The following is a 117,500-nucleotide window of genomic DNA, read 5'->3' as shown; positions in this document are numbered from 1 at the left end:
CTTTATGTACTCTTTTTCTCCTTTATGTACTCTTCTTCTTCCTCTTCTTCTAGTACTTCCTGAAATGTGATAGGAATACTCGTACCTTGGATTCACACAGGTGGTGGATGATGACACTCGCGGTAAAATAAGCATTACTTTTTTACCTTCAGAGAGAGAGAGAGAGAGAGAGAGAGAGAGAGAGAGAGAGAGAGAGAGAGAGAGAGAGACGAAAATATGAGGAGGGATGCTAACAATAAGTTTTGTTTTGAGTAAATAATGATAAAGAAAGCTTCGTATCCTTGGCCTTTTTTTTTTTACAGTATTCAAAGATTTGAATTATCATTATTATTATTATTATTATTATTATCATTATTATTATTATTATTATTATTAGTAGTAGTAGTAGTAGTAATATTAGTAATAGTAGTAGTAGCAGTAGCAATATTCATAAAAAATAGCCCAGTTTATCCCTTCATTCGTTTCCATTACCACGTTTTACATAATAAAAAGAAATTAAGAGAATAACGTATTTAAGTATAACGTAATTTTAACATAATGATCAAAATACTATTACTTTTAATATATTTTCTTGTTTAATTGTAAGAGGAAGGAAAACGAAAACCATATATAAGGTAGTTGTTATCTCTCTCTCTCTCTCTCTCTCTCTCTCTCTCTCTCTCTCTCTCTCTCTCTCTCTCTCAAGCGGGTCACAAGTCGTCTCATGATTTAGAACAAGGACAGTGTTCACCGACAATAATATTTACGAGTATGTGGTGTGGCATTTCCGTTTTCTTTCAGTACGCTTTCGTTACCTCTCTCTCTCTCTCTCTCTCTCTCTCTCTCTCTCTCTCTCTCTCTCTCTCTCTCTCTCTCTCTCTCTCTCTTTCTCCATAATGAGGTAAATTTGAGGTAATCACGTAATTTGCGTGATTTTTATATTTAGCTGATTAATTTTGTCGCTGGGGTATTTTCATCTCTGCCGTTTTCTATTGTTATTTATTATTATTATTATTATTATTATTATTATTATTATTATTATTATTATTATTATTATTATTATTATTATCATTATTATTATTATTATTATTGATACTTTTCATGTTTTTTTTAAATTATTATTGTCGTTATTCATACATTTTCTGTTACTACTACTACTACTTCTACTACTACTACTACTACTACTACTACTACTACTACTACTACTACTACTACTACTACTACTACTATCCAAATTATGGCGTGTATGGTATAAAGGAGAACAGGTAGAACGAGGAGGGGGGTAGAGAGGAGGGTGGAGAGGGAGGCTTTCCCCCTTATCTCCCTGCTCCTTCCTTCCCTCCCCCCCTCACCCACCTCCCTTCCTCCACCATTAATCCACCTCCCTCCCTCCCTCCCTTGCCTCCATTAACCCTCCTTCTTTCCTTTCTTTTTCATCCTCTCTCTTTCTCTCTCTCCCTGTCTCTTACCTCCACTCCCTCCCGTTCTCTTATCCTCTCTCCTTCCTTTTCTCCTTCCTCCTCCACCTCTCCCTCTTCCTGCCGGTGTAACCCACTTGGCTAGGATAACCAATCATCCATCCACCTGCACCCCTCCACCCTTACTCCACTCTTCCGCTCCTCCTCCTTTCGTCATTTACCTTCATTTCTTCTTCCTCCTTTTACTTACATTTTCTTTTCTTTTTTTCTTTTTTTTCATTTTTTTTACTTTCCATTTCGTGAATATTCGTATTTTCTTATCTTGATTTTGCCTCTCTCCTTGATATTTCTCGTTCTCATTCTGTTTTCCCCTTTCGTTGTGTCCTTCACTCCTTCCTGTCTTCTCCGTCTTTAATGATATCTCCCCCTCAGTTATTCTCTTCTTCCTGTTTCGTGTTTTTCATGTTGCTTTCTCTCTTCCTCTTCGTCTGTCTTTTTTTTCTTTAACTCTTCTTTCCTTCACTGTTTTCTTTTGATTCTGTTTTCTCTCTCTCCCTCTCTTTCTTTCTTCTTGCTGCCTTTTCTCTCTCTCTTCCTCGGTATTTCACGCTCTCATTCTGCTTTCTTGCGTTAATCCATCTCTCCCCGCTGCCTTACCACGTCTCCCCGGCTCTCCCTCCCAGCTGCCTCTTCCTTACCCTTGTGTGCGTCTGGCGGTGCATAAATATGTCCACGAGGAGATGACGCCCCTCGTGAAAGGGAAGCATCAGGTGGTCTCTTTTTGGCGGCCGCGGGATGTAGGTCGCCACTCCTGCTTGGCCCAGGTGGCGGGGGTCGTGGCTCCCTCCCTCTGCCACGTTCCCCACCCCCCCCAGTAGTGGCACTCTACCTCTTCCCTTCTTCTGACACTTCTCTCTCTCTCTCTCTCTCTCTCTCTCTCTCTCTCTTCCTCTCTCTCTCTCTCTCTCTCTCTCTCTCTCTCTCTCTCTCCTCCCGCCACTTTAGGGTGTACAGTGACACACTCCACCACCTTCCAGCTGTCACCATCGACCTCCTCTCTCGATTCGGAAATAAATGTGCGATATTCTTTTGTTTCTCTCTCTCTTTTTTTTTTTTTTTCTCTCTCTCTCTCTCTCTCTCATTCTGGCATACTAAAGAGGTGCGTGCCCCACACACTACGTATGTATGCCCTGCCGTAACGCTCCCTGCTTCCTTGCCATGCTGCTGTTTGTGTTGGTATTCTTAAACACCTTGCTCTCTCACTAGGACGGTTTTCAAAGGCCGCAGCGAGGATTGGTTGAATTCTCGTGTTTTTTTTTTTTTTTTTCCTCTCTCTTTGTCTCTCTCGATGTAGAGTCTTTCCTAAAAAATCACTGGTATCATGAAAACACACTTCATGACCGCAATCATTTTTTTGCTGCAGTCTGTTAAAAGTAGCTGGGTGTTGACTTCCTTCCCCTTTACCCGACACGACACTCCCTTTCGTCACTCTCTCACTCTCTCTCTCTCTCTCTCTCTCTCTCTCTCTCTCTCTCTCTCTCTCTCTCTCTCTCTCTCTCTCTCTCTCTCTCTCTCTCTCGACACACTCCAGGTCCTTTGTGTACTTCCTAGCTTCTTTCCCCCTCAGTACGTACACAAAGCAGTACCACGCTATATACACTGCTAGGCTCCTTTTAAACACTCACCGGCGCCATCTGGACACATTCTTACGCATCCTTTTTATAATGCTTCTTTCCCTTTCTCTCTCTCTCTCTCTCTCTCTCTCTCTCTCTCTCTCTCTCTCTCTCTCTCTCTCTCTCTCTCTCTCTCTCTTTTTCCTGCAAACTGACAGATCAAAGGGAGGAAAGAGACGTGTTTTTCTTGTTTTTTATATTAATTTTGACAGAGTACTCGCGTGCAATGGCTCTTGTTTATTATTATTACAACTTTTCTTACATTCGTCGCATAATTTTCCGTATGGAGTTGTTTTGTGTGGGTGTGTGGTTGTTAGCTAGTTGTGTGAACGAGTGAACGAGCGAGACTTGTGTGAGGCATGAATACGTGTATGAGTGAACGAGCTAGGCTTCAGTCATAAGTGTTAAGTTGAAGTGCGCGGCCTGGCGCCGGGAGATCACCTACCTCCAGCCTACTGTTCACACCTTCTGTGAATAAACACCTGCACTGTTACCTGCGTTTCCTGTGCCCCTGCTGGGTCAAGAGTCGAACATGGCGCAGTGAGTAGGATCAGGACAAGGCTGCAGTGGGTACGGCGCAGAATGGAGAAGCAGTTGGAGGCGCTGGCTGCCCTGCTAGCGCGACAGTCGGAGCAGAGTCAGGCTCGCGAGGAGCGTTTAACCCAGCTGCTGGAGAGAGTGGGGACACAAGCTCCCAGTCGCACCACGGCGAGCAATGAAGGCGAAACCACAGCCCGCAGCACGTCTACCCAGGGCGCGAGGTTCCCGACGTCCGCCACCATCATTCCTCACTTAACGGCGTCAGCATCTTTACGTGAGTTCGACACGTGGCGCCATAAGTTTGAAGGATACGTAACCCTCGCCAGGATAGACTGTCTCTCCCTGGCTGAGCAGAGGGCGGCACTCGCTGCTGTCCTAGACGACGAGTGGACCCGTACACTTCGCTACGGGATAAGCTTACCGAGAGACGCGGAGTTAAGAACCATCCTCGATGCAATGTGTGAGTACCTGCGAAGCCAGCGCAACATCATCATGGATAGAAGAGACTTCTACTCCCGCGTGCAAGAAACGCAAGAAGGTTTTGACGACTTTTTATGTGCTGTAAAGGAAATCGCCAATTTCTGTGACTTTTGCGACCAGTGCATAAACCATCAGCTGCGTGACAGAATTGTCGTAGGGACACGAGACGAAGTGGCTCTGAAACGCATGCTGGAAAACAAGAAACTCACCCTTGAAAAACGCCATAGATATTTGCAGAGCATCAGAGAGCGCTAACCAGTGTAGTGCAGTACTAAGGGGCGGCTCTCACTCTTCGAGCCATGGTGTGAACGCTGTCTCGAACTACAGGAAGGGCAGTTTCGGGGGCTCAAGCCCCACGGGCTGTTATCGTTGTGGCAAAGATTGTCGCAGTGACAAAAGGGGATGCCAGGCAATAGATAAAGTGTGTCGTAACTGCGGGAAAAGAGGGCATTTTGCGAGTGTATGTCAGCAGACAGTGAGGAAACGACGAGGAGCTTCGAGGAGTTCCTCAACTGTCTCTCCTCATCGCGGTGCAGGCCCGAGGCGGGGAGCCAGTGCCAGTGTATACCAGCTCTTATCAGGCGTATACACAAAGACGGTGACGGCACGACCTGCGCCCCAGGTGCTCATTACCGCCACACATCCCGCTGGAAGAGACAAGATTACGTGGACTCCTGACTCTGGGGCCGAAACGACCGTTATTGGCCTCGACACGGCAACACTCCTTGGAATCCCGCCCTCCAGCTTGGCGCCCGCTGATGGTGATGGACTTTATGCTGCCGGTAATCACCCCCTCACCTGTGTAGGAACTTTCTCGTCGCACTTGCAACTGGGCGACAGGGAAGCTGAGACTGTTGTCGAGCGTGGTGAAGGAGGTGAAGGGGGCGCTGCTTAGCTGGTACGATTCCATCGCTCTCGGAATCCTCCCCGAAGATTTTCCGGCTCAAATCCGACCGCTACGCAGGGAAGAACAGCACACCGGCAACAGCTCCATCAAGTACCCGACCGCCTCGCAGCCACCTCTATCTACGCCCACAGAAGTGATCAGCTGGCCTCATTCCTACGACCCAACGCCACAGCAGCGTGCGGGGCACGCTGCTGCTGTGATCAAAGGCCTTTCCCAGCGTCTTCGAAGCAAAGGAAGGTTTACGTGCAATGGCTGGTGGATCCATGGCCATCGAGTTGACAGACGACGCTCGACCCTTCGCCGTAACAGCATCTCGTACAATCCCTTACAATTGGCGTGAAGAAATTAAGAGCCAGTTGGAAGAGCTGCTTTAACAAGGGAATCATCGAGAGTGTGGACTACCCTACGGCATGGTGCCACCCCATCGTGCCTGTCCCAAAAAAGACATCTGGTGTAAGGCTGTGTGTTGACCTGACACGACTCAACCGTTACGTGAAGAGGCCCGTGTATCCAGTGCGCTCACCTCATGACGCCATCGCCTCGATCGGGACCGGAGCAGTTTGGTTCACCACTCTTGATGCCAAGATGGGGTATTTTCAAGTCCCCATTAGAGAAGAAGACCAGGATTTAACCTGCTTCATAACACCTTGGGGTCGGTACAAGTTTCGGCGAGCGGTTATGGGTCTCGTCTCGTCTGGAGACGAGTATAACCGTCGAGGAGACCAAGCTCTCGGCGACATACCTAACACCATCAAGATCGTGGACGACATCCTGGCCTATGACTCCACCTACAGTGCGCACTTAGCCCATGTCATTCAGATTGTGCGGCGGTGTGACCAGCACGGCATCACTCTCAACCCACAGAAGTTTACATTCGCGGAAAGAGTGGTAGATTACTGTGGTTACTCTGTTTCTGGACAAGGCTACACGACAGACTCAAAGAAAGTTAAGGCAATCTCTGACTTCCCACGACCACAGCACATCACCGACTTACGATCATTCATGGGTCTTACAAACCAGCTTGGAAGCTTTTCTCCTGCTGTGGCTGCAGCTGCACAACCCCTCAGAGATCTCTTACGCCCGAAGAACAGTTGGTGCTGGTCTTCTAACCATGAAGAGGCGTTTGAGAAGGTGAAACAGTGTCTCGTCAGCCCACCTGTCTTGGCATACTTCGACCCATCATTACCAACGATGCTACAGACTGACGCCTCAAGGATGCACGGATTTGGAGTTCGTTCTCCTGCAGAAGCACAGTGACCAGTGGAAGATGGTGCAATGCGGGTCAAGATTTTGTTACAGACACAGAGAGCCGCTATGCAGTAATAGAGTTGGAAATGGCTGCAATCGTCTGGGCAGTCAGGAAATGTGGCACCTACCTGAAAGGACTCCCTCACTTCGATCTAGTGCTCGACCACCGCCCGCTGATACCTCTCCTCAATAGCAAGTTGTTGGGAGAAATAGAGAACCTGCGGCTGCAGCGCATGAGGGAGAAGCTTGCTCAGTATTCTTTCACAGCAAGCTGGCAAAAGGGATCGACACACTGTGTGCCCGACGCCCTCTCACGTGCTCCAGTACAGGACCCAGTGGAGGAAGAGGATGCTGCTACTTCTGGTGACCTCGACCCTCTCCACTCAGCGGTCATCTCAGCGTTATCTGCCACCAATGAGGACGGCGTCCGCTTAGCACCACTCCAGGATCAGACTGTGGAAATGGTACGTGCCGCAGCAGCAAGAGACGGGGAGTACTGCTTGCTCAAGAACGTCATCATCGAGGGCTTCCCTGATCATTGCCACGACCTCGATCACCGCTTGCGTACGTACTGGCCGGTGCGCAGTCTGCTGGCCGTAGACGACGACCTGGTGGTTTACGGGCCGAGGCTTCTTATTCCTCACAGCCTCCGCCGAGAAACACTAGAGCGACTCCATGACAGTCATCAGGGGATGGAGCGCACCAAGCGACGGGCCCGACAAACGGTGTACTGGCCTGGTATGGACAGAGACGTTGAGAACGTCGTTTCTGGATGCTCACTATGCCGTCCACTCCTACCAAGCCAAGCCAACGAACCTCTCTGGCAGGACACGGACACACCCAGCAGGGTGTTTGAGTCAGTTTCTGCAGACTACTTCCACGCAGCAGGCCGTACATACCTCGTGTATGTAGATCGCTTGTCTGGGTGGCCTCACGTGTCTGCATGCTCACGTCCAGCATCGGCTGATCAGCTCGTTCGTGTCCTTCGGGGTGTGTTCGCCGACACGGGCGTGCCTGTTCTCCTGAGGACTGACGGTGGACCGCAGTTCACTTCTTCATCGGTACGGCGCTTCCTGGCTCGATGGGGGGTGGAGCATCGTGTATCTTCACCTCATTATCCACGCTCCAATGGTCACGCCGAGGCAGCGGTCAAGTCCGTGAAGAAGCTGATCCTCACGACCACACAGCAGGGACACCTGGACGAGGATGCGTTCGCTCGCGGGTTGCTGGAACTGCGCAACACTCCGAGGGCGGAAGGGCGATCACCAGCACAAGTCCTCTTCGGTCATCCTATGAGGTCCTGTGTCCCGGCTCATCATCGCTCATACGCTCAGCAGTGGCAGCGCGCTGCTGATGAGTGCGACGCCAAGGCAGAGCGACTGAGGAAGAAAGCGAAACTTCGCCACGACGCGTCCGCCCGTACTCTTCCTCTCCTGCACCTCGGTGGCCACGTCGACGTTCAAGATCACACGACAGGCCTCTGGGATCGCCTGGGTGTCATCGTGGCTGTTGGGCGAAGGAGAGACTACCTCATCAAGATGGGCAGCGGTCGCGTGATGTGGCGTAATAGAAGACACCTACGCCCACACAGACCTCTTGCTCCCCTTCCTGTCGAGCAGCACACCGCTCATGGCGGTGCAGCGCTTCAGCATCAGGGTCACGAGGAACACCACCATCCCGGCAGCCCGGAGCATCAGGGTAACGGGGTACACCGTGGCCGAGAGCAACCAGAGCGTCGAAGCAGCCGACAGCGTAGGGAGCCGAGACGACTGCAGGTGCGGTGGCACCGTAGCACCTACGATTAGTCGTACGTGTTCATTGTACGCTGTGTTTGTTTTGTGTATATGTACCGTGTTTTCTGTACTTCAATCATTGTAACTTTGTTTCATGTGTTACGGTAGCCATAACAAAGATAAGGAATCTTCCTTATGTCTCGGGGGAGGTGTGTGGTTGTTAGCTAGTTGTGTGAACGAGTGAACGAGCGAGACTTGTGTGAGGCATGAATACGTGTATGAGTGAACGAGCTAGGCTTCAGTCATAAGTGTTAAGTTGAAGTGCGCGGCCTGGCGCCGGGAGATCACCTACCTCCAGCCTACTGTTCACACCTTCTGTGAATAAACACCTGCACTGTTACCTGCGTTTCCTGTGCCCCTGCTGGTCAAGAGTCGAACAGTGGGGTGTTCACAAAGACGGAGGGATGTGTGTGTTTTTCCCATCGTTTCTAATATTTACTTTTGACACAGTAGTCCACGCGGAATTGCAGTATATTACTATCTTTATTAGTAGTTTTCTTCCTCGTCTATTCGTACTTCTTTTTTCCTGTAGAGTTGTGTGTGCTTGTCTTGTGGGGACGAAGGGATGTGTTTTGTTTTTTCTTCCTTTCCTTTCCTTTCCTTTGACACATTACTCATGAGGAATTGCATTTTTTTTTATTATTCTTATTACTAGTTTTCCTTCGTCTCCCCTTTTATTTTCCCCGGTGGAGGTGTACAGGTTTGCTTTGCAGAGGCTCGTATTGTTCCTTCCTTTCTAATATTCATTCTGACACAGTAATCATGTGGAACTGCTGTTTATTATTGTTGTTGGTTTTCTTCTTGTTGTATACTTTCCCCTGTTGTTTGTGTTTTACCAGAAGTGAGGGGTGTATTTTTATTTTTTCCCTTCTTTTTTCTTCTCTTTCAGTATTCATTTTGACAGAGCACTCACGTGGAATTGCAGTCTGTTGTTTCTGTGAGTTGTCGTCTTCTGTTCGTATACTCTTCCCGGTAGCGCTTCTCCTTTCTTGTCGGAACGTAAAGATGCCCATTTGCTTGTTTTTTACTAATCATTTGGGCAGTTCTTATGCGGCATTGCAATTTATTACTCTTAGTTGTCTTTCCTTTTCTCATATGTTCGTATGCCTTTTTTTTTTCGGTAGACTTTTCTGTAATTTACAAGAGTGGAGGGATATTTTCTTTTTTAAAATTTTTCCCAGAATGCAGTTTGAAAGTAATCACGCGGAATTGCAGCCTATTATTATCGTTATTTTCCCTCGTCTACTCGTCTCGTATCATTTTACCAGTAGAGTTTTGCAAGCTTCTCTCTTTACCTTGGAGTTCTATAGGTTTTGCCGGAAGGAACAGCCGTAGGTGGTGACGTAGGCTATCACATTATCGTCTGAATGGTATAAGCCCTTCGGTTCATCAGGAACTTACTTTACACCTTCCTCATACAAAATTAGAAGCGAGTGAAGTTATGTGATGGACTGTTTACCTGGTGGAGTCTCAGGGCGTCCACCTGCGAGGCGCCTGGTGAAGGGGTGTGCTAGGGTCGAGGGGGCGAGGGGGCGCGAGACTGGTAAGGTAAATAAAGGAAGGAGGGAGAGCAAATAAAGTGTAATGCAAAGGTGCCTTCATCGGCCTGCCTTGATGAGAGAGAGAGAGAGAGAGAGAGAGAGAGAGAGAGAGAGAGAGAGAGAGAGAGAGAGAGAGAGAGAGAGAGAGAGAGAGAGAATTTTTAAGATCAATAATTAAGATAGGACAAGAAATAATAGTTTCAAGTTTGATAAAGTTAGACTAAAAAAAAAAAAAGATATAGGATGATAGGTAGAAACAGTTTGGTATGCTTCATAGAGACTGTCATGTGTAGACCTGACGGCTTCTTGCAACTTCCCTTATTTTCTTATGCCCTTATGACAAACAGACAGACAGGCAGATAGAGACACAATGAAGCAGACAGACAAAACAGAGACAGACAGGCAAATAGACAAGAATAGACCTGCATTATTACACACGGACAAAAATAGACGAGGATTCATAACACACACACACACACACACACACACACACACACACACACACACACACACACACACACACACACACACACACACACACACACACACACACACACACACACACACACACGCACACAATTTAATGTGGCATAAGAGGCTTTTAAGGTTAATCTCTCGTATCCTCATTTCGGAATTGAGCTGCGTTGACCTTGAATCTCCCAAGCAGAGAGAGAGAGAGAGAGAGAGAGAGAGAGAGAGAGAGAGAGAGAGAGAGAGAGAGAGAGAGAGAGAGAGAGAGAGAGAGAGAGAAGCCAACCATATGCCGCTCTTCTCTTCCATCTCCAACTGTTTAAAAAGAGTGTAAAAATCAATGATAATGAAAAAAAAAGAGTAAGAAAAGTGAAAAGAGGGAGCAAGTAACCAACCACATGCTATTTTTCTCTTTTCCCATCACAAAACTAAATAAATGAAAGAAATAATTTTATTAGCGTTAACGGTAACTTTAATACTCATAGACAGTAGGATAAAAAAAATAAATAAAGGTTGAGGATGATTAACTTCTTGCTTCATGACGCGTAAGAACAAGAACCTTTAACAGTATGTATAGAATTGTTAGTGTTTTTCTTTTTCCATATTTGTCTTCCTCAGTTTAATCTTCGTGCTGTTTGTTACGTTCCCAGCAACGTTTAATTTTTAAGATGGTGAAGAGAGAGAGAGAGAGAGAGAGAGAGAGAGAGAGAGAGAGAGAGAGAGAGAGAGAGAGAGAGAGAGAGAGAGAGAGAGAGAGAGAGAGAAAGCAGCATATGGTTGGTTACTTATCTCCTTTTTATTTCATTTTTCTTTTTTTTTCTTTTTTTTACTTTTCCTTTAACTGTAAATTTAGGTGGTATTAGTTACTTCATTAGTTGTTCTGTTAATTTATTCAATGAGTTACTTTTTGGGTAACTGATAATTAATGAGTTAGTTATTAGTCATTTCTTAGTTCTTAGTAGATTCATTGGTTAAATCGTTTGTAAGTTGATTTTCGCAGGTAGTTAGTGAGTTAGCTGGTCGGTTATCTGTTTGTTGAGTTAAGTAGTTCAGAAATTAATTGGAGTAGGAATGATGGAGGGAGCGAGTGGGTGGGTGCTAGAGAGAGCGAGTGGGTGGGTGCTGGAGAGAGCGAGTGGGTGGGTGCTGGAGGGGGCGAGTGAGTGGGTGCTGGAGGGAGCGAGTGAGTGGGTGCTGGAGGGAGCGAGTGAGTGGGTGCTGGAGCGAGCTAGCGAGTGAGTAGATGCTGGAGCGAACTTTTGAGTGTGTGTGCAGTGAGAGATACCTAACAGCAGCGTCCCTTGTCTCCTCGTGCTGCAGCAAACAGGTGGCCACATGGACCGCGGTTAGAGAGAGAGAGAGAGAGAGAGAGAGAGAGAGAGAGAGAGAGAGAGAGAGAGAGAGAGAGAGAATAAAACACAGATGAGAGATCTTGAATAGTAAATAAATAAATAAATAAATAAATAAATAAAAAGGGATACTAAAGATTTTGCCTGCAAGTAACTGTTGTACGTGTGTTTGTGTATGAAGATTCACGTCAGACTACACATTTGCAAGCTAAGAAGCGTCTCACACTACATACGTCCATATAGACAGTTATTTCAGATGCAACATTCCTTTCAACTCATAGATACTCCAAAAATTATATCAAGAACCAACGCAAGACATCTGCGCCACATTAGAGGTCTTCTCTTACTAAAACACCTGCAATGCTCTAATCACAAGCTACTGACACTTCCCCTCAAAATGAGAAGAGAGAGGAATAATGGCGTCTTTAAAGAGGGTAGACTAAACCAGAGAACCCTTATGTATGTATGGTGCTCGTCTGCTGCCTGTAGGGGCGGAAGGTGTGTGTCCGCGGCGCGTGTTGTTGTTTGAGCAGCCACGTGAGACCTGAAGGTGAGCAGGGTGTGTGTGTGTGTGTGTGTGTGTGTGTGTGTGTGTGTGTGTGTGTGTGTGTGTGTGTGTGTGTGTGTGTGTGTGTGTGTGTGAGAGAGAGAGAGAGAGAGAGAGAGAGAGAGAGAGAGAGAGAGAGAGAGAGAGAGAGAGAGAGAGAGAGAGAGAGAGAGAGGAATCGACACGCGTGGTGCGAGGGGAGAGTCACATGCTATGAGGCGTCACTCTGGTGTCCTGCACTAGCTGTTCTTTCACTGTTGAGAGTAGACGGAATACAACGCTGATTCAATTATATCCTATTAAGTGAAGTGGGTCGGAAGCCAAGGCTGCTGCTGTTGTATTCTTCAGTGTGTGTGTGTGTGTGTGTGTTCCGGCTTAAGCTTCCCGTCACAAGCCTCACCACCATCACCACCATCACCCTCACCACCACCGCCGCCATCGCCACCTCTACAAACGAGTTGAAATGTCACCACCTCAGAAAAATGGGCACAGGAATGGGATGGCTGTGTAGTGTTGAGCAGCAGCGATGACAGAGGACAGGAGGAAGTGGAGGGAACGGACTGGCTGTGTGTGGAAGGTACGGGAGCATATGAAGAATGTAGAGGGAATTGGAGCAAGGGAGGCGAAATGTGAGAGATAAGCAAGGAAGGAAAAAATAAAACAGATAGAGGCATGGGATGAGAAAACAATGATCTGAAAAAAAAAAAGAAAAACAAATAGATAAATATTCTCATCTCAAAAGAACAAGAAAGATGAAATAGAAGCGATAAATTTACCAAGTAGAGGCATGGGAGAAACAGTGACCCACATTCTTAAAAAAAAAAAAAGAAACATATATATCAATTGAAACTATTTTACAAAACCCACAGAGGTGATTAGTAGAGTTCTCAATGTTTACCTCCCTTTAATGATGCAGACTTCATAATAAACCATTACTAGAATCACGAACGCACTCCTGAAAACGTCAGCAACTCCCGCTAGAGTCTTCTTGAAAGTAGTGAGGTAAGACGCTGAAAGGTTTGGGAATACAGTGTAGGGGAGAGGGGAGGGAGGAAGGGAAGTGTATGGGCTGTCGAGGAGCAGAAGAGAGGGTAGCAGAGGGGCGGGGCTCCTGACCTAGTTTACGTTATATCACTGAGACGAGACAATGACCAAAGCTTGTTGACACAGACACACACACACACACACACACACACACACACACACACACACACACACACACACACACACACACACACACACACACACACACACACACACACACACACACACACACACACACACACACACACACACACACACACACACACACACGGTCCTTTTAGTACGCTGTCACATAATTCATCAAATAAATGTGTAAATAGAGATAAGAGGAAATAATAAATAAGAAACAGAGAGGAAAGAGAAGAGAAGAGACGAAAAGAGAGAATAGAGAAGAGGAGAGAAGAGGAGAGGAAAGAAGAGAATAGAAGAGAGAAAAAAGTAGGTTAATCAGGCTGTTTGCCCTTCTGGGTTGTATCCATTTAACCTACTTCGGGGAGAGGTCGTCATGAGAGAGAGAGAGAGAGAGAGAGAGAGAGAGAGAGAGAGAGAGAGAGAGAGAGAGAGAGAGAGAGAGAGAGAGAGAGAGAGAGAGAGAGAGAGAGAGAGAGAGAGAGAGAGAGAGAGAGAGAGAGAGAGAGAGAGAGAGAGAGAGAGAGAGAGAGGACAAACAAACAAACACAAACAAATTCTTCGGAAGCGTAATGTAAGAGTGAAAAAAAAGACTGACTTGCGTAAATCTGGACACCTACGTACGCACATCACTTGAGTAAACACACACACACACACACACACACACATACCAGGAAGATGAACTTCTTTGTTTATTTATCGCATGAGAAGAACGTCACGATAGAGAGAGAGAGAGAGAGAGAGAGAGAGAGAGAGAGAGAGAGAGAGAGAGAGAGAGAGAGAGAGAGAGAGAGAGAGAGAGAGAGAATCATGTATTACGTATTTATTTTTTTATTGATCTCCATTTTCAATTTTTGTCTCTCCCTTTCATAATAATATTTTCTTTTTTTCCTGTTTTATGCATTTTTTCCCTTTCTCCCTTATTTTATATCTCTAATTTCGTTCGTTTCAGATCCTTGTATGTGTCTTGTTATTTATGTTTATTCTTCTGTCAGTTTGTTTTGTTTTATCATTTTTTTTTCACTCTTGTTATCTTCATATTCTCTGTTTTTTTCAGCCATTCATTCATTCATTCATTCACTCACTCACCTATTTAGTCATTCAATCATTCATTCATTCTTCCATTCATTCACTTATTAAATCACCCATTCAATCATTCATTCACTCATTCATTCATTCACTTATCCACTCACTCATTCAATCATTCATTCACTCATTCATTCATTCACTTATCCACTCACTCATTCATTCTTTCTTTCACTTATTCATCTATTAATTCACTCACGGAGCTCCTTTTCCCAGCGTATTTTTCTTACCATTTTATCTGTTTATTTATCGGGTTCCCTCCAGACCCCCTGTTCCTTTGACGGCTCTTACACAAACACATAAGAAGCGACGCGGCGCAAGGTGCAGGTACACTGAAGAATGATAAACACACCCCATGTCTGTAGAGGGAATTCGTGCAAGGTTCTTTCAATTCAGCTGTTTACGGGAAATGCTTTCTGTCATAACTCTGAATTTGTCTTTCGTTGCAACTTTAAACATCATAATCATGCAGAAATTAGGTAACAGAAGGGAAGGATACGCGATAGTAGATTGTAAGGAATATTACAGGTAAGATAAAAATATAACACGAAGCATTGAGTACTTGTCTAGGTGATGGAAGTAAGGAAGTAAAGGTTTTGAGAGATAGTCGTGAAGAAATTAGGAAGAAATAATAATATGGAATAAATGAGTACATAACACATTAAACAACAACAACAACAACAACAACAACAACAACAACAACAACAACAACAACAACAACAACAACAACAACAACAACAACAACAACAACAACAACAACAACAACAACAACAACAACAACTACTACTACTACTACTACTACTACTACTACTACTACTACTACTACTACTACTACTACTACTACTACATCACCACCACCACCACCATTACTACTACTACTACTACTACTACTACTACCACTGTTAGTTATTTTCTCATTAATGGTGCTACTTAAGAGCATAAGAATTTGGTTTACAATCTAACCTGCCATATCTTACGAAATTAGAGTAATAGAAAATGCTGTTAATTTTTACCTCACTTGGTGGTTTACGTATTTATTTACTCGTGTCTTTAACTTATCTCTATTTTTCTTCCTTGCATTACTAAGTTTCCATCCCTTTTATATATGTACGACTTGTTGCTTTCTGTTCATTCCATCCACTATTCTATCTCTCTGTCTATATATGTTTATTTATGTATGCAGGTATTTATCTCAACTTTCTATCTGTTTATCTATCTATGCTCATATACCTACTCTATCTTACATGTATTTTCCTACATCTTCATCTATTCGTCTCTATATTCATCATTATTTTCTGTCCATATTACTTGGTGTATATCTTTCTACTCTTCTCAGTGTACCTGAGTGTATTTCTTTTAACGTGCATCTCTCAGCGAGTCGTCGATCTGATCATCCAAATAAATATTTAAGTCAATACATGACTCGCTCCTTTTTTAGTAGATATATGTTACCTTTAAAGTACTTACACGTGGGGGAACTTAAAAGAAGTGGATGATAATGATTTGGGTGCGAGAGAGAGAAAGAGAATGATCAGGGTGTTAGAGAGAGAGAGAGAGAGAGAGAGAGAGAGAGAGAGAGAGAGAGAGAGAGAGAGAGAGAGAGAGAGAGAGAGAGAGAGAGAGAGAGAGAGAGAGAGAGAGAGACTATAACACGGAGGAAAAAGATGAATGGCGCGTCGCGTAGAAAAAAACGTATGTGTTTATTTGTGTGTGTGTGTGTGTGTGTGTGTGTGTGTGTGTGTGTGTGTGTGTGTGTGTGTGTGTGTGTGTGTGTGTAGGGCGTTTTTTTGTGGCTGTCAGATTAAACTAATCTTAACCACCACGTATGTGTTTAGTACCATAACACACACACACACACACACACACACACACACACACAGGTTATGTACTTATCTCTCTTGTTACTAATTGATCTCTGCTCTTCCCTCTCCCTCTTGAATTCCTTTCTCTCTCTCTCTCTCTCTCTCTCTCTCTCTCTCTCTCTCTCTCTCTCTCTCTCTCTCTCTCTCTCTCTCTCGAGAGAGAGAGAGAGAGAGAGAGAGAGAGAGAGAGAGAGAGAGAGAGATGGGGGGCGTGGTGGTGGCGGCGGCGGTGGTGGTGGTGGTTGTGAGGGGAAGAAGGGGAGCGAAAGAGGAGGGCTTGTCTTCCCCTCTGATGGCCCGCGGCAGTCTGCTGTGTCTTGGTGCTGTGGTAGGGCGGCTGGGACGGCGCGCGGTTACTTCTGTCACTCCTTTCACACTCGCACTCTTCGCTTCACTGCCTCTACCTCTCTCACGCCACGCTTCTCCAGGATTTATACCGCAGTCATCACTCCCTCATCCATTCGTCAGTCATTCTTTCTCTCCCTCACTCTGTTCTTTTTCTCCGTACTGGCTTCGCTTGTCTCAGTATTGTGTTGGAGACAATTTTCGATCTTGAATCGGTTTGTTGTTGTTGTTGTTGTTGTTGTTGTTGTTGTTGTGTGTGTGTGTCTCTTTAACGGTGCTGGTTTGTCGCTCTCATTCTCGTATTGTTTTTTTTTTTTTCTTTCTTTGTTATTGAAGTGGTGAGTGCGCTTTTTTTGTTATGATTGTTTTTTTTTTTTTCATTCTTCTGTTTTCTCCAGATTTTCCTCTCCTTTCTTTCACGATATTTTATCTCTCTCGAGTCTTGTTGCGTGGATTTTTTTCTTTCTGTACTGTATTTGCATTTACGTATTATCATTATAGACTTTTTTTTTTCGTTGTGCATTTATTCCTCTTTGACGCCAAGAAGGAAGAATTGAAGAAGTGGTTCGTGTAAAGGATTCATAATAATTGCTTTATATAAGTGGATTCATATGCTACTGAAAATGATTCATTGTAGCTTCCTGACTCTGTGCCTCGAGTAGACCCGTCGATAATAAAAGAAATAAAAAAAAAAATAAACGAATAAATAAATAAATGAAAACAAGTTAGATTTGTGGACACTTAATAGAGTTATATTTAGTTTTCGATTGCTTTAGGTTTAGATGATAGTAAATATAGATAAAAGCAGCACACGATTACCTCAGATAGTTAAAGGGCGTAAGTAATCCTGTGTATTTAAATGTATGCGTGTATAGATCACTTCCGTCATCTTCATGTTTAGTTGATCAATTCCACACTATAAGAACCCATTTTCTCCGACGTACTTCATCATTCAGTCAGTAATCAAAGGCCACTTGATTGCAATAGCTTAAGATTAGAGTCTCATGAACCACTGGGATTCCTATATGTCTTTTTCCTTGTTTTTTTTTTTCTTCCCTTTTTCCCCCTCTCCCCTAATGAAAGAGCAAAGGAGACTATAGAATATATATCTGAATTAATGTTAGATTCTGTATAACTAATGGGATGTCCTGTACCTTTTTTCCCTGTTCTTTCTGTTTTCTTTCCTCCCTCCTCTCTCTTTCTCTCTCCCATTAATAAGAGAGAAGATTATACCTTCACCCGATTGATAGTTATTTCCTCGTCAGTTTTCCCTTAAGGGGCGTCTGGGTCACGTGCCTCCTCGCTTTCCTTTTCTATTTCCCCTGTTTTTGCGTTATGGAAAATCAATGACACGGAAAAGAAAAAAAAAACGTGACATTTCGCCGTGATTGCCTGGGGGGAGGGGGAAGGAGAGAGAGGGAGAGGAGGGGAGAGTGCCGGCGACTCTCCCGGGACAGACTTGACGTGTGGGAAAGTTGACGAGAGAGAGAGAGAGAGAGAGAGAGAGAGAGAGAGAGAGAGAGAGAGAGAGAGAGAGAGAGAGAGAGAGAGAGAGAGAGACCTAAACACAGTGCAGCATGACGCTAATTGTTTGCTTGCTTGAGAACATGATGGCGTGCGCAGCAAAGTGGCGTTGACCCTAAGTGTTTTCCTTCCCATCTCCGGCCCCCTGTCTGTTGTTCCTTGTTGGCGCCATGTGATCCTGATTTCGGAGTGTCAAAGTCAGTCAGTCAGTCAGTCATTCAGTCCCTTTCTCCTTAAGTGTGAGATTTGCTGGAGAGTATCCGTGTGTGTGTGTGTGTGTGTGTGTGTGTGTGTGTGTGTGTGTGTGTGTGTGTGTGTGTGTGTGTGTGTGTGTGTGTGTATGTATGTGTGTGTGAGTGATATGAATTCATGTGTGTGATACGAATTCGTGGTTGTTATACGTTATATTTGATATACATCTATTTTCTTTCAATAATCTCTTTCTCTTTTTTCTTATATTTATTCTTATTCTTAAGATTTCTTTGTTTTTATTCATGTTCCGTATTTCCGGGTTTGTTAGATGGCTTCCTTGAGTATGTCTCTCTCTCTCTCTCTCTCTCTCTCTCTCTCTCTCTCTCTCTCTCTCTCTCTCTCTCTCTCTCTCTCTCTCTCTCTCTCTCTCTCTCTCTCTCTCTCTCTCTCTCTCTCAGGCATCCCTCACGTTACCCATTCTGTACAGTGACACGCCGACAAGTACAGTATATCACACAACACACAACTTATCTTAGCACGCCGACAGGAGACTCAGTTCCTTCATTGTGCTGTCCGCTCCGCCTCGGTGACCCTCGAGGGGGCGTGACCAGCCAGACAAACCCGCGCTAAAGACTTGCGTGTGATCTAGTGACACAGAAAATCGGACTAAAAAGTGTTACCGTCATTATCAAGTGAATTAAAGGACATATTTGGGTCAGTGTATTACCGCCAAGATGCCAGGACAGAATTCCTCTCTCCTCCTCATGGAACTATACATCTCGAAGAGTGAGTATGGCGAGACTTGTATCGTCTCTCGCCTGTTTAGAACTTCACTACAACTATAACTGGCGAGTTTCTGGACGTTCTTCCCCTTATTTCTCACCTTTTTTTTTTTCCTCTCTTTCTCGTTTTCTTTTTTCGTCTTTTTCGCTAGGGAGTGTCCATCACCCACACCATCATTCGCCATCACTGTCACCCTGCCCGTCTCGCTTCCTCCCTACCTCGATGAAGCGGCAGTAAGGGACCTCATCTCTCCCTCCCGCCAGTCACACTGCCCGTGTCAGATGGCGGGGCTCAGGTGCCGCGGACGAGAGCAGTCAGGGCACCGCTGGGTGTTAGGATGCCAAGAAAAACAGATGACATCTCCTGTTTTTTGTTCTCTCTCTCCCACCGACCCGCGCTCCCACGCTGCTGAATGTTTACTGTTTTCCTCGTGTTGCTAGGAAATTGTTTTTACACACACACACACACACACACACACACACACACACACACACACACACACACACACACACACACACACACACACACACACACACACACACACACACACACACACACACACACACACACACACACAAGTCGGGAGTCCTACCACGAAAATGCTACCGTAAAAACTCATAATCAAACAGTAAAAGAGAATCTGTTATCTGTCGATCTGTATTGATTGTCTCAGACCTAACCCAAAAGAAAGGCTTCAAAGGATCAGTCAGGTCAGGTCTCTCTCTCTCTCTCTCTCTCTCTCTCTCTCTCTCTCTCTCTCTCTCTCTCTCTCTCTCTCTCTCTCTCTCTCTCTCTCTCTCTCTCTCTCTCAGCCGCTTAATAGAACCTCGTGACCGGGAGGTGAGGAGCCACTTCAACACGAACCTGTCTTATAGGAACCTACACACACACACACACACACACACACACACACACACACACACACACACACACACACACACACACACACACACACACACACACACACACACACACACACACACACACACACACACACACACACACACACACACACACACACACACACACACACACACACACCAAGCTTTATAGACTACTCACTGTATATTATCTTTGAGCAGAACGACCACACCCTTCCTCACTAGGTTAACAACGCGTGTCTGTCTATACGCCTATATGTCTGTCTGTACGTACTAGTAAATACATGAAGACATTGGGCAGTACTGTGTGGATGGAGACACATGGTATCTTGTTATTATTACTATCATCATTATCATAACTGAATGCATCAGTGACCACGCTGTTTGTTGGCGCGATATTTATCCATTCATTCATTTATTCTCTTATACTGATGGCTTTTGTACGGTCTCGCCGCTCTTCGGTGTTGTAGTAAGTGAAGTTAGAATCAAAGGCTGGACACGATAATCCTTCTACTAGGACCACTGCAGCTACATTAAACAATCATTCTCGACGCTAACTTTCTTTTATTATGGCGCTTTTTTTTATGGCTTTTCTATTTTGATCTTTGTCATTACGGCCATGAATGGAGGCGAAAAGGAAGAATTTCTTCCCCTCACGGAAGGCCTTAGTGATCCCCTTCATGTACGAGTAAACGCAGGGCCGCCCATCAGCCCAGGAAGCAGCCCACCGCGGCACGCGGAGAGTGCCTCTCCTGCCACGCGGAAGCTTTGAAACTATTTTTGTTTGAAAGGCAACTTAGAGGTGCTCAAAAAATCCATTCCTGAGATGACATGGTGGCATTAGTGTGGCTGACTGGCGCAGACCGTCCCGGTAGTGGGGCGCGGAACTAATAACATACGCCTACTTTTGCGTGACGCCTGTGACCAACGGTGGACCTAAAAAAAAGAAAAAGAAAAAAAAAACTGATGAAGGGTGGCACCGAATGATGGTCAGACTCCACCACATGTCTTGAGTATGATGTTTTGTAGCATTGGCTTAACGTATCAACAACCACTGAAGTGATGTTGACTCAACACGAGGTTACGTTTCTCATTCTAAAAAAGCGGTAGAGCATGCAAGAAAAATGGTGAAAAAAATAATGCTTTTGAAATTCATTAATGAGGTATACTCGTAAAAAGCAGAACCTTGGTTTTTATAATAGTTTTTATCAGTGACGAGTAGATTTTACCGTCATTCGTCCTGTCAGACTTACATAATGAGTGTCGCCGTTCACTGTCTTACAACCTTACACTCTACTTCCTGCCGGTCTGTTTTGCATCCTCCCCTTCGTGTATCACCACCTGAGGCGCCGCCAGGAAGGGAGAGAAACGGTCGCATTAAGGAAAGACTTGCAGCGTCACTAAGTTAGTCCTCCCTCCTTCACTCTTCCCTAAATAGCACCTAATGGGGTTTTGCGTTATTGTCTGCCTGTCTGTCGCTGTCTGTCGCCACCTGCCTCATCCTCCCTCCCCCATTCTTTTTGTAAGGTTCTTTTCTCTCGTTCTTTCGCAGTGTGTGTGTGTGTGTGTGTGTGTGTGTGTGTGTGTGTGTGTGTGTGTGTGTGTGTGTGTGTGTGTGTCGTGTGTCGTGTCGTGTCGTGTCGTGTCGTGTTTATCTGACCCTTCTTGTCTGTCTGTCTACCTGTTTTTATGTTGACTTTATTTTCGTCTCTGTTTGTCTCTACTCCCGCCTACCCACTTACCCTGATTCTCTCTCTCTCTCTCTCTCTCTCTCTCTCTCTCTCTCTCTCTCTCTCTCTCTCTCTCTCTCTCTCTCTCTCTCTATAGCGGCATAACTAGTCTCTTCCTTTCGCTGTGGAAATAATTAAACAGAATAATTTTCATTCACTCAATTAACGACACAAAGAAACGAGTGACGGGTAAGACGAAACTGTAATTAAGAGAGAGAGAGAGAGAGAGAGAGAGAGAGAGAGAGAGAGAGAGAGAGAGAGAGAGAGAGAGAGAGAGAGAGAGAGAGATTACGAATACTGATGTGTGTGTGAAAAAAAAATTCTGTTAACTTTTCCTTCGTAAAAAAATAAATAAATAAATAAATAAATAAATAAATAAATAAATAAATAAGATAATCATGTGCTAAGTAATGAACAAGCAAGACTGAAATTACGGACAAGTATTTTCGAGTGCTTGATGAAGTGTTTGTAGGATCTACGCCGCTGTATGTAGAAGTAGAGGAGACATAAAAAGACGAACGAGGAATAACAGATCTCATTTCTTAGTTGTGAATGTCTCGTTTGTACCACAGTGGCGTTGAGTTTTGCTAAGCTTTGTTTGTCTTGGCAGTGTTAGTGAGACGAATGCACTAAGGGAGACTGCAGTTCTAATAGTGAAACTCTCCTCCTCCTCCTCCTCTTCCTTCTCCTCTTCTTCCTCTTCTTTTTCTTCTTCTTCTGCTTCCACCTCTCCCTCCTCCTCCTCCTCCTCCTCTTCTTCTTCTTCTTCTTCTTCTTCCTTTTCTGCTTCCACCTCTTCTGCTTCCACCTCTCCCTCCTCCTCCTCCTCCTCCTCGTCATTTCTTCCTTCTCATTGTCTTCTTCCTGTTCCTCCTCTTCCTTTTCCTTCTCCTCAACTTTTCGTCCTTCTCTTCCTCCTCCTCCTCCTCCTACTCTTACTACTACTACTACTACTACTACTACTACTACTACTACTACTACTACTACTACTACTACTACTATATACTCTTTGTCTCTCCCACTCCACAAATTATAACTTCCGTGCTATTTCTCTTTTGGGAATAATGTATGCAAATCTCTCTTCTTGTGTAATATACGTACTGTATCACACTTCCTCGATATTCTTAATGGAGGAAAACCATTGTTACTTATTCTTTTGTTAGATTAATGTGTCCTTTCTTCAGACCCGTTTTCTGTTGAAGCTCTGCAGAACCCAAGTGAGGACAGACTGAAGCACTCTTTCCACTGAATCTCGATATAAACAACTCACCCGATAAACAAAATGAGAGGATAACGAGGGACGGCTGTCAGAAAGGGTGTGGGAAACTTATTTTAACATTCTGGGGGAAATAATGAATTGTCTCATACGAGAAATTCCCACTTTGCTGATTATGTTTCCGAAGTTTTACTCACGATACGCATTGCTACACATTATACTCCCAGTTGATATTACCCAAGCCATTACCGGGTGAATCTGTATCAAACTCCATCATAATAAGAGGAACTGAAGCAGAGTGACAGCATTATGAGTCCTCGTCACGACACATTGTGCCTCGAGTTGATATGCAAACCAATACTTGATGGCAGTAGGAATTCCACTAAATTGAATGGAAGCAGTGACAGAGTGTTCCTGCAGCGTGTGTGATACCAGTAGGTGCTAGGAACCAATGCCCGAGGGTACGCTTACCTTTTCTCGCCCTGGATACGAACTGATAACTTACGGAGAGGACCTTGAAGTAGTGTAAGCTAAGATCAGGTAGCCTTGCTTGGTGGCTGCCGGCCTGAAGTGGTGCCCCTTACTCCAGACACCTGTAGAACTCTACGAGCTGCTTCACACGCCGATCTTTTTTTTTTTTTTTATGTAAAGGAACCTAAGGGGAAAATTTATAGTGGAAGAAGAATGGAAAATATAACTTAAACGTATCAATACCACATCATCGAATTCATTATATTCTAGATGTCATTAGAGAATTTTATCAAGTAAAGGATAATAATTTTTTTTTAAATCATAGGTTTAGAAATCGTCTAGATGCAACACAGATGTATTTAATCTGCTCTGTTATGACGAACTAATACGTGATTTAATGCATGTTTCACAGCTCCTATTCTTTGCTACTGTATTTTTGTATCTTTTAAGGTGTTTTACAAGTCTCTCTCTCTCTCTCTCTCTCTCTCTCTCTCTCTCTCTCTCTCTCTCTCTCTCTCTCTCTCTCTCTCTCTCTCTCTCTCTCTCTCTCTCTCTCTCTCTCTCTCTCTCTCTCTCTCTCAGTATTAAACTTTGCCCGTGTCTCCCCGCAGCCATACAGTCGCTGGACACCCTCAACGACCAGATCGTCGAGTTTGTGTTTAGCGGTGTCGACTTCGAGGATGAGCGCCATGGCGGCTCCCCCAAGCAACGCGAGGCTCTCAAGTCCTCCATGGCTCTTATGAGGAGGCTGCTTGTGGACGCCCAGGTGAGAGAGAGAGAGAGAGAGAGAGAGAGAGAGAGAGAGAGAGAGAGAGAGAGAGAGAGAGAGAGAGAGAGAGAGAGAGAGAGAGAGAGAGAGAGAGAGAGAGAGAGAGAGAATTTTTGCACGTTTTAAAGGACCTAAGATATAACATACAGAGGTAGATAGACAGAGATAGAAAGATAGGAAGACAGATAGAAGTAGAAGTAGAGAGAGAGAGAGAGAGAGAGAGAGAGAGAGAGAGAGAGAGAGAGAGAGAGAGAGAGAGATTCATAAGTCTTTTTCCTTCCTTCCTTTTCCCAAGTTGCCGTTCATTTATTTTCTTCGCTCGATACGAAAATCTGACATTTACCCTCAAAAAAAAAAAAAAGACGTACTTCAACTGAACTAACGCCTGACTTAACTTAATCATACCTTACATAAATCATCTTAAGCCTAACCTAACCAGTACCAGAATTAAAGCTAATCTAACTTATCCTTACCGTACTTAATTTAACCTCACTTCACCTACCTTTAACCGAATTTAAACCTAACATATTTCTCTCTCTCTCTCTCTCTCTCTCTCTCTCTCTCTCTCTCTCTCTCTCTCTCTCTCTCTCTCTCTCTCTCTCTCTCTCTCTCTCCTCCTCCTCCTCCTCCTCCTCCTCCTCCTCCTCCTCCTTCTCCTCCTCCTCCTCCTCCTCCTTGCAAGGACCTCCTCCTCCTCCAAACAGCCTTGCAAGGACCAAAAGGTCTGTTGCTGTTTGGCTTTCCTTTGTATTCCTTTGTATTCCTCCTCCTCCTCCTCCTCCTCCTCCTCCTCCTCCTCCTCCTCCTCCTCCTCCTCCTCTGAACTATGAACTCTTCATTCACCTCCTGACGAAGAATACAATCCTATTTTCTTTACACACTCTCTCTCTTTCGGCAACATTTCTCCGGCACTGCAGCACGCATCACCCCAACAATTCCTTGTCTCGCCCCCTCCACGCAGAGTAAATTCCGCAAGATGGTGGAGGACAACAAGCAGCTCGCCTCCAGGATCGACGGGGACCTGCAGACGGCCCACCAGGAGGTCAATCTGCTGCGTCAGGAGCTCGCCGACACCAACCGCCGCATCACGGAACTAACGGGTCTGACGCAAGACCCGCAGGATGGTCCAGATTCTCCCGACGCTGCCACTACCCCCGTTAATGGCTCCAGTGAGTGTGAGTCTTACTGTTCCTGTTTTGTGCTGTTTCGTTCTGGCCTTTTCTTCCTTGTCAGTTTTGTTTTCTTCTTTGTTCTGTTGTGTAGTTTTGTTCTCTTCTCCTCCTCCGTATTGTTCTTCATATTTCTTTCTCCTCCCTTTCTGTTTTCTACCTTTCGTCCCTCGTGTCTCTTCTTCCACGTAATCTTTCTCCTCCCATTCTAATCATTCATCCTCATGTCTTCCTCCCACTCTTGTCCCTCTCCTCTTGTTTGGGTAATAAGGAACTGTTTACGAGGCGAAGACACCCCACTGGGACAGAGGACGCTCAAAAAGTGGGCCACGTGTTCAGTAAAACCAAGGTCTGCTGCTGCTCGGCGAGGGTAATGATAAGGTAGTGAGTAAAGAGGGCACCCGGTTGGTGTTGTCTCGTGCCGGGTTTTATATGAAGGTTAGGGTAAGTGGGGGTCGTTTTCTGAAACACTTTACTCTCTCACCAGGACTAGTTTCAAAGCCATAGAGATCATAAGCCTGGTTCTCAAGAGTGTTTCTTCTGTTAATAAAGTAGAAATCTTGTTAATTTGTCACTAGGATCATAGAAACATTATTAAAATCTCGTGTCATTTCATGTGCAGCCTTTTGAATATAGTGGTGGGGGACGGGTGGGAAGGCGTGCCCAGAAGTGCTTCAGAATGTGCTCATAGGTTTTGTCGTGCTTCTGTGTTGGACGATCTTTTTGTGTCCCTAATTATCTAAGAGGCACTTAAGGGTTGAAGCGAACGCGTTAAGTTTTACGAATATATACTGGCATTGTTTATATATATTTCCTTCTACTTACTATTTCCTTCATTTTCTCCTTCTTTCGTGCTTCATCTCTTGGTCTTTCTTTAGGTTGCGACAGCATTGTAGGTGTGCAGTGGGAGGTTGCAAGGAAGAGAAGAAAAGTAGGAAGGAAAGAAGGCTGAGTAGGAGGGAGAAAATAAAGATGACGTGGTTATAATCACAGGCTCAAAGGTAGGTGAAGCAGGTGGTGCAGGAGCGTTGTGGAAGGTTGGAAGGAGGAAAAGGGAAGTCAGAAGGAAGAAAAGAAGAATGAATAAGAAGGAAGAAATAAAGAAAACTGGATTATAGGTCGAAGGAAGAAAGGAGGAAGGCAGGACCGGCAATAAGAAAGGAATGAAAGGAGAGGCAGAAACTTAAATAAATAGCCTGACAAAGAAACGACCGTGGCTTGACCTGCTGTCCTACCAAAACCTTGAGATCGTACTTTAAAGCGCTCGAGACTCTCTTAAAAACTATTTTCAACGACTTAAGAGACTATTGTTTGGGTTTCCATGGGTGTTTTATTCCAATTATTGATACGGAATCATTCTTAAACTATTGCCAGTCATGAAAACGACCTTGATAATTCCCTCACTTCCATTAGAACATGTTAAAAAGTGATCGAGAGAAGACAACCGAAGTGTCTGTGAATGTGGTACCTGATTCGTTAGTAAGACACCTTGTTATGTGTATCTGTATCATATAAAATCGAGTAGGATAAATAAAATAAAAGTAAATTAATGGTTTTGGTAAGGATATGTCACGGTGTCAGTTTGCCGCAATTTTTCAAACACGACAGGAATACGTGGACCAATTAGTATTCGTGAGTGGTGAGAGTATTGCACAGTGACAGTGTTGGCGTGCTCAGGTGTTCTCGTGTGGCAAAATTTGAGCGCGGCTTTAATTAAATATGTATCGTTTACCTTCGTTTCAGTGTTTTGCATTCGAGGTTAGTGTTTTTTTTTTTTTTTTTAATCTACGGAATATGGTTTGTTATTCACTAAAACTCAAATGACAAGATGCTTCAAAGTCAGCAGCGAGTGAAAATAAATGGTGATTGCGCAAAACTTACAGAAAAAGTCGAATTATTCAATATATGAGAGAGAGAGAGAGAGAGAGAGAGAGAGAGAGAGAGAGAGAGAGAGAGAGAGAGAGAGAGAGAGAGAGAGAGAAGCTCCTCGGTGTCAGATGTCGGCAAGGTTTAGGTGGAGTGACGACTTGACTTGGACCTGAACAACGGGGGCTCCAGGTGGACCTCGCTCCTGCCTCACTTACACAACCTCCAGCCCCTGTGTTTGTCCCCCGTTGCTGCGCCATACATAAATCCCGAGACCTGTATTTGGAAACTCTTTGGGATCTGATAACGACGATTTAAAAAGGCCTTAAGGATGACTAGTTCGGTTCTCATGGATGTTTTCTCCCACTGTTAGAGTAGAATTATTGTTTTAGTCATTTTCTCATCTTTTGGCTCTTATTCTCATCCTTTTGATCCTTTTCATATCGTTTAGCACTCTAGTGGGCCTTGTTATATAGATCTTTTAGTTATCATTGACCAGCAACCCCCTCTTGCATAAAAATAAATAAACTTAACTACGGTCAAGATAAGATGCCGAAATGTTTGAGACTATGGTTCCCTCGTGATCTGTAACATGCAATCTACCTGGCCCAAGATTAACGTGCTTATTTTTCCCGAAAAGTTCAAAAGTTAACGCAAACCGTGGCGCTTTAATGTGTTTAGGAGTAAGCTGAAAAAAAGAAAATGGGGAAGGAACTGGTTTTGAAGATGTCCACAAATATTCGGGTGGAGAGGGGGGGGGAAGAGAAGAGGCATGTGATTCTTAAGGAAAGTAGGTTATGCATGAAGGTAAGAAGGACGGAAAGGACAGGAAGTAAAAGTAAGAACACAACAAGAGAAGTAAAAAGAAAGACGAGGGCAGGTACAGAATGGGGGAAAAAAAAGGACGAAAGGTAGGAAGAAACACAAGACAGGCAGGAAAGAATGAAAGGAAACGTAGAGGAAGGAAGAAAGAAAGAAAATCATAAAGGGAGGAAGAATTGAAAACAAGAAATCTACTCGTATACAGGTTGGAAAGAAGAGAAGATGAGAGACAGGTGGAAAGGAAAGAAAGAAAGGATTCATAGAAAAAATATATATAAATAAATTAGAAAGAAAGAAAGAAAGCATAACCCGAAAGAAAGGCAAAATAAGCAGTGAGGAAGGAAAGAAATGAGGAGAGGCAGAAACTTCAATGAACAGTTGGGTATGCAAATAAAAAGCGAGGTGAAGGAAGTGTTTGCTGTGGGTGGCAAGGCAAGACTTTGGCTTTTAAACGGATCTGAAGAGGAATCGCTTTCGTTTGGAACCTGAGGAGAGTGTGACCTCTAATCTCCTCCTCCTCTCTCTCTCTCTCTCTCTCTCTCTCTCTCTCTCTCTCTCTCTCTCTCTCTCTCTCTCTCTCTCTCTCTCTCTCTCTCTCTCTCTCTCTCTCTTAGTGTGTTAATAAGTCAAGCCCTACTTAAATTAAATAACACTTTTCCCTAAAACTCAACATTGGGTTGTTGAAAGGTTATTAAAAGGTTTATATTCTTTTGACCCTCATTGACTCCGAGCTTCTACTGCATTCAGCTCACGCGCTCGCCTACCCACGTTATCTTTTTGAGGCCACTCTTGAACTACATCGCCGCCCCTCCGCCTCTCCTTCACTCCCCTTCTTTCTTTCTTTCGCTCAGCTCCATTCACCCTCTCTCCTCTTCATCCTCACCCTTCTCTTCCTCTTCCGCCTCCACTTCTTTTTCATTTTACCTCCTCTTCCTCCTCCTCCTTCTCCTCCTCCTCCTCCTCCTCCTCCTCCTCCTCCTCCTCCTCCTCCTCCTCCTCCTCCTCCTCCTCCTTCAGTCACTCGAGAGGAGAGGGATACGTGACGAAAAAGGGAACGAGATCAGAATCAAACTGCAACACATTTATGTTTTACGGAAGTGTCGCCAAGGAAACGCATTACCAAATCACGCGCGTTACTCAGAAAACTTTTTTTGTGGATTTGGAAGTGACGCATGTGCGAGTACTGCTCTGCGTGTCTCGGGTTAAGCAGTACAGGAATCAGGAAGGTGACGCATCATGACTTAAACGGCTAAGCAGAGGAGGGATTCAGAACAGGTTTGCAGGCCAGCGAGGCACGGAGGGGGAAGGAAAGATATAGCCGGGAAAGTTTTTTTTTTTTCTTCTTTAAGGGGTGAGGCAAGGGAGGGGTGAAGCATGGGAGGGGGACACGGAGGGATGGGGAAGGGAAAGGGAAGGAAAGGCAAACCAAAAAGAAAAAAAAAGAAAATGCTAGAAACATTATTATTCTTTTTTCTTCTCGTCTCTGATCCTGAAGTGTAACAAATCCTCGTTTTGAGCTGTTGAGTTTGGAATAAGTATTGCTGACGACTAGAATCCTGCAGTCTCTCAGACACACTCTCTCCCCACTCGACGGAGACTCACAAAGAAAGAGGCTGGAGAGAGGAGAGAAAGAGACCTCTTTGACGAATATTGCATCTGATGATGACCATGCGTACGCTGAGAGAGAGAGAGAGAGAGAGAGAGAGAGAGAGAGAGAGAGAGAGAGAGAGAGAGAGAGAGAGAGAGAGAGAGAGAGAGAGTGTGTGTGTGTGTGTGTGTCTGAGGTTAAAATATTTTACGCCTTGATGGTTGGGAGCGAAATAGAGCAGGCTACAGAGACGATAACAAGTGGTAATAAGTAAAGAATAGTGTTGTAGTATGTATAGTTATGCTAGTATCAGTGAAAGTGACGTAATAATCGTTTTATTATTATTGTTATTATTATTATTATTATTATTATTATTATTATTATTATTATTATCATTTATTATTATTATTATTATTATTATTATTATTATTATTATTATTATTATTATTTTTATTATTTATTATTATTATTATTATTATTGTTGTTGTTTTGTTGCTGTTTTTATTATTGTTGTTGTTCTTGCTGCTGCTGCTTCTGTTGTTGATTTTGTTGTTGTTGTTGCTGCTGCAGTATCCTTGGTAGTGGCTGTGGTGGCAGGGAAGGCTGAGTGGTGGCGTGGTGAGGTGAGCGAGGGTTGGTCGGGTCGGGTGGCGGGCTGCCGTACGCCTCGCTGCCGCCCCCTTGTGTCGCCGCACCAGGCCGTGACGTCTTTTGTCTTGATATAACACGATACCTAAGATGACACTCTCGGTGGCCTCCTGGTGACGGCCGCTCAGTCGCTCCTCCGACACCTCCATGTAAACACGGCCAGGCGTGCTTGCTTGGCCTGCGTGATGTGGCTACAGCCTCACGCGACGTAGCGGGGTGGTAATGGTGTATCCTTGTCCTTAAGCATCTGCAGTTAGTGTGTGAACGCTCACCTGTTCTACAAGGACTACCAAACGGTATCTCGAAGTGGCTCTTCCCTCAATTGGCGTAGCGGGTGGTGGTGTGGCTCCATCGCAAAGCATCTATACGCTCCTTGTAGTTACCAATCAGGTTTGCAACGTTAACCTGTTAAGCGAGGAAATCCATGAACAATATCGCGATGCAGGAAACCATTCAAGCTCCTCTGGTCGTGAGTTACTCCGAAAATATGTTTAGAAAGCGACGAATTTGACTTTAATTGGATGCCATGGAGTGGAAAGGACTGTGGACGTATGTTGGACAGCTCATTCCGGGCTCCGGCAGAGGAGACACCACTGATGGGGAAGAGGAGAACAAGGACACTCCGAGGGTTGTGAGGCACCGAAGGCGAAGGAGGAGAGCTAGAGTGAGGGCGAGGGGCGTGAAGGAAGAGGGAGCAGAGGGAGGAAGTGTCTCAGCAGGGCCGGAAGGGTCCAGCCCCGCCAGGTCAGTCTTTCCTGTCTATCACTCTGATTCTGACACCGATAGTGAAGATCCTGGAGAAGAGGAAGAGATAGAGGAAGAAGGGAGGAATATAAGGGAGGAAAGGGGAGAGGATCGAGATAATAATAATGACGACGACGACGATGACGACGGCAACGATGATGACACAGATGAGGAGGACAGCGACGAGGAAAGGGACACAGATGATGGCGCTTCCTCATCATCGTCGTCATTAGTGTATCAAAGTGAAGAGAAGGAGGAGGAGGAGGAGGAGGAGGAAGGCGACGAAGAGAGGGAGGAGGATGAAGAGGAGGGCGAGGAAGAGGAGGAGGAGGAAGAAGAAGAAGAGGAAGAGCAGGAGGAGGAAGAAAAAGAAGCTAATACTGAAAACGTGAATAACTCGGCGAATGAATCAGGAGAGGAGAGGGAAGGCGGCAGGAAGTCGACGAGGCGGGAGGAGGGAGAAAATGACATGTCGAACGAGAAGGAAGAGACTCGTTGTGATTCCTATGACGTGGAGGAAGAAAGAGAGAGAACTGAGGGAAGCACAACCAAAGGAAACGACGGAAAGAATGGTGATGGTGGTGATGGTGAAAGAGACGGTGACGATGAAGAAGATACAATGGATAGTGTCAGAACAAGCGCATCTGGAAGTGTTCACGACATTAAGCGTTCCTCTTCTACTGGCGGTGAAGAAGTTAAGGAAGAACAAGACGCCCACGACAGAGAAAAAACTGAGAGTGACGATGGATTGAATGCAGCAGACGAGACAAACAGGATTGAGAAATGCGGTGAAAAAGTGACACAACAATTGGACGTGGAAGATGTTGAACAACAAGATACCAAAGACAGAGGAGACGGTGGCGCAAGCGAAGTAAAAGTCGGAAGTGAAGAGGGAGATAAAGGAGGGTTTAATGATGATGCAACAAATGATAGCAGTGCAGCGGGTGAGCAAGAAGCGAGGGGGTCGAGCGAGAAAGCACAGTCCGTCACACTGCGAAAGGAGCAAAATTGTGAAAAAATAGAAGACAAAAGAAAGGCCCTGAAGGAGGATACTGATCGTAAAGCACTCAAAACTCAAAGAACACTACCAAAAACGCATGCCAGCAAAGCAGATGATGGTGAAGAAAAAGAGCCGGAAAACGAGAGCGAAAGTGAAAAGAACGAAGAAGAACACAAACCAGACGAGAGGCGAAATAAAAGAAACAATGGAGATGAGCATAAAAACGGACAAAAAGACAGAGAACCGACACATGAGAAAGAAAACGGAGAAAATCACGAAGCCCATCAGTCGACACTCACAAAAACAGGGGCTTCAGAAAATGGGAACGAGAAAGACTGTGATCAACCCGAGGCGCGATCAGACACATCACCAGAGAGAAAGCCTGGAGGAGCAAAGGAAACCCCTCTGTCGGATAATCAGAACACTCAAAGACTTCCTATGAAAGATGGTGAACGTACTGACGCAAGAGAATCTGAGGGAGACATTGTTCTTAACACAGAGGAAGCAGTTCAAGGCAGCGGCGGGGTAGACGGCGCTGGCATTGTGGAGGAAAAGACTGAACGAAAGCAAGATGAGGATTTCGCTACAAAAGACAATGCGGCGGTAATCGGAGCAGACGACAAGAGAAACAAAACAGACAGCGGTACAAACAATGACACAGCAGCTTGCAAAGTAGATGAGAAAGTAATGGGAGGAGAACAAGTAGAGAATGGAAGGGAGGAAGTAGTGAATAACGGAGTAATTTGCCAAGATGACGTTGAATACAAAGAAGATACAAACAAAACAAACGGACTGGAAGATGGAACATTGCATGAGTGCGTGATAAGTGATGATAAAGAGGTGAAAAAAGTAGAAGAGACAAAGAATGATGAGACTCCAATTGGAAGCAACGGAGCAACTGGACAGCAAACCAAAGATGCTGGAAACGATGGCCAAGAAAACACCAGAGACATCATTTCGCCGCATGAAACTCCAGAAGAAGAGGAAAGTGAGCAGAACGAAAAAAATAAATGTACGGAGAAGGGAACACTCCACACACACATCGAGGAAACACAAAAAAGCAAAAGTGATCAAAACGTAGATGATACCGATGACAGAAGCATGATTACATCTGTCAATGAAAACTATACAGAAGGAAAACCACTGGACGTCACTGATGCTGGAACAGTTAAAAAGCAGTACTCAGGCAATGCGAAAGGAGAAACAAATGAGGATGAAGAAGCGCAACTTAATAGAAGGGAAGCTGATGGTAAGAAACAAGAAGACAGAAAAGAATCTGTGAGGAAAGAAGTTATAGAAAAAGTAGAGGAAGCAGAAGAGGAACATGAAGGACAACCCGACGCTTCTGCAGTTCAGCTAACACAGGTGAGCATGAACAGGGATGACGAAGGTGAAGGAAAGAGAAAGTACAGGGTGAAGAAAGTAGAAATGGAGCCAAAGATGAAGGACGATGCAGACGTGGAAGACAAAGAAGAGGAAGAAGAGAAAGAAGAAGCGAAAGAGGGAGAAGCAAATGCAGAAATCATTGAGGGAAAGAAAGAAAACGAAACACCGAGTGAAAATGGAGAAAATGAAGATAGTGAAAATGGAGGAGGTGGAAAGGAAGAAGAAGGAAAAGAAGGAAGAGTAGGAAAAGGAGATAGAGGAGGAGGAGGAGGAGGAGGAGGAGGAGGAGGAGGAAGAGGAGGTGGAGGAGGAGCAGGAGGAGGAGGAGGAGGAGGAGGAAAACGACGCAGAAGAAGAAGAAAAAGCAAACTTGGTATGAAGAAAGACGCGGAAAGTGAGAAGGAGGGAGACTCGGCGGAGCAAGACTTTGAAACAAATACTGACAATCAGAATGAGCAGCCTCATCTGAGAGCAAAAGACCAAGAAATGACCGAGGAAAAACCCGAAAGTGAAAAGACGACAAGCATGGCAACAGGAAATAAGGACGCGGGAGGTAAAGATAGCAAATTAGAAAATGCGGGTGAAGGACATGAAGCTGAGCCAGAAAGTAAAGCCGAACCGATGAATGCAGTGAGCCACCATTCAACAGCCGAGAAATGTCCCAGCAAAGGTTGTGACGATGAAGAAGCATCGTCAAACACTGTCAGGAACACAAATGAGGGTACAGCCGAACCGATATTTAAACGCAGTAGCCAAGGGATGAATAAAGCACCACAGTTTTCAGACGTCGCAAAACAGATCATGAAGGAGGTGCAAGAAACCCGCGACAGACGCAACAAGTGCTTGCGTGATCTGCGCAGCATGAAGCCCAAGGCCGCCAGGATTTATATGGTCAGGAGATATAAGGAGAAAAAGGTGACAGAGGAAAAAGAAGCTTCAAACACAGCCACGCTCGGGGAGGATATTAGTGGAGGAGTGAAAAGCGATACTACTGTGAAGTCATTGTCGTCGATTCCTGAAGCAACGAGCCATAGTTCACCTCAGGCTTCCAAGGCATCACAGAAACATTCCAACAAGATTAATTCACCCTCAAAGAAAAATATGGAGGCAGAGACATCCGTGCAGTCAGTAGAGAATCATGAAGTTTTAGAGCAGTCGAAGGAGCTCCAGCATTCCCCAGACCAGGAACAGACTGCTGCTCCAGTCAAGGACAGGCCTAATGAGTTGCATGAAGACTTAGAGTGTAACGGGAAACCCACAAATAGTTCACCAGGGCCAGAGATAAAGACTCTCACGCAATTATCGGTGGAGTGCAGCGCATCTTCCTCTCCCGAAAGTCCGGAAGAAGGACGCCCACCTCCCAGCAGCACGACAGAGGGTGAGAGGAAGCAGCAAACAGGAAAGAATGAAAAACAAGCAGCGATTCTTCCTGACGTAACAGAAGTGACAAGAAGACCACTGGCCCCACTCTTGTCAGAACGACATCTGCCCCCTGATGGCGGTAAGGTGAACTCCTGTACAGTGGAGGGCAGTGAGCCACGGCAACCTGATTCAGATGATACTCTTTCTAAAAAGTCGGTGGAGACTAAGGCGGAGCCAACGGAAGGGAGGGCAGATCAGTGTTTGGTTGCCGCTGGTCGCGCGAGGGTGTGTTGCGTCTCCTCTACCATCACCACCACTACCGCCGCTTCCATTACCACCACCGCCGCCGCCGCCGCCGCCACTGCCGCCACCGTTGCTCTTTCTCGCTTCGCTCACCCCGTTGCAGGCGCGGCACCCGACAAGGTGACAGAAAAGGCAAAGGCCACAAAAGACGTTGTTGACAGTAATGGTAATTTTGAGGCTGGAAAAGCAGAGGACGAGAGGCCGCTAAAAGAGACGGGGAACATTCAGCCCAAGGTTGTGGAAGTGAAGCATAAGAGTGGAGTGGAGCCACGCGTGGAGCTGCTTCCACTATGTAACTCACCTCGCAGTGCGGGTGCGACTTGCGCCGCAAACTCGCCCACCGCACCAAAGCAAGACAAAGCGACGAGAGAACAGGCGCAGGATCTGAAAGAAACACAGACCCCAAGGATCAAGAGTGAAGTACACACGTCGGTCGCCGCACAACGCAGAGCCGTGAACTTGGAGATTCTTCAGAACGCAGAGAAAGCAAGGAGGGAAAAGGTGGGCATTTTCCTCAAGGTGGACGATTGTGCTCAGCGAGTCAGCAAAGTAGACACAGAGAAGACCACTCGATCGATGAAACAGGACGGTACTAAAGTGACCACATCTGTCAACACAAGATTTACTTCAGAAAATGGAATCGAGGGAGACGCTCTGGAAGGACCTTGGGCAACGCCGCAGTTGGCTCGAGTGGTGCAGGAGCTCGTGGTTTCTAGGAAATTCAACATGTCTTCCGCTCAGGCCAAGAAACGTCAGCAAAATCTCACACAATTGGACGCCTCGCAGAAGGATCGCACTCTTATATTTGATAGTTCTAGATTGATTAAGACAAAACATGGAAGTGAGAGAAGTGAAAATCTCCCGCAGCCAGAAAATGAGGCTGATCAGAGGCACAAAGTGGGAAGCAAGAATGCTTCAAAGATTACTGGGAGAAGGAACGGGCGAGGTGGTGCCAGTGGGGATGAACCGACACAAGTCAGTCCTGCAGATAAGAAAAAGCAACTCCAACGCCAGGCCGCGAGCAGCACTGAGATGCAGAGCGAGCCTGCATCTGTCGCCGAGGACGGGAAGGACGGTGACCGGGACTGTCTCGAATCACACGATCACCCTCAGTCTTCCACCAGAATGACTGCATCAGAGGAACCTACACAAGCTGAGTGTGTGCAGACAGACGGAACGAGTGTGAACACTGTAAATGTTATTGAGGAATACAACAGATGTGAAGTCGGTAGAGCAAAACTCATTGACAATGATAACTGCGGAAAGATGCAGTCTTCGTTGAAAATAGAAAAGCTTTCTCGCTCACCAAAGCAAACAAGAACCAGATTACATAAAGTCGTTGAAAATTTGTCCCTCAAACATAGTCAGGTGTCCCCAAAAAGTTCCCCACCGCCAACCTCTCCGGGGTTTAGTTCATCATGTAATTCCTCTCCAATATCTGCTAAAGACTCGCCCAAATCGTCACCAGTAGTTTCACCGTCATTTATTTCTTCACAGACGAGAACTTCAAAGTCAGTTGCCCAGAGTCCGAGAGTAAGGGAAACTCCTTCCTCCTCGGAAATAAAAGTAACCGGACAACACGTAGCCACAGAGACAGCATCGCCTGTCGGTACGCCGAGGCAGTCTTCTGAGGGAAAGGAAAATTGTCTTGTGGGGGAGAGTGTAATAAAGAGCAAGGAATGTGAGATCCCAAGTCCATTAAGGAAAACGCCATCTCGCAGTGATCCTCCCACTGAGCTCATTTTTAATTTCGTGAAGCTTCCACAAATCCTTACTGATCATTGTAATGCCAATAAGAAGGACCAGCACTCTATCGCGGACGAGTCTGATCTCCAGATGGAATCCAGAGGAGGACACACGCGAAGTAAAGAGCGACAGAAGACAGAACTCCAACTACCACGAGCCTCCAAGTCGAGTACTGGGAAGCTAGACTCAGATATTTTACAGTTCTTTGAATCTCAGCAGCAAAAGCCCAGGGAAATCTTACGAAATGAGACTGTCATTCAAGAGCATTTCAAAGACAGCAACAGTATCAGTAAACTGAAGTCAGACAGCGGGAGAAAACTCGATCAGGATGCCAAGAAAACCAGTGCATCTACCCCTCAGTCTAAAGGTTGTTCCCACGACAACATTGAGCCCGGTAGGAGAGATCGCACCTCTAGTGATCCTATGGACAGAGTCACTCACGAGAATATTGCTGGAAAGTTAAGAGCTGTGAAGAGTTTTGACGAAACCTCGGCGATAAAATCATCAAGTGAAGAAGATGAAAAACCACAGAAAATGAAGAGCGTCGAGGGAACAGCGAAACATGTCACCTCCAAAAGCCATGAAGGAAAACAAGTAGAGCAAGGTGGGGAGAGTAAAGCTGGCGAGAAGAACTTCAGCATTTCCACCGTGACCAACACCAGCAGCAAAACTGACGCCGCCCGCCAGACGATACATACGGTACAGGGTGAACCAGAGGAGGAAGAGCAGGGCGATAAAGGAAAAATACCTGCCTCGGTACATAGTCAAGAATCTACAAATCAAAGGGTTGTTATCACCAGAAATGCGTCTCAAGAAAACACTAGAAGAATTACGAAAACTAACCTGACTCGCATTACAGGGAAGGAAAATAATGAAAGGTTACTCGACAGTGCCAAGAATCCAGAACCCTCAGAAACGGGACAGGCTGATGTTGATTCTGAAGTCACACCACAAAGCACTACAGTGGCACCAAAGAAAAAGAACACGCTGAAAGATAGGAAGCTCTCAAAAGTTCAGATGGATGAATCACAAGGAATGAAAAATCAGGAGGGAGTTGAAAGTGAAAGTCTTGTGAATAATGCAGTGTCTGGCAGCGAAAGGGGAGAGATAACAGATAGGATGCTGACGAATAGTGGTGATACTAATTTATTTCAAGATTGCCTCTCCACCGTAAGTAATGAGAGACCGGAGGATGAAGCAGCGGTGTCTCAGGATAACGGAGGCACCCTGTTCGTGGCTGTTGGCCAGGAATTGAAAGAAAACACTAAGGAAGCAGGAATGCAAAAGGCACAGATAGGGTGTGAAGAGAAGTTACCCTTGCAAGACGATCGCGCGGATGGGGTTGCCAACTCGTTGTTTAACAGGAGTCTTGTTCTTCAGGCAGCCCACCCACCTCTTCCCCAGCTTCCCCCAGTATCCTATGCGGACCACGCCCCTCACTCGGGATCGTCACCAACCAAGCCAGACTCGAAGGTGGGTGAAAGGAAACTGGACACCAAGGCTACTGGAAGAGTCGTGCCTCTCCAGGACGAGCAGCACCAGCAGGGTGTGAGTGAAGATTCTAAAGACACTTTGAACAAGGTAGTCTGTCCAGTTACGAAGAACCCAGACAGGAAGGAAGTGATGAAGAAACAAACTCGAGATTCTGTAACATTTCATCTTACTTTAGTTGCCACTGGCAGCTGCAAGAAAGAGAGAGATGCAGATCAAACACCACCAGAAACTTCTCAAGATAATGTCTTAATTAAAAAAAAGAACGGCACTTTCCTCGAGACCTGTGTTGACGATGATCCTCAGCAACATGAGAGAAAAGGCTCCCAATCTACTATTCACAGTGCTCCTGGCGACACCATCAAGGCCGCTTATAATGAAGAGGAGAAAACGGAGGATACAGTATATACTGAGAGACTGATGGAGACTAACAAAACTGTGAGCACTGGACGAGGAGGTGCCATGGAGGCGTCAGGCCGAGGTACTGCTGCTCGCAGGCTGCCGAGGAGTCACCGAAGACTTACCAAAACTATATCTGAAGGAAGTTTCACCCTTGGCCAACAGCAAGAACCTGACGTCAGTGACCCTCCTCATCAGAATCCTGAGAAGCTTCCTCGTCCGCCTTCTTTGCTACGAAGCCGGACAGAGAGCGAGTTTTCTCCTGATAGGTTGGCGGCCTCGGCCACTGCGGTAGAGTGCGTGGCCGCAGCCAGAACGTCAACGGTCAGTGAAATATTTGCCCGTGGGGTGTACGGCAGACTCAAGGCCAAGAGCCGCAGCGTTGAGAACATCCGGCTGTCAAGCTTATGCTGCGTCGAGATACCTTTTCCTGCTGACGCCCCAGCCCCGCCCGTTCCTGCTCCACGTTCAAGTGTTTTTACTGCTTCGTCTTCATCTTCCTGCCGCATCGTCGGTGTCTTGAAGAAAAAACATTCCGCTGACAGCATCCTCGACTCTAAATCTTCACCTAAAGTAGACTTCCGGTCACCTGGAGGATTCAGAGGCACCGCTATAAAGCCAAAAGCAGAATTCCTTCCTGTTGGTGAATTAGAACGTGCTAAGAGCGAACATCCAATGCATGACACAACATGTAGTCAAGATCGATCCCTTGTCTTGGTTTCATCATCAGAAGCGCCGCAGGACACCACAGCTCGTCAGGTGTTCAGAGAAAAACAAGGAAAGTTGGTCAACAATACTTCAGATCAAGAAAAAATACAAAAAATATCTCCTTCTGAGGGTGCAGTGGGAGAAACTCCTATCTACCAGAATATACCCGAGGCTCTTCTTTGTCAGAAAAAAGCAGAAGCAGTGATGGCGGAAGGCTCGCTGAACATCCAAGTGATGGAGGAACCACAACAGAAATCTGCTGCAGGCGACCAGAGAAAACCCGCCCAAAAATTTATACACATTTACGAAAATGTGCCAATAATCGCTGGGAGAGAACCACAGGATGAAGCAATGGTCCTGGAATCTCCAAAGAGAATAGTACAGCAAACTACAGAAAAGCCAACAGGTGGAAATGAGTTTACAGACTCTCCCAGCTCAAGCAGCTGGTCGTCCACCTCTCCTCTGGGCGACGTGTTTTTCCCATCCAAGCGGACCACTTTTGAAAAGACTTCCCTCAAAAGAAAACAACAGCCAGAATCAGAAAGCAGGATTGAGAAGCAGAAATCTAATTACATGAAACAAAGGACGGTGAGGGTTGGCATTCTTAAGAAACAGAAGTCAGACATCACAGGAGTGCGGCTTCAGAAACTGCATTACTTCGACACTGAATTGCCCGGAGAGTTGCGCAGATCCTATTCAGTGAGTGGTGGCGGCGTCCAAAGCAAGGGGCAGGGATCGCCTAAGAATGAAGCCGAAGACGGCACAGATCCTGAAGGACCGAGTACTGACGCAAAACAGAAAGAAGACAGAGAAGAGCTGATTGATCTGGAACGCAGGTGCCACAGCTCCATCAGCGGTGGCAGCAACACGAGCAGGAGCAGCGCCATCGACCGCATTTTACAGACTTGTGCCCCTTGCATATCAAGCAACACCACCAGTTCAACACTTGATCTCTCTTCGTCCCCCATATCCCGTCCTAAACCTACACAGAAAAAAAGCGGCTTCTACTGTGGCGGGGACACTATGGGAGGGGGAGGAGGGCGTTCCAGTCGCCGCCAGCATACGCGGACGAAGCATCCGTACAAGTCTTCTTACTCTTCATCTGACGTAACATTGCTTACTTCCGGCGCATCGTCTCTTGTTTCCCAAGATACTCTCACTGACAGGCAATCCACGAAAGCAGCGCCAGAAGATTGCATGGAAGCATTAGACTGCGCCAAGAGTGAGGACCAAACATCCAAGACGGCAGAAGCTGCAGAGTCTGGCCAGAGCAACGGCAGTCAGGACACGGGAAGTACTTCTGGATTGGCTTCTTCAGAATATTCCAGCAGCAATGGTGAAGCAACGAACGCTAATAAGCACATCATTAGTGATAGCAGTCTCGGTAACTTTGAAAGGAAAAGCAGCACACCGACGCCGACTGAACAAATTGGTGGGGTTAACAGTGATACAGATTTTTATAGTGAATTGCTTGATACCATTCTTAGTGTTGTTGACGGGCAGGAGCAATCCTTCTCGGGGGAAATTGAAAATCTATGTTCCTCAGAGGGGGCAGCATCGCAGCCTAGCGAGGAACAGAAAAGCCAATCACACGATGACAGCAATAAGACCAACAAAACATCAGATCGTCCGGCCGCAGCCAGCGACTCAGACTCCACCACCAGCGTGGACTCTGAGCTGGCCGAAGTGCGGCGCCGCATCACAGAAAGGTTTCCCCCTACGCCGCGCTCTGACCCCGAGGCCAGTCAGGAGTCCGTGCTGGCCTCCCCTAGTGCTGTGTGCCCCATGCCTGACTGCGCCGCTTGCCGCTCCACTAACCTCTCTGAACCTTTGATGTTCGCCTTCGACCAGCCCATCACGCCCCCAGCCCAATGTGAACCGGGGCGCGCTGCCAGCCTCCCCTTCGTCGACCACACATTCACGAGTACCGGTAGTAATGACCACTTCACAAGGTCCAGCAGCCTCCCGCACGACTCGGATATCTATCACAGCACCCAAGTCATGTGCCGCCACGACCAGGACGAGGAGGAGTACTGGAGTGCTGGTGAGGACACGGCTCGAGGCACTCCGCAGAGCACCCCGCGCCATCAGTCTTCATATCAAGGACATTTACCTCAGCACCTGAAACAACAGTGCTCCTCGAATCCGGTCTCTTTACATGTACTCTCGTCCCCCGAAGACTCGCTCACCAAAGACTCAGTTCTGCAGGACTCTTCTCCACATGATTCATCTCCTTTAACAGACTCCGGGGTCGAGATACTGAAAGGTGAGAATTGGCTTACGTGTGGCTTTCTTTTTGTTGTAGATTTTTTTTTTCTTTTTTTTTTATCTGTACTTTTTCCCTGGTATTAATTATGCCATTAACTATTGTTGGTAATTCCGGCACTTATTTTTCACCAGCGTGACCACATGTGTAATAATGCCGCGGGAATCGTTGTATAATCAATATTGGTGTAAGTTTTCTCATTATGTGATAATATTTCGTAGCTGAATGCATCACGTTTATGGTTTAGAGGAAAGGAGGATATTCATTCAAAGGCACGATTTAAAGAATGGAGAGAGAGAGAGAGAGAGAGAGAGAGAGAGAGAGAGAGAGAGAGAGAGAGAGAGAGAGAGAGAGAGAGAGAGAGGAATGAAAGACAACACGTTTTAAGAAAAGTATGAGAGAGAAAAATGACGGAGAAGAAAAGGAAAAGATGGGAGGAAAAAAACACTTGAAGGCACGTGTTAAGGAAGTTTCACAGAAAAAGAAAACACTGGAGAAAGAAGTGTAGGTAACGACAATTGGAGGAACTCGATAAGACGGAATAGTAAGTGTGGTAACTCCATACTTCCGAGACGCAGCAGCAGACACGACTCTCCGCTGCCCTCTGGTTCGCGCTGCTGGGTCGAGTTTCGCTGTGTCCACACGCGTTGGAACCTCAAAAGAGAAATCTTGTTTGTGTGGCTTTCCCTTCGCCATGTAATACCTCTTCGTATTGCATATGTCAGAAAGGGAATGAGAATAGTATGAATAAATATGAATACGATATAAAAATTAACATGAATTGAAAATGTTGAATGTGTGTGTGTGTGTGTGTCATTGAAATATGATTTGTTATCTATTATTATTATTATTATTATTATTATTATTATTATTATTATTATTATTATTATTATTATTATTATTACTATTATTATTATTACCCGGAAAAATTTTATTCCTGTATTCATTTTTAAATCCACTAACTTTACTCGTAGTTTTATGTGTGAAAAATAACAACATTACAGTCAGCATTAAAAATGGGATTTCACTGCTTGACTGGTCAATGAATGGAAACGAGGATCTTCTCTCTGGGCCTCACTTATTTTAATGCTCTTCACGACTCACTTCGATATATGGCAATACAAAAACTTTTGTTTTAATTTTACATTATTATTCTTTCCTCATTACATAAATGGTTCATCTAATGTCCTGCCGTTCCAAAAGTTATATATTCCGTTATTATTTTCCGTGGTGCAGAAGGAAGTTACGACAGGGAATACAACCTCCTCATTCGATCATTCCCATGGGCCATCTTGACGGACAGGTTTCATGGGGACAGACACGACCTCAGATAGCTCGAATGTCAACCGCACAGGGCTCCAGTCCCGCTGCCTCTCTCTTCACTGCCTCTTACTCAACTTCTGCCTCCAGTTAGTCTCGACTCCGGGTGGTGGAGGGCTGGGACAGCGGCGTCTCGAGTGTGACAGTTGCCTTTGTTGAAAAAGTCGTGGGAAATGTGGCTCATGTGGTCGCCAAATAGCTCTTTTCTCGTGAAGTGGATGTTTCTCCAGGCACTGGGTGGAAACAGAATGGTCTGGCGCATAACCAGAGAAGTGTATTGGAATTATGGAAGCCATGAAGTTTTTACAAGATTATATTGATTTTTTTGTACATGGTGGTCTTTGTGATCTCAAATATATATGAAAGTGATGTATAGGTTTTACATTATTGAGTAAACTACTCAAATATATGCAACTTTTCGTCAGAGAAATGCCAAGTATTTCTTTAAGCATAATTAAAGATATCAACTCCCATGACACTCATTCAGCAGCAGAGCCTCGGCCACTGAACAGTGTTAACTACCATCTGGAATGGGCAACAGTGTCGGGTTTTACGCTGTAACCGACCAGCTGCATGCTGGACGGATCAGCAGTACTGTCTTGGCCAATTTTGGCCTGCCGATCGCAGAAACAGGACGCGAGTCTCGTAATGTCGAACGACTGTCTGTCACCACCATTTGTACAGAAGACGATGTGCCTTCCTTGGTTCAAGTGACGCATTCAGAGTGTGCCAATATGGAGGTGGCCACGTCCATCCAAAGCCTCATCTCAGTGGAAAGTGGCCAGTCGTGTTCCGAGGTGCAGATGGGGCAGGAGGTGCAAGAATGTGAAGTTGATGGCGATGCAAGCAACACTGTCTTAACCCAGAGATCAAGCGGTGGGCAAGACGACATTCAGGTTTCTGTGGGCACTCAGCGAGTGGACACTGAGTCAGAGATAACTGTTGACGTTAAAAGACTAACTGCAAGACTTATCTGCGAAGAAACTTATGATAACAATGAAAATGCGCGCCGAGAAGATCTTGATCATTGTCGCGATAATGAGTCAGGCGCAACAAGCCTCGCTGCTGTACAACCTTCTAGTTTTATTGAGTCTTTATTGCAAGAATTAGAAGGAAGTGAAACCTCAACATCGAATGAGAATATAGGTTTACTGGACGAAGAAGATGAATTTTTCGATGACCGTCCTGTGGTGTACACAGCAACAAATGCTGCTGACTGGCGGCTGGGCATCATCGAAGAGGAGGGAGTTCCCGCGTACTGGAAAACTAAATCCAATTTCATGCTGAGTTCTACAAGTGACCTAGAAGTTTATGATTCTAGTGAGGAAGAAGACGGCTTGACCATCGACAGTGTAGTAAACGTGAATAACATAGATGCAGAGAGAGAAAAGGAAGAAGGCATTCAGCTCTGTCTGGAACCATTCGAGAACAAGATTGGGAAAATAGAGGAATGCCTACTCAACAGCACTGAAACCTTAGGTAATGGTGAACAACGGAAGGAGGAAATAAGACATGGGGGAGTACAGTCAAGCCTAGACGTCTCCACAGTCATTCAAGGCAACCACAACATTACTTACTTGAGGTTCGGCTCCGGACTTGAGGATGACGTCACCAGTATCGTAGCATCCGAATACTCAGGCACGAGCACAACTCAGCAGACGCTACGCGGCGAGGACGCATCGTACAGCCACGTCCACATGGTCATCAAGGACGTGACTGTGTGCACTAGGGAGGGTGGCGTTCCAGGCCCAGCACCCAGGGAAATGAGGTGCGGGACACTTTTCCCCGCTCCTCGGTATGGTCGAGGTTTGACAGCTGCTGGAGCGGCGGCGGGTGGCAGGGCCTGGGAGGACGCAAATCTGGATAGTGAAACTCAAATCCCGGAGATGACCAATAGCTGGCGACATCTGTATGTGCGACAACCTCTAGCTGGTGCTCAGTTGGCCGTCATCGCTGAAAAACCAGGTAGTCACTCCATCAGATGACACTTCAAAAAATATGTTAAAAAGTGCGAAAATGGAATCTTTGATCAGTATACTAGATTTTTCTTACTGTTTATTGAAAGTGCACCGGAGAATCTAAATACATAATTGGACATTCTCTCTCTCTCTCTCTCTCTCTCTCTCTCTCTCTCTCTCTCTCTCTCTCTCTCTCTCTCTCTCTCTCTCTCTCTCTCTCTCTCTCTCTCTCTCTCTCTCTCTCTCTCTCTCTCTCTGTTACAAATTGTGATCGTCTGCCTTTAGTGTTGCGTGTTCTTTCAACAGTTAATAGAGTAGTGCCACTGTGGGTAAGCAGGTAGGTGGGTGGAAGAGTGGTTGGGGGAGGAGGGTGTAGGGCAACGTATGAGGGAGGGCGGGTGTGTGTGAAGTCATTATACAATTCTAACAGTGTGGAAATACATACGTACTCTTAATGAGGGGACGATTACCGCTCATCCGCCGCAATGCGTGTCGTTGTTGATCAGCATACAACACTAATAACTACAGTATCGCTGTGTGTGTGTGTGTGTGTGTGTGTGTGTGTGTGTGTGTGTGTGTGTGTGTTTCTTAAATTAATTTTCTATTAGTTGTTCTTGCCTCCTGACTTTATAATTGTAACTTAATAATTGTATGCCATTGTTCATTGGAAATAGAAACAGATAAATCGATGTAGTGCACACTTGTATTGGATATTTTTCATTCTTACAATATCGAAGTCTCTCTCTCTCTCTCTCTCTCTCTCTCTCTCTCTCTCTCTCTCTCTCTCTCTCTCTCTCTCTCTCTCTCTCTCTCTCTCTCTCTCTCTCTCTCTCTCTCTCTCTAAATGTTAATGATATTGCCAGGCAATCTCTGCTTTGGCTTTCAATGAATGTACTGAAAATTTTAGAAATAAATGCGAGACTTCTAAAATTAATAATTATTATTCATTTAATCTATTTTTGTAATGTAATTATGAGTTACAAGTACACACAAGCCACCTTTTTTTGTTTATTTTTTCTCATTACAAACGTAAAAGTCCGTAAGGCAGACTGACACAATTGATAACAAACATGAGCAAAACAACGAACGTATGTGTACGTGTACCCGCGATCGTCTGCTGGCCTCGCGATGTACTGGTGCAGTCAGTAGTTCGTAGGTAAAAACGTAAAACAGTAACCTTACTTCTCCCCGACAGATCACAGTGAGCTCTCGAGTAACCAGCTGGTGGAGGAAGTGTCGCAGTTACGTCTGGAGAATGAAAAGCTGACGATAAGGAATCGAGGTCTGCAGAGCGAGGTGGAGGAACTGAGGAGGGTGAAGGAGAGTATCGTGGAGGAAGACCAACACCTCAAACCCAAGATCAGTGAGATGACCGTGGAGCTGACGCACGCCAAGGAGGCACTTTCAGGTAAATTTACGTAGTACATTATTATCGAGTAACATTAGAACCAACAGTTATGAATACAAAAAAAAACTCCACACTCGCTTTAGGATTTATTACATGCGTACATTTATTATAGATTTTTTTTTCATTGTACAGTATATTATCAATTTACTTTGGAAAAAAAAATAATCACATCCAGTTATTTGATGGCCATGGCATATCCATTGCTACAGTAGTCACCCCACATTCTCGCCAATAGTCAAATAAAATAGTTTGCATACACTAACACAGCATAGGTTGGAACATTCTCAGAAATTTAGGTTTGAAAAATTAAATGAATAGATAGATTATGGTAAGTAAATTCAATGTGTGAAGGTTTTATTGGGCAACGCCAGCAAGTTTAGTAGACAAAAGAAGACACAGAATGAGCTTCACAAATATCTAAACGCTAAATAAATACTTTCAGACATATCAACATTACGTAATTGCATCAAGATTATAGTCTCGTATGCATGAACACACACACACACACACACACACACACACACACACACACGTAAAGTTTCTTTGAAACTCTTGATGATCCTACATAATTTGTAGCACACTTAAGCATCCGGAGCGAAGCGGTTAACACGATGCTCTCTCTCTCTCTCTCTCTCTCTCTCTCTCTCTCTCTCTCTCTCAGGTGTGTATACCAATATTTTTCATTGCATACGATTTATATTTCCTCTTGACAGCCTTGAAAGCAGATAGAAAGCGCTTGAAGGCTGAGAAGTTTGACTTGCTCAACCAGATGAAGCAGCTTTATGCCACATTGGAGGACAAGGAGAAAGAGCTAAGAGACTTCATTCGGAATTATGAACAGGTAATTCAGATGAAGGGGAAGGATAGTAGTTGGAATGAATAATACAACGGTAAACTTGGTAACATCTTAAATCCACATAGTGACAATACTTTGTCTGTTAAATGTGAGAAGCATATACTAATGCTGATTTTTTTCCGTGATAAACCTGATATACTATATTTTCGTATCCTGCAGTAGTGACGCATCTCTTACTATCCAGTACTTATTATTCATAACTATGTGTCTGGTGCCAATAGATGAGCTTTCATCATCTTCCTGAACCGTGCTACATGACTGTTACAGCCATCTCTTTCCTCCCTTTCATAAAAGTTTTTTGCCTATGTTTGATTCCCCCCTTTTTTTTATCTCTTTAAAAACAATGTTAAAATTTTCATAAATTTACATAATTACATTAAATTACATTTTGTTTTGCTCGTACATAACAAACATTCTAAATATTGTGTTTTCTCCCCAATCAGCGGATGAAGGACAGTGATGAGTCTCTTAGGCATTTGGCAGCCGAAAGGGATGAAACAGAGCGGGAGAAATGGAACATTCTGAAGCATGCAAGGGATGAGTCAGAGAAAGTAGTGAAGCTCTCAGCACAGCTTGGTCTCAAGGAAGCCACTGTGAAAAAGCTTCAGGAAGAACTTGACATGGTAAGAAGAGTGAAAATAAAAAAAAATTGATGATGCATTATTTTACTTGATTAATACTGTTTTTTTTTTTTTTTTTTTTTTTTTTTTTTTTTTTTTTTTTTTAATAGCTTGATAGTTACGATGCATTATGACGCGTCACATAGTATGACTGTTACCTGTTGCTGTCCTTTTAATTTTTGTTTTAAACAATTTACGTGTGACCCATTTCATTAGGCCTGTATTCTCTTGTGGAGTCTTCATTGCAGGAAATGACATAAATAAATAAATAAATAAATAAATATATATATATATATATATATATATATATATATATATATATATATATATATATATATATATATATATATATATATATATATATATATATATATGTGTGTGTGTGTGTGTGTGTGTGTGTGTGTGTAGATTTATAGTCCTCAAATATCAAATCCCTGGAATAACACAGTTATCTCTTCTAGGAAATTATATATGGCGGTGGAGGTGCAAAAGTATTTTTAAAAAATCTTTGTATATTAATACTGCAGTGTTTTTCTCAGGTCCGGAAGCAGCTCAACTCTGTGGGTTACTACAGTGATGCAGAGTCTGTCAGGACCAATGGATTGCCCACTCCTACTGCCTCCACCCCAACCTGCTCCCCACTGCCTGTGGCCACACCCACACCAACCCCTAATGGACGTGGGTCATCAGCCGACTCGGGTGTGAGAGTCTCCAGTGACCGGGAATCAACTGCCAGCCATGATGGTAAGATTCAAATTGCTTTGCTGAATAGAGGATGCTCCCTAATAACCTACAGAGCAGTCAAGTTTATGTTCATATAGTACAACTTGATTTCATCTTTGAATTTAATCATATTTTCATTTCATTATGGAATCATAAGTAAAGCTAGTGGCATTACACTGCACTATACACATGTCTGAGTGATGGAATGTTACAGGATTCCATTTACAGTTTTAGAAAATGTGGAGTACTTATTCTTTCATAATTCATCACAATGAAGGAGCATCTAGGAGACATTAAAATTTGGATTTGAGTAAGATTGATAATATCTTTAAAAATATCAGTGCTACCTCTGAATGCTCAGGATTTGTTGTGGATTGGTATGTAACATTAATGTTATACATATTGAAGTATTATGGACATCTTGAAGGTATTTAATTTGATTCTGCAATTTTTAAAGCTTGATAGATTGCCAGGTAAGGCTAGATTGAAGATAATTATTATATGATTTACATTATGCGTAAGTACAGTTAATTGACATTTGCCCACATTTCTGTCTATATTGAGTGTGACACAATCTTCAATTATTCTTTAAAATCACCTCATTCTAAAAGACGAAGTGAGGTTAAAAATTATGCATAAAGAAAGAGATAAAGTATGTACATGTGAGTACTGCATATGTCAAGGTACAAAGTGAATATTCTTAGTGTAAAAATATCTTTCAAAACTAGTATCATATCATACAACCTAGTTAAAAGTCAGATCTGTAAGCCAGTGACAAGTATACATCAAGTACTGTACCTTAAAGCTCATTCTGCTGCCTGGTGATTGATGGTCACTTTATTTTGCCTCAGTTGTAGGTAACAGTAACAGTTAAATGTGGTATTACTGTTAACAGAAATATGCTGTTCCATCTTTAATAACTCAGAAGTTAATGTGTTCCAGTGTCATAAAAACATCTCACCAACCATGATGTCTCACCAACCATGATATATTAAAATCTTATTAAATGTGGTGGATCATGATGTTCTTACTATATATTTGTTAGATATACCACAAAGAAGGGCTGTGCTTTAAGATTTAGGACATCAAATAATATTATTTTAATTTTGATTTAAGTATAATTGTAAAGGGCAGAATTATTGTTAGTGCAAAGCAAAGTAATAACACAGGAGCTGAAAGAGTGGGTAAGTGTATTTAGGAGTGGAATGGCAGCATTTCTTGATACACCATGAGTAAGTAGAGGGAGGATTATGTAATATCTTGAGGTTAATATAAAACTAAGTGTTTTTCCTTGAAAATTTGGAGTTGTTTTGTTTAGCAAGTAGCCATTTAACCTGACATATGCAGTACATACATTTTGGTGAAAGAAAAAACACATTTAATAATCAAACATGTTTGTTATGCTGTTTCCATTTTTAATGGTTCATCAGTCATAAGTGTTTTTATATGTGCAATGCCAATATTAGTACATATACATTGACAGTTAAATTAGTGGAGCCTTTGAGCTGATATATGTTGTTTTTATGTTACTCGTTCAGCATGCTTTTTTGTTTTACACCTCTTATATATAACCTCTTCACTTGATTAATAACCATCTGGCACCAAGGAAGTAGAAGCAATATTTTCTTATTTTCTTAGTTCCCTTCTGAACATATATGGAGGAACTTTGTATGTACTTCCAGTTTATGAAGTGTTGTTTTATATGCAGTCCAAAAAAAAAATCTAATGTCTTGAAAACTAATACAAAACTGTAAAAGATCTTGTACATCTAATGTTTTCACTATTTCTAGTGTAAGTGACTAACTGATACCAAAGACATTATCCAGTATTATGAAGTTATCAGAAAATGTTGTATTAAGAAATGGGATTCAGTGAATGAGGAGTTAAGGGAAGAATAATGTTTTTATGGGATGAAGAAAAGGGTTGAAGATAAGTTTATGGAGAGAGAAATTTAAAAGGGTGGTAGAGAAAAAGAAGTGAAGGGAACTAGCAAACAGAAGACAAAATGAAAGATGTTGAGATGCAGAGCAGTGGACCAACCCACAACTTAGTAAAATTTCACAATTCACAGGTATTGCTTCAAGAAATACTGTTCAATATGTCATAAGATTTGTTCATCAATCCTTGACTGTACTTCATCAAGATAAGGAGAGTAATTTTAATCTAAGCTTATAGTTTACCAGTTTCATAGATGTATTTTTATTGTATTTACTTTACAACTTTTAGCAGGAAATACATTGACTGAAAAAGAAATGCTGAAATATGAAGTAGATTTACATAATTTTGCAAGGAAACTTTCATAATTTCATGATTTCAATTACTCTGACTGGCACTTATATTCCAGTAACTAAGTGGAAAAGAATTTGTTTTACACATTGGAACAATAGAGATGCATAGTGCTTTTTTTTTTTACCTGTTGCCATCATTATTTCACAAATGTTACTGAGACAACAATGTAAATTGAAAATCCAGTTTTGAATTACAGGAGGCAAAAGTGTTTAAAGAGTCTCACTACTGATAATAGTAACAAGTAATATATGTTTAACCTATCTGAAGCCTATTCCTGGAAACTTAATAAATGTGTGTGTGTGTGTATGTGTGTGTGGTATAGGTGAATGGTTTGGTGGGTATTAGGAATTTCAGCTTTTATGGATGTTAAATGAAGACAGTAATTACTGTCTGTATTTGAACATCTGTATCTAAAACAGCTTATATCACAACCTCTTTATAACATAACCTATATATATATATATATATATATATATATATATATATATATATATATATATATATATATATATATATATATATATATATATATATATATATATATATATATATATATATATATATATATATATATATATATATATATATATATATATATATATATATATATATATATATATATATATATATATATATATATATATATATATATATATATATATATATATATATATATATATATATATATATATATATATATATATATATATATATATATATATATATATATATATATATATATATATATATATATATATATATATATATATATATATATATATATATATATATATATATATATATATATATATATATATATATATATATATATATATATATATATATATATCCCTCCATGGTGATCATTATTTGAGACCTTGAATTCTAGGCACCCCTTTCTTTCCCCTGGAGCGAGGGTCTGTGGATTGCGATACGTATCGATGTCCTGCTGTGCCCCAGTACCTCTATTATGCCTGTATGTTGCTATACAAAGGACTTAGTCTTGTCACATTGCTCAGTGTTGTTTCATCAGCAGACTTGAGTATCCATTTGTTTTTCTTGCTTTTATTTTTTGCCTGTGTGATTATCAGTTTCAAGGTCTTGACATCTCTGTTGGCATTTTATTATATATATATATATATATATATATATATATATATATATATATATATATATATATATATATATATATATATATATATATATATATATATATATATATATATATATATATATATATATATATATATATATATATATATATATATATATCTTTTTTATTATATCAAGTTGCTTTCATGTTTTCATTTATATTGAATGCTGTAAGAATGCAGGAATATGACATATTCTATTTTTGTGTTAGTATATTTGTTGAAAGGTTCGTTTTGAAATTGTCACCTTCTCCATGCCTTTGCTGATAAATTACTGAGTGTAGCACTGATTTTCTCAGAATCTTGAGGCATGTTTTCTTAAATGTGACAATAAATGCTTCATTTCTGACCATGGGCAAACTCAGGTGGTATAAGATGAAACTTAATGTGATTTGTGAAGTAATTTTCTTTATATCCTGGGAGTGGTTGTGTATCTTCATTGTATTTTGTTCTTTTTTATTTTGGTGCTGTTCGTAGATAATGATAATATTGAGTAAAAAGGATGCCACTGTATATGGAATTAAAAGTATAATCAGAGGAGGAAATAATATGATTTTTTTTCCATGCATAATAACAATCAAAATACTGCTGATCTAGCTGTCACACAGCACTTAGAATTTGAAACTTCATGCATGCCTGGCATTTTGGTTTGTAGCAAAGAGAAATGGCTGTGTATCGGAATTTCCTTTTATTTATGACAATGCTCAGATTTTTCAAGGCCCTTTTTTTTTCAGTATTAATGAGATTCAGTTCAATACTGTCTTGGAGTGGTCTGTCTATCTGTACCTATCTAATAGTTGTTTATTTGAACTCTCCCAAGGGGATGGCCATGATAGAAGTGCTTCTACTCATTTCTGATCCCACTTATTCTGCTTGTATGCCTTATCCTCTCATTCTCCTCTCATCCCTTTCTCTCACATCCTCTCTACCTTCCTGTTTCACTACAAGTCATCATCTTGTGGGTATGTGAGTGTGTGCATGTGGCACCTAGTCTCATTTACTTCCTGTATTGGCAATGCCAGGTGGTTGTATAGGTTAATGGATTATATGATCTACAAGCCCAGAGGCTAAGATTTAAGGTGATGTTTGTGGGTGTGATTGTGAGAGTGAGTGCATGCATGTGGTGTCTAATCTCAACTAACCTCATCTCCATGAAGAATTTAGGCTTGGTATATAAACATATTATTATTATTATTATTATTATTATTATTATTATTGTTATTGTTATTGTTATTGTTATTGTTATTATTATTATTATTACTGTCATCATCATTTGAAGTCTTGTGCCATAGTGATTAGTTTATTCAACTTCCTCATGAGATGGGCTGTCAGGTCCCCAGTCAAGTGGACACAGTTTCAACTTGGCTTCTTTCCTGTTGTACTTCTTGTAGCCTTTCAGCAACTGTTACTTGTTTGTCACTATCCTTGAATGCCTTGGATGAATCTGAATTTGAAGAGGTGCAAGTTTTTCAACCATAACTATGACATTTAGACATTTCTTATTTATGTACTTGACTACACTCATAACATCTTGACCAATACAGGCAAGCAAGGTAGCTACCTCATCCAACAGTCCCCTTTCATCCAAATTGATGCTATTGTGCACATCTAAGTGTATCCCTTTTGTAGGGCTGTGTTTGCTTCATCTGTTCTTAGAAGCTGTAAAGCTTTCAATCCAACCATACCTTTAATTTCCTCTGAAAACTATCTTGTCAGTATTACAAATATATATGTGAGCCGAGTTGATCTATATCATGTTTGGCTGAACTTTGTAACAACTTTGCTGAGTAACTTAGCTGAGTGCTTGTAAACATTTGAGCCATACAAATATCACTGCTGCTAGAAGCCACTGAAGTAGTCAGCAGCCACTATATTTTGTAAATACCTGGCAGACATATATGTTTGTTTATGACTGTACTGGAATCAGACTATTAAGAACTTGTTATTTTCATCAGTTTGGCAATAATGTTAGTAATATTTTGCCTGTAAGGTGTTGCAAAAATAGCCATTTCACTTAGCTGATGTCTATAGACTTACAAATTACATGCAATAATTGATACTCATAATAGAAATCTATTATGTTGTAGTATGTAATATAGTAACCCATTTTCTTCAAAATATATATAACAAAGGCCCCAAAGATTACCAGTAACAGAGAGCATTATTCCCTATCCCCACCATAATTTAAAGAGATTTTTTCCAGTGGTTGCCATTATAGGTTTAGAAGAACCTAGCTGATACCCACTTAAACAACAAATAATATTATTACCACCAGTCTTGTATGTAAGACAAACATTGTCCCCACATATTCTTGTTTCAGCTATCATCAATATTAATTACACAGACATTCATCCTACTTTCTCTTAATTCTTTTATACCAGATGCCCACTATTCTGAGGGTTACTCTGCATGATAATTTTGAACCCAATGCATTTTTATGTATGTAAGAATTTGAGTGCTTGACTTCAGTTTACCACTAATTTTATTATGTTTTGATTTTACCATTGACTGAATATGAGATTATCAAGTACAGTTTGCATGCACCTTGGAATGATGTTTTACATACTGTAGTAATTTTTGTCCTCTCAAATACTATGTATTCTAGATATAAGATGCAAGTATACATCTGAGCAAGGAAGTAAAAATTTTTGCTTTTACTCAAATCATGAAACTTCTGCACATTTTTTAAATAAATATTTATGTTGTGAAGTTGTGAAGTAAACCAACTCTCTTTGTGTACTATTTGTACACTTAACACCATTCTTATTTCTATTATCATATGCACAGTTTTCTTCAATAGTAACACATTAAACCGGATACCAAATTTAATTGCACTAACCTTTTATCAATATTATGGAAACCTTGCTTGTACATGTACAGTACGTGCATTTTTATTTTTTTTTTCTATTAAATGTATTAACTACTTTTAATGATATAGGTGGGCCAGACACCCCTAAAGAGTCCCCCTCACTCTCCCCCCTGTATGCCACTCCTGCGTACATTCGGGCAGGGGATGACCAGCCAGGTGGAGGGGATAAAACGCCTACCAGTGTACAAACTCCAGCTACCATGAGTGGCCTTGCTAACAGGTATGTCCTCAACTTCTAGTGTTTGTGTGTATGGATGAGTCTGTTTTAGTTTTTTTCAAGAAATATATTCTTTGGAGTCTGTTTTAGTTTTTTTCAAGGAATATATTCTTGTGATTTATTTATTGCTCATAGACGAAGAAATAAACGGCAGTAGTAGTTGTTTGTATTCTGCTTACTTCACACTAATATTTTTCTTCACTGCACATATTCATTCATTATCTCTTTACAGTAGTGCCAATGCAGGGGGATTGAGTCGTTCCGCTGAGCAATTGTGTGAGCGTTTGAGTGAAGCTGGTGAGATCTCAAAGGCACAAGGAACTAGCACATTGATGCGCAAGAATCACAAGAGTGGTGGAACTTGGGGATCCATCTCTAGGGTCTTCGCACGACAGAAGAAACGAGCTGCCCTTGATACTTCAATATATGATGGTATGCTTTAAAAAGTTTGGGTTAAATTGAAACATCATTCTGAATAGGCCACAGTAAGGTGAAGCAAAGGATTTATGAACAGAAGCAGGCAGTAATACAATAAAACCTTATCATGCATGATTATCTAGAGAGAGATAGGTTATTTAATGAAACAAGAAGTACTACTGGTACAGCAAAGTGAGCTTTATCTCTCTCTCTCTCTCTCTCTCTCTCTCTCTCTCTCTCTCTCTCTCTCTCTCTCTCTCTCTCTCTCTCTCTCTCTCTCTCTCTCCTCCTCCTCCTCCTCCTCCTCCTCCTCCTCCTCCTCCTCCTCCTCCTCCTCCTCCTCCTCCTCCTCCTCCTCCTCCTCCTCCTCCTCCTCCTCCTCCTGGTCCTTGGAATATATATTGTATGCATAAGTAAACATAATCTAATAATTACTGCAGTAAAAATTTTGATCCTTTCTCATCTCAAGTGTGGTCTTTTCCTTTGTGATTTGAGACATATACTTAACTAAAAATAAAATCATGTTGGATCCTGTCAATATGATGAGAGAACACAAGGTAATTGTATTGGTTGATTATAGGAGTCTCCAGCTCAGAGGACCTGCCTTCTTCTCTCTCCCTGGAAGATGCCAACAACCTGTAGTCTCACTAATATGCCTCTTTGTGTCCCTGTTAAGCTGTCATATTATGTACCTGTCTCCTGTTTGTGTTTGTCATGTTGGTTGAAAGTTTTTTAAGATACATTACTATAAATTTGTGTTCTGTAAACTGCTACATTGCCTGCAAATGCGCACGCGCACACACACACACACACACACACACACACACACACACACACACACACACACACACACACACACACACACACACACACACACACACACAAAATATAACTAGGTAAATTCTCTCTCTCTCTCTCTCTCTCTCTCTCTCTCTCTCTCTCTCTCTCTCTCTCTCTCTCTCTCTCTCTCTCTCTCTCTCTCTCTCTCTCTCTCTCTCTCTCTCTCTCTCTCTCTCTCTCTCTCTCTCAAGTTCAAACATGGCCTGTATATATATTATTTCATATCATTAATATATTCTAACTGATTTTGCTAAATACTTATAATGTGTGCTATGATATTGTGTAAACTTACCGTGTACTCATGTGTTTTTAACCTGTTACTGCATACATATTAACATTTGAAGTTGCAGTATATATATATATATATATATATATATATATATATATATATATATATATATATATATATATATATATATATATATATATATATATATATATATATATATATATATATATATATGTGTGTGTTGATAATTTGTCTCAAGCATTATGTAAAGCATGCACTTATGGATGGAATTGTATGTGTCATTTTCACATCTTCAGCCAAGTAGTAGTTCTAACTAGGTCACACTAGAAATCTCTTTTTGACTAACCCATAACACATGTAGGTAGTGGGAGTGACAAGAGGGCATCATGGTCTCCAAGCTCCTCCCTCTGTGCCTCTCCACTAACTGAAGAAAGCTATTCTGAGAAGCTGAGGCTACTGGAGGAGGCACAACACATCCCTCTGGAGAGGTGGAAAGCTCCCACAGTTCTTGCCTGGCTAGAAGTCACTTTGGGCATGGCTCAATATGGTGCAATGTGTGCAGAAAACATTCGGAGTGGAAAGGTTGGTACTTTGCACTATTTTGTTTTTGAATAGCAGTTGGAAAATGTTAAAAAATTAAATTTATTAACATACCAGTGAACAGCATGAAGGGTATCAGTTATCTGGTGTTTAGAATTTTCTTTGAAACCAGAGATAATAACATGGAATTTATTTTGAGATATTCAGTATGTTTATTATAATTCATCCTGACTATTTAATAAAGATACATATTCTGTCATGATAAGATTTGGTTGAATGTTTATTGTAGTAGCAGGGCTGTGAAAGTATATGCAGAAAATATTATTGAATATAGACAAACATCTTTTATTCACTGGAGATTTTTTTCTCCAATATAAATAGGTTCTGCTTGAGCTTAGTGATTCAGAACTGGAGGCAGGTCTTGGAATCACACACCCTATGCACCGAAAAAAGCTTCGGTTAGCTATTGAGGAGCTGCGGGAACCCCGGCTAACTAGGTACCCAAGAATCTCAGCCTTAGGGCACACTTGGGTCTCCTCTGAATGGCTTCCAGACCTGGGCTTGCCTCATTACTCAGACAGCTTTGCTAATAGCCTGGTTGATGGTCGCCTCCTAGATGCCCTCACTAAGAAGGAGCTGGAGAAGCACCTTGGTGTCCACCGTAAATTCCATCAAGCATCTATCATTCATGGGGTTCACCTTTTGAGGATTGTGAGGTTTGACAGACAGGTAAGTAAACAAAATAATTACTTAAAGGCCATTTTCTACTTTTGTTAGTCTTGGAAACCATTATGTGTAATCACTGGCTATCATTAAATTATTGACACACTTAAGAAACATATTTTCTGTATAAATTTTACATGACATAATGAATTCAAATATGAAATCAAATGCTGCTTGTGATCATCTCTTTGTAGTTTATAATAATTTAATTATTGACTCAAACATAATAGCTGAGTTTCAAAGTGACTAGCAGAAAAAGAAACTTGTAGTGTTGGTCTTTAAGGAAAGAAAGTAAAAAGATCAGTAAGGTTCTTGAAATGACTTTGATGGACTTCTTTTATATCTAGCCATTTCCTTTAGTTCAGTTGCAGTGACCATAGGTGTAAAAGTCTCAAAAATTATCTCTGAACCTGATAAAGATTTAATGTAAATGTTAAAGGCACTCTATACCTGTGTCAGGGGTAGCTATCCTACCTCTCATGGCTACAATTTTATTCCACCTTCAGATTCATTTTCTCAGTGTTTCTGTGACACATCAAAGACACAATTTTTTAATATATATTTTGGGATTCGGTGGAAATAGATTACATCCCAAGTAAGCTACAGACTACATACATATATATAAGGCACTGCTTCAGGAAGAGTGACCTTTTTATTGCTTTTACATACCTACCCATAGAGGTTGAACAAAATAGATTACCAAACAATGATCATATTTATATTGTAGTGCTATAGCATATGCATAGTTTGCAATTAAATCAAATCACATGCAAAGATTCAGGAGCATGACTTTAAGAGGTGTTGTACTGCCTTTACTAAAATACAGGGATGCTGAAGTTAGAAAATATTATGTTAAGAAATCCCTCTCTGGGTGATAAACATAGTCCACTGTTTTTTTTAACATTGTTTCCCTTTACACATATTTAGAGCCAATTCTACAAAGTAATCTGCTAAACCACAAATGTTCTTGAACTATTAAACCGTACTTTGTATTGTTACCAGGAAATAACTAAGGGTAAAAATATTATGTCTACTTTGTGTATATTATATGTATGGATTTCCATAATGCATGTACAGTTTTCTGTTTTATTTCATCGCATCGATTCAGATGCTTGTTTGTTTCTTGTGAGTTTCTGAAATAGATAGTTAAGACAGAAGGATCTTTATTTGCTATTGCACTTCAGTAGTGTCCTTTACCTTTTTATATTCCATTCTTTCATTATACCAGAAATCAATACATTGGTGTTCTGGTATACTGACAGGTTCTGGCTGAAAGGCGGAGGCAGTGTGAGCTGGTAGATACAGATCCTGTGGTGTGGACCAACTTGCGATGGGTTCGATGGGCACGATCCATAGACCTGGCAGAGTATGCAGACAACCTCAAGGGTGAGTGTTGAGTCTGTAGTTCATACTGGCAGTAGCTCCTAGTCACTTACTTGGCTTAGTTATGATTATGAAATTTATAGTGATTGCACATTATCAAAGCTGAGCTGTTCTTATCACTTGCCCAAACCATAAATTCAAGAACCGCAGAAGTAAGATTTTACTTATAGATTTCTGTTTGGAGTAAATTTCTTGCAGATTTTTAGTTTTGTATTTGCCAAAATACCTTCGTTAATTCAAATCTGACACAAACACAAATTCTTTGACTACTTAACTTCCAAAGTGGAGCACATTCTGACCCTCTTCCCTTTTGCAGAGATCTCCATTCTTGGAGACTTCAATGTTCACCACCAGCTTTGGCTTTCCTCTCCCTTCACTGACCATCCTGGTGAACTAGCCTACAACTTTGCTATCCTCCATGACCTAGAGCAATTGGTGCAACACCCTACTCGTATTCCTGACCGTCTTGGAGATACGCCCAACATTCTTGACCTTTTCCTGACCTCTAATCCTTCTGCTTATGCTGTCACCCTTTCTTCTCCGTTGGGCTCCTCCGATCACAATCTCATATCTTTATCTTGTCCTATCACTCCAATCCCTCCTCAGGATCCCCCTAAGCGAAGGTGCCTCTGGCGTTTTGCCTCTGCTAGTTGGGGGGACCTGAGGAGGTATTTTGCTGATTTTCCTTGGAATGACTACTGTTTCCATGTCAGAGACCCGTCTTTGTGTGCTGAGCGCATAACAGAGGTGATAGTGTCTGGCATGGAGGCGTACATTCCTCACTCTTTTTCTTGTCCTAAACCTTCTAAACCTTGGTTTAACACAGCTTGTTCTCGTGCTATACATGATAGAGAGGTGGCCCACAAAAGGTACTTAAGCCTTCCATCACCAGAATCTCATGCACTTTATATTTCTGCCCGGAACCATGCCAAGTCTGTTCTCCAACTAGCCAAAAACTCCTTCATTAACAGAAAATGTCAAAACCTTTCAAGATCTAACTCCCCTCGTGACTTCTGGCATCTAGACAAAAATATCTCCAATAACATTGCGACTTCTTCTTTCCCTCATTTATTTCAACCAGATGGCACCACTGTTATCAAATCTATTTCTAAAGCTGAACTCTTTGCTCAAAGCTTGGCTAAAAACACTACCTTGGACGATTCTGGGCTTGTTCCTCCCTCTCCTCCACCCTCTGACTACTTCATGCTACCTATTAAAATTCTTCGTAATGATGTTTTCCATGCCCTCGCTGGTCTAAACCCTCGGAAGGCTTATGGACCTGATGGGGTCCCTCCTATTGTTCTCCGAAACTGTGCCTCCGTGCTTGCACCTTGCCTAGTCAAACTCTTTCAGCTCTGTCTGTCAACATCTACCTTTCCTTCTTGCTGGAAGTTTGCCTACATTCAACCTGTTCCTAAAAAGGGTGACCGCTCTAATCCCTCAAACTACCGTCCTATTGCTTTAATTTCCTGCTTATCTAAAGTTTTTGAATCTATCCTCAACAGGAAGATTCTTAAACATCTATCACTTCATAACCTTCTATCTGATCGCCAGTATGGGTTCCGTCAAGGCCGCTCTACTGGTGATCTTCTGGCTTTCCTTACTGAGTCTTGGTCATCCTCTTTTAGAGACTTTGGTGAAACTTTTGCTGTTGCCTTGGACATATCAAAAGCCTTTGATAGAGTCTGGCACAAAGCTTTGATTTCCAAACTACCCTCCTACGGTTTCTATCCTTCTCTCTGTAACTTCATCTCAAGTTTCCTTTCTGACCGTTCTATTGCTGCTGTGGTAGACGGTCACTGTTCTTCTCCGAAATCTATTAACAGTGGTGTTCCTCAGGGTTCTGTCCTGTCACCCACTCTCTTCTTGTTATTCATTAATGATCTTCTAAACCAAACTTCTTGTCCTATCCACTCCTATGCTGATGATACCACCCTGCACTTTTCCACGTCTTTTCATAGACGTCCAACCCTTCAGGAGGTAAACATATCACGCAGGGAAGCCACAGAACGCCTGATTTCTGATCTTTCTAAAATTTCTGATTGGGGCAGAGCAAACTTGGTATTGTTCAATGCCTCAAAAACTCAATTCCTCCATCTATCAACTTGACACAATCTTCCAGACAACTATCCCCTCTTCTTCAATGACACTCAACTGTCCCCCTCTTCTACACTGAACATCCTCGGTCTGTCCTTTACTTATAATCTGAACTGGAAACTTCACATCTCATCTCTAGCTAAAACAGCTTCTATGAAGTTAGGTGTTCTGAGACGTCTCCGCCAGTTTTTCTCACCCCCCCAGCTGCTAACTCTGTACAAGGGCCTTATCCGTCCATGTATGGAGTATGCTTCACATGTCTGGGGGGGTTCCACTCATACTGCTCTTCTAGACAGGGTGGAATCAAAAGCTTTTCGTCTCATCAACTCCTCTCCTCTAACTGACTGTCTTCAGCCCCTCTCTCACCGCCGCAATGTTGCATATCTAGCTGTCTTCTACCGCTATTTTCATGCCAACTGCTCTTCTGATCTTGCTAACTGCATGCCTCCCCTCCTTCCACGGCCTCGCTGCACAAGACTTTCTTCTTTCTCTCACCCCTATTCTGTCCACTTCTCTAATGCAAGAGTTAACCAGTATTCTCAATCATTCATCCCTTTCTCTGGTAAACTCTGGAACTCCCTGCCTTCTTCTGTATTTCCACCTTCCTATGACTTGAATTCCTTCAAGAGGGAGGTTTCAAGACACTTATCCACCAATTTTTGACCACTGCTTTGACCCTTTTATGGGACTGGCATTTCAGTGGGCATTTTTTTTTTATTAGATTTTTGTTGCCCTTGGCCAGTATCCTTCCTACATAAAAAAAAAAAAAAAAAAAAACCCTCCCTGCAGTATTCTTTTAACTTGATCATAGAGTGGGCAGCCAAGTCATCTTTCTTTCTATAATACATTTTCCATATACACTAATCAGTTTCTGAACTTCATAAAAACATGTGTTATTAGTCAGAAGACACTATATAAACATATAATGAATGAATAACAAGGGATAATTGTAACTGTGTATTTAGGAAAAATATCTTCCTAAGCTTGATCACATCTTGAAATGGTATCAAGAATAAAATTAAAGTGATACTGTACTATTGAAAACTATACAAATGGTATGCTTGTGATTTCATTTGTGAAAGACAATTGTTGAAAAGTTTAGGAATATAAAATTTGGGTTTATATAACAGCATTTACAGAAGTGAATTCATGCATGTGTGCATAAATTCAGCTCTGCAATAACTATTTCACAAATTTTTTTACCTTTCTATTTTTAACTTCTCTGCAATAACTTATTTTTTTTACCTTTAGATAGTGGTGTTCATGGTGCACTAGTGGTACTGGAGCCATCATTCACTGCAGACACCATGTCCACAGCTCTTGGTATTCCACAGTCTAAGAATATAATCCGAAGACATCTGGCAACAGAACTTGAAAGTCTTGTTAACCCTGCAAGGTAAGCCAGTATTCAAAGTTATCTGATTATGGAAATAGGATGAAAAGGGTGGCACTGGAATTAGACCAATGTACCTTAATTCATCCTCAGCTTGTCTGGAAATTGCATTTGTCCGGATATTTTAGGTTCACTTAATCTTCATCATTTACCAGACATCAGTATGGTAAAAGGATAATGTACAGTATTATGTATGCATGCCGTAAATTCCATGGTACATTTCCTCTATGGTGTTTCTGTCACAAATGCTGATTTATGGAGATTTTTTCTTTGATCTTTCTCAATCTTTTTCCTATGTATGCTACAGTACACATAATTGTGTTTTTCTAAGGTGATTCATATGGTTTCTGTATGTGCATGTGTTGGATGAAGCCTCCTAAAATAGGGAAACAAATGGCAAATTTGTTAATTTCATGTGGTAATATATTATTAAAAATAATTCCCAGGAGTAACCCATAAAACAAGGAAACTTCTTAGCAGCATCCTTCAATTCTGTACCTGAAACCAACACACCAGCTGACCACTGCTAATGAAGGCAGAATTGTACTGTTGAAAGATAAGCATCAGCAGACAATGATAAGCTGAACATTTTCTGTTCAGTATTACATCCAGTCTTTTCCCAAAGTCAGCCACATACTGCAACAGCATGTCACAGAACTTCTTGATGTTCAAGAGGGTTTGGTGACCATACTCATCCATAATGCATGAAGACAACCATCTCATGTTTCTTCTCCAAGGACAAAACCACCTTGTTACACTTCTTCAGTGGTGGGGTCTTGGCCACACAATACATGCAAAGGCATGAGAGGATGAGCAAACCTTGGAGAAGCCAGAGCACCACCACTAAAGCAAGCACATGCTCTGTGGTAAGAGCCAACAAGTAACAGAATGGCAGAGATATGAACACAACCAAGTGTCAGCGGGAATAGGGAAGAGTTACAGTTGTGTAAGTGCATGTGGCAGCAGCAGCCTGGTCACTGTATGTCACTAAACTGGCATCACTAGGTGGCAAAAGTGGTAATGGTGGCTTGCTCACTTCCCCCACATTACAGACTTCTCAGCATCTTGTTGCAGCCCACTGCCATGCTAGTGTTATGAGCCCTCCATATTATAGTATGACTTGGAACCAAACTGATCATCCATGTTGATGTGATCATCGTTAGAATATTGTGTGTTGGTGGCAACCTTGCTGTTTATGTAATATATCAAATCAGTAACTACCCCCAGTTCCTCTACATAATACATTCATGAAGAATGTAGGGCTGGCATGTAAATTCATCTTGATGCAAAGAATTCCTGGATCCTGGGAAGTATTCTTATTTATCACAGGATCCATGGATGTTGATAAACCCCAAGAGTAGGAAATCTAGTTGTAAGCCTTCACACCTTGCAGGCAGCAGCTGGATGAGCAAGCTAGGTATGCTAAGATGGAGCGACGGAGGCAGGAAAAACTGGCATCGGGAGGCAGCCTTGGGAGATCCTTCTCTCGCAGCTATGGTACAGGCCTGGAGAAGGGTGACAAAGACAAGCGAAGAGCCTCATTAAGGGTAAGATAAAATAATGTAGTGAAGTTGATGAAATCAATGAGGTTTTACATTTTTGTAGTTACAGTTAAAGTACTGGATGAATAGATCTAGAATTTTAGCCGATATGGTTTAGAATATTGCTGACTTAATAAACCTAGTTGATAGATAGCAATAAATACAAGAAATATTTCACCTCTGCAGGTTTTCCGGTGCATACAGTATATCTTTATAAAATGCTAAGCAACTTTGAACAGGTCTTGATTATGTATATTAAAAGTTCAAGTTTACCATTTAATCAAGAGGGTAATAAAGTCATGTATTGGTCACTTAGGTTATGCAATAAAAACCTGTAGAGTAGCTTGTTTTGCAAATTATTATAGTTAAATTTTTCTTAGACTTACATGTTTCCTTCAATGTAACAATATCATAAGCCACACAATGCCCCCTTTTTCTGCTAAATTTGTTGTAATTTCTTAGCCCCATCCCTTGTTAGAAATACAGTCCTTCATTAGAAAGCAGTAGAACTCACTCTTGTATCTGAAGATGATCAAAATCTGATAATGCCCAATTTTTAGATTTTATTTTTAGCTTATAATATTAATATAATGTAATAGTAATACTTTTAATACCTCCACAGTGAATCATATTATTATTTCTATTGATTTTTGCATCATTCAGGAGTGGATAGCAGAAGTTAGTAAATAATATTATCTAGCTAAGCGTATGTTGCATCAGTATGCTTGAATAGCTTTGCACTAGAGCTTCATGGTGATTGTTGTGTGCAGTGTGTCACCTGAGAGTTCATGGCTGAGTTGAGATTTACTGGCTTGGGGTCTCCCTCTTGTCTCCAACACTATACTTATGTTGCAGATGTTGTGACCTATGACCCAACTTCTTGGTTATATTGAATGCAGACAGTACACACACACACACACACACACACACACACACACACACACACACACACACACACACACACACACACACACACACACACACACACACACACACACACTTTGTTAAAAAAACTGGAAGCATATTCTTAAGTTATGAAGTACAAGGTACTTACTAAACATTAAAAAAAAACTGGAAGGATATTATTAAGTTATAAAGTACAAGATACTTACTACACTTCAGATGCTGGTAAAATTGGCATGTCATTATGCTTTCCAAAAGTTGATTCATGAGTTACAGCATTGCTTGCTCAATATATATGAAAACTGACAGTCTTCTTGGTATGGAGTATGTTCCAGCCAGGCTGAAGAGGATCTCATTTTGTTGCAGCATCTTTTAAGTTTTGTCCAGGTTTCCTAAGCCTCTCCCAGGTTCAGAGAGAGCTGCAGTAGTTATAAGAACACTTATATAACACTGAAAATTAAGCAGATTCATACTTATTTTCTGTACTAACCACACCATCCTTGTGTTCTTTCCTGTACTGCTTCTGCTGTTTTGTGCTGCACCTCACAATAACCATCTCCGGTGACTGCTCATACAGCCCTTGCAAAAACAGGCTTTTGCATTTCCTACACTACCGTCTAAGGTACAGACAACACTGAAGGGTTTGGGCTCTAGTACACTTCTTTATGTGCTGTGATTGTGTCCATTTATTAAACTACCATGGCATCATGATTAGACCAGTTTTTTATTAGTTTGATATCTATTGAAATGCAGCACAGTACATCTAAAACTTTTAACTTACTACTTAGCACAAGGTTATTTTATGAAATGTGATATGATTGATGATACTAAGGAACTTAAAAAAAAAAATTCCAAGTCACTTAATGTTGATGCAGAGCATAAAGTGAAATTATTGACGGGTTGATTTGTCCGTTAGAGCATGAAAGTTCATGTACTATTTACCTGTCTCTGATGTCTCATTCATCTAAAGAACCTCTCCATCATGTCAGTATTGTATTACTTAATGGTGAATTGAATTCAACTGAGTGGCATGATATCGAAAATATTCAGATTTTCAGTAGTAGATATTGTTGCATATTATCTCTTAAGGCTTATAAGGCCAGGGAACCTTTTATAGTGGATCATTAATCATGATGTGCAGGATAAATGGACTTTATTGTCTCTTCAGTTTTTTCCTTCTCTTATGCTTAAAGGAAGTGTAAAATTAAGTAAAAAAATTAAGAGAAATTAAAAGTGAAATGCTGCTAAATATTCTTGCCACACTTTATTTATAGTTATATGTGGTAAACATACAGCAAGTTGATTAGCATGTTTATATTATAAAACAAGTCCTTGTTAAATTCACAAAGTACTTAGTACAGTTGCTGCTGTTTAAAGTGTGATTCAGTCATGACAGGAAAAGGACAAGGCAAAGTGACAGCCTCTGTCATTATTAATCTCTTATTCAGCCCATTTTGAAAGACTAAGATCTTATCATCTTGGTAAATACATAACATCAATGTTGCACATTATTATTATTTTTTATTCCAGTTTACATATCAAATCATAAAAATGGAAATTACATAACAGCAGCTCAAATAGATGTTGTCATTCTCCAGCTGATTTATCTTTCATTATTAATATTTGCAGAAATATTTATTCTATTTTCTCATTATGATCAGTCCAATAAGAATATTTAGAAAAAATATATATTTATTATTGCAATTTCAAAATTTGTGTGATAAAGGAAAAATGGGCTGAAGAAAATTCAAAACAAATTATTGTAATGTGCAAGATAATATTTAATTTTATCTTGCTCTCAAGTGAAAATGAACCAGTGTGTTGTAAGTTGGTACTTTATAATTTCAGGCAAATAATTCTTAGTATGTACAGTTATGTATCATCTTCTACTTCTATCTCACCTTTCCTTCAGCAAAATGCCATTGGTTAATGCATTGCAATAGGATATTAGTATTTTTTAATTTTGAGTCTTCAAAAGCCAGAAATGTACAATATGATGTAAGACTTGGCTTGGAAAACTTAAGAAGGATTCTAATGAAATGACGTCCACTGACCTAAGTTTTGTCTTGCCTTGTTTCCTGAAGTTTGGCACTTGGCGGACCTCTCAGGTACTATCCTAGAAGACACGTACCCTTCCCCGCCTGCATGTATGTATTATCCTATGCTTCTGCTGTGGTTGGTTTTTGAGTGCTTGCAACCCTCTGGATTAGAAATATGTATTGACAGATTTCTGTAAATCATCTTTTTTATATTATTTAATTTAAACTGCACAAAGTATTTTTAATTAGATTATAGCCTGCTTTATATATTTTATTGGACTATTAAAAAGAAAAAGAGCACAAGTTTAGATTCAAGAAGTGAAGTTTATTTCAGAAGATGAAAAGCCTCCTTGAAATAATGAAAGACTGGAATTCTCATTTTATTGACATAATACAATTAATGTTTGGTATACCAATTCATTATTCATCCAATAGTTTCATGAGTTGATAGCAGATTTCAACATAAAGGACAATGACCATTTTTAAGTTCATTGGAAGAACAGGAATATTTTTAAAAAATGTCATGATAGCAAAACTGACATTCATTTTTCACAAAGATTGCTGGTAATACATCTCAGAAATTCCTCGCAATTCCCTGATCTAGATATCTATTTTTTTTTTTTGCATCTTGCATTATTTCACCTCTGCTACACAAATTAGCATAAAGTTGTATAATCACTCTTAAACACTGCTGGTGATCCTGGTAGGCAGTATCTAACGTGAAGGCTGTGTGAACTGTGAAATGTGATTAGTTATTGTTATCCACAGCAATATATTCACATTACTGTTCATTTTGTGTCCTCTGTCTTCATAACCTCCCCCAACTCCAAAATCATGTGTGTACTGGCAGCATGGTTTTGCACTTTGAATGTCATATATGTTCATATAATAGGGAAAATATAGTAACATAAATACTACAGGCTAAACTCAGTAATCCAGTGCACTTGTAGAAACAGTTTAGCGGACCTCAAGATATTAACTATAGCATAGAGGTTCACAAAAAATAACACATTTTACCCTTTTAGAATTTAATTCCTTTCAAAAAAATAACCAAAGACAGCAATTCTACACTATATGATGTGTTGGAATTTTGTCATTGGAAACATCAAGACATGCATTTTAAAAAGAATTTTGAAAGCTTTCTTTTGTGCAGACTAAAATTTGATTGTTTTATATATCATTCATCAAAACTATGTACATAATTGGAAAATATTTTAAAGATATGTGCTTTAAACTGTATTTTCAAATAACATTTATTGAGTAATGGTGTATCAGGCCTTTCTTATATCATCAGAGGGTTGGAAGTATAACCACCATAATTGACTAATATTACTGTAACATTAGCATGAAGTAATTGTTTAGAGGGAATAATTGGGATAGTTTTAGCAATAGCAAACATCTTCCTATGATATCTGACAAAAAAAAAAATTGTTGCCAAAGCTATAAATAATCATAGCTTTATATATAAGTACAGAAACATACTCGCAGTTTATCAGATACACTATTATAATTATATGTTTTATTTGAGATTTGTGTCATATTTTTGGTCATTAATAGGTGTCCTTGCAGCAGAATGTGAGTCCTGGACAGCCTCATTGCATCCCAGACAAGCAGATGGCTAGGATGTATTTGCTGGGTTGTACTGTACAGTCAAGTCTCCATATTTATTTTTATCCAATTTAGTCCTATGTAGCATATGTTTGTTACACATACTGCCTGTGCATTCAACACTTCCAAAACATCAATGTCTTATTAGGAATTAATATTTCACAATATTTTATAGGAATCAAGTTATTTCCAGTTTGCATTCACAATGTGATGTTGTTCTGTCAGTACATTGAAATACAGAGCAACTGATCTGGGAGCTAAAATAAATTTAAGGTTCAGAAATAAGGTGCCATGTTGGGAATTGAAGCTGGGACACAAGCATGAAAGCCTGCTATGCTCTCAATTGAGCAATGGGTGCACACTCTTTCTCAAGTGGGGGATGTTGAGTTTCTGTGTTTAGGTCATCGCACATTTTCTATTTTTTCTAATGCCCTTATTACTCTGAACATCATAACCAAATTTCCCACTCTTCTTTCTTCCAGCATTGTCAGTCTTAGTTTATTCATTTTCTTCTCATACAACAGCTGTGTTGCAAATGGTATTAACTTTTCCAGCTCTTTATATCCTCTTCAGTTTTCTTTTATATTTTTTTATCATTACATCCAAATAATAGCTGTACTAGTGTTTTCTTGGCTTATACATGCCCTATTCATTATCTTCAGTAACTTAAGTTTGATAATAGATTCAATTGAATTTAGTAATGAAGAAAAGACTTGCATCTTAGCTTTGGTTAAAGTAGGTTTTCCAAGCTACACAGTTTTTGAGTCTACAGGTAGAAGCATCAGTATGCTTTAAAGGACAGCTGGAAAACTTCCTTGCAAAAGGAGAAGAGGAATCATGAAGTCCATTGAATATCAAAAAGAGCTCAGACTCTATTATTCAAAGTAGAGAAGTATGTCAAAATCTAGTGTAAAAAATCTGTATACCCAAATCTTTTTGAAAATGTATCAGAGAATAATACAATGTTGTCTTCAAAAGTATTTCAAGATGCCATCAGAAAGAGCTGCTAACTGGCTAATTTCATCATTGTGCAAAAAAGCACCATATTTTGCTCAAAAAAAAAAGTCCTGGAAGTAGAAAAGTGAATAAAAGTTGTTGTAATGAGTGATGCATCAGGAACACGACAACACACTTCAGGATAATTCATGAAATCAGCAGACTTTATCCTGGATTTACATGGAAAATTATGATGCATCTATATTGATAAGTTATGGGGTGCATTTCTTCCTAAGAAAGTAATACTAGGCTTGTATTTCCTCTAATTTATTATATATATATATATATATATATATATATATATATATATATATATATATATATATATATATATATATATATATATATATATATATATATATATATATATATATATATATATATATATATATGAGGATCTGATGAACATCGAAAATGAAAGGGAAAGAAGGTTAGAGGAGGTGGAAGAGTTAAATCAGGAAGTGCCAAGGATCAGTAGAGAAGAGGTGAGGAAGGCTTTGAGGAGGATGAAGGGAGGTAAAGCAGTAGGCCCAGATAAGATACCAGTGGAAGCATGGAGGAGTTTAGGAGAGATGGCAGTGGGGTGGCTAACAAGACTGTTCAACAGGATCTTGGAAGGTGAGAGGATGCCAGATGAGTGGAAAAAAAGTGTGCTAGTGCCAATTTTCAAGAACAAGGAAGATGTACAAAGCTGCAGCAACTATAGAGGAATTAAGCTGTTGAGTCATGCAATGAAGATGTGGGAAAGAGTCTTGGAAACGAGATTGCGAAGAGTAGTGAGGATCAGTGATGAGCAGTTCGGATTCATGCCAGGAAGAAGCACAATGGATGCAATATTTTGCACTGATAATGATGATGGAGAAGTACAGGGAAGGACAAAAGGAGCTGCATTGTGTTTTTAGATCTAGAAAAGGCTTATGATCGGGTGCCGAGAGAAGACCTGTGGTATTGTACAAGGTGCTCAGGAGTGGAAGAGAAAGTATGTGAAGGTTTTTTTTTTTTTTTTTTGTGTAGGAAGATCACTGGCCAAGGGCAACAAAAATCTAATAAAAAAAAATGCCCACTGAAATGCCAATCCCATAAAAGGGTCAAAGCAGTGGTCAAAAATTGATGAATAAGTGTCTTGAAACCTCCCTCTTGAAGGAATTCAAGTCATAGGAAGGTGGAAATACAGAAGCAGGCAGGGAGTTCCAGAGTTTACCAGAGAAAGGGACGAGTGATTGAGAATACTGGTTAACTCTTGCGTTAGAGAGGTGGACAGAATAGGGGTGAGAGAAAGAAGAAAGTTTTCTGCAGCGAGGCTGTGGAAGGAGGGGAGGCATGCAGTTAGCAAGATCAGAAGAGCAGTTAGCATGAAAATAGCGGTAGAAGACAGCTAGATATGGAACATTGCGGCAGTGAGAGAGAGGCTGAAGACAGTCAGTTAGAGGAGAGGAGTTGATGAGACGAAAAGCTTTTGATTCCACCCTGTCTAGAAGAGCGGTATGAGTGGAACCCCCCCAGACATGTGAAGCATACTCCATACATGGACGGATAAGGCCCTTGTACAGAGTTAGCAGCTGGGGGGTGAGAAAAACTGGCGGAGACGTCTCAGAAGACCTAACTTCATAGAAGCTGTTTTAGCTAGAGATGAGATGTTAAGTTTCCAGTTCAGATTATAAGTAAAGGACAGACCGAGGATGTTCAGTGTAGAAGAGGGGGACAGTTGAGTGTCATTAAAGAAGAGGGGATAGTTGTCTGGAAGGTTGTGTCGAGTTGATAGATGGAGGAATTGAGTATTTGAGGCATTGAACAATACCAAGTTTGCTCTGCCCCAATCAGAAATTTTAGAAAGATCAGAAGTCAGGCATTCTGTGGCTTCCCTGCGTGATATGTTTACCTCCTGAAGGGTTGGACGTCTATGAAAAGACGTGGAAAAGTGCAGGGTGGTATCATCAGCGTAGGAGTGGATAGGACAAGAGGTTTGGTTTAGAAGATCATTAATGAATAATAAGAAGAGAGTGGGTGACAGGACAGAACCCTGAGGAACACCACTGTGGTGGTGGTGGTGGTGGTGGTGGTGGTGGTGAAGGACATGTACGAAAACAGCATAATAGTAGTAAGGTGTGCTGCAGGAATGACGGAGGTTCAGAGTGGAGGTGGGACTGCACCAGGGATCGGCTTTGAGCCCCTTCCTGTTTGCAGTAGTGATGGACAGACTAACTGATGAGGTCAGACAGGAAGGAATCCCCATGAACTATGATGTTTGCAGACGACATAGCAATCTGTTGCGAAAACCAGGAAGAAGTGGAGACAGAGTTAAAGAAGTGGAGATATTCTCTGGAGAGAAGAGGATTGAAAGTGAGCATTACCAAGACTGAGTACATGTGTCTCAGCAGAGGTGATGGGGAGACAATAAGGCTACAAGGTGTGCAAATGACAGAGGTTGACAAATTTAGATATTTGGGGTCCACGGTACAGAGTAATGGAGACTGGTAGGGAGGTAAAGAAGAGAGTGCAAGCAGGATGGAATGGGTGGAGGAGGACAGCAGTAGTGACATGTGACAGAAAGATTTCTGCAAGAACAAAAGGAAAGATTTATAAAACAGTAGTGAGACCCGCCATGCTGTATGGTATGGAAACAGTACCACTAACGAAAAAGCAGGAAGTGTAGTTGGAATTAGCAGAACTGAAGATGTTGTGATTTGCTCTTGGAGTGATGAGGATGGATAAAATCAGAAATGATTACATTAGAGGAACAACACATGTACATTGGTTTGGGGACAAAGCAAGGGAGGCTAGGCTGAGGTGGTTTAGACATGTCAAGAGGAGTGAAGAGAGGTATGTGGGGAGGAGGATGCTGGACATGGATCTACCTGGCAGGAGGAAGAGAGGGAGACCAAAGAGAAGGTTTATGGATGCTGTGAAGGGAGACATGCAAGTGGTGGGTGTGACAGAGGAAGGCGCAGAAGATAGAGTGCATTGGAGAAGAGTGGTCCGCTGTGGCAACCCCTAAATGGGAGCAGCCGAAAGAAGTGTATATATATATATATATATATATATATATATATATATATATATATATATATATATATATATATATATATATATATATATATATATATATATATATATATATATATATATATATATATATATATATATATATATATATATTATTATTATTATTTTTTTTTTAATGACTAGATTGCACACCTTTACTTTATGAAAGATTATTTTTTGGTAACTGAAAAGCTGAGGCTGTTCTCATTTTATGTATAATGGTGCCCCACATCAAAGCAAAAAGTAGTAGTTAAATGCCTAAAAGAGGACATTGTAGTGAATGAATGACCTTGTACTTCTTTAGACTGAGAAAGAATTAAGTTTTATGAAACACCAATTGAAAACCAATAACATCACCAGTGAAAGGGATATATATATATATATATATATATATATATATATATATATATATATATATATATATATATATATATATATATATATATATATATATATATATATATATATATATATATATATATATATATATATATATATATATATATATATATATATATATATATATATATATATATATATATTGTGACTAGTAGTTCAGAAAACTTTCATATATGTAGTATGTATATCAGATCACATCAGGGCTGCTAAGAATGCTAATAGAGTTATTAATGTGACCAAATGTAATGATATGAATATATATTAATCATGGAATTTATATGAAATCATAGTCAGTAATGTTGTTTATAAAATGACAAGGCAACTTTCTTTTTTGTCAGATACTTCGTGTAGGTCTATGGTAGATTATGTTTTATATATATATATATATATATATATATATATATATATATATATATATATATATATATATATATATATATATATATATATATATATATATATATATATATATAATCATTGGTGATAATCTTAGTGATAAGATGGTATAAGCACACATTTATACACAGTCAAAACATTAAATTTCATTGTGTTGGAAAACTTGTAGTATTTTATGGGATCTAATGGAGTTATAAGTAAATGACCATACAGTATGTGGTGTATAAATTAAGGGATTCTTAAGTTTCTCAGCACATTGAGAACAACAAAAGATTTTGATAGTAATGATTATTGCAATTTTCAGGCTTACTTTTTTTCCCATCCTCATAATTTTCAAGCAGTTGCAGTGGACACATGACGTTAATGTTTGCTTTGCATATTAAATTTTCTGCAGTCCATGGAGCTTGTGCATAATACACCAAGTGATTGCTACCACACCACTAGGATGTCTATGTTTACTATAAGTAAACATAGGTATTCTAGTCCTTGTCACTTCATTCACTCAAAAAAAGACCATCTAGTCACAAAATGCTATATGTTACATACACCATGTGCATTGAAAATTCCACAATTTTTTATTTTTTTTTTTTTTTTATGGAAGGAGCCTATAACCACAAAAAGACAGGGAACAATGCTAATTGTTTAGTAGCAGATCATTGAAGTGTTTTATTGCTAGCATCTCTATCCACTTTACCACTCCAAAAAAAATCATTGGCATGATTAGCATTTTTGTGGATAATGTAAATGTGAATGAAAAAATTACCATAAAAGAAAATTTCAACAAAATTAACAAAATTATCATAATATATATATATATATATATATATATATATATATATATATATATATATATATATATATATATATATATATATATATATATATATATATATATATATATATATATATATATATATATATATATATATATGAATGTTTGGTTTGGTGTGATTTCAAACAAATGCATATCACAATGTCAATATTAAGCTTGGCTGGCCCCTTCACCTATTCCCCAGCCCCACCAAAAAAAAAGAAAGAAACATAGCCATGGAATTGAGCTATGCATAAAAAAAACAGAAACGCTATGATTTTCTATAGATAACAGCACATGAATCAGAAGCATGGCCTTGCCTATCATAGCATCATGGATTAGATTTAGAGTTTACATGTGATGAGATATGTATTTTTTAAGGAAATTATATTACTGTTTTAACTAGAAGTTACAGCACTCAAGCATTGATAGTTTCACCTCACCTGTATTTGTTGTGATGTGACGTGTAGAGTTTTACATTCAGCATTTTTTTTTTTTTTAAGTATTACCATAATATGGTCTGTGCTTTTCCTTATACTACACTCATGAATCAGTAATATGATGTGATATAAAAGTGAAGACAAAAATCAGGTGTAATGCTATAAAGAATAAATATTGATTGTTGCTGTTCATGTTAGTAAATATTTGAGATTTAAGATGTGATTGTCTCATATGTATTGAAATATTATTAGAAATAATTACTTACTGTGTTTGGTCATTCTGGATAATGGATTACAAGGTTGTGTTTCTGCATTGAAGAAATTTAGTGTCCAAAACTTAGATTTTTTTTTTTACTTTTCTGTATGAATAGATCTTTCCAAATTATTGATAAATCAGGTAGATCTTTTGTAGATGTTGTTACTTACTTGCTCTTCCTTACCATGAAGGGGTCACTTAGCCGAGCTCTTGGACTGCGGCTAAGAGAAGAAGCTGCATCAGGGGGCAGCACCAATGGTGGAGGAGAGTCCTCTTCCTCAGGTGGACAGTCTCCTGCAGTCACCACTCGGGCCCACCCTCGCCATGGTCACCATGCCCGGCCACGCTCTTCAATCATGCCTTCTCAAGCATACTTCCACCATGAGACTCACCGCCGTGTGAAGAGTATTGGAGACATTGAGACTATTACGGTGACACCAGTTTAGCAAATGTAGAATGGTGTTCTGTTTACTTCTCTCCAAGCTTTTGTTGAAATGCATATTCAAATCAGTATGGTGGCTTATCTTAGATGCATTAGGTTTGTGTGGAAATGTACTCAGCCACCCATTACGGAAATCACAAAAACAAGTAATATTTTAATATTCTATTGTGAAAAGTGTGAAAAGCATGGTTGAATTGTCTCCAGAGCAGGTGGAGACTCTTCCAGCCTTCAAGCACCCCTCGCCTCCCCAACAACTGCCAACCAACTTCTCTTCACTGATAATACTGCCAATCTAGATATTTTCATACCTTATCTGAAACACAGATTCATATCAAAATGTTTCATTACCTTAATACTAGTCGAGTACAAGACAGCAAGGAGCCACAGGGACCACAAGCAGAATGCCTTCCCCTGTGTGTAGTCTCAGGCTGGTAGTTTTGTGTAAGCTACATTTTAATTCAAGACTCAGTCTTATTATCTTTTTGACTGATTACAACTATGACTTAGCATATTGTGTACCTTTACATTAGATGTTGAAAGGCAAAAAGCACAGCACATAGCTCAAATGTTATTTTGTATATATCTGTAAAAAGAAAAAAAAACAATTTGCCTAGCATGATAAGGATGAGGATAGTAAAATGACGAGGCATGGGACCAGATGATAGTAATTGCAGTTATCTGAAGGGAAGACACACACCTGGGGTCAGCACCAGAGTCAGGGTCATTCACTCTGCTACACCAGCCACATACATGTATGTCTGTCTTCTTGAAATATCCATGAAGTCTCACATGAGGTAGTAGAAGACCTTAGGAAGAACTTTTCATGGTTATAGTTAGAAAATGGCAGAAAATTTACCAAAGGTAAAGTATAACTGTGTATAGCCATGTCACTTTTGTACTTAAAAGTATTGCTATGGTGTTAGTAAAATGTAAACTGTATTTGCTTCATCTTAATAGGTTGTTGAGTGTTCTATGTCACAGCACCCCACATGTGTGCTCAAACCTTTAAATAAAAGCAGCATACTGAGGTAAGATTTATGATAGAATGAATAAATAAATACAAAAATATATGATTTTGTGAGTTGAACTACACATGAATTGTGAATATAGTGAGCACAGTGTTACAGTTATGTATCTTTGACACAAACTGTATTTTATTTTTATTGCCTTATCATTTTTTACCAATAGGCCATGTTACAGTTTTTCTTCTCTGTTTACTGGAAAAAAAGTGAATTTCCTAGTCAGTTTCATATGTGTGTGTGTGCGTGCGTGTGTGTGTGTGTGTGTGTTATTGTACACCATTCAGGATTATAACTGAAATGTAAGCAGCAGCAAAATGGCAGAATTTATAAAATAATGTTGTAGGTGGTAGTATGAATAACTTTATTAATATGAATAAATTTACTCTTTACTCTCCAAAAGATTATGCTCAACTTTTAAAAATGGACAATGAATGGTTCAGTTAATGTCAGTTTGCAGACTATGTACACCATGACATTCTCTTACGGATTTCCCAGGAATGTTAATTTTTTATCCTCTTGTCATACTTTTCTCTCTCTCTCTCTCTCTCTCTCTCTCTCTCTCTCTCTCTCTTTTGCATGTGTGTGTATTTGTGAATTAGTGTCGTCATTTAGAGCACCTACAGCAAAGCAGAATAATTAAGTGATCTCAGCTTATAAACTGACTAAAATTTCACAATTATTTGAATATTTGATGAGTATACATTGTATTATGTATATGCATGAATTTAACAAGTTAATTGTAATGGTACTGTATTTTTAGGTTCTCCTTACCCTCACACACACACACACACACACTGCCTCATGGCTCAGTGGCAAAGGGACCGAGTCTGTGTTGGCTGCCATGGATGACATAGGTTCGAACCCCACTAGGGGCTGGTCACCTCTGGGATTTTTCTGCTAACAAGTAGAGCAGTTACTGACCCCCTGACTAGGGGGATGGGGTGTGTGGTGTGTGAGGTCACAGTCTTACCCAGTGATCAGTAATAATGAGCTCTGAGCTCACACCAAAAGGGTAACGACTGGTGGTTGCAGGCCTTGGTGAATTACACACACACACACATTCTGCTTTGTTACTTGAATGATGTGCTTTAGAGACAAGAAAAGCTACAAAAATAGAAAAAAAAAATTGCCTCAGGTATAATTAGTTAAGCTAGAAATACAATTGGAGCTCTTTAATTCACCAGTCTGTTGCTTGTAAATGCACTTATGTTTAAAAGTAACTACATGCTTTACTTAAAATAAAATTTAAAATCATGTGATGACCAAAATACAATTTAAGGATTGCATATTTTATACAAAAAAGCATTTTTTTTTTAATTAATGAAAATACTTTATTCATACCATACAGTTAGAGATTTTGATGATAATAGCATGTTTGCCATATGGGTATGAATAGTAGCTTTTTACACTGTAGACCAAGAGCAAGTTTGTTTCAGTTTTACACAAGAGATAGGAGATTTGTCTGTCATAGTGAAAGATCATGCTGTGACTGTATGCTCTGTATGTATATGTAAATTTTGATAATGATATTTTTTTCAATCTTTAATAGCATTGCTGACAATATTAGGTTAAGACATTGTTGTCTAATGTTACTAACTGTGCCGACACTCATTTTTTTCTTTCTTTTTCCCCATTTGGTCCACTTTAACAAGTTTTCAAGCTACGTTTGACAAAATAATTTATCACATAGATGAATAACTTGCAGAAAGCTCTATTACAGTTGGTGTATACTGACTAAGAGTTGCCAAATTACTGCTGTAATCTCAATATCATGACTTGTTGAAGATATAAATGTGAAAACATAATTTCTCTGTATTTACTGTTGTGTTTTGTATAAAATGTCAGTTTTTATGAATAACATTCATTACAGTGCCGTTAAGAAGTGTATGAATATGTATTTTAAGAAAAACCATCAACACCATTCACATAATGTAATATGCATACTTTACCATATGCTCTTGCACACATAGCAGCAGTCACCATTATACAATAACAGTACTTTGAGGCATGAATGAAAGATGCAGTTAAATGCACAATGTATAATGGAGTGGTAGTGTATTTTTATGTACTACACAAAACATTGTGAAATTGTATACTATTAAGGAGTTATTTTTCTTACAGTGATGTCCCAACAGTATATGACTTTTAAGTGTAGTGTTATTAAGTGGCTTTGACAACTTTTTTTTTTATGGTAGCTTTTAACAACCAAGATCACTCTCAATACGACTGCAGTTGATACCAAGTTAAAGGGCAGGTTTCAGAAGATTATTGGGAGGCAGTTGTTTGACATTCCAATATGTTTCTAATGAAACAATAAAGAAATTAGATATTTTTTTGTGTTATTTATGCTTGTGAATGTGATTGTGAATCAGAAATGTATGCATGAGACCTTGTCTTGGCTGTCCTCCTCTACCAGTCTGGTATACAGACAGATCACTTAATGTTAAACTTCAAAAGATTTCACAAACTCAGTGCTGAGATTACTTGTTATGTTGTCTTCAAGGAAGATATTACCTTGGTAGTAACTCCTGTGCTTAAGAAACCACTCTGAATTAAGATGCTCATTAAGTGGTCATCTATACTTAGGTAATTTATGGAGAGAGAGAGAGAGAGAGAGAGAGAGAGAGAGAGAGAGAGAGAGAGAGAGAGAGAGAGAGAGAGAGAGAGAGAGAGAGAGAGAGAGAGAGAGAGAGAGAGAGAGAGAGAGAGAGAGAGAATGTGACTTTGTTTAAACAAGATATTGTTCAATAAGGCTTTGCCAAAGGAATATGCAACATGATTATTTACACAAGAACACCTTCTAATCTTCCTACTTAACATAATTGCATTGCTTATTGTTTGCCTAATACTATAAACTTATTGATAAAATGTTATGCTCTTCATGTGTTAAGGAGTGTAAAGCACCTTTCATAAAAAAACTACAAGAACACCTTCTAATCTTCCTACTTAACATAATTGCATTGCTTATTGTTTGCCTAATACTATAAACTTATTGATAAAATGTTATGCTCTTCATGTGTTAAGGAGAGTAAAGCACCTTTCATAAAAAAAACTATCAAAAATATTTTCACTTTTTCTGTGCATGATTTTTCAACCTACTTCACATCCAGTGTAACCACTCCCTAATTCCTATTATTGAAAGCTACAGTTGTGTGTGATTTCTAGATTGTTTAAGATCATTCCCAGTCTGAAGGATGTTCAGGGGGTTTTCTTCACCACCAAAGACAATTACATTACCCACCATTTATCCAGTTAGCCTATAATTTGGCCTCCACTATTTACAAATTAGAATTAGAAAAAAATTGAGAAATTTTGCTGGTTCTAAGTTGTTTGTTCTCAAATGATATGAGGAATATGAAACTGAGGCTAATTAGTCATCAGTCTAGAGTTATTACTTGTTGGTAGACATCATAGCTGTAGTTTTTAACACTAGGAATTAAATTGCACACCAATCTTTACTTATTATTTGCATCAATATTCCCCTATGTCATATATATATATATATATATATATATATATATATATATATATATATATATATATATATATATATATATATATTTCAGAATCACAAGCATGACTAATGAATGTGCTACTTCTTGCGACTGAAGAAGTTCATGATAGCATTGATACAGTCTTCAGATGTCCAGCGTTCCACCAGGCGGTCACATTCAGCATCATTCACCTGGAAAAAAAAAAAAAAATAGTGTTATGAAAGCCAGTCTAGTAGGGATTTTTTTTTACATATGTTTTGGGACAATGCATGCTGTCCACCTGTGGCTGAAGCTGCTCCACTGAAACTAAAACATCTCCAGTGAATGAGATTTCAATGCTCTCAAAAATTTTTGATCTCTTCACTAAGATTCTCTTGCTAATGGAGACAATGATGTTGAAGGCAGTGGCTGTAATTGTAGAGCAGCAGACATAGCAGTGGTAATAGTTAGATCAGCAGAAGCAGAAACATAACATGTGTGTGGAGTGGGAGGTGTGGGAGCTGAGGTGGCAGGAAGGACAACGCAGCTGACATGCCGTGAGGCTATATGCACACCCTCACATTGTTTTCTGCTCTCAACTAATATCCAGCATGCTTTTGCTAGTACCTTGCTCCTTAGGGTAAGGTAAGACTTACTACTCTTACCTATCATGGTGAAAGAGCAAAAAGTGGGGGAGTGAGTGAATGCTAAGTGGTTACAGAAGTTGGCAAAAGAGAGAGAGCAGCACTAACTCCTTCTCTCTAAACGTGTACAAAATGCACTGAGGATCTTCCTCACCAGGCTGAGTGGAAATTTCCATACACCATCATGAAGAAAACTGTCCTCATAAACTTTCCTAATTTTTTTTTAAATATTTTTCTACAACCATCTCCTGCCTACAATGACCTTGACTGAGTGACTGAGTGTGAGCAGGGGCATTTAAATGAGTATTTAAACATGGATGATAAATTATCATGCATGCATAATGAAGCACTAGGCCTCAGGATGCCACGAGATGATTTTTTGCATTATCCGATAGTTTTTGGATTTTCAACTCGGTCAGTCCCCTTTAAGGACTAAAAATTAACTTCATAGAAAATAAAAACACTGCCAGTGGACACAGAAGCCATGCCCCATGATGGTTCCCCCCACCCTCCCACCCCCACAGGGTGTATTAATGAGGTGTGCCTCAGGAGGGCAGGGATAGACTAACCTATCATTGAGGGGTTAGGTGTAAGTCGACTAAAACATATACAAAACTTGGAACTTACCTGATGAAGAATGTCCTTTTCCATGTCTCTTGTCAGAGCCTTGGAGTACACAAGAGATTTAAATGGCAGCTTTGCAAGTGCTTGTAATTTAGGCCACACTTCTTGCTGGAAACTTGCATCCGGAAACACTTCAGTGACAAGTCCCACTTCTTTGGCTTCATGAGCAGTGAACTGGGAAATTTGTGTTAGATATTATAGATAATGAAAAATGAGAAGCAGAACAATTAAAATACAAAATCTACTTAAAACCGGTGATTTAAAGTAACACCCATAACTATGAAAGCAAATCTTCCAAAAGTCAAGTATTTCACAAGATATTTTGATAAAGATTTTTTTTTTTATTTTCAAAGGAATACTCTCAGTTGCAATGACCCCCAAAACAGACTGTGATAAGAACTCAGATAACCCCTATGAACATCTTGTATGGCACTTAATGGTGACTGTTTCATAGTTTATACACTTCTTAATGAAATAAAACGATGGTGAACAAAGATAAGCATTTTGTGATTTTCCCCTTGCACTTAAATAACAAGTAAATAGCATTCATCATCTACAACCACCATAATTATTGTGCACCTCCTGGGATGCTCATGGACAAACATTTAAGCAGAGTCGACACTGATGGAGTGAATGAGACAGCACATTAAGTCTAACAGCAAAATCCATACAAAGAATGAACTAGGTATATTATTACATAAACAAACCTTTTTGTTGAATAGTAGCATTTCACTGGCTCTACTTGGACCCATCATCCTTGGAAATGTGTATGATGAACAGCCTTCTGGAGACTGTCCCAAGGCACTAAAGGGTGTGTTGAAAGTAGACTGCAAGTGCAATATGGATTAGTCTTGGAGTTACATTTTTCTCATGGAGTGTGTGTGTGTGTGTGTGTGTGTTGGTGGGGTTCCTCCTCACAAAAAGGCACATATTTACATCCATGGTAATCATCCAAACCTCACTGTCATCCACATGAGTCTTGATGAAACTACTACTCTTTCCTACACATCCTGCTACACTTGTAAGTATGAGTTCACCAAAATGCCCACCCTTCACTTGCTCTTCCTGTCACCAGATCTCATTCCACTGATCTTTCCAAACTGAATTCATCTTTTGTCTTTGTTTCACACAGTTATTACATTCAATATCTCAACCAATAGATACATGGAGAAAGAAACCTTCCTTCTTCATTTCATATCACTGCCGGGAACTGATGCAGTGGAGGGACATCTCAATCTCTTCACACTGTCCCTAGACATCTATGACACAAGAGAATAATGTGGAACATTTTACATCTTATCTTGAAGTTAGCTACTTGTCAAATAGTATTTTTTCCAGTGTGTGTGTGTGTGTGTCTGTGTGTGTGTGTGTGTGTGTGTGTGTGTGTGTGTGTGTGTGTGTGTGTGTGTGTGTGTGTGTGTGTGTGTGTGTGTGTGTGTGTGTGTGTGTGTGTGTGTGTGTATATACAAAGATTATTCTCATTGAAGTAGTTACTAGCAACCATACTCAAAGCATGTTCATTTCCTTTCAGTTGCAACTAGGCTGTAAATGACTAAAACATTAAAAAATAATACTCTCCTCTGTTTGAAAATAGTTTCCTCAATATTCATTCACTTACCCAGTCTGACTGCACAATAAGTAAAAACAGACCACAGTAGAGTTGGCACATGCCAGTTGAAAAATAATAAAATTAAATTATTTTATGCCATTTTCTTTTGGTGTGGGAATGCATGTTTTCAGGGGAAGGGATTTCCAGTTTTTGCATCTTTGCCATAAAAAAAAAAAAAAAAAAAAAGGCAGTATGGAAGGTGAAGTATACAGCAAGAGGAAGTCCTCATGTAATGGGAGTACAGCCAAAATGCTAGATGGAGAGGGATAATGGGAAAGTAAGATCCATTTTTTTAAACGTCATATTAGTAATTATGAAAAAGAAAGCCCCATGCTTGTATTTGGTTTTACTAACCTCACAGTCGCATTTGTAAAACACTGGATGCAAGCCCCAATGTCAGGTTAGTAAATACTAAGCTTTGCACAGAGGTTGATACCTCCGGTTCCCCAGCGACGAAGAAAGGTTGCCAAATTTTGTTATTTTTCATTTACTAGATCAATTTTTGCATTTTCCTTACAGCTATAGCTAAAGAAAGAGGTGATCTATCCATATATAACTTCAGATCATCATACAACATATGACAGTGAAGAAATCTGTGATTGTATGGTGATGTTCAGTGATGGCAAGAGTGGCTTAATAGGAGATGAAGGGTAAACCTATTTTGGCTTGCAATATAGTTCATAGTGTTTCTCACTGAATATACATATGAAGATGCGTCAGTTATTCCTTTGTGTACAGTATTAAAAGAAACATGAAAATCCATCTAGCTACTTTAAAAATTGAAAGTGTATGCACATGTGTTGAGGCCAGCAGAATTGCTGTCCAAGAGACAAGTCCACAAACATGATAAACTTGATAAATGGGAATTATAATAGTATTGCTGATATTTTCTTTAACCTCATACTATAAAATAATGATCAAGCTTGCTCTAGAAGCAAATTACTCAGAATGAGAAGCTCTATCTGATAAGTGTAAGAAAAGTCATGTTGAGACTTGAAAGAGTGAAATAATACCAAGACTTGTCAGGTGACAGTGGACGCTGGCCATAAACAAACCATAATTCATCAGACTGCAAATGCAGTCTTCCAAACGCACCTGAACACAGCATTTTTAAGGCCGAAATCTATCAATTTAGAGGATGTACACAATTTTTCTTTCACATAGGAACACTTTGGTAAATTTTAATATTTCTAACATAACTTTCCACTGCATAGGACAGGATAATATCATTGGGTTTGGTTCACCTAACCTGAAGTGCGGAAAAGTGTTTAAAATCTGAAAACAGCTACATTGGTATTAATAAACCAGAACAGTGATGGAGAGTAAATCACTAACCTTATCAGTAGCATACACTGCATCAAACAATCCCATCACTGTCACACTCACTCCTATAGCAGGACCATTGATAACACCAATCAGAGGTTTAGGGAAGTCAATGAAAGCAGACACAAATCTGGAAAGTAATTAGCAACAATTAATTTACATTAAATTCTATTTCAGTAAATGACATACAAGTTAATGAAATATAAGAAAAATTATGGGACAATCTTTTTCCTGCTAATATATCTCAAAACTTGTGGTTATTCTACAGGTGTATACTGAATGCAAAACACGAAGTACCACAAAATCCTGTTACTACTTTGTTCCTGTTTGTCCACATACACACTTACAATGGGACATATTAATGGGATTGTTATGGTGGTTTCCCATTATCTTTAATTCTTAACTGAAATAACGTTTAATTTATATGAAATAGGAGAGTACAAAAACATTACTAGTGATATAAAAGTAATGCCTACTAAAAGTAATGTCTAATGCCTCCTAGGAGAAGGCAGTAGACACCTGCCGAAACGATAATTACTCCCAGTGAGGTCTAAAGCACTGTTCAGGAGGTGCTGTGAACTTATCATTAAACCCAGCTGTGACCTCACTGAACGTTTCCCTTTGTGTCTCACAACACAAGGGGATAGTCACAGCCTGTCCTCTAAAGACAACTGTCTTCCTCCACACAAAACTACAAGCACCTAATAACACACACACCCTTCACTCAAAAATTTTAAAATCATCATGGCGACTCCTACACCAGCCTCAGAGTCCCCATCTGGGGAGGGGACCATAAATGTCCCCAGGTCGGACTGCCTTTCTGTCGATGACCCTAAGTGTCTTGACACCCTCCTCAACTTTTTCTTCATTAACTTCTGCAACATTCGCAGTCTAAGATCTAATTTTCAATCTGTAGAACACCATCTCTCTTCTTCTAAACCTCATCTTCTTTTCCTCACTGAAACTCAGGTGTCTGAGGCAACTGACAGTAGCCCCTTTTCTGTTCCCTCCTACTTTCTCTATCCTCATTTTCGATCCAAAGCTGGATGCTACGTTTATGTGCGCAATGACTTAACCTGCTCTCGTGCCCACGCTCTTGAATCTTCCGAGTTTTCCACCATCTGGCTACGACTACAGAGTCACTCTCATACTAAATTTATCTGTGCTGTATACCTCTCACCTAACTCCTCTGATTATAAGAAATTCTTTGACTACTTAACTTCCAAAGTGGAGCACATTCTCACCCTCTTCCCTTTTGCAGAGATCTCCATTCTTGGAGACTTCAATGTTCACCACCAGTTTTGGCTTTCCTCTCCCTTCACTGACTATCCTGGTGAACTAGCCTACAACTTTGCTATCCTCCATGACCTAGAGCAATTGGTGCAACACCCTACTCGTATTCCTGACCGTCTTGGAGATACGCCCAACATTCTTGACCTTTTCCTGACCTCTAATCCTTCTGCTTATGCTGTCACCCTTTCTTCTCCGTTGGGCTCCTCCGATCACAATCTCATATCTTTATCTTGTCCTATCACTCCAATCCCTCCTCAGGATGCCCCTAAGCAAAGGTGCCTCTGGCATTTTGCCTCTGCTAGTTGGGGGGTCCTGAGGAGGTATTTTGCTGATTTTCCTTGGAATGACTACTGCTTCCATGTCAGAGACCCGTCTTTGTGTGTTGAGCGCATAACAGAGGTGATAGTGTCTGGCATGGAGGCGTACATTCCTCACTCTTTTTCTCATCCTAAACCTTGGTTTAACACAGCTTGTTCTTGTGCTATACATGATAGAGAGGTGGCCCACAAAAGGTACTTAAGCCTTCCATCACCAGAATCTCATGCACTTTATATTTCTGCCCGGAACCATACCAAGTCTGTTCTCCAAATAGCCAAAAACTCCTTCATTAACAGAAAATGTCATAAACTTTCAAGATCTAACTCCCCTCGTGATTTCTGGCATCTAGCCAAAAATATCTCCAATAACTTTGCTTCTTCTTTCCCTCCTCTATTTCAACCAGATGGCACCACTGCTATCACATCTATTTCTTCATTCAAACCTTTGCTAAAAACTCTACCTTGGACAATTCTGGGCTTGTTCCTCCCTCTCCTCCAACCTCAGACAACTTCATGCCACGTATTAAAATTCTTCGCATGCTTTCCATGCCCTCGCTGGCCTAAACCCTCAGAAGGCTTATGGTCCCGACGAGGTCCCTCCTATTGTTCTCCGAAACTGTGCCTCCGTGCTTGCACCTTGCCTAGTCAAACTCTTTCAGCTCTGTCTGTCAACATCTACCTTTCCTTCTTGGTGGAAGTTTGCCTACATTCAACCTGTTCCTAAAAAGGGTGATCGTTCTAATCCCTCAAACTACCGTCCTATTGCTTTAATTTCCTGCCTATCTAAAGCTTTTGAATCTATCCTCAACAGGAAGATTCTTAAACATCTATCACTTCACAACCAGTGAACCATACAGATCGCCAGTATGTGTTCCGTCAAGGCCGCTCTACTGGTGATCTTCTGGCTTTTCTTACTGAGTCTTGGTCATCCTCTTTTAGAGATTTTGGTCAAACTTTTGCTGTTGCCTCAGACATATCAAAAGCTTTTGATAGAGTCTGGCACAAAGCTTTGATTTCCAAACTACCCTCCTACGGTTTCTATCCTTCTCTCTGTAACTTCATCTCCAGTTTCCTTTCTGACTGTTCTACTGCTGCTGTGGTAGACGGTCATTGTTCTTCTACATCTATTAACAGTGGTGTTCCTCAGGGTTCTGTCCTGTCACCCACTCTCTTCTCATTATTCATTAATGATCATCTAAACCAAACTTCTTGTCCTATCCACTCCTACGCTGATGATACCACCCTGCACTTTTTCACGTCTTTTCATAGACGTCCAACCCTTCAGGAGGTAAACATATCACGCAGGGAAGCCACAGAATGCTTGACTTCTGATCTTTCTAAAATTTCTGATTGGGGCAGAGCAAACTTGGTATTGTTCAATGCCTCAAAAACTCAATTCCTCCATCTATCAACTCGACACAACCTTCCAGACAACTATCCCCTCTTTTTCAATGACACTCAACTGTCCCCCTCTTCTACACTGAGTATCCTCGGTCTGTCCTTTACTTATAATCTGAACTGGAAACTTCACATCTCATCTCTAGCTAAAACAGCTTCTATGAAGTTAGGTGTTCTGAGACGTCTCTGCCAGTTTTTCTCACCCCCCCAGCTGCTACCTCTGTACAAGGGCCTTATCCGTCCATGTATGGAGTATGCTTCACATGTCTGGGGAGGTTCCATTCAAACTGCTCTTCTAGACAGGGTGGAATCAAAAGCATTTCGTCTCATCAACTCCTCTCCTCTAACTGATTGTCTTCAGCCTCTCTCTCACTGCTGCAATGTTGCATATCTAGCTGTCTTCTACCACTATTTTCATGCTAACTGCTCTTCTGATCTTGCTAACTGCATGCCTCCCCTCCTTCCGCGGCCTCGCTGCACAAAACTTTCTTCTTTTTCTCACCCCTATTCTGTCCACCTCTCTAACACAAGAGTTAACCAGTATTCTCAATCATTCATCCCTTTCTCTGGTAAACTCTGGAACTCCCTGCCTTCTTCTGTATTTCCACCTTCCTATGAGTTGAATTCCTTCAAGAGGTAGGTTTCAAGACACTTATTCATCAATTTTTGACCACTGCTTTGACCCTTTTATGGGACTGGCATTTCAGTGGGCATTTTTTTATTAGATTTTTGTTGCCCTTGGCCAGTGTCCTTCCTACATAAAAAAAAAAAAAAAAAAAAAATGCAAAAGTCCTGTTTTTCACCATCTAATGTTTCAGAAAATCTGATGCTTCTGCACTTTTGCAAAATAGGCCCATTCTGAAAGTTACCTGATCTCTTGACACTTGCTTTCGAAACTTCTGTTAAACCCGACTGGCGTTGTTACTATCTTCCTCAGACCTACTCTCAATTTATCCTCCACTAAGTAGTGCTCAGACATAACTTTGCCTTCCTCTCTTAAAGCTTGCTTTTAGAAGCATGGTAAAATGAAATTAGATTAGTATTTTCTTTTAATTTCTTATATAAAGAGTAATAACTCACCTGTTAAGGAGGGCTCCACTTTCTTTTGATATCTCATGCATATTCTCAGGGTTGATATTAGTAAAATTAGAAAGATCATTTCCTGAGCAATAGTAATTTCCAGCCCCAGTGATGGCTGTGATTACTGTGTTAGGATCATCTGCTGCCTCTTTAAGAGCTAATATCCACTCCTCATACATCTGTGAAAGGAAATATTAGTTACCATTTACACCATTAAATACACTAAGCTGTATGTGAATAAATTAGGGTAATAAGCTGGCCCCACTCAAAGCTAAACTTCTTTTCCTTTATTTGAACCACAAGAGATGTAGTTCATTTTATATCTTCAAATTAATATAATAATATCAGTCACTTTTACCAGCATCAAAGTTTTTTGTATAGCGCAAATGATAACAAAAATAATAACTAAAGTCAGCATCAGTCTGTGAGAGAGAGAGAGAGAGAGAGAGAGAGAGAGAGAGAGAGAGAGAGAGAGAGAGAGAGAGAGAGAGAGAGAGAGAGAGAGAGAGAGAGAGAGAGAGAGAGAGAGAGAGAGAGACTCACCTCCCTGGTGATGGCATTCATCTTGGAGGGACGGTTGAGTGTGATCACCCTGAGGCCATCTTGGCACGTCACAAGTAGGTTGCTGTACTTTTGACCTGATTCAGCTTGACTAGCTGCCTTGCTTTCCTTAGAAAAACAAAACAAGTAAATAAAAAAGTTAATTTGTAAAACTTATTAATGATGAGGATACTGTGAAGAAAGCAAATGTTCCTATATCCAACTATCACTAATTCATGAATAAATCTTCAGTTAAAGACTTCTCATATAAAATCACTTCTTAAAATTTACTGAGAAACAGATCAGAGAAATGTAGGAATGAGTTGCATGAAAATATAAGATGCATGTCTCATTATGGAACAAGAGTAGACACATGCTTATGTATCCTCCACAGTTTGCTTAGGTGGTTCTGACTTTCATGTTATAGTCTTTCTGATGAAACCTAATTTAAAATAGTAATGTTACAATGCTTAATTAGTATCTACACAAGCTATACATGCAAGAATGAACAGGCATTTTGCATGCATGACAATTTGGTACAAATTAACCAATAATCTTAGTAAACAATTTTTACATGAAATTAGGTATGTATCAAATTTGGAAAAAGCATTTATGTGGCTTACAACAGACTTATTGGGAGGATTGTTTGAACCATAAACAATACTCTAAGAGATACTGATGTTTCAAAATGGCAAGAAAGTATACTATAACAACAATAACTTTGAGAGACTAAGTGCTTTCATTTAAGAAAATTTTCACTTGCCTGCTTGTGAAATTTTCCAGGAAGAAAGCTAGTGTAAAACATTTATGACACATTAACATAATGAGCAAACATACATTGTGTTGCTGCATATAAATATGGTGTCTGGAGAGACACGAGTATGACAGAACCAAGTCAGTCAGTCAGGAATTGCTTAATTGAGCATTATAACAGGAGTTTGTTTTAGAGTTCTATTGAGGTGATGTGCAATGTCTAGAAAATATACAGACCACGATTACACAGTACGAGTGCTTGAGTTTCACTAGAGTGGTGAAACAAATTGAAAAATACGCCGCATAACTACCGCCAATGAAATGCAGATAAAAGAGCTCCAACACAGGAAAAAAAAAAAAAAAAGACAAAAGTAAAGGGTTAAAAAGAGTAGAAATAATTCAAAAGGAAATCAAGTGGCACTAAAGAGTGGATTACGTTATGTATTCCAATCATACAACCTACCTCTGCACCTACTAGTGAATCCACCAACTGTATGTAAGCCTTTTGTGCCTCCTCCTGGGTCATACTGCCCAGAGCATTCCAGGCATCCCACTTAGCCCTGCCTACAAAGTCCATCATCCCTGGACGCTTAGTTGTCACACTTCCTGTTGTTGCCTGCTTGAACAAGGCATAGATCTTTAACTTTGTCTCATTTCCTGAAAAAAAAAAAAAAAAAAAAAAAAAAAAAAAAAAAAAAAAAAAAAAATTGTTATATTTAGAGATTCACATATGAAAAAATTATCAAAGAGCATTGTATTTAACTGCATTAGTTATCATTATGCATTCTATATTCAAGCAGTATAATCTGTAAAACAGTGAAATAGGTAACATTCTGAACAACAGCTTAACAGAGGCCCTTTGCACATGCTTGTGTGATAGATTGCTCTCTGTGATGCTACTAATTTTTTGCATATAACAACAAATTTACATCACTGTACAGCGTAAAACTATTGAAAAATAGTGCAATAATGTCTGGCCATCATTCTGATGAGGCAAGTCCCCAATCAGATGCCCTGCTGAAAAAAGGATGGAAGCAAGGGATATGGCTTCTAGATCAGTTTAGCCTGTGGCAACTTCAGTATCTGTGTGGTATTAACATAGGAATCAGTTCAAAAGTTAACAGAAACAAGCTGTAGAATATGTATTTAGGGAGTCCCATTCATTTCATCCTACAGTGCTTAAAATGTTGTCAATTGTGGATCCCTTGGCTGATAAGCTCAGAATGCTTCCTTACCTTTTCTGCCCACAGGTAAATAAAAAATATTACTGCAACTGCAAGTCATAGTATGTCCATATGATGATGCAGGTACAAACACCTTAGCATCTAAGGGTGTGTTTATGACATAACCTGAGGGAACACAAATGCAAAATATTAAAATACTAACCTGGATCTTCTTTTAGTGATCCTAAACGACTCTTGGCATCATCAAACTGCTGAGGAAGACTGCTCATCATTCGCATTTGTAAGGTCCCCCTGCATAGTGGACGCTGGTAGGCTAATACAATCCCCTGCCTGGAAAGAAAGATATTTTGTTAATTACTAAAGACCTGAAACAAAGCCCAGATGAAATGGTGATAATCAAAACTAGTAGTGCCTAAAGAGGAGAACTGAATAAAAGAAACAGTAATCATCTATTTAGTCTTCCATTTTTTTAACCTTTGGCATTTTCTGCTAAACAGTATAGCAATAAATATAGTTTTTCAAATACATCCACTGGAAAATTAACCAACTGACAAACATGTCATGTCATTGTACCCATAAATCGCACATTTCATTGCTTATTTTTCCTACCTTTCCACAAAGCCTACTTCAAAGATGTGCCCCACTTAGTGAAAGAAAGGAAAATGCAAACACTATGAATCCAAATTAAAATATTTCAGTAGAACATTAATTCTCATCAGATAAGTGTAAAGCTGTTCAAGAACTACATTTACATTATTTTATGGAGAAAAGAAAAACTGGCCTAAAGGTTTCAAATTTTGCTAATTTCATCAGAATGCCTCACTACATGTCATATTGGATATTAGTAGGGAACCTAACTTGTAAAGAGTCATCCTTATGCTTTTTACAAATGTTTTTAATTTGATAATATCTACTGGCATAAAAGAGACCAAATCAGGATATGGAATATCATGCAAGTATATATGTGTAGTTCCCTACATCTGGACTTCCAAAATAATTTACTATTGTAAGAATTTTGTCACTTAAATATCTTGGAAGTCAGTAGCCAAGTCACGATCAGAAAACCACAGGGAAGCCCCTCACAACTTATTACCTGATAAATCTTCCAATACTGAATACCCTCCCTCATGCTTGATTTAAGTTCTGTAATTTTCTGTTCAGATTTCATACCCTTCTTTTTTTTTTAATCAGTCAGTTTACAAAATCTTTTTGCATTAACATATTCAGTTCTTGATTCATCTGTCTGTAACAGATACCCATGTTTTTTCTTCAGTCTTCTCAACATTATGGCATTTTCTATTTCAGCAACAAAACACCAATAGATAATCCTTCCCTGAACAGAACTTCGATAAATCTGAGATCCACTTCTAATGGTGTGCTAAGTCAAGATTCTTTCATATTATCTAACCATTAGTGCCCCAAGACTGTGCATAGGCCAATTACTATAGGTTTCACAGAAAAAGATGAAGAATAAAGCAGATAGCTTCCATTGTGGCCTTTGTTGTTTTTTACATTTTATGCCTGATCTTGGGAGATGTCAGAATTACTTTAGGAGAGGACCATAACACTCTACACATTTAGGATTATTGCTTTTTTATGGTAAATTTATACAAGTGAACCTAACATTTTTGGACAAAACTACATTTTTCTGGTAGATTTTGATGTTTTGAATGAATCTAGTAACCATCTCTGCCACAAATCAAGTTTTTCTTTTATTTATGTAACCCCCTCACACAAACACACACATAAACAAGCAAAAATTCATCAAAAAACATTAACTAAACCTAATTAAACTAACTAAACCTAACTTACCTTTGATAAAAATTTTATACCTGAGGAAGGAACAATTTACAGTGGTAAAGATACACCCCAGTGTTATGTGTGACCCAAGTAATTCACTGAGAACATTTTTTTTTTTTTTTTGCCACATGACAGGTGCACCTGCATGATACCTTTATCACGTTTATGGATGCTGAGAAACTTACTTTATTGATGTTTTTGTTGCAAATTAATAGTTTCTATGATACAGAGAATTTTTGTTAGGTGATGCTAATTTAGGTTAGGTCATGGAAGGCTAAGTCAAGGAAGGTTAGATCAGGTTAGATTTGGTTAGGATTGCCTTCTTTTCTGCTATCATCTCTAGTCAAGTACCCTAAAATGGCCATTTTCGTGTTTCTTCCCCCATTATGGACCCCGTTTCCCGACGAGTCCCCAAGATCGTTGGGGGATGACAGGTAAAGTTCACCAATCCACAGGCCGCCTACTGAATCATAATACTATATACATTTATTGGTATTCATGGACAATTCCCAAGAAAATGCCACTTTATGAAGAAGAGTAATATCTGTTTGACATGTAGCCATATCTTGCACAAGAGAATGTGGAAAGTTGGTCTTGGGTTGGGTTGAATACCCCCGGTACCGGGAAGCCCACCAGGTGTGAAGGGAGAAAAAGGCGGTTTTATTATAGTTTAAGCCATTACACACTACGTGGTAATAACCTACCTCATTTTGTTCTTCTCACTATTTACATCATTTCTAATGATTACACTACTTGTCGGAAATTAATAATAATGCCACAATAGGCCTAGGAATGCACAGCGCTCTCAACTTTTTCTAAGTCCACAGGTAAACATAAATGGTGCATTGTTGCCTGAACTTCAGTTGTTAGGTTAGGTTAGGTTAGGTTAGGTGATACAAGTTACTTGTAATATGGAGGAGATCGTGGCTCATGAAAGAAAAACCATGTATTATGACTTACTAAGAAAGGAACTTGATATTGACTGGGTCAAATACCTTTCTGAGTCAACCAATATTGAGGAAATGTGGGACAAATTCAAGTCTAAATTGCATGCCGCAACCGAGAAAAGTGTACCCACAAGAAAAATGGGGAATCTAGATAAATCCAGGAAAAGGTTGAATAACAATTTGCCAATGAACAAGAAGTTATGGTCTAAGATTAAAAGGAAACAAAGGTTGTGGACAAGAATGAATTCCTTAAAGAAAGATAATTTAAATGTGCTCACTAGAAATGAGTATCTGGAGACAGAGAATGAGTACAGGAGACTGAACAATCAAATTAGGAAAGAAACCCGAGATGCCGTGAAGCTAAAAGAAAGGGAGATAGCAAAGAATGTGAAGGAAAACCCTAAACTATTTTGGAAATATGTGCAAGCTAAGACAAAAAGCAAATCAAGGATCCCGGATTTGTACAAGGGCACTGTGGAAGGAGGTCGAACTGAAAATGATCTGGAAAAAGTTGAAGTTTTGGCAGAGCAATTCTCAAAAGTGTTTGTTATGGAGCCAGAAGGCGAGGTACCGCACTGTGAGGTGAAGAATGTACCATCATTGAATCACCTGCAAATAAATAAAGAAAAAATTGAAATGATCATTAAAAATCTAAAGAAGTACAAATCTCCGGGACCTGACGGAATACATCCCAGGATTATAAAAGAAGCGGTGGAACTATTGTCGGTGCCTTTAGAAATAATATACCAGTACTCCTTTACACATAAGGAGCTCCCGCGAGATTGGCTTATTGCTAACATTACACCTCCAAGCATGATCCAGAAAATTACAGGCCTGTTAGTTTAACTAGTATTATATGTAAAATTTTTGAAACAATGATGAGGGAGGAGATAATGGCACATATGAGAAGCCATGGTTTATTTAGTGAAAAGCAATATGGCTTTATCTCTGGGCGATCAACAGTACTTCAACTCATAAAGGTTTTGGACAAATGGACTGAATATATTGATGAGGGACATGCAGTGGATGTAATATACTGTGATTTCATGAAGGCTTTTGACAGAGTTGCACATCGAAGACTGCTAAGTAAAATCAAAAGTTATGGAATTGGAATGGAATACCTGGAATGGATTACAGCATTTCTAACACATAGACAACAAAGAGTGGTGTTGAAGGGAGAAATGTCAAGATGGAAGCCAGTGACTAGTGGAGTGCCACAGGGATCTGTTCTTGGGCCGTTGTTGTTTGTCATATTTATTAATGACCTCCCTGTAAGTATATTAAATAACAGCGAAATTTACCTGTATGCTGACGATACAAAGATATTCAGGTGTATAAAAGAAAAAGATGATTGCCTAAAGCTGCAGCAGGATGCTATGGAGCTATACTCATGGAGTGAAAAATGGCTGTTAAGTTTTCATCCGGATAAGTGCAAATATATGAGGATTGGAAGAACAAGTATTGAAGATCAAGACTACAAAATGGAAAAACAACTAGAAAAGATTACTTCTGAGAAGGATGTAGGGGTAATATTTAATGATAAATTAAGTAGTGTGGATCACCTGGCAGAGAAAGTGAACAAAGCCAACAAAATAGTGGGCATAATTAGAAGGACCTTTGTCACATTGGATACAACAATATTTAAGGCTTTGTTTGTGGCATTGGTAAGACCACATGTGGAGTACGCTAACTAGGTATGGAGTCCACACCTAATGAAAGACATTGAGATGGTCGAGAATGTGCAGCGAAGGGCTACAAGGATGGTGCCGGGACTCGAAGGACTGAGTTATGAAGAAAGATTAAAGAAACTGAACCTACCAACACTGGCATACAGAAGAGCACGGGGAGATATGATAGAGACCTACAAGATACTTACAGATAAATATGAAGCTGTTCAAAAAGAGGTCACGACTGGATGTTAGGAAACATGCTTTCCCTTGTAGGGTGGTTAATAATTGGAATCAGCTGTCAGAATGGGTGGTTGGAGTAAAATCAATTAAGCAATTTGAGGGCAGACTTGATAAATTTTGGATTAATCAAGAACTAAAATATAACTATAAGGCAAAAATCCACCGCACGCTACTACAAGGTGAACATGTAGATCTGGAGTCACAGGCGTAAGCCTCTTCCAGGAAGTCTTCTGTGAGTATCTGTGAGTATTATAGTTTAAGCCATTACACACTACGTGGTAATAACCTACCTCATTTTGTTCTTCTCACTATTCACATCATGGTAATTGTCTAGAGTCCTTACCGGGCCTTATTACTGGTCTATTCACTTCAATTCTTTTACACATACCTTCACATGCACCTAAAACATCATTTTAAAGTGGGGGACAAATGCCCCCTTCCCTCTAGTCCAGCAAAATTGGGGACATGTGGGAAGGCGGGGTTTTTGGGTGGGGGAGACATAAATCAGCGAGCGATTTTCGGCCTTTCCACTGCCCCTGTAGGTTAGGTTAGGTTAGGTTAGGTTACGGTATTGGATACGTTTTAACTATATAGAAAGATCCATACTTGGTGTTGAATGGTGTTTTTAAAAAAGTAAACATAGAATCAATCATCTATTGGTTTTGGATGAGGTGTTTGTGAGCGAGTGATGCTGCACTGGACCTGAAGCTCCTAACCTAACAAACATAACCTAACCTAACCTAACCTAACCTAACCTAACCTAACCTACAGGGGCAGTGGAAAGGCCGAAAATCGCTCGCTGATTTATGTCTCCCCCACCCAAAAACCCCGCCTTCCCACATGTCCCCAATTTTGCTGGACTAGAGGGAAGGGGGCATTTGTCCCCCACTTTAAAATGATGTTTTAGGTGCATGTGAAGGTATGTGTAAAAGAATTGAAGTGAATAGACCAGTAATAAGGCCCGGTAAGGACTCTAGACAATTACCCACATCATTTCTAATGATTACACTACTTGTCAGAAATTAATAATAACGCCGTGGGCCGTGGGTAGAGGTTGGGGACATTGGCTTAAACTATAAATTTACCGAAAAGGCAAAATTAAGAATTTACGACGTTTTATGCTCAGAATTGTCTATAACATAAAGATAAAAACTAAGACAACAACGAGTATCGTAGTTTTGTACTCGAAATGCAGTTTGGTCCTATTGTAAAAATGTACCCATATCTTCAGTTACAAAATGGCATACACTTAAAGAATCTCTTCCTAAAGATCATCGGAATTAAAAACATAGCAGAGGAATTTCTCATGCCATGCAGTCTTGGCAAAAAGTGGTGTGGGGTGGCAGTGCCCGGTGCCATGAGCTGGGCCACAAACTAGGCCTAAGGGGACCCTGAGCTGCCCCGGTTTTGGATATTTTCACTACCAAAAACCACGACACTGACCTATACGCTGAAAACACTCTGGTGAGGCACTGGATGTTCACCATGCTGTATTGCTGGAGTGTTCAGGTGATTGGGTTACAAAACAGTACGTTGACTATGGGTTAAATAAGACGGCAGGCCGCTATCTTAAGTGACCAATTGCGCGCGCAGCCCTATTTTTACTGCCAGACATACGGCGCATTTTCTCTCAGCCACGTCATCGCAGACTTCCCTGGACCCCTCTTAATCTTAAGGACACTAATCTAATCTAAATGACGTGCATCATTACCTAACCTATAATCTAAATGACGTGCAGCTTTACCTAACCTATAATCTAAATGACGTGCAGCATTATTGATTTATTTATCCATCATAACATTACCTGACCTTACCTAAAATAACTTGTAGCAATACCTAACTTAAACTAAATTACATTACTACTACTGCTGCTGTTGAATGGTGTCGACTGGGCTGTGCGGTGCCGTGGCTGGGAGTAACAACGTCGTACGTCTGATTACTCTGGCGGTAAAAATAGGACTGCACGCGCAGTTAGTCACTTGAAACCAAGGATTGCTTGAAACTGATGGTCACTTGAATCTACTACACCGGCGACAGTTGTCCAGCGTGAACTAAACTATATGTTCTTTATCCAGTTCATCACCACAAAAAAAAAGCAGTGTGAAGCGCTTTTCTGAGGTGGAACTTATTTTCTTCATTCTGGCAGCTTTTCATGGAAGCAGTGTGGACGCCATATAATGCCTTTTTACATTCTATGAATAATCCCGTGTTGTCCAGGTATCAATCTATCGCTCAAATACCGAACAGCATCGGGAGTGAACCGAACTGCATCCAACTGAGTCTACTTAAATCAGTTTCTTTCTGTATACTGTGAGGTGCGCGCGCGTCGGAAATTATCTGTTGTCGAGGTGAGAAACACTGTCCAATTCCTGCCGCCCGAAGCCTGTTCCCAACGAACCAGCGGGTATTTTGAGTAGGTGGAAAGTATATATTGTTATACTAGGGGGTATGGGTGCGGGTGGCAGCACTGTTGCGGGTGGCAGCACTGGCAGAGGCGGGAAAGCTGAGAGAGAGAGAGAGAGAGAGAGAGAGAGAGAGAGAGAGAGAGACACACACACACACACACACACACACACGCGTGCGGCGTGGCCCGAGAGGAAGCGAGTGTGTGCCTGCCTGCTTTGGAAGGGTTTCCCTGCTTGTTGAGTGCCTGTCATGACCTGGGAGACTTGTGGTGCCCATGTGAACTTGTAAAGCAGTGGCCGTGTTTTTCCTTGTGCCCTGGCCTCGTAGGTGTGTGTGTGTGTGTGTGTGTGTGTGTTTTGTCCCAGCGTTCAGAGTGTGACTTATTTAAGGCCCCGTTGCTCTAGTGTCTCGACCTGTGCCCGTGTGGATAACACGCCCGCCCGGAGTGAGGGGTGGGCGCAACAAGTGGTGTCATAGAGTGAGATCCAGGGAACAGTGAGCAGTGAGAGACGGTGTGTCATCATGGCCACCATGACAGGGCCGAGGCTCGAGTGAAGTTAAACCGGCCCAGATGGACTAGATTGCTGCCATGTTGGCCGGTATGAGGCAGGAAATGGCAGTGGACCGTGAGGCACAGGCTCAGAGGGCACGTGAACAGGCTGAAAGAACCGATCAGCTGGCACGTGAGCAGGCTGAAAGGACCGATCAGCTGGCACGTGAGCAGGCTCAACGAGCGGACGACCAGGTCCGCCATCTTGAGGATGTGCTACAGAGCAGCCTCGCGTCCTTGAAGATTGTGGTAGTTAGGAGATTTGCATGCAGCAGGTAGGTGGCTTCACTGATCCGGAGTCTTCCTGCCCATTCGGGTTCTATGTCCCGTCTGGGTGGGGACTGTCGGCGTGATTTCCTGAGTCCCAGTACCAAACCCACTTAATATGACTATTGTAGCTCTGAGCAACAATAGTCACGCTGGCGCCTCTGGGATGACGGCCCACTGGGGGCACGGCATTGCTTTCCTGCCAGAAACCTAGCAGGTTCATGGCTTTTAGTCAGGGGTACACGGGGCAGGTGCGGCGTCAATCCCACCCCCGACCTCCCCAGGCTGGAAGCATATTGCCTCTGTGCCCGTTCCAAAGGCCTGAGGCGCTATCGCAGGCGGCGTTACACTTGATGTTTCATACAGCGGTGGGCCCCTTTAGGATAGCCAACCGCAAGGTCTGAGGGTGGCGTCCTCAGCTAGAATCCTACCTGGGACGAAAAGCCTGGTAGGTAAGTTTCGCATCACCCAGGCTGTCTGTGACTGACGGTGTGAGTGATTTGGTTTTAACCCGCTACCCTGTCGTTCCCCCACACGGGGGAATGTCTTGGCCGTCTAGTTCGGCGTTTCTTCACCAAGCGCAGAAACGGCGGTCAGACAAAGTATAACTCAGTTAAGGTGATTGATAAAAGATAGTTAAGAAAATTATTGCGTGGCAGCTGCATTTTGCCTTCCACGCGCAAAAAAGTCTGCAGTCCCACGGGTCACCGAGCATATTTGGGAAGCTTGGGATATTTTAAAATAAATTGATTCACAACGAAAGTTAATAGCAAAAATAATTTATGATGCATCAAATTCTTTAAGCAACAGTTTATTACATGCATTAAGGTGAACTAAAAAATTTCCTCATTCTGTAAATATAGTAGAACTGCATGCCATCTCCCCATAACAAGTTTGAGGACTAGTACAAAAGCGTGGATATTACAAAGGTAAAGGAAATATGTGCTTCGTAAGAGTAACGTTGGGTTTCACTCGCCTGAACCCCTCACAGTCACGCTTGGCTGCCTAAGTTCACTTTATTAGCAATGTGCAGTTGAGGAGTTTTCATGTTTAATGGAACGTTTATCTTTCTAACCGGGGTGATTTCTTTCCCCTCACCTCGAGTCTGCTAAGCAGTGGTAACTGTCAGTGTGTCAGCCTCTTTATCGACAAGTCTCGACCAGTTACGAACAGTAGGCCATCAGGGAACCTACATGAAGACAGAACCTATGTCCATTCGTCATCCGTCATCCATATCCATTCATGATCTAATCTCCTTAAAAACTCCCTACCGAGACACAGCCCTAACAAACAGTCTTAACCACTTTAGTTAAGAATTTCTTTTTCTTTATTATTAATTTAACCCTATCAGGCTTCGTGGAGTAACTTCTAGTCCTACTCGCTTACTAACCGTAAAGATTTTGTGTATATCATCCATGTTACATCCCTTACATCACCTAAATAACTGTTGCTACGCAACAGTGAAAAGCTTTCTTTCGAGGTTAGGGCACCTACTGCAAAAAGTTGCACGAATGTTTTTTACCTCCACGATAATTACCGAGTGACTTGTAAGATGGCGTCAGAAATGAGGCTTTGAATCACCAGTAAAACCATTAAAATAAGCGATGAACGTGCGTCGCTAAACACTCAGTACAGAATACCCACCAAGAGCATCCAGCAGCGCCTTTTCAGGCAACTAACATCTTCAACTTGCTGTAACTCAAAACTTTCTCTAGTCGGCGGTCTGTTAAACATATCAATACACAGTACATTAATTCTTTGTTTAATAGCATTTGTCTAGTCTCACTGAGATAACATTTAGTGTGTGAAAATTTCTGCTTATTGATCACGTCTTTATTTATTGTATTACCCATATCAAATTATTGATCACAGAAAGCTCTTTGTGGTCTCGATTGAAGACATAGGAGTTGTGTTATGTTACAATACGCTTAAAAAACAATGCACATAAAAGGAAATTATCTAAAAACCGAATTTGACACTGACACCTAGCATAATGCTCAAACCGAACTCGCTTTAACTCAAACCTTCTTTGCGAGAAAATGTCCACTTCTGTACAGGATTTTAATGAGAATTCCATTTTGCGTCCTGAGGTATTCCTGTGCTTTCGCTGAGACAAAATTTAGTGGCTTGAATTTGTACAGAACTTACTGCATATTTTATATTTTCATCCTGTGATTTGCGCATGCTCAATAGAAATCAGAATTTTATGTATACATTGTTAGCCTGTATTAACCAAATTTTGTCTTTACCTTTACCAAAGTGTCGTGTCATATGACTTGGGCGATCATGCCCTTCCATCTTCGTAAACTTCTCTTCCTCTCCCTCTCTTCCCCTCTATCTTTTCTGTGATCAGCTTGATCACTTTACGTGTATTACTAGTTTATTAATTACTTTGCAGGATTTGCGCATTCGCAACACAAATCAGCATATGTGGGCGTTATCACGATAATTCATCGCAATAACGGTATCGAGCTATCGGTTAGCCGATAATTATTTTTTTCGCGTTCTCGATTCATCGGTATCGCCGATACTTTTGGTTCCAAACTAGCGGTAATCGATCATTTAAATTTTTGGAACATGAGCAAGTTAAAGTTTTTAACTTTCAAAATCAAATGTAGTTATTTTACTGAAAACAGTAGTTTTTATTAGTGAAGAGACAGGATAAACATTGAATTTGATTTTATTCTAAGATTTTTTAAAGTTTTATAAGAAAAAGATAAAAATAAAGATTTGGATTTATCGATATTTTTACTTAAAATATCAATATAGTTATAGCTAGTATCAGAATATTGGATTTACCGATTTATCGGGCAATGTTATCTTTTTTTTTTCGTTATCGCGCCCAGCTATGCAAATCAGATTTGACTTGCTCATTTATATACATAAGAAACTATACACATATGAAAGGGTATACTCATACAGAAAACTATCTTTAGGATTTTCGTTCAGCCTTCGGAAACGTTGGTAGGCCTGCTAATCCAGCACCACATCGTGTCAAGCAATTTATGTAATGATCGATTTTTTTTTTTTTCTTTTCATACAGGTATAGCATTTAATTCATAGCTGTTGATAACCACCAAAGGACAACTAGAGGAAAGCTACTTTTTTATTAACAGATACATCTCCACGCATGAATACCAAGCCTTCCAATATATCCTGTATCGTTACTTTCCGCATCTATCATTCATCAGAATAAAGAGTTTTCTGAAAGAGTGTACATGTCATACACCAAGTCTCAACATAATTGGCTGAGTGATTTTGAAGAAATCATATGTGAAACATGTGATAGGGGGATGAGCTAGCACATGTGGTAATGTCTAAATCCAGGGATAACAGCAAACACTGAAAAATATCTCCCAGTATAATAACTACCAAGTACTGAGTAAACTTGATGGCCCGGAGGCCGGCCGCTGACTGAGGGGGCACCTATGGAGTGACAGAAGACAAAAGGGGAACGAGAGGCGTTGTGCAACCAAATTAATATTCGTCCGCATCTGTCTCAGGCTTCTTGTATTATACCACCACCACCACCACCACCACCACCAGCATATTACAAAACACTTTCCTGAAAAACGGGGACAGATAACAAATAAATAATTTATGTGGGACGTGCCGGCACATGAATGTTTTCGTAAAACAATTGAAGTTCTGAAATGTGAAAATGGATGAAAAATATGCACGAAAATCTAAAATTATCCTCCCAATCCTCCTCCTCCGCCTCCTCCTCTACCTCATCCTTTTTACTGAGTCCCTCATTCCTCGAAATATCCAGGTGTGCAGCGTAAGCCAGCAGTTGGTCCAGGTCCAGGTGGAGTGCCCTCGATGGTGGAGAACTGGGAGGCTAGAAAAAATAAATAAAATAAATAAATAAAAATATAAAATATAAAAATTGAGATTACTAAGACTAATGAGAAAAAGGGGGCATTTTAACGAACACAAAGAAAATGATAAATAAAGATTTTAAATTAATTTTAAAATAAAGAAGATATAAGTATAACGTTTACAAGAATTTTTCTCTCTCGAAAATAAATAAAAGGAAGAAGAAAAAAAAGTGAAGATGAAAGCAGACTAAAGAAGAGCAGCAGGGTGATGGAAGGACAAGGAGGAGCTGTTCGTGGAAGAAGAATAGGAAGAGGTGTTGGAGCGAGAGTGTAAGCAAGTTCGAGCTTACACAAAGGCAGAATACCCAACAGCCTCTTGGTAGTAGTGGTGATGGCGGTGGTGGTGATGGCGATGATAAGTGAGGCGAAATGTCTGGGATCAAATAACTTATGACCTACTTTATAACCCGCAACTACCGCAGAAAAGTTCCTAAATTCTTTTGCTTTGATCTCCGTGTTATGATAAACTGTCTCATCTGAAAAGTCTTGTGCTTCGCGCAAAATGTATATAAATCCCGCAAAAAGGTTGTGGAAAAGGATTTCAATTGGGTTGTCCAACTTGTTCATGAGATGGTGATACTCTTTTCTTGATACTCGTGCAGTTCAAGTCACAGGAAAGTGAGAAAAGTGAATCAGCCACGGAGTTCCATAGCTTACTGTACATGCTCTGATCACCTTTATGCTGCGCTTGCACGCATGTTGAACAAACAAGTATCGACACTGGAATTTTTTTTTTTTTTATTTCCTTCGGATGCTTTCGTTTCTCTTTTCTATCCTTCTGTAACGTTCCATTTTATTTATTTTCCTATCTTTATCATTTCCATCTCTTCCCTCATCTTCTCTCTCTCCCTTTCTCAGCTTCTCACTCTTCCGTCCGGCTTCCTCATCCTCCATTCTCATTCTTACTGCCACCTTCCTTATCTTCAATTCTCATTCCTCCTTCCATCTTCTCTCCGTCCCTTCCCTTTCCTCCTCTCGTCTCTCCTTCGTTTCCCCTGCACCTTACGTCGTCATTTGCTGCGAGGTGTGCTGGAAGGGAGAGGGACATCGGAAACACCGCCATGCAAATGAGCAACTCGACGTGATGCATTCACTCCTTTCTCCGATTATATTTATGCATTTTTTCTTTTGGTTCTGTTGATGGAATACTGCGTTTTCCTGCTCTACTTTTATTACACACACACACACACACACACACACACACACACACACACACACACACACACACACACACACATATATATATATATATATATATATATATATATATATATATATATATATATATATATATATTATTCATTTATATACTGATTTACTTTTATTCATATCTGGCATTTAAAAGTAAGTAAAGGCGTCCATACTGTGATCACACTTTGAGGACAATACTGTACTTAAAAACTTTTGGACTGTCGCGGGCTGGTTTACAGCATCACAAATTCATCACTGTTGACTATATATATTATTCATTTATATACTGATTTACTTTTATTCATATCTGGCATTTAAAAGTAAGTAAAGGCGTCCATACTGTGATCACACTTTGAGGACAATACTGTACTTAAAAACTTTTGGACTGTCGCGGGCTGGTTTACAGCATCACAAATTCATCACTGTTGACTATGGGAAGCTTTTTTTTTTTCAAATGTGTGTGTGTGTGTGTGTGTGTGTGTGTGTGTGTGTGTGTGTGTGTGTGTGTGTGTGTGTGTGTGTGTGTGTGCTTGCGCGCGCGCGCGCGCGCGTGCGCGCACGAAATGACCCTTATATTTCAACCCACATGACATACTGCAACAAAAATTTCCCCTTGCAGTGTGGCTGCACACCTTTCACCTGCGGCTCACGTTTTCCATCACTCTTTTATTGACCAGACAACAACCTATTATTGACGAGGGAAGGAGCTTGGATGAGAAACAAAAGCAGGCGAGGGAATAAAAGATGCATGGAGGAAAGACGGATAGAAACTAAGGTTGGAAGGTGGAATAAGTAGTCAAGAAGTGAAACAGTGGAATGGGGCAAGAGACGGAAAGAGATTATGGGATGAGTCAAAGAAAGATTTTCAGGAGTTTTTTTGGAAATTAATCTGGGGAGCTGAGTTCGAGTGTGGAGTAAGATAAGGAAGTGAAGAAAAGAATCAGGAAAAAGGCATGAAAAATTAAAGGGAAACTGGAAATGTGGAAAAATGGAAAGGAAACTGAAGTTCGAAAAGATCAATGTTAAGAAGCTATGACAAAGAGAGGAATAAGATAACGATATCCATTACTGCTCGTGAATGCACTGCTGAGGATTCATCCATTGAAGATAATGGTTTCGTATTGCATGATTTATCTTCCTTCTGATCGGTTTGTATGAAAAGTGAACAGAGGGAATAAAAGAGGATAAGCCGGTGGATGAAGATGAAAATGTTAGGAAAATGACAACTGAGGCGAGTGGAGGCGTAGGATGTGGGCAGAGGAAAGAGTTTGGTGATTTGATTTCAAGACAAAGTTTCTTCCTTTATTTATTTATTTTTTTCTCTCATCTCTCCCCATCTCATTGTTGTCTTTCTTCTCTCTTCTTTATTTTTCTTCCACTTACCTCCCTAAAGCTCGTGTGCACATTTTTTTTCTAAGCATTAGTTTCTTTTATCCTTGTCTCATGCTTCCCTTCAACACTTCCCTTCTCCCTTGCTCTTTCCTTTTCCTCTTTACCATTCCTTTCCTCGAACAGCATTATCTTCGCAGCCCCGCCACGCTTCCCTTCCGCCTCCTGCTTCTATTTCAGGCTCCCAACCCCTCCTCCACGTTCTATGGTTCTAACACTAACCGCTTATGGTATATATATATATATATATATATATATATATATATATATATATATATATATATATATATATATATATATATATATATATATATATATATATATATATATATATATATATATATATATATATATATATATATATATATATATATATATATATATATATATATATATAATTTTTTTTTCTCTCCATTATTTGAATAACGAATTAGCCTATACTTTTCTTGTCTATTCCGAGTGAGGTCTTAATTTATCAAAATTCTCGAGTCTGTATTTGTTAATATTTTTTTAATGAGTGGTGAGGTATGACATTAATTTTGAACTTTGCGTTCCGTGTGTGTGTGTGTTATCTGAAGGTATACATGAAGACCACACACACACACACACACACACACACACACACACACACACACACACACACACACACACACACACACACACACACACACACACACACACACAGTCAGAGAGAGAGAGAGAGAGAGAGAGAGAGAGAGTGCATGTAACATACAAAAATTTTATGAATAAGAACAAAAGAAAATAAGGGAAGCTGCAAGAAGCCATTAGCCTTACACGTAGCAATCCCTGTATGATACATACCTATCGTTCCACCTATCAACCACAAATATGTCTAATGTTCTTTCAAAGTTCCTTAATGACTCAGCACTAACAACCTAATTACTGAGACCGTTACATTCATCTATCAATCCATTTGAGAACCAATTCCTTCCTATCTCTTTCTTATATCTACATTATTCAAGTTTGAACTCGCTATTTCTATTTCTATCTTGATTACTGATCCTGAGAATTTTGCTTACGTCCCCTTTGTTATAACCCCTATACCATTTCAAGACTTCTATCAGGCTCCCTCATAACCTACGTCTCTCTAAGGAATGTAAATTTAATAGCTTTAGTCTCGTTTCATAAGGAATACCCTTCGCCCCCTGTATCCTTTTATTCATTCTCCTTTGTACTGATTCTAATAGACCTATATCCTTCCTGTAATACTGGGACCAGAAATACACAGCACAGTCTAGATGAGGTCTGACCAGTGCCAAATATAACTTTAATATTACTTCGGAACTTCTGCTTTTAACGCCTTAAATTTAATCCTGATACCCGATTTGAACTATTTCTGGCATCTATGCGTTGTTTTCATAGAAAGAAATCAGAGCTAACTATAACTTATATAACTCATTGATCTTTTTCGTTCCTTGAACTTACCAGAGGTAAGTGGTTTATTGTGTACTTACTGGATGGGTTTCTTCTAATTAATTCGCTAATTACTTTAGGTTTTCTTAATGTTAAACAGCATTTGCAATCTGTCTGACCATTTATTTGTTCATCCTATCCAAATCTGTCTGCGAGGTGATGGCATCCTAATCTGACATAATTAATCTACCTATCTTCGTGTCATCCGCAAATTTACTAACATCACTACTAATCCCACTATCCAAGTCATTAATATATATTAAAATCAATAATAATCCTTAAGCTGATCCCTATGGCACTCCACTAATTACTTGATCCCACTCAGATTTAGAGCTGTTTATATGAATACAGCTCTCTGTCGCATGTCGCCTAACCATGACCTTATCCAGCCTAACGCCTTCCCATCCATCCCGTGCGCCCTAACCTTTGTGAAGGGCTTCTGATGGGTTACCTTGTCAAACGCTTTACTAAAATCCAGGTACAGGATGTCATAACTATCTCCATTACCTGCCGCCTCGTAAACTTGATTAAAAACTCAACAAGTTCGTAAGGCAGGACTTCCTCTTCGTGAAGGCATCCTGTGACTGATTTATCAAGTTTATGCTTGTCTAAATGCTCCCTAATGTTCCTCGCGATCAGCGACTCCACTATATTACCTACAAATGAAGTTAAGCTGACACATCTATAATTAGACGTTAAGGTTTTGTCTCCTTTCTTAAAGATGGGTACTACATTCGCCTGCCTCCACATTACCGGTACATCTCCTGAGTGTAGCGATATGCTTAAGACAGAAACTAACAATTCACTAACAATCTCTTTGGATTCCTTAAGTATTTTGGGATATATTTCGTCTGGTTCTGGTGACTATTTTTTTTTTTTCATCCTATTTATCTTCTGTTTCACTTTCTCCATAGTTATGGAAATATCTATCAGCTCATTCTCTTCTGCTCTAAATTTCTGTTCACTATCCGGCCTTTCCTGCATGTTTTCCTGGGTAAAAACTGTTAAAAAAAAAAATACTCGTTAAGAATTTTACTCATCTTTTCCCCAGAACTAACTAACTCTCCATCATCTGCCTTTAATGGACCTATTATTTCTCTGTTTTTCGTCCTATACACCTAATATATATATATATATATATATATATATATATATATATATATATATATATATATATATATATATAGAGAGAGAGAGAGAGAGAGAGAGAGAGAGAGAGAGAGAGAGAGAGAGAGAGAGAGAGAGAGAGAGAGAGAGTAGACACCTACCGGCAGTAGACACCTGCCGAAATGATAATTACTCCCAGTGAGATCTAAAGCACTGTTCAAGGGGTGCTGTGAACCCAGCTGTGACCTCACTGAACGTTTCCCTTTGTGTCTCACAACACAAGAAAGAGGGCAGTCACAGCCTGCCCTCTAAAGACAACTCTCTTCCTCCACACAAAACTACAAGCACCTAATAACACACACACCCTTCACTCAAAAATTTTAAAATCATCATGGCGACTCCTACACCAGCCTCGGAGTTCCCATCTGGGGAGGGGACCATAAATGTCCCCAGGTCGGACTGCCTTTCTGTCGACGACCCTAAGTGTCTTGACACCCCCCTCAACTTTTTCTTCATTAACTTCTGCAACATTCGCGGTCTAAGATCTAATTTTCAATCTGTAGAACACCACCTCTCCTCTTCTAAACCTCATCTTCTTTTCCTCACTGAAACTCAGGTATCTGAGGCAACTGACAGTAGCCCCTTTTCTGTTCCCTCCTACTTTCTCTATCCTCATTTTCGATCCAAAGCTGGATGCTGCGTTTATGTGCGCAATGACTTAATCTGCTCTCGTGCCCACGCTCTTGAATCTTCCGAGTTTTCCACCATCTGGCTACGACTGCAGAGTCACTCTCATACTAAATTTATCTGTGCTGTATACCTCTCACCTAACTCCTCTGACTATAAGAAATTCTTTGACTACTTAACTTCCAAAGTGGAGCACATTCTGACCCTCTCCCCTTTTGCAGAGATCTCCATTCTTGGAGACTTCAATGTTCACCACCAGCTTTGGCTTTCCTCTCCCTTCACTGACCATCCTGGTGAACTAGCCTACAACTTTGCTATCCTCCATGACCTAGATCAATTGGTGCAACACCCTACTCGTATTCCTGACCGTCTTGTAGATACGGCCAACATTCTTGACCTTTTCCTGACCTCTAATCCTTCTGCTTATGCTGTCACCCTTTCTTCTCCGTTGGGCTCCTTCGATCACAATCTCATATCTTTATCTTGTTCTATCACTCCAATCCCTCCTCAGGATCCCCCTAAGCGAAGGTGCCTCTGGCGTTTTGCCTCTGCTAGTTGGGCGGACCTGAGCAGGTATTTTGCTGATTTTCCTTGGAATGACTACTGCTTCCGTGTCAGAGACCCGTCTTTGTGTGCTGAGCGCATAACAGAGGTGATAGTGTCTGGCATGGAGGCATACATTCCTCACTCTTTTTCTCGTCCTAAACCTTCTAAACCTTGGTTTAACACAGCTTGTTCTCGTGCTATACATGATAGAGAGGTGGCCCATAAAAGGTACTTAAGCCTTCCATCACCAGAATCTCTTGCACTTTATATTTTTGCCAAGTCTGTTCTCCAACTAGCCAAAAACTCCTTCATTAACAGAAAATGTCAAAACCTTTCAAGATCTAACTCCCCTCGTGATTTCTGGCATCTAGCCAAAAATATCTCCAATAACTTTGCTTCTTCTTTCCCTCCTCTGTTTCAACCAGATGGCACCACTGCTATCACATCTATTTCTAAAGCTGAACTCTTTGCTCAAACCTTTGCTAAAAACACTACCTTGGACGATTCTGGGCTTGTTCCTCCCTCTCCTCCACCCTCTGACTACTTCATGCCACCTATTAAAATTCTTCGCAATGATGTTTTCCATGCCCTCGCTGGCCTAAACCCTCGGAAGGCTTATGGACCTGTTGGGGTCCCTCCCATTGTTCTCCGAAACTGTGCCTCCGTGCTTGCACCGTGCCTAGTCAAACTCTTTCAGCTCTGTCTGTCAACATCTACCTTTCCTTCTTGCTGGAAGTTTGCCTACATTCAACCTGTTCCTAAAAAGGGTGACCGTTCTAATCCCTCAAACTACCGTCCTATTGCTTTAATTTCCTGCCTATCTAAAGTTTTTGAATCTATCCTCAACAAGAAGATTCTTAAACATCTATCACTTCACAACCTTCTATCTGATCGCCAGTATGGGTTCCGTCAAGGCCGCTCTACTGGTGATCTTCCGGCTTTCCTTACTGAGTCTTGGTCATCCCCTTTTAGAGATTTTGGTGAAACTTTTACTGTTGCCTTGGACATATCAAAAGCCTTTGATAGAGTCTAGCACAAAGCTTTGATTTCCAAACTACCCTCCTACGGTTTCTATCCTTCTCTCTGTAACTTCATCTCAAGTTTCCTTTCTGACCGTTCTATTGCTACTGTGGTAGACGGTCACTGTTCTTCTCCTAAATCTATTAACAGTGGTGCTCCTCAGGGTTCTGTCCTGTCACCCACTCTCTTCTTATTATTCATTAATGATCTTCTAAACCAAACTTGTCCTATCCACTCCTATGCTGATGATACCACCCTGCACTTTTCCACGTCTTTTCATAGACATCCAACCCTTCAGGAGGTAAACGTATCACGCAGGTAAGCCACAGAACGCCTGACTTCTGATCTTTCTAAAATTTCTGATTGGGGCAGAGCAAACTTGGTATTGTTTAATGCCTCAAAAACTCAATTCCTCCATCTATCAACTCGACACAACCTTCCAGACAACTATACCCTCTTCTTCAATGACACTCAACTGTCCCCCTCTTCTACACTGAACATCCTCGGTCTGTCCTTTACTTATAATCTGAACTGGAAGCTTCACATCTCATCTCTAGCTAAAACAGCTTCTATGAAGTTAGGTGTTCTGAGACGTCTCCGCCAGTTTTTCTCACCCCCCCCCCAGTTGCTAACTCTGTACAAGGGCCTTATCCGTCCATGTATGGAGTATGCTTCACATGTCGGGGGGGTTCCACTCATACTGGTCTTCTAGACAGGGTGGAATCAAAAGCTTTTCGTCTCATCAACTCCTCTCCTCTAACTGACTGTCTTCAACACCTCTCTCACCGCCGCAATGTTGCATATGTAGCTGTCTTCTACCGCTATTTTCATGCTAACTGCTCTTCTGATCTTGCTAACTGCATGCCTCCCCTCCTTCTGTGGCCTCGCTGCACAAGACTCTTCTTTCTCTCACTCTTCTCTTTCTCTCACTCCTATTCTGTCCACCTCTCTAACGCAAGAGTTAACCAGTATTCTCAATCATTCATCCCTTTCTCTGGTAAACTCTGGAACTCCCTGCCTGCTTCTGTATTTCCATCTTCCTATGACTTGAATTCTTTCAAGAGGGAGGTTTCAAGACACTTATCCATCAATTTTTGACCACTGCTTTGACCCTTTTATGGGACTGGCATTTCAGTGGGCATTTTTTTTATTAGATTTTTGTTGCCCTTGGCCAGTGTCCTTCCTACATAAAAAAAAAAAAAAAATATATATATATATATATATATATATATATATATATATATATATATATATATATATATATATATATATATATATATATATATATATATATATATATACGCACACACGATTATATATGGAACCACAGATATAACAAAATTGATAACCACTAGTCAAACTGAAACATCAAAAAAAAAAAAAAGCTAACGTCAAACATGTAGTGTTGCAAAGAGATGGACCAAGTCAGACATAGAAAAAAAAAAAAAAAGCTTTGGAAGCAGAATACACAGAACTCACACTCTCACTCTTTCACTCGAAACTTTTTATATATATACACATCAAGGCTCCATCCAGTCCGTTACTGAACGAGAGAGAGAGAGAGAGAGAGAGAGAGAGAGAGAGAGAGAGAGAGAGAGAGAGAGAGAGAGAGAGAGAGAGAGAGAGAGAAAGGCCCACACAACCATACTCGCTCACCCCATTAAAAAACGGTCACTTCTCACCGCTCGCAGCAAACTTTTACACCCCGTCATACCCCGCGCAAGACTGCCTTCCTGCCGTTGTGCAGTCTCACTTTCATCGCCACTCTGCACTAAATCCTCTCCTCCGCCGCGAATCACCATCGGATTGAGCCCACCATACCACCAACACTGTCAACACGCCACCCCTCTGTTCCACTGCACCTAATACAACCACACAGTCACCACCACAGTTTCATCACGCGAACAGTTTCCGTACCACTCAAAGGAAGCCTTTTTCATCTGAGTTCATTACACAAGATGCTTTATTATCATTATTTTTTTTTATTTATTTATTTTTATTTTTATTTATTTTTTTTACCATCACAGCACAACTCTCATGCATAAGAACACTGATCCTCCTCCTCCTCCTCCTCCTTTGTACTATAACCGTGTTCCTTCTCTCCTCTTCCAGAGCTACTGTTTTTGTCCTTCCTTTGTGTTCCTCGTATGTTTCCTCTAGTTCCTCCTCCTCCTCCTTATCAGCTGTATTTAAAATATTTAAGGGATCCGATAACTTTAATGCGGATGATTACTTAATAGTTGATCATTCAGATACAACAAGAAGACAAAACGGCCTAAGGATAACTGGTAAATGATCCTTGTCAAATGATAATAATCAACGGAAGCTTTTTTTTTGCGTAGACTTTGTTATAGTATTAGCATAATAGAGAAGCTACATGTTAATTAATGCAGGCTGAAATATGATATAAGAAAAAAAAATAACAGAAGGTATTAAAGAAATATAATGATGTTTTAGTACACAAAACGACCTTTCTTTAAAATTAAGAGAAGTTACTTTACCATGTTACAGTCTATCGCAACTATCGTTGTTGCCGTGGATATTTGTCTTTAAATTGTTCCACCTCCATCCCGCAGCCCTTACAGCGAGTTGCTGCTTCAGTCCCTTCATCTCCGGTAATGTCCTGATCCAATCTCGCATCCAGGTAAATCCACGGATATGACCCAGCTCGCATTGTAGCCGCCACCCCGTCCCTCAAACCACTGCTACACATCAACTTTTCCATTTATATACTGTATAATATTCTCAAGCCAGGTAAAGAACACAAACAAGAAACTTCCGAGCTTTGCATGTATCATGGGTAATGGATCCTGCTCCCAAAACACTAAATGAGTCTTCCTTGACTGCTGAAACAACCTCCCGTTGATCAAGTAATTCATCGCACATCGCACACACAAGAAAAAAAAAAAAACAGCATTAACTAATCTCAGTGGTGAAAGTAATCTGAACTTTTTTGTTAAAGAACGCCGAGGAGTAGCTTACATCCCGGCAACTAACGACAAAACTTGAAAGTCAAAAAGAAGCCTCCAGAATGATCTGCAAGGTGAAGTTGTGGCTCTTAGGAAAAGGAGGAACCCACATATACACATAGGAAGACAGAGAAAGAGCAAAAACCAATAGAACTTTTGGTCCTCACAATATATATATATATATATATATATACTCGTGTATATATATATATATATATATATATATATATATATATATATATATATATATATATATATATATATATATATATATACCACCGTACATAAGACATTACCATTTTTAAGAGTAAACCATAAACAAGTGGAATGGCTGTGAGCCCATGCTAATACATGAACACAGCCATGGATATGTTTATATATATATACAGATATTTGCATGTGAGTCTCTATCTATATCCATATTTGTATGTCTGCATCTGTCTGTTTAATCCTCTCTCTCTCTCTCTCTCTCTCTCTCTCTCTCTCTCTCTCTCTCTCTCTCTCTCTCTCTCTCTCTCTCTCTCTCTCTCTCTCTCTCTCTCTCTCTCTGTGCGTGTGTGTGTGTTGTGTTATGTTGTGTTGTGTTGTGTTTTGTGTGTGTGTGTTTGTGTGTATTTGGTAAGTGGAATGGTATCGAGAAAATTCTCTTCCATAATAGTGGTCTGCATTTTTCCATCTTGCTTACACACACACACACACACACACACACACACACACACACACACACACACACACACACACACACACACACACACACACACCTTCTAATGTCTAACGTTTAGTCTATAAAGTATTTATTTTCTAGTACAGCATGAAACAGTCCGTTATTAGAAAGGTCACAACTTAATAAACCATGTGAAAATTCCAAAATTATAACTTTAATTAAAACTTTATTAAAATTTTATAATGACTTCAAAGAAAAATAATTGCCCTGACTGGTCATGCAATGTAAGACACTTGAATTTCACCACAAGTTTACCATCCAGTATATGCCGAGGAGAGGTCCTCTCACTGAATACCAAAAGATGAGGTAAAGATCTCCTGGTGGCCTTGGTGCTACCACACCTTTCTGCTGCAGAAAAATTCCATGTGGTCCTCAGGCAATAACAATGATCCTTATATTGTCCCTGCTGTCATCACCAGCATCTGTGTCTCCGTCGCCCCGTCGCCCCGCGTTTCTACTTAGACAAATGTTTGTGTATAAATTACGAACTTCTCCGTATGCCACGCAGATCGTTGTGTATTTGAAAGGGACGTAGGATATATTCGTATTGTATTATTACATTTATGTATTTAATCGTTAAAGCTCCCACACGTGTGTTTCAAGTGTGCGTTTAACGACACGATTCATGTAATGGGTTTTGTATTTTTCTTTTCTTTGATGACTAAATTTATTGCATGTATATCGATATATATTTTCTGTGTATACGCGAAAAGAAAATAATGCCTTTTTGCTACACTGTTTTTATGGATACGTGTATGTGTGTGTGTGTATTTGTGTGTGTGTGTGTGTGTGTGTGTGTGTGTGTGTGTGTATGGGTGGGTAGGTGGTGGGTGCTTCATATTTTATTTATTACTATTATTATTATATTATTATTATTATTATTATTATTATTATTATTATTATTATTATTATTATTATGAGGTTGATAGCGACGCTGGCATGAGGTGTGTGGTGCTTACCCACCACCGCGGTATATCACACTTACTTAGACAGCATCACTGATAGGTTCTAGTTAGCCCGTGTGTTTCATTGTCTTTGGGTAACAAGAGTAAAACAACACTACTTGCCAGCCTCTGTCGCTTTCTCGCCTCCTCATTTCTCTTCACACATTTTCCACGCCTCTTACAAGCCCCATATATATATATATATATATATATATATATATATATATATATATATATATATATATATATATATATATATATATATATATATATATATATATATATTTTTTTTTTTTTTTTCCCGGTCATATCTCAGTTGCTCTTCCCTCCCTCACTTTCTCCTCTTTGATCCCTCATCCTTCTACTCCACTTTCTTGACCCCATGTTTTCCACCTCCCTGCCCCTTCCTCCTCATCCGTCTCCTCTTCCCGCTTACTATTCTACTTAGTATTTTCTCCCTGTTTATCTTTTTCTGTTTTTTTAAGTCATTCTTATTCACTTCCCCTTCCATCCCACCTCTCTCTCTCTCTCTCTCTCTCTCTCTCTCTCTCTCTCTCTCTCTCTCTCTCTCTCTCTCTCTCTCTCTCTCTCTCTCTCTCTCTCTCTCTCTCTCTCTCTCTCTCTCTCTCTCTCTCTCTCTCTCTCTCTCTCTCTCTCTCTCTCTCTCTCTCTCTCTTCTCATCTCATTAGAACCCTTATAAATTTCTCTCCAGACATTTTTTTTTCCACCTCCTCCCATTACAACTACTTTCCATTTGAAGCTCCACATTTTCTTCTCTCGATTTCCAGTGACCTTACTTCTTATTTTCTTTTCATTCCTTTTCTCCTTTCCATTTGTTCATAGCAATACATTTCATCAACATCGTCATCCGTCTTCATTGTATTTTATTTATTTTTCTCAACACTCATCGTTTCCATCCTCCTCCATCATCTGTATATCCTCCTTGAGCTCACTGCAACCCTAGGCAGATGCTACACACTTAATTTTATTCTAGCTTCGTGAACTTCCCGATTAATATTGTTGAAATAATTTCGTTAACTTAGAATCTACCTCGGGTTATTTCATTATAGAACAAACGTAAATATACTTATTGTTCTCTGATTCTGTATCTGTCGGTGCTTCTGTTCGTCATATTGATCTGATCTCTTTCATTCCCTTCTTGCAAAAAATATTGTTAATCCTGCAAGATTTTTTTTCCCCATCGAACCATTCGTAGGTCTCCTCATTGTAAAATTATTGTTTGCTTTACGTGTGAGTGAGGGGGAGAGGATAAAATAAATAAAGCGTGAATACGTAAATTGTCACTGAAGTTGCAGCTGCGAAAATTAGAGATCGACATTGGAATGTAAGTTTGATGCTTCTCAGAATAAAGTAAAACAATGTATTGAATTGTTATTTCACGTGGAAACAGCAGAGACTGAAATCTGTGTGCGATGTTATCAAACTATTTTTTTACGCTTCTGCGAAGCGATGGAGTGAATGGAAATTCATCTTTGTAGTGAAAGATTATTTTTAGTTACCATTGCTATTGGACAGGAGAGAGAGAGAGAGAGAGAGAGAGAGAGAGAGAGAGAGAGAGAGAGAGAGAGAGAGAGAGAGAGAGAGAGAGAGAGAGAGAGAGATGGGATGGGGCTGTGGGTAAGCAGATTAATGAACAGAAAAAGGAAACCGTCCGAACAAACTAATGGTGGATGGACGGGAGGGATGAAACAAGAGGTGGAAGGCTTGAAATGTGGCGCACTCTCCGCCTTGCTCGTGCATTATTCATGTGTTAGGTTCTTGTGGGCGATAGGCTAGCTGTCTTTGAAGTTACTTTGCATCTAAATTTGTATTACCTCTGCAGAAGCCTCGTGTTTTATTTTTTATCTGTATTTTTGGCGCTTCTCTTTCGTTCTGCTGTTCTTGATAATGGCTGTGTTTTTGTTATTTTCATCCGCGTCTACGGTTAAGATGAAGATGAAGAATGTTCCTCCGTGTTTGAGTAACGAAATATCATCCATCAAAAGTTTCCTCTGACTTGTGTTGGCAAGAATGTGTTGATCAAATGATGACATTGTCAACATTTCATCAAAATGTTCGAAGAGTTGAGAAAAAAAAAAAAAAAAGATGTAGCAGCTAAGAATTATGACGGTATATTTTAACCCTCTAGGGCACAAAAGAATAAACGTTCGCATCTAAAAAGGTAAATGAGACTGATAAACATAAATGAACAGAAAATCATTATAAATACTGTTACGACCTTGTGTGATTATTGTGAGGCTGCAGTATAAAGCAAAATATTATTGTCTATGGATAAATAAATAAATAAATAAAACATTCATAATGTAACTTGTTTATACAAAGTTTACATAAAAAGGTTCACTCGTTATCAGAGTAAAATATTCAGCTGTTTTCCTTTTGTGTGATATTTTCCTGCTTGTTGAAGACGAACTGTGTATGAGTTGGGTTTATTTACCATATTTAATGAAAAGTATATAAATGTAAATAGTAGTAGTGGTAGCAACAGCAGCAGCAGCACTACTAGTAGAAGTAATAAAAACAGTAGTTGCATTATTATTATTATTATTATTATTATTATTATTATTATTAGTAGTAGTAGTAGTAGTACCAGATAGTTTTGTTGCTACTTAAAGGTAATTGCTTTGCCTGAAAAGAAGCATGTGCTGTACGTGCCTGTATATATTAGAAACTATTCTAATTAAATGAGAATGAAATTGTGAGACTGCAGTCTCCGAGTACCAATCAAAACAACGTTGATTGTAATATTCAATATTGGTCTTTGATCTTATGGTCTCACACACACACACACACACACACACACACACACACACACACACACACACACACACACACACACACACACACACACACACACACACACACACGCACGCACGCACGCATTTCCCCGCCTCCTTCCATTTTCCATTCCCGACACATATGTAGTCACATACCATGGAGTGGCCACAAGGACTTCATAAACAAACCATGCACCCAACGCCTTTCCATTGACTGCATGTCTTAATATGGATCATGATTTTTACTGGTTGGCCTATCAACGTCCGTT

General features: G+C 40.5%; 3 protein-coding genes across 16 annotated transcripts in view; 2 read left to right on the top strand and 1 right to left on the bottom strand.

The window, feature by feature from the left end:
* Positions 1-23,929, top strand: part of LOC135106815 (uncharacterized) — a 118,847-nt gene extending 94,918 nt beyond the window's left edge. The window contains exon 4 of one of the 2 annotated variants that reach the window (XM_064016149.1): positions 23,821-23,929. In XM_064016149.1, coding sequence (XP_063872219.1) covers positions 23,821-23,872 — 52 coding nt within the window. In that variant the 3' untranslated portion in view covers positions 23,873-23,929. The remainder of the gene's footprint in view (positions 1-23,820) is intronic. The other variant, XM_064016148.1, reaches the window with a different exon arrangement.
* A 6,065-nt stretch (positions 23,930-29,994) lies between these two features.
* Positions 29,995-79,142, top strand: LOC135106808 (uncharacterized). Of its 8 annotated transcripts, none has more exons than XM_064016132.1 (16): positions 30,018-41,476; positions 45,950-46,162; positions 46,876-47,003; positions 47,462-47,641; positions 48,178-48,382; positions 51,540-51,626; positions 54,740-54,890; positions 55,120-55,319; positions 56,756-56,976; positions 57,316-57,663; positions 58,920-59,043; positions 62,389-62,533; positions 63,924-64,077; positions 65,552-65,596; positions 67,059-67,121; positions 75,153-75,294. In XM_064016132.1, the coding sequence occupies exons 1-15, from the start codon at positions 30,598-30,600 to the stop codon at positions 67,092-67,094; spliced, it is 13,116 nt and encodes a 4,371-aa protein (XP_063872202.1). In that variant the 5' UTR covers positions 30,018-30,597; the 3' UTR covers positions 67,095-67,121; positions 75,153-75,294. The 8 variants fall into 8 exon arrangements, with proteins under 8 accessions (XP_063872204.1, XP_063872202.1, XP_063872203.1 ...); XM_064016126.1 differs by having other exon boundaries at positions 30,019-41,476; positions 67,059-67,082; positions 75,153-79,142; XM_064016133.1 differs by lacking the exon at positions 65,552-65,596 and having other exon boundaries at positions 75,153-79,142.
* On the bottom strand, positions 79,048-97,327 carry LOC135106814 (enoyl-CoA delta isomerase 2-like). Of its 6 annotated transcripts, none has more exons than XM_064016143.1 (10): positions 96,764-96,942; positions 90,866-90,993; positions 89,943-90,136; positions 88,730-88,855; positions 88,187-88,365; positions 84,111-84,228; positions 81,874-81,993; positions 81,170-81,340; positions 79,987-80,110; positions 79,048-79,954 (listed from the first exon to the last, which is right to left on the bottom strand). In XM_064016143.1, exons 1-9 carry the CDS (start codon positions 96,805-96,807, stop codon positions 80,018-80,020), a joined length of 1,173 nt encoding a protein of 390 aa, XP_063872213.1. In that variant the 5' UTR covers positions 96,808-96,942; the 3' UTR covers positions 79,048-79,954; positions 79,987-80,017. The 6 variants fall into 6 exon arrangements, with proteins under 6 accessions (XP_063872213.1, XP_063872212.1, XP_063872214.1 ...); XM_064016142.1 differs by having other exon boundaries at positions 79,048-79,950; XM_064016144.1 differs by having other exon boundaries at positions 79,048-79,938.
* Between the last annotated feature and the right edge of the window lie 20,173 nt (positions 97,328-117,500).

The sequence above is a fragment of the Scylla paramamosain genome, chromosome 14, assembly GCF_035594125.1.
Source record: "Scylla paramamosain isolate STU-SP2022 chromosome 14, ASM3559412v1, whole genome shotgun sequence".
In the NCBI taxonomy this organism is placed as follows: domain Eukaryota; kingdom Metazoa; phylum Arthropoda; class Malacostraca; order Decapoda; family Portunidae; genus Scylla; species Scylla paramamosain.
The sequence above is the reverse complement of the archived record's forward strand: the minus strand, read 5'-3'. Positions and strand labels throughout refer to the sequence as shown.

Excerpts from the sequence above, each read along its gene's own strand:
- LOC135106808 (XM_064016126.1), top strand. The coding sequence starts at position 30,598 with ATGGAGTGGAAAGGACTGTGGACGTATGTTGGACAGCTCATTCCGGGC. Across the intron at positions 55,320-56,755 it reads TGATACTTCAATATATGATG|GTAGTGGGAGTGACAAGAGG; the intron begins GTATGCTTTAAA and ends TAACACATGTAG. Across the intron at positions 64,078-65,551 it reads AGCGAAGAGCCTCATTAAGG|CCCTTGCAAAAACAGGCTTT; the intron begins GTAAGATAAAAT and ends CTGCTCATACAG.
- LOC135106814 (XM_064016141.1), bottom strand. The coding sequence starts at position 96,807 with ATGGTGAACATCCAGTGCCTCACCAGAGTGTTTTCAGCGTATAG. Across the intron at positions 81,341-81,873 it reads TGCTACTATTCAACAAAAAG|TTCACTGCTCATGAAGCCAA; the intron begins GTTTGTTTATGT and ends CAAATTTCCCAG. Across the intron at positions 80,111-81,169 it reads AAAAGGACATTCTTCATCAG|GTGAATGATGCTGAATGTGA; the intron begins GTAAGTTCCAAG and ends TTTTTTTTCCAG.